The sequence below is a fragment of the Plecotus auritus genome, assembly GCF_963455305.1.
Source record: "Plecotus auritus genome assembly, chromosome: 3".
Lineage (NCBI taxonomy): Eukaryota > Metazoa > Chordata > Mammalia > Chiroptera > Vespertilionidae > Plecotus > Plecotus auritus.
The window spans coordinates 60,576,511-60,720,689 of record NC_137772.1 but is presented as its reverse complement, the minus strand read 5'-3'; positions in this window follow the sequence as shown (position 1 = coordinate 60,720,689).

Sequence of the window (144,179 nt, the reverse complement as noted above, 5' to 3'; positions counted from 1 at the left end):
GCAGTGGTCTAGAGCCACTGAGACATCATCAAAGAGGATCCCCTCCACTTTCTTTAAACTTCCAATTTTAAGATGGAGTTTGTGAGCAAGAGCAATCACTGTACCTTAGCTAGAAGCCACCAAGACTAAAGAAAAGAGGTTGCATTCTGTATGGAACTTAAGACCCAGGTTTCCTAGAGAGGCATTCAACTCTATTTTTATGACTTCAAAGTGCTCATAAGATAGGGTAAGTTAGGGGTGGTATCTCCTCTAATATGATTTGTATTTGATAGTTTCTAACGAATGCTGCTCAAAGTAGAAGAGTGACTAGTGATGTACTTACCATATTTTACAGTGTGCCCTATGTCTCTCACTGTAAACCTTGTTATTTCCATTTACATTGATGGCATCTCCGAGTCACTGGAAGGCACCGTGTGAGCAGTCTACTGGGAGACCGTCCACTCTGAGTAATCAGTATAGAGGCCTTGGCTCAGCACCTGGCTGACTGGGCTACATCCTAAAGAGCACCATTGGTGGTACTTTGAGAAAGACCCATGCCCACAAAGTTCCATAAGTTAATTTTTTTCCTGCTGGGGAACTGCCTTCATTTGCATTGACTCTCAATGACCTACCTTCAGGCAAACACCCGCCTGTAGTCAGAAGTGTGGTTTAAAATAGAACCGTGTACTTAATGAATAACAATTTCCACATATGGATTTTGGCGCTATCTCATGCTGGCAGTATCTACAAACTTGTGATCTTGGATTACCCAGGCTGCTGGTAGGAGCATAGGTAAGGAGCAGAAGAGGTATTCGAATGGTAACAGAGCTACTACTCAAAGCCTTGAAGACTTTCAGTCTAAAACCTCCCTTGTTCATTTCATTAATGTGATTATAGCCTTTTCATTTTTTCTTTTATATTCTCACTTGTGACTCGGATCATTAGCACATGCCCTTTGCAACAGGGGAGGCTGATTTGAAGTGAAAGGGAAACAGCAGGAGAATATGAACTCACAAAGACTCAGCTTCCATGGCAGCCTTGCAGCTTGAAAACAGACAAAGAAAAATAGAGACAATATCACAAATGAGCAAAGGTATTGTTGGTTTGAGATTTTGCAAATAATTTCCTGGATGCAGGCAATTTTTAATGTAGTAAAATGCCCTTAGGGGCTTGGAAAATAAAAGTGAACCACCTGAGATATTTAAGTTTAAGAAAAACCAACTATTTAGCATGCGTAGTGGCAACTTTTTCTGCTGTATTTTAATGTATGCAAATGTAGTTCATATTGTAACAATAATCTCATGGCAAGTCTGAATGAAGCCAATGTAGGTGGCACTTTGATGCAATTTTGATTTGACATTACTGTTAGAAAATTATGAGTGCATCATCATGTGGTAGCAGTGTACAGATAGTGCAGGGAGAGAATATTGATTTTTTTACACTCATTTTAAAATAGAGAAAGTGTTGTATTCCAAATGATGTGATTAGGCAAACTATTAACATCATAAAACTCTCCATAAGATTTGCTATTTATGTATTTTGGACAAACAAATCAATATGGAATTCTATTGTTAGTCTACTGTATGCTTGTATATTTGAACATTATTTAACTTAGATATGTTAAATAATAGGGAAGAGGGAGAGCTCTTGATCTTATATGACCAATTCAGAGATTTTTTTCTAGAACCATTAAAATTTATTTCAATATAAGCCACAAATATCTACTGCTCTTTAATTTGATCATTAATCCTTCTTGTGGATCTATAGTTGTAATCATGTTGGAGGTAGTGGTGATTAAAACCTGCATAATCACAGTCTTGCTGAGATGTTTTGATGCCATCACTCAGCAATTATTGAGTGTCCATTGTATGTAGAATTCTTTAATTTACAGAGGAATCATAAAAGTTTTAGACGCCTTACTCCCTAGCCTGAGGGGAAAAGAGGGAACCAGCATTTATAGAGTATGTACTTTCCACCAAGTACAGGTTATTATTATTATTTCTAAAGATTCTTTATTGATTTTTTTGAGAGAGAGGAATGGAAAGGGAGAGAAAGAAATACCTGTATGAGGCTGAATGATCAATCAGCTGCCTGCAAATGGAACTGGCAACCTGCAACTGGGCATGTGCCCTGACTGGCTATTAAACCAGCAACCCATTGGTGCACAGGACTACCCCAACCAACTGAGCCCCACCGGCAGGGCTGCACTAGGTTATTTCCATGCTATCCCAAATAGCCTCTGAAGAAGGTGTTACTATCTCTGTTTACTGGTGGGAAAACTGAATCTCAGAAAACTCAGTCCTTCAAAATTATTCAACTTACTAGAGGGAAACCAAGATTCAAACTCAGATCTCTCTTATATCAAACCTTACCTTTTCCACTTGAAATAAATAGAACACACATTTAGGCATTTTGCCATAATCATAGGTTTTAGACTAATATATATAAATAAATGTTTATGGGGTGCTAAAAAAATAACCCAAGTTAGAGTTAGAGTTTTAAGCATCTTATATGTGTTCCATTGCCCTCCTCTGCCTTGCAGTATTGTTATCTACCGCTATCTTCTTCTTTGTAGAGTGTTCATGCTAATTTACTAACAAAGCTGAAATATGTCCATTTAAAAGCACTTTCTATTTCTGGTCATTCTTAGGTAGCCATATTTTTCAGTTCTCATTAAAGTTTGCAAAATATGAACTTTTAAAGTAGAAAGTTACTAAGAAATAGATTTCCCAATAATCAGTAAGAATAGGTTATTCACTCTGAAAGAAAAATGGAATAATATATTGAACTGATTCACATCTCTATGAGTGATACCCTGCAAATTGAACCTGGTATTATTACAGCTCCTTCCTTTCTTCATAAATTACCCACATCAACAACGTTGAAGTATTTATGTACTTTGTTAACTTTATGTGGGTTTCTCTCACAAGTGCTAGTAAACCAACTTCTGGATACTTACTGTGTTTACAGATAAGAGAGAAAAATAAGAACCCTTAGGGAGGGATGAAATTAACCTGGGTAAGACTTCCCATGCAGTGATGTCTTCCCTGGGTATCAGTTTCAAAATTATGCCACCATTGTTACAGGCTGGCCCTGTTTGACATGGGCCAGAATCCTGTTTAGTAATTTGAGTGGCAACACTCTCAATATCACAGGTCGTGCTACCTTCCTACATTACCATAATGTGTGTTTCCTGTTAAATTCAACAATCCCATCTTTGATGTATATGAAATACTGAGCAAGCTTTCTGTCCCTATTTAGGGCATGGTCTCCTGCTGGGCACAAAGGAGTGGATTCTAAAGAAACAGACAGGTTGCTTTCTCTGGAAGGATTTGGGGGTTTCTGAGCTCTTTGGATGATTATCTACAACAACTAATCCATAAATCAATACTGATATTATGCTCTGAGAATAGCTTTATTGTATTCTACATATTAAAACACAAGCTTCTGATTTTTTTCTTTAAAAATAATATGCTGATTTATCTTTTTTGAATTCATGGCATGGATCCTAACAGCACAAAATTACTTAAAAAATTCAGTATTAAATGACCTCCATTGAGTCAAGTGAGAATTAGCAATAAAGATTAAGCATGTATTGCTTAGAAGAGCTGCTAATTTGATACAATGGGAATGATATTTCAGTTGCTATTAGCTAGAGGTGATCCATGAAATAATTTATAGAACTCTTAAATGCAAAGGCACCTTTTAAAGTACACTGTATAGTTCTTAGGTCTAGAGCCAGGTCACTACACCAAGACCTGGAAAATCTAGATTCTATTCATGATTCAGCTATTGTCTAACGACCAAAACAAATCATTAAGACCCTGTGCCACGTTCTATGGAAATACTTACCTCCCAAATATGCGAATAAGTAATTTTAATAAACTACTGTTTATAATCATATCTTGGCTTTTTTTTTTCCTGGAGTTTATTTCCTGAAGCTTTAATTATATCTGATTTTATGTGTACCCATTGAAATTACTGATAATATCAGGCTGGTATTTTCCATTGGCAGCCTTTGTGTTGTTTTTAAATATGTTGTTTTTAAAACTTATAATTATCCCATGCTATGTGAGTGTGTCATAATTGTGCAGTTCCAGTCCAAGACTTACTGCTTGCAGTGATATTAATAGTTTTTACCCTTTAAGCTTCTTATTTGAAGCTTTTTTAAAAAATATATTTTTATTGATTTCAGAGACAAAGGTAAAAGGAAAGATAGAAACATCAATAATGAGAGAGAATCATTGATCAGCTGCTTCTTGCATGCCCCCTACTGGGGACTGAGCCTGCAACTGGGGCATGTGCCCTGATCGGGAATCGAACTGTGACCTCCTGGTTCATAGGTTGACACTCAACAACTGAGCCATGCTGGCCAGGCTCATTTGAAGCTTTGATGGGAGGCCACCACTTCTCATCTATACTTCCCCTGATTTGTCTTATTTCTCAAAATTTAAATTTTGTGCTTTCTTTTCACATTGGGACCTTTCTTCTTACATGATTTTATTTATTTCAAAAAGTGTGTTCGTGTATCAGTGCTTTCTTTTAGAGGAGTAAAGCCCTATAAAGAACATTTACAACTTTATATAAGATTCTATTTTATGTATTTAAAATATTTCAAATACAAGACAGGAAATGAGAGTTTGGGAGCTTGCTTGTTTAGGGAAGGAACAAAAATCAAAGAAAAGAAGGAAATGAGAATAACAGAAGGAGAAGAGAGAAAAGGCAAAGAAGCTTTTGAAAACTTTATTCTGTCCTTCCCTATCAGGACCTGGCATCTTGACATTCTTCTCCAGGCCAGGAAGCCTATGTAGAATCTTTGTTGTGTTTTTAAAGAGCCTACAGGGCCAGCAAATATGCTCAGCCACTGCATGTGCCACAGAAGGTGGTAATCTATATATCTAGAAGCCTAAGTGACCAGAACAAACAGTCACTATGATGCACACTGACCACCAGGGTGCAGACACTAAATGCAGGAGCTGCTCCCTGGTGGCCAGTGCGCTCCCACAGCCAACCTCCCCTGCTGGCCAACCTCCCACTATCCCTCCCCCATGCTGGCAGGCCACGATTGCCTGATTGGGGCTGGGACGGGGAACCGGGGGTGGATGGCAGCAGACACGGCCCCTTTTCCAGGGTGGCCGAGGGCCAGCTCCCTCTTTGGAGCCAGCAGCCAACCTCCCGTGCCCCATCCCTCCCCCTGGCAGGCAGGCCCCCGATCGGCCTGTTGCCCGCCTGCTGAGGTAAAGAAAGGAGAAGGGGGGTAGGCAGGGAACCGTGTGGCGGCGAGGAACCACACGGTGGTGAGGAACTGCAGGGTGGCAGGGCACTGAGGATGGCGGCGGCGGCAACATCCAGTGTCTATTCCCTCTGTTCCTGGCCTGAGGACCATCGACTCCTCTCCAGCCTGGCTCTGAACGGCCTGGCCATGATCTCCGGCCAGGCCTAGGGATGCCACCCATGCACAAATTTTATGCACCAGGCATCTAGTATACTTAATAACATGTGTCTAGTTAGTCACTAAGTCACAACCAAAGGACATGAGGAAATGCATGCCAGTTGGCCCTCTATTTCTGCTCTTTTGGTGTCTTCAGTCTTTCTTTCTGGGTTTGGGAGGATGATTTCGGCTAGGACACTTCCTGAATAATTCACCCTCCAGATTTCATAAATCTTGAAATATCAGGGGAAGGGAAGAACATAACTTCAATAGTGCCTGGCACATAGTAGAGAATCAAGAACTGTTTATTGAGTAAATGAATAACTCAAGGGCTGTGAGATGAACATGGAGTTATTCAAATTCAGTTGGAAACTGAGGGAGGCAACAATCCTTGACTCTTAGAATGATCATGGAAATGCCAAGTAAAGTCATATTGAGATTGCACTAAATCTAACCTGTCACTGACATTTTAAAAACTGAATTTATAACTAACATGATATAAAAAGCATATATTTTAAATTTCAGTTCAGTGAATTTGATAGTTATGTAGACCTATATAACAAAAAATTTAAAAATCAGACATATTTCCAATACTCAGGATTAATATTGATTAACATATTTCATATTTTCATTGGTACAAAATTATTTTAGTGATTTGCTTTTATAATATTTTATCATAACTAGTAGGGCAACCTTCTTATAACTCTCTTTTCCAAAAGATCCTTACCTATTTTTATTCATTTTTAAAAATTAACTTTAAAATTATTTTATTAAGTTCTAAAAACTCATTTTAGAATTTTACTTATCCATAAAAAAATTTACAAATAATTGATATTCTCAACCAAACCCCCAATTACCTTATTTTCTCATATTTTCTTTATATTTCTCAATTGATGCTCATAGTTTTTATCTGCATCAATCACACATATTTTGAATTGGATTATTTCTTGGTAACTAATGACTATTTACAAGTTTAATATCTTTTTCCTCTTTGTATTTTCAAATTGGTTATTGCTGGTGTACTTTTGCATGTTTATTCTTACATATGACCTCCTCCACCCTGCTCCTGCCTTCTCCCCATTGGATTTGAGGAACTTCCTTTAGAATGGTTAGGTGCCTTACCCAAATTATACAATGGAATGGAAGAACAAGATTTGCACCCATGTCTTTCCATTCCATCACATTCTGACATGGGCAAAGACTTAAAAAACAAACAAACAAACTGGTAAGAACTAGAATACCAAACTGTGTCAAGTGCTGTAATGGAGAAACAATATTGTGAGAACTGGTCTTGGTATTTAAGACACATTTTTTGAAAAACAAAAACCAAGTCCCAGACACAGGCAATTAATTAAAAAACAATGGAAGAGAACAGCACAATTGTCGTGCAATAGGGATTGCTCAGTGGACCTCTGTGCATTGAATGACTGAATGCAAGATGAGCTTCCACTAGGTAGCCTGTCTTTGTTGTTGCCCACTCAGCCCCGTTTTTGGCTGCTGCACTTTTTTAACTGCTCAAGCTTATTTTTGTTTTGGCTTCTACACTCCTGTGGCTGCATATTCTCCAACATTAAATAAACAGTCTGCATCCTCCAGCTGGATGCCCGCTTTTGGAGAAATGTTTGTCTTTTTATGAAACAAGTCCTAATGAAACTTGGTCCAATTACACAAACTTATTAAATATTATATGAATAACGTTGCAACCACCACTGATGTATGTTGTGAATCATCCCTGACTCGACTGACAATAAATATCTATTCCCCCAGACAGATGAGCTTTTGCAGATGGCTACCTCTGTTCCTCAGCTGGCTGCTGCTCCCTCTGAAAGCTGACTTGGCTGCACAGCCGCAGAAACTACAGCATAACCAGGATGCTGGTGAAGAGCGAGCCTGGGGCAGAGCAGGAAGGAACATCCATCACAGGATAACATTTCTTCCCATGTACAGGTGTAGGGAGGAGACGCAGGGTACAGCGGGAGCAAAGTTTATCTGACAGTTTTATTATTATTTTTAAACAAATACCCTAAGGTTGTGCTCTTGAAGATAGTCAATCATCCAGGTAGGATTTACATAACTTTCTAACTTTCCCTGAGAGATTTCTTTTAGAACATGCCTTGATTTGTATTATTCCACATATGTCAGTGAAGTCTCATATTCTTCCTTTTAGGGTGGCTTTGATTTCTGGAAATAGCCAACATTAGTTTGCCATTACAGTTACCTTTGATTTTTTTTATGATAATTGAGATGTGACTCTGATGTGACAAAATTGATTTTTATTTGGATTTTGAACTGGTTTTAATGACAAGCTTGTAAAACATAATGGCAGTCATGTTGGTTTATATAAACTTATAGGTTTATAATTCCTGCTTTTTTTAAAGGTAAAAATTCACTTGTAGAAATGCATTCTAGGCTGCTTAGTTAAATGCCAATCATATTACCTGAATACATCCTTTGTGTGTTGTCAGCAATTCTACTTCAGCTCAACTTTTTATAAAAAGCAGTCTGATGATCAAATTATGACATGCAATTATCTGATGATAATCATAAGTAAGAATAGCCTTAAAAAGAGGAAGAAGAGATAGACTAAAGTGGAATAAAGAGAAAAACATTCTGGAAGCACCAGCAGTGCAATAGTTGCCACCACACACTAACTGTGTATTGAACATGCACTGTGTCGGGTACATTCCCTGTATTACCTGTTAGTTCTTGCAGCTGCTGTATCAGTAGCTATTTCCCTCTACATTTTATGCATCAGAAAATCGAAGCTTCATGCTCAAGATCACATGGTAATAAGTAGTAGAAGTTGACTTTAAACCTTATCTTTCTAAACAAAAGGCCCATTTTCTTTCTCCTATGCCTTACTTGATTTGTACATTGGCTAGGACTATAAAAGTTGTGTTAGCCATTATGGTAGAAGAAAGGAAGCTTTCCTTTTATTCACTTCAACTTGTAGAGCTAATTTAGAACTTGGTTCAAAATGTAGAAGTGATATGAAACATAAAAATGCAATAATAGTTATGTTTGAGCCCTTGGAAAAGTTATTTAATGCAAAAAGATAGAATTGGTTGCTACATACAATAGCACAAGGAGTGAGTTTCTTTATTAAAAAATAAAAGCATTTCATAGTCATCATTTTGCATAATCTAAAATATGTGAAGGAGGTTATCTTTACACAACATTACACACTTTGATATTCCTATTCACTCTGCCATTTTGACTTTCTGACGCAGCATTTACTCTCTAGTCTATCTCCCTCTGAGGGCTTTCTTCCAGATCAAAAAAAGAGTAGCATGGATTATTTTGGTATGTGCATAACTCCTTCTCTGAGGCGGAAATGTTTGCTTTTCTGCAGTAGGGTCACTGGGAGACTAGTTCTGCACATAGAATTTCAAATATAGCCTTTGTACTCCATTTCTTAGTTTTAATTTAAATATTGTTGCTATATCACCTGTTAACTTTGCAGACAACATACGTTTAAGTACAGCAGGAAGTTTGCTGTTGCCCAGTGACAGGGGTTGAGATTTACAGTAAATGAAAAACTTCATCCAGTTGGACAAGTTTTTTTTGTAAATTCTTGTCCCCTGTCTCTTTCACTGAAATAGATTTTGAAATGTCAAGAAAGATTCTTTGCTTTGCTTCACTTGATTCTTTGTTTTGTATCACCTCTCATGATGATATTGTTTATCCTCTTCCTTTCCTTTCCACTTTTCCAAAGCTCATTTGTAAAGCTTGTTCAAAACTGTACATTCAGCAAATAACAAAACATTTGAAAACTCATGAGCTAGAAGAATGAATGAGTATTAATTGACTGGTTGGCTTCAATGATTATTTATAGAATCAGTAGCACTTCCCCCTCAGTATTCAATCAGATCATTATGTTCTGAATACATGGTATCTTATTCTTGCAATATAATAACCTGACCATGTAAATATATTTTGCAAAGAGTATACAAAAAGACTAAGTCAAACTGAAAAACTGAGCAGAAAAAGAGCTCCCACATACCCAAACAGAGTTATCATTGTGTGTTTATTTTCCTAGTGCAGAGATTGAGTCTTCTCCAGCTTAAACTTCCCTCTGCAGTTGTTCACCCACGGGGACTCTGCAAGCTTCCAAAGCTGTGCAGCCAGGAAGCCTGCCGAGAGATTGTTGCCCATGGGGAAACTGAGGGGTAGTGCTGACTCCCACTGCCAGTGCCACTAGGATTTATCTAGATTTTAGCATTATAATGCAGACACTACCCACCATCATCAGAAAAACATAAGTTTAAGAGGAGACAAATCTAGAGAATAAGATTTTTTTTCTTTTGAATTGGAAGAAGGTGGGTCATACTGAAGACCATGTAGATTCCTAGACATTCATCAGATTTTTATTTAGTCCCCCCGCCCCCGAACCCCCTCACACACATATTTTCTTCTTTATTTCATGATTTTTTTGGTAGAAAAAGTAGAAATGCAGAAACAATGGAAAAATTATCAAAGAAGTTTTTAGGGGTCAAATAGACAGGTTTTAGGAAACTTTAGGAATTAAGGGATCCATGGAAAACTCACAGGGCTACAGAGCAGCAGAAGGTACATTTCCATAGAATAAGGGAGCTGAGAGCTGCAGAAGGTACAATTCCATGGAATAAGGGAGCTGGGAGCTGCAGAAGGTACATTTCCATGGAATAAGGAAGCTGGGAGCTGCAGAAGGTACATCTCCATGGAATAAGGGAGCTGGGAGCTGCAGAAGGTACATTTCCATGGAATAAGGGAGCTGGGAGCTGCAGAAGGTACATTTCCATGGAATAAGGGAGCTGGGAGCTGCAGAAGGTACACATTTACAGAATAAAGGGAAAGAAGCCCCTCATTCAGAGAGGGAAGAGGATAGCCCAAAGGGAATAGGAAAATAACAAGGGAGAAGAAGAGGAGAACCTCATGTACCTCATTTGAGGTTTGAGCTCTGAAGTTGCTATAGTGACCAAATCAGAGGGGATAGTGACCAATCAGAGGGAATGTCAGAGCACAAAGAACTGCAGCCTTTATAAACCGTGGAAAAAAGGGACTTAGTGGGACTCTCTCCCCCTCCCCACATGGGAGTCTGTGCTTGTTTCTCAATAAGTTTCCATCTTTTACTATAGCAGCTTCTGTCCACGGTTTCATTCTTTGACTTCACCGGACAAGGACCTGGGAATCATCCTGCCCAGAGGAACATCACGCGTCCCAGTTCAATTTTCACGTTTCAATTATTTGTTACAATTTTTAAATTCTTACTCAGAAATAATATGAACTGTCTATTTATAGTAAAAGACTGATATAGATGAGTGTCAAGTTTATTCCTCAATAACATTATAATATAAGCCCATTTAATTCAACTCAACTAGTATTTATAGACCAGTTTTTCTATGGACGTGTAAATATGTGCTTCATATAAATATAATAAATATTTAAATAAAACTGAAAATGAGACTAATTGGTCAAGCCACACACACACAAAAAAACACAACAAAAATGTAGGCAATATTTCTAAAAATAATCTAAGTCAAAACCAAGAGCTTTTCGTGGTAATACTTCATTTAAAATTTTCTCTTGTCATTGCTTGTGATTGCTTTTCTTCTTCCAAGTCTGCAGGCTGCGTCCACGAGCTGCCAACCCTATGGACCTGAGATACTTGGAAACTAAGTAGGATGTTAAAATTTCAAATAGAGTTTGGATCTTCCATTTCCTTAGGCAAATGATTGTTTTCCTGTCGCCAACTCCACTGATGATCTTTTGCTTCTGGAAAAATTAAAAAAAGAAGTGGTCAGAGGTGTTTTTTTTGTTTGTTTGTTTGTTTGTTTTTTAAGTCAACTTACAACATCAAAACAAGTTTGGTGGGTATATTACAGGGTGGGACAAAGTAGGTACACAGTTATTCATACAGAAAATAATACAATGATCCTATATAATAAAAGCCTAATATGCAAATTGTCCCCTTGACTGGGAGTTCACCCGGGAGTTTGACCAGGGGGCAGGCCAGCCGGCCAACCACCCGCAGCCCCTCTCCCCAGCCAGCCCCACCCCAGCTGGTAGCGGCAGCAGGCAGCCGTAGAAAGGGAGGCCCTGGCCGGCAGCTGGCAACCACTAGGGACCCTACCGTGCACAAATTTTATGCACTGGGCCTCTAGTTAATAAATAACAATATAAAAATAAACTTTTTGTTTCATGTACTTACAGCTGTAAACTTACCTTTGCTCCACCCTATATAAGAGTAGCTTCAAAGATTTCTTAGGAGAGTGAAATGATCAGAAGGAAACATGATAGGAAATATTTGCCTTTCTTCACTTAAAAGACAGAAATGAAAGAACAAACATTCATTATTCTGAGAAAGTGGAGGAAAGTTGTAAATAAGTTTTCAGCTTGTTAATATCACGTGGCATTTGTGATTTCCAGTTATTTGATAAATTTGAAGGATAACATGATCCAAAGTCTAAAATTTGGAAAGTAGTAACTTTGTGTTATGCATATTACTATCATGAAGGCTGGGGGATACATCTCTAGGTACTCCAAATGGCTTAATTAAATGACTTGCTCTTTAAGACTGTCTTATTCTGCTCCTTTTGTCTACCACTGCTGGTTCACTAGGTCTGATCAAACAGAAATATAAGCTCTTAGCCTGTGAGTACATGACAGCCCAGGTTAGGTAGAATGTCTAAGAACATAGTTTCAATGTGTTTATAGGCTGCTGCCTGTGTGGCTGAATTGAGAATGAGTTTGTTTGGAAGGGAATGATTGTAGAAAAAGATGAAAGAGAAAAGCTAGCTTAATCATTAAGAAATGGAGCAGGGTAGAGGGATCTGCTACTTAAATATTGCTAGAGGCCTGGAGCACAAAATTCGTGCACAGGGCAGGGGGATCCCCTCAGCCCAACCTGCACCCTCTCCAATCCAGGAGCCATCAGGGGATGTCCTACTGACGGCTTAGGCCCACTCCCCGTAGTTCTCTGCTCTCTGCGGGGCCTGGCTGCTTCGCTGCCACCATGTTGACGAAGCCCCCATGCTCTGCTGTCCGCTTTCAGCGGTGGGGCTTTCAGCAGTGGGGGACTCCAGCGGAGCTGAGGGGACTGGGCGCTTCCATCTTTGTGATGGCATGAGGGTCAATTTGCATATTCCCTCTTTATTAGATAGGATTGTTTGAAGGTCACTGAATTTTTGTTAGGAACCATTTGTTGGAACAGCCTGAAACAATAAAACACAAACCTGGTAGGTTTTGATGTTGTGGCTGAGATCTGAATGAGAAGATGCTATTAGGGAAGACAGAACTGAAGGGAATATCTTTCTAAATGGTAGTTGGCATGGCATGTAAGCATCAGGGCCTATCAAGTTGACTTCAAAAAGGGCGGGGGGTGCTGAAAGAGATTCTGGGGATGAGGCTGAATTGTCTGATATAAACATTTTTGACCCAGAAAAACAATTTTAGTTTGCATTTTAGACTTTGGAAATGTTTTAGAACCAGTCTTGGTTTCAGCACATATGCTCCTTTGACTAAACAAGTTAACAGTTTAGTTTAGCTTCTAATTTTCCTTTAAAAAATTGGCATCATTACATATCTTATCATAGGCTAAAATGGAATTACTTTTTTAAAGTAGCACCTTGAAAATATATCACATAAAACCAAAATAAAACCAGATAGTTTCAACAATTGCATATTAATACCCAGCTAAGTTTAGTTTTTTAATCATGAATTTTGGCTACACTTCAAGATCTGCTGGTTTTAGCGTTCTAAGCAGCATTAACCCTGTGAGGCCCTTGTCCACCAGATCTGTCTTAATAAGAAAACTTCTGGAACATGTAAACAAATGATGAGGAAAAAATTGATCTATCTATCTATCTATCTATCTATCATCTATCTATCTACCTATCATCTATCACCTATCTATCTCTCTTTCTTACCTTAGTTCCTAACCAATAGATTCAGTGCTGGGTATAAATAGTTACACATGAAATATTAATTTTCTTACTTTTCTAACAAATTCTTTTAAATGTAGAAATAGTTTATTTTCCTTTCATTAATCTAGTCATATCCCTGTAAATCCATTCTTTTATTCAGATGTTAAAAAACATTGATTGAACATTTACATGCAGCAAACATTGTGGTAGGTATAGGGGGTATAAACATGAAAAATCCTCTCTGTGGTCATGGAATCCATAGTCAAGTGGAGGATATCAGAAATCCCAATTTAGTAAGGGAAATGCTTTGCCAGATGCATGCAGTAGGTGCTTTATGAACACAGGGAAGCACCCTATAATGTAGCTGAGGGAGAGAGGGAATTAGAAAAGAAAGAGGTCATAATTAAGCTGAGTTCTTAAAGCATTAAGGAGACTTATTATAGTGGAGAATACTAGGCAAGGTATTTTAGGTCAATAGTAGAGACTCAACAAAGAAACAGAGGCAGGTGATAAGAGGCAAGGTCATTATGGATGGCTGAAGCATTGGCAGAACATGAGATCAGGGAAGATAAGATGGAAAGGAACCATCATCTTGGCCTGGTATGCCCAGAGTGTGGACTTTAACCCAAACCAGTGGGCATTGAAGCATTTTAATCAGGTGAGTGAGGAGATATTTTCATTTTTGAAAGGTCACTCAGGTAAGCTTGAGGAATGTATGTTCATTGAGGTGGAAGGAATCTCTTTCTTTATGTAGATAACTCAAGGAGATATGTAGCAATTTAGCTGAGCTAGGAAGAGTTTTTGAGCCAAGGCACTAAGAGTAAGTTGCCCATAAATGAATAAGTATAAGAGTTACTTAGGAGGAAGACTCTTTAGGACTTGAGGCTGAAGATATTGTAGGGAGAGAATTTGAGAGACTGTGGAGTCAAGGATTATTTCCAGGTTTCTGGCTTAGGTAACCAGTGCTGCCATTTACTGAGATAAGAATATAGAAAAAAGATTGGGGGTGTGTATGAAAATTATGAAGGTTTAATTTGAAGGTCTATGGCACATAACTGGAGATGTCCAGGAGGCATCAGAAGAGTCATGTGGAGCTCAGAAGAGTCATGTGAGCTAGAGAGATATAGGGGACCTCAGTCGAGAGAAGCTATTTATAGCCAGGGGTGTGGTTGAGACACCCAGAAAAAGTATAGGAATAACAAGAGCAGTAACAACACCGATATGGTCATTAGGTTACCTCTTATGTGATAATTTAGTATGAATGAACCTTGGTGGCATGTGTGAAGATTTTAGCCCCCTTAGAATAACAAACACATTTTAACTGATATTTAAATGAATTCACTTCTTGTTCACTATGCCTATGTGCTCTTATTCTGTTTTGTAATATTCTCTGCAATGATGTGACAAGCAGATCTGTACTTTCTGTGTAATAACAAAGCACATTATTTATAACTAGTGGCCTGGTGCACGAATTTGTGCACATTGAAAGGAAATTTATTAGAAGAAATATTTTAATATCGCTATTCACCCTTTCTCTATAATAGAAGTGTCAGATATTAAAGAAAAGTAGTAAAATGTATATGAAAATAATATATAAATTTAATAAATAAACAATAACAACATTATGTAACAACAACAATATGATATAAAAACAACAAAAACATGATATAAAAACAACATTGATACAAGCAATGACTGATAAATTGATTAAACTTAATTCTAATATCTCCCTGTATACCACATTAAGAGTAAAAACACTTTCAGAGTACTTGACTAATTTCCCTTGTGATGAAGTATTTATAACTTTAACTTTAATGTCACACACTCTTCGAACTCCATAGAAAGTAACATATAACTGACCATGTCCAAAAAAGGGTTCAGGTAGGAATATTCCTACTCTGTCTAGAGTTTGTCCAAGTGATTTATTAATTGCATTCGCAAATGCTGGCATCACGGGAAACTGTCTTTGAATTAATTTAAATGGGAGGCCAGTGTCAGGCGGGGACAAATCAATTCTTGGAATCAGAACAACCTCTCCTTCTGCAGATCCTGTTAATACTTCAGCTTCATTTATGTTAGGTCACAATCTTTTGATAATAAATCTAGTACCATTACAAAGACCCATTTACTATTAAGATTTCTCAGTAGCATGATGATTGCACCTACTTTCAATTTTAATTTATGACAAGGCATGCCTGAAGGTGTAATACTATTAAGAAATTCTATGGGAAATTTTTCCTTTTTGGCATCATCCCTTGAATCGATGGAATCATCACTCAAATAGGAGTGAAAATCTCCATTGATTATATCCAAATTTCTTCATTTAATTTATGAATGTGCTCATTTTAGGACAAAGAATTGCACATTTAGACATATTTTTAATATTATCTATAGATATACTATTTCCAAAGGTAGCTTCAATAATAAATCTGTTACAAATCTTTGCATAGGAGATTTCAATAATATCCATTCCTAAATGAAAACTGCTATCAAGTTTGCCATCTCCAAGTTTTACTAAACATTCACTATAAGCAGAACCCTCTGATCTGCTGACCAAGGCCGATTCCGCAAGGAATGGGTCTCCCACCTCCCTGATATCAGGGTCTGGGGTGTGGGTGAATGGGATTTGGGGCTGTCAGGGTGTGGACAGCAAGCTGACCAAGGCCGATTCTTGGAAAAATGAAGCTCCCACCTCCCTGCTGTCAGGGTCCAGGGTGCGGGTATCCGGCTCCCTCCTCCCTCTTTCCTCCTGTCCAGGTCAGGGGTGCGGATGAACAGGATTCAGGGCTGTCAGGGTGCTGATAGCAAAGTCTGGGTCAGTGCTCGTCATAGCTACCAGCTGGTGGTCTGGTCATTGGTCATTCTGGTCGTTATGCCGTAATGGTTGCTGGGCTTTTATTATATAGGATTATTACTGAATAAGCATAATGGTTTCTCTTCACTGCTAACCAACAGCTACTTTTAAAATTTACTTATCTGATGTATGTTATTTGACTCCTAATAAATATGAGCATTGTGACTAAATAAAGACCTAGGTCAATGCTCAATGTAATTGAAGACTTTGCCCCCAGAAACTGATATTTGTTGAATGCCTACATTTGCCAGACACTTTCCTGGATCCAGAGATTTAATGGTGAACACCTTCCTCCTTCACACAGAGGCTGTGATGGGAAAGCCCCAACCTTCAGTACACAACAACAGAATAGGGGACAATGGGAACATGTGCAATGGGCTGGGGGTAAGGAAAAACCTGTGCATTCAGCTAGAGGTGAAGGAGGAACATGATATTACAACCTTTTTCCATTGTATTGTGTTAGTTGTAATTTTTTCTTACTTTGCCATATGCACATTCTTCCACAACTTTGGGTTATACTTGTGTTTTTGTGCCAGTGCTTCTTGCAACTGCCTCTTATGTGACTTGATTATTTTTCCCAGTGCCCCCATCCCATGTCCAGTGACCCGTTTTCCTAACTCTGTGGAAAGTGTAATGCTCTTTTAACTCACGTTTTATGACACTGCAGCATTTGACCTCTCCAGGCAGCATCTACCCAAATACCTCAAGTGATTTGCTGCTCACATGTGTCCAGTTCCACAAGTTGAAAATTTGGGTACAAAGGCAGGTGAACTTCCCCTTCAAGACCACTTTTATAAGAGTGACATAGTTATGTTTTCTTTTTTAGATAAAAATGATCCCAATGTGAGAACCCACTAGTAAGGCAAGAACATTGACTAATTTTCTTAGTTGTAATGGTGCATGTGCAAAGTTCTCTATAAACCTGAATTGTTTTCTCTTGGGATAGATGAAAGGTGGTCATCTCTGGACTGGGCAGCTGAGTATAGGGAGCTTCAGCCAGCATCAGTATAAATGCCTCACAATGGTGTATGCTCATCCTCACTCCACTGCTCATTCTCTTCCATCTTTGACTATTTTATCACTCCCTGGGGCAGAGAAGATGTTTCTACTGTTGTCCTTTTATTCTAATAGGAAGCCAAGTCAATATGGCATAATTGGTAGAGCATTTACTATGCATAAGACACTGTGCCAAGTGCAAGAGAGAAGATAAAAAAAAGTTGCTATCTCTCTTTTGAGGTGCTTCTAATTTTGTGGGGATACAGGTATTTACATAAATGATGAAAGGGTCAGCATTCTGAGTTTTTGCTTCCTTTGCCTTTCTTGGGTTTTTTCCTGGGACCTATTCAATTTTTCCCAGTGGAAAGAACAAATTCATTTCACACTCTCATTCTAGGGGAGGTCTCCCCTGGCCACCCTTTCTAAAATAGCAGCCTCCCACCCAGACACTCTGTCCTCTTTCCTGACTAAATTTTCTTCTTAATATTTATTATCATCAAACACAATATATATGTTACTTATTTTTCTTATCTATTACCTGTCTTCACCTGTGCCATGAAGACAGGGATTTTCGTTAGCTTTATTCATTGCTGTATCCCCTGTGTTTCAGTAAATATTTGTTGAATGAATAATTAAATATATACACTTATCCTTTCAATAAACTTCTAGCATGTTCTGTACTTTGGAATGAAATGGTGAATAACTTTTCCATGACCCTGCCCTCATATAGTTTACATTTGGCAGGAGAGATTGTCAAATAGTCACATATGTATATGTAATTATAAGCCTTATTCCTGTATCCTATCCTCCTAATAGTCACATATGTATATGTAATTATAAACCTTATTCCTATATCCTGTCCTCCTAAACCATATCGATAAGGACAGTAAAATTGAATATTTCTTGGCAAACAGACCTGTTTAAGATATAATAAAACACTATACTGCCCTCTTCCAGTCTGTCTAGTATTTGAAAAACGAATTGACAAAGAAAGGTAATATCCTATATGTATATAAAGACATTTTATTACCTGTTCAAAATATTTATCCAGTGGGATGTCACCCAGATTAAAGTGCTTAGCATGTGTGTGACTGCAGAAATATTCTGCATTAATTTGTTTTCAGAGGACTCTCTTATTTCAACATATAAAGTTTAGAAACTTTTGGTACTATAACAAGGATATTAGGTTTTTCAACATTGATTGTGGACTATTTTAGGCTCTGGCCAGGTAACTCAGTTGGTTAGCGTGTTGTCCCGGTGAGCCAAGCTTGCAGGTTCGATCTCTGGTCAGTGCGCATACAGGAAACAACAAATGAAAGCATAAATAAGCGGAACAACAAATCAATTTCTCTCTCTCTCTCTCTCTCTCTCTCTCTCTCTCTCTCTCTCTATCTCTCTCTCTCTCTCTCTCTCTCTTTCTCTCTCTCTCTCTCTCTATCTCTCTCTCTCTTTCTCTCTCTCCTTTAAAACCAATCAATAAATAAAAACCATTGTGGCACTATTCTAAGTCCATTGAGTTTTATTGGTTTTTAAAGTAAAATTTAGCAATCCAAACTGAAATTTCAGTTTCAAAACATACATATTTTGTTCACAAAATGCTTTGGATTGTTTTATCATTTTAAAGGTGAATAAATTTCTTTGACTTAAGATTGAATTTTTAGGGTAAAAATTGAACATTAATTTTTGTGGTATTATTCATGAAGGATGTTAATCAGCAACCGTTCAAGTTCCTCTACTCACTTGCTAGGAGTATAAATAATATTAGTTTGAAAGTTTTATCCATGATTAACCTCAGTACTGTATTGCTGTTCCTTCTTGTTCAATTCCTGTAATAAGCAATCTTCCGAGTTATAGTTGGTAAATAAAGTTGTCATATACATTGACAGTAATAACTAAACCATCACTGCCCATAGGCCCCTCCTCCCCTCCCCCAATTTTAGGATTGTAGAATTAACATAGCGGATTTTTTAAAAAAGACCTAAATACATACCAGCTGCAGTCTTTTAAAGTCTCATATCATTTTGTTAGCACAATGCCTGCCTACGTGAGCAAAAACATGGGAACTGCATCCTAATGCAGTTGACAAGATTTTTTATTTTCATGATTACTTCTCTGCCTTTTTTTATTTTGCCTGCAGGCAAAGGTTGGCATACATGTCAAGAGAATGTTCTCCAGCTGGGGCCTGCAGTACAGAGAATTGTATATACCAGAGGGCTCATGGGACTCTAGGCAGATTATTATGGTAATATTGGAGGCTGCTGTCCTCTCCCTCCCACAGCTGGGCCGCCTCTCTCATTGTAAGTATTGAAGCAATATGTTTTGCAAATTATACGTTGGGAACAACAGGGACCCAGTAAAGTGAGGAAAAAGAGAAACATTGCAAAATGTTGCCTTTAATATTATATTTTTCTTGTTCATCAAGCTAAATAAATTAAAGCTTTAATTTTTTTTAATTAAATGAGAATCATATATTGAAAAAAGAGCTATAAGAGTAAAAACTTAATATTGATTTTATTGAGAGTTTTAAGAAAATATCGTTACAGAGAAATTAGACAGTAGCCTGATTCAAGAGAATCATGGTAAGATTACATAATAGCCTTTATTATGGACTTCAAAAATCCTTTTGAGTCCAATGAAGCTGGGTTAGCAAAAACTGCACAAAAAATATCATTTTAATTAGTGCTAATGTGATCTCGTCATGGTCCAGCTGTTTCACGCAGGATGAAAATGCATGTTACTTTATTAGTAACGCATTTTAGAAAAAAATGTCACTTCTGATTTCAAACATTTGTTATAAAGTACACTTTAATACAATAGTAGAACAACATGATTGATTTGGCAAAATGAGGCATTGGTTAAATTCAGACAAAAAGGCTTAAAGCCTTCTTCATTGATGAAATGTTTTTTTTCTCTATGGCCTTCCTTTCTGGAAACATTAATAACAAAACAAGAGTCATGTTTCTATTTCTATTGCAGATTTTGAAGACATATATAATAAAGAATTAAAATATCAATGATTCACAAATTAGCACTTTTTCCCTTATAGAGCACAAACTTTCCCCCCAATTTAAAGTTGTAGGTTAATTTTAATAAATGCTGTTTGTTAACAGCTTTGTGCTGTTTTACTTTTCAATAATTAATTTAAATTTATTCTGCAGCAAACATTTCTCCGTCTTTCTCGATAGAGCATCTACAACTCATTCTTTCGGGTTCAGCTTTCATTATGTCAGCCCATCTAACACAACTTCTTCACTCAGATATAAAATCCTGCCCCCTTAGAAACTGAGCTACCTTCTGATTAAAAAACTTACAAGTATGGCTCAAATCTTTCCCTTAAATTCTTATTTGTTTTAGTAAGATTGAGGCTTCTCATACCACACAATCAGTACATTTATTTGTTATACATCTTCTAGCCCTTGCCACAAACCTATAAAACAGCTCACCACATGCAATCCTGTGCCAGACTAATATATTTATCCACCCTATTTATTTGGTATCATGCCAGCATATTTTATCTTGCTATTGATAGAGGTGTCCATGTACAATTTACTCCCCTCAGCTAGATACTCATTTAAGAGGAATTTACTAAATAAAAGGCTGCTAAGAAGTGATCTTCAACATAAATGTCAGCCTCTATGATCTTTAGTGAATTATAGCTATCATTTGAAAGTGATAGTAGGCGGCGGGGCCGGGGTGGGGGGGGATTGTTTTTCGGCGTTGTTTCTCATTATTCCAATCACTGTCTCAGTGTTTAGTCAAAGAACACAAATACTCCACTTGATTGATGTTACCAGGGAACTTGTTTGTCTGTTTCAATCCTCTATTTCTTGATGCAGGACAGTGCTGTTTTACCGGCCTTTTAATTCTTCTTGTCATAGGTACTCAAGCAAGTTTACTCCTTTTGAAAGTCTGAGATACTGAACAAAAAGCAACTTCATTTTATAAAATAGACACTCAGCTCAAGGATTCCTTCCTAGCTTTCTTGGTGTAGGAGAGCCCTCGTAAGGCAAAACAATTTTATAATAAGCTCCTTTAACTGTTATGCAACCAATCCTTTTGAATGGGGCCAGTGTGTGCTTGCGCCCCTCCCCACCCACAATATTTTTCTATTCATAATGTCATGTTATAGTGAGTGGTGGTAATTTGAAGTTCTCTTGTGATTTTCCTAGTGACAATGTAGGCATCATAAAGCCCTGAGAAAGGAATAGAGACTTGATTTCCTATTTCTGGTGATCTATGGGTTCTTACATTGGGGACCCATTGTGTGCTTCACTCCGGATGAGTAGGTAAAATAATATTCCATATTAGATACACTCTCCTTATTTTTACTTCAAATTTTTAGTAATGTTGGAAACACACTTTATAGGGTGTTTTTTTCATGTGTTTTAAATACAGGTGTTTGTCTGCCTGGAAGCATACTAGCCTATACTTGGTGGGAGCCAAGCTGAGGAAAATAAAGACCATCAGTGGCTGCAGGATAGTTTTCTTTTTTCTCTTGCTACTTAGAGATACATTTGGAAAAACTTGGGTCCAGACCCAGGTTTGGATCACCATCATACAGAAGACAGGATTCCCATAATACCAAGCCATTACACTGAGCTTAGATGGAGAAGGAGGTGGTCGTGGTGGTTCTTAGTACTATAAACGGATTGTGGCTTTCAGCAATAGCATGCCACTTTGGGGGATATTCATGATATTAAATATATTTTATTCCTGTTAATTAATCTCAATGAATGCCTGGTATGTGCAAAGGTGTGGACTAGGCATTGTTGGGGATTCAGATAAAGTAAAGATATAATTTCTGACCTCAGATGACCTTACAATTTTGTTAGGAAGATAAATAGGGTAAAGCACAAGCTAAATGGCCAGTTTTTGAATGGGTGACACTGACATCAAGGGCTACAGGACACCAAAGTGGAATCCAATGGGCTAGAATATCAGGCCAGGTTCCTCATGGAAGAGCTGGATGTGGATGACAACTCTTGGGGGCGAGTGAATGATGCAAGTCAAGGGACTGTGTGGGGATGGGACTCAAACATTTTAGTGGAAAGTTTCTCAGCATCCAATGAAGAATCTCTGTCCACTGTAGGAATATTGAGATAGGTACTGGTGGGTTTTCCATGCCTAGAAAATTAACAACTTACTTGTACTGATTCCATTTAAGTTCAAATTATATTAAAGTCTTAGGTTAGTTTCCATCCATGGCCAAATTCTCCTGGAAGTGTTGCTCATATACTTGGCTCCATGTAGGCAGATTTATTTAGTAGAACTCAATACTTTCTTCATCATTTATTGAATATAATTTCCTTTGACTCAAGTAAAATCTTTTTGTAATGAACACTGGTGACTTCCACATAGATATATCTTTTCACGGTCCAAGAAAAATTGCAGAATGCTAAAGCAGTCCAGAAAAACACTAAAGGAAATGCTAACAATATTCTGCCAATATTTCTGGCAAATGAAGGATCATACCTAAATGGTTTTAGAGACTTGAGAACAGGGTTAAGCACTGAGAATTTCTTTCTGGTGACTGTTTCCTTGGCCTTCCTTTTGTAATTTCATTGATATGTTTTATGAATAAAAACTTTTCTCATGTTTAAGCTTTCTTCAGAGTTCATTTTTCCCTTATGTCCCTTTTTGCAAAGCTCAATGAAGGAAAAAAAATAGTATGATAGTATGGATAGCTGCTTTCTCATATCCTCCTATACAGTGATAGAGTCCTAACTATACTGTCCTCATTTCATCACATTTCATTTCAAGATTAAGTTTCAGAAATCCTTTGTTAGTATAGATTTTCATTTGTATGGAATCCCATAGTCTTCTTTCTCAATTGTCATGATTAGATTAAATACATAGTCTCAACATGAGCCTTAGGAGGCTTCAGCAGCATCAGTTAATCTGGGACTCCTCTGCACTGAGTAAATAATATTGTATGAAGGACTTTAAAGATGTGCTATATGACATATGATATATATTGACATACATATAAATATTCAAAGAGTATTGTTCTGCACAGACTTGCTAAAAGTGCAGATTCCTGGGCCCCACCATAGACTTTCTGAATCAGAATCTCTGAGTAGAGTTTCATGAATCTGCACTTTTAACAATATCACTAGTTGATACTTATGTACAGTAAAATATGAGATATACCAGTATAGAATTTTTACAATGCAAAATGTCTTTGCATTTAATTTAAGAGGAAACTGAACTGTTTAATAGGCAGTGAAACAAGAATTATCAGATTAGCTTCTATGAAATTCAGGCTAACAGGCTCACAGCATCATTAAGGCTCTTTTACGGTATACATATTGTCCCTTTTAGTTCCCACAATACTGCTATGGGGCAGGTGTTTTGTTTTTCCATTATGCATGGGCAAATGACCTCGGAGAGGTTTATGACTGTATAAAGATCACCCAGGAATTAAGTTACAGAATTGAGATTCAAGCCACTTCGTCCCAGCTACCTCCATGGTGCCCTATGCTGGTTACTCTTGGCTGCCCAGTGGGTGCTCATGCAGCTTCCTCAATAATTTGCTGCTATTGCTTTAGGGAATTAAGTTCTTTTACCAATAACATAAAGAATACCTAATTCGGAGGAAAACTACTGATACTAACTTGCACCATACACTCATATCCTTTAGTTTGAACCGCCTCTGCTTCATTAGCATAACTATGTGAAGGCTGAGTGGGTGTGTGCAACAGATATAGAGAAAACTTAACATTAAAGATATTGAAACTTAACCTACACTTAGTTTAAGAAACCATGGAAAATCAGAAGGACAGTGTAAGGGCCATAATAAGGTATGTGCATGAGAGATGATGTCAGTATTACCCACCCAACACTTCCAAACCTCATCAAACTCTACGGGTGATAACACATTAGTTTGAAATATACCATAGTGAATGAAGACAGGGCTCCAGAGTCAGATTATCAGTAAATCTGCCATCTATCACTAACAGGCAAGTGGCTTATATTTTCTGAGCCTTAGTTTCCTGGTCTATAAAATGGGAATAATGGTAGAGTCATCCTTAAAGAGTTATGAAGCTCTGATGAGGTGATTCAAAGAACTTCTAGGACAATGCCTGACACTCGCCAGCATGTTCCATAAGTATTATTCATGTTAAAAAGAAAAGTCAAGTTCAGTGTCTGGATATGGTAGATTCTCAAAGATGTATGCTGAATATAGGCTGTATCATCTTTGTTTTCCTGCCTTCAGGGGCATAGTGTTCTTTGCTAGTTCCCCTTTCTTTCTCTCCATCTGTTTAAAGACTGACCTGATATTAGTCATTTTACTAAGTAGAGATTTTTTTAAAGAACCTGGATAGATTTTGTCCTACTACAAAATGCTGGTTTTTTTTGGGGGGGGGTGGTGGTGGAGGGAGTGTTGGGTGGGAGAATAGGTTAGAGGAAGGAAGAGAAGGAGGGAGTTGGAGAATTCTTTCAGTCATAGTTTTAATACCTGAGCATGGACTGTTCCATCTAACTGGTCTGCCTCACTTTCCCCTTCATTCTCCTCTTACTTTGGTATTATCTTTCTGCTCCAAGATACCCAGGTTCTGGGAATCACTGTCTTTTGTTTTCTATTCTGAAGCTGTGTTTGCCCAGGATTTAAGCACACCCTGATTCAGCCACCCCCATCCCTGCCTCCCTCTACTTCATGTACACTGCTTTTTTCTTGGAAGGGGGCAGGGTGTCATTCTTTAATATGTAACCTTTCAAAGTCAAGGTATAAATAATTAAATTGACTAAAGCAATGAATTAGCAGTTACTTAGAAAGACCCAAGAATTATGTAGGTGGACAGTAGGACCTTGGAATATGTGGGTGTTGCTTTTTTTCTTTGAAAAGTAGAAATTGAGCAAAGCTGTTCAATGTTTGGGTGCTCATTGGAATCCACATAGGGAGCTTGTTCAAACCACATAGACTCTGACCATCTCATTCCCCCAATAATTCTGACACCAACACAAAACACCAACATGAAAAGAATACATAAAAATGATAGTGTGTATGTCAGTCTGCATTTTTTTTATAATATATTTTTATTGATTTCAGAGAGGAAGGAAGAGGGAGAGAGAGGTAGAAACATCAATGATGAGAAAGAGTCATTGATCGGCTGCCTCCTGCATGCCCCCCCTCCCTATAGGGGACCAAGCCCTCAACCCAGGCATGTGCCCTTGACTGGAATCAAACCTGGGACCCTTCAAACCGCAGGCCGACACTCTATCCACTGAGCCAAACCAGTGAGGGCTCAGTCTGCATTTTTAACATACATCTTTTCAATTCTTTTGTAAATTAGTGGAAAGTAATCAAGTGATTTTTTTCTTTAAAGTCTCTGAAAAATTTAGCTTTGTGTACCTATGTTTTGTTGTGTCAGAAGCTTTTTTGCAAAAATTAATAGCAGAGTATCTTAAAACCTTAAAATTATATTTTGAAATTGGTATTTCTAACGTTTAGTATATTTGAATTATTTTATTCTGTGACTGCTATTGTAAGAGAAAAATAGCCCTATTTTTTCTTTTGCATTCAGGACAGTTCTGAGTATAGTCAACATGGGATTAAATAAAAGAAGATTTCTAACTGCTCTAGAATCCCTGTATATATGTACTCTGTGAAAGGTTTCTTGAGGGACTTTTATTTTCTGATTTTTTATCAATTTTATTTCTCAATGTATTATGTGGTACATTACTACTATTATTATTGTTTATCTCTATATCACTGCTGAAGAAAGTATTGCATTATTTTCCTAGGTTTTTTTTTTTTTTTTGGTCTAGCATGAACAACATTAACATTTAAATATTTATGGTAGGGATCATTTTAAGAGGTACTTTTCTTTTCCTCCTAACCACTTATAACACAAGACATTATAAGAGAATAATATGAAAAAGTTAAGATAATATTTTTCTTTATTGGTGTTTTCATGCTGTTTTCTGGTTGATTTATATCATTATTTAATGCTGAAATGTGAGACCTGATAAAATAGTAATGCAAAATGCTGTATGCTGGCTTGGTTTTTATTGTATCATTTTGTATTGACAATACATAAAATATTTAAAAAATAATAATGCAAAAATTAATTAGGTCTGATGAACACTGGGGTGTTCATTTTGACAGTTCTTCAACAACTGTGTTTTGGTTCTTGGGAGAATGCTTTGTTGATTTGGGAGAAATGAAGATTTGGTTGGAGAGAGACTGAAATATCAACTGTCACATCCTCTCATCCCCAAGTGTTTTCATTTTCTCCAGGAATCCCACAGAGGTTTTATGGGTTGTCTAAGTGTTTGTTACTAGTCAGGGATTAATCAACAAGAATTTATTACAGACTGTTTAGCAAGTGCTTTTCACCTGATCCAATATCATCTCCACACCAGCTCTGTGAAGTGGAAAGTAAACCTCATGATGCAGACTATTAAATCTGATTCCACATTCTGAAATGTATCCTTCTATGAGGTGGCAGGGCCTGTGCTAAGTGGTTTATGAAGACTCCTTGATTCTCACACCAGTTCTGCAAGGTGGTGTTGCTATGTTCACTTAGAGATGATCAGATCAAAGCTTAGTGAGGTCAAGATCCTTGCCCATCATCCGACAGTTGTGGTGGCAGGACTGGAGCTGAGGCATGCACTGAAACTCCGTACTGCCTCAGTGTCCTCTCCACTGGTTTCCAAAGGAAACCTCACCATGTATTACCCATGTTTAATTCCTCCAATCAGCCACTTTATACCAACATTTCTTAGATGAACAGATAACTTTAAAGACTTTTGAGTTAGCTTCTGTCCTTTCATATGGGTTAAAAAGAAGCCAGATTTAGTATATTTTATTAGGATTTCTTTTTGCCTATTAAAAAAAAAAGGCTAAAGAAACAGTTATTTCAAAATCTACATAGTAAGGCATATTAGTGAGCATTCATGATGGTACATTGTCTCAGCTAAGGCAAAAGAAACAGAATTAAACTATGAAAGAAAAATGCAAATGAGTAATTGCCACCATTTATCCTGCTTCTGTGGGGTACAGGCAAGGGAAAATAGGAGGATACATGAAGAATGGAAGAGAAAATCCTTATCAGTGTGGTACTTATAAGTCAGCTAAGTAGACCAAATCTACATGTATGTTCACTGTATGTATTGTATACCACAAGAGAAATCCTGTTTCTATTTAGGCATTTTATATTTGCCATCTCCTTGGTACAATCTTAGTTCCATGATGGTTTAGAACATCTATAATTAGGAATTTTAAATAACCAGAAAGTTATTTCTGCTTTTGGCCAATGTATAGAGTAACTGATAAGATTTATTTTCCCACCTGAAACCAAATAAACCATACAAAATATTTAAAAAGATAAAAGACAATGATATAGTATAAGAGACAGGAAACAGATGGGGTGAGTGCCGTGGTTGTTCTAGCTAACTGCATGGAGAGAGTTTCCAGGTTATGGCTCAGAGAAAAGGAACTCAGGCTGTAACGGGCAGACTCCCTGAACTGAGGAGACAGAACTATGAGTCTTGGGAGACCAAGGCAGTTGGAGCTCACAGGACAGAGTATTTAAGAACCACGGAGATCTGCCCAGTTCCTCCTTGGCTGTTCAGCTGAGTAATGATCATTGCATGCATATGAAGAAACTACCCACAAGTCAGAAAGGACCAGCTGAAAGGGGGAAAAAGCCTTGCACACCCACAGGACTAGGAAGAGTGCCTGTTCCCACCAGCCAGACTGGAAAACATTATAATCATGGAGTATCAGTAGATTACCCAGAAAGGACTTACCTAAAGTAGTGAGGAAAAATTAGACCTACACTAAACAGAGCTCAGATCTCAACTAACACATGTTAAAAGCAAGACCTGGAATGATCAGACTGTTTCCATGTGACTTCATTCCAAAACAAAGCTCAAAAATATTTACTATTTACAATTTATCCAACATTCAACAGGAGAAAACTCGCAATGTCTGGCATCTAATAAAAGATCACTAAGCACGCAAAGAAGCAGGAAAATACAACCATTAATGAGGAGAAAAGTCAATGAATTAAAACCAAGCCAAAACTCACATATATGTTAGAATAACAGACAAGGACATTAAGATAAAAATTTATAGCTATATTTCATATGCTAAAAAAGTCAAGTCAATTGAACACATCATGTGGAGGAATGGTAATTTTCATACACTGCTGGTGAGATTATAAAATGGTATTATCATTTTGGAAGAGTTTGGCAATTTCTTAAAAAGTTAAACACATGTTTTCCTTATAATCTAAATACTCACCTCCCATATGTTTACCCAAGGGAAAAGAGAACATCTATATATATATAAAAGCCTAAGCGACCATCGCAACTGAACGGACAACTGAACAGGCTGCGTGGGGCAACCCGGCCGGCAGGGGGTTAGTGAGGGACGACCAAACAACTGAGCAGCAGGCTGCATGGGGGGACCAGGCCTGCGGGTGGGGGGGGGGCAGTTGGGGGCAACCAGGCCAGCAGGGGAGGCAGTGAGGGGAGACCAGGAAGGCGGGGGGGGGGACAGTTGGGGGTGACCAGGCCAGCAGTGGGGGCAGTTAGGGGTGATCAGGCAGGCAGGCAGGTGAGCAGTTAGAAGCCAGTGGTCCCGGATTGTGAGAGGGATGTCCGACTGGGGATCGGGCCTAAACCAGCAGTCAGACATCCCCTGAAAGGTCCCGGATTGGAGAGGGTGCAGGTTGAGCTGAGGGGACACCCCCACCCCCGTGTATGAATTTTGTGCACCGGGCCTCTAGTATGTCTATAACAAGACTTTTATACAAATGTTTATAGGAGCTTTATCTGGAATAACAAACCTGGAAACAGTCCAAATGTTCATCAACATGGATGAATGGATAAACAAATACAGTATATCTATATAATAGACTACTACTCAGCAAAAAATAGGAATAAATTATTGATATATGCAACAAAATTGATGAATCTCAAAAAATTATATTGAGTGAAATACCCTCACACCCCCCAAAAAAGAGTACATACTGAGTGATTCCATATAGCACAACATACTGTATTACTCCATTTATAGAGTTGGGCAAAAGTAGGTTTACAGTTGTGAGTATGCAGAACATTTATTCTTGTATTATTATTTATTCTTGTATTATTTTCCATACAGATAACTGTAAACCTAATATTGCCCCACCCTGTATTTAAAACTTTAGAACTTTTAAAACTAATCTATAGTGACAGCAATCAGATTGGTGGTTTCCTAGGGGAAGGGGAAGATTATAAAAGGGGACAAACACTTGTAGTTATGGTTTTATGAGTATGTGAGTGTGCGTGCACGCACGTGTGTGTGTGTGTGTGTGTATAAAATATCAAGTTATAAATTCTAACTATGTACACTTTGCTATATGTCAATAACACTTCAATAAAGCCATTAAAAAGCTCCGAGAATAAAACAAAAGCATAAGTAAGGCTAAAATATAACAAGAAAAGAATCATTTGAAAAAAATCAGTATTTTCAGTTGTTCAACACTTTATTAGCTCATTCATATTTTCCATTTGAGTATCTTGTCCCACTCTTAGAATTTTTTAGTTATGTTTTCCATTTATAAAAGTGTCTTTATGACCTCCAGTGTCTGGTCCTATATATATATGTGACCCTCTAGATAGGTGACATCTATCTTTTCTTTACTTTTCTGCTTTTGGACTTCCCATCGATGCTGGTCATTTCCCTGCTCATTTCTAGAAATTATTTAGATATTTCCTTTTCTAAGAATCATATATTGTAAAAAAGAACTCAGTGGAATATTTGTAAGCTTCTACATTTTGAGGCACTTTCTGATGTTTGGGTGTATGTATTATATTGGGTAATCCAATATATACTCATTATTAAAGTCATTGGTCATATTAATTAGCAGATGGAGGTCAAGAACACTAAATAAATTCCCTTAGGGCAAGAAAAGACCAATGAGAAAGAATGAAGAAATATAGATTGGTTTGAGAAAGCCTTTAAGGTATGTAGGAAAATAACTATTACAGTTGTTTTTTTTATTAAACTGATAAAACAACAACATAAAACAATGGTTCTCAAACCTGGTCACATTAAAATAGTTTGGGAAGTCTTTAAAAAATATCCATGGCTGAGCCCAACTTACACCAATAGATTGATTATCTTTTTTTTTTTTTTTTTACAAAGTGGTGTAGAGGGCTGCCTGGGAAGGCACATGGGCATTTCTTTAAATTGTTGTCAGCTGAGCCCGAGGCGACTGGCAGAGCCGCGTCTCGGTTACGCCCTCCCCAAAGAGGTGGGGGGTGTTATCAGTACTGACTTTTACCTTTGTCCAGGTGCTAGGGAGCGGGCTTTGATATGTAAATCCAGGCAAGCACTAGGAATACTAGGGCCTACTCAAGAATGCAAATAAGCTCCTTTGATCCTAAGTTTTGGTGATACTTCCTGGTATCTGGGGGTATAAAATAAATGTGCTGCGTGGGCTCCGGGGTCCCTGCCTCTCCATCAGAGAGGATGGCGTCCCACCTGGCTCCCAGTTTTGTTTCTATCTTTCTATCTGGTCTCTTTCTTTCTTTTATTTCTTAATCCCCAGCTCCTCCACTCAGAATCGGACCTGTTCCTTTTCCGTGCTGGACGCGGAAAAGAGAGAACACCTCTATATTTGGCGCCCCGGAACAGGGACTGAGTACGGAGGCAAGAAGCGAGGGGGTCACTCCTAGAAGTGTGCGCACCACAGATTAAAGGAATAAGGTAAGAAGAGGAGTGGATTGTTGTGAATTGAAATGAATTAGCTAGGTGTAAAATATGGGTAATCCTCAAATGTTAAAACTATGCTCAAAGCTCAAAGATGCTCTGTTAAGCGTAGTCAGATTCTTGATTTCTTTCTTAAGTTTTGTTGATGAATCGTGGGAAAAGGTCAGAAAGCAGTTGCGTGACCGATACTCAACAGAAGGTCCAGAGAAAATTCCTGTTCCTACTTTAATTCTTGATTCAGCACAGGAGAGTTTAAGAATGTCTAAGCCGAATGTGTCCACAGCCTTTCATTTTGTTGGAGGCTCAAACTACTTGTATTAGTAGAAAGGATTAAAGGAATTTCTCAGCAACTGCCAATAATTCTTTATCTTAAAAAAAAAAAACTTTTTCTTTCCTTAAAAAATAAAAATAAATAAAAATTGAAAAAATAAATAAAATAAAAACAGTAGACGCCAGACCATCACTGAATTTTCCCCCCAAGGAAAGGTGGGGGAAGGGAGACACGTGGCAATCCAATATGGACGCCACTCCCGGAGAAAGCCATTTTAAAAGGCCTCATCTTCGCCATTTTTTTTTCCAACTAGTGACTTAAAGCTTCTACAAATTCATAAATGTATCGGGGATTTCTATGCACATGTAAAGGGAAAGGCCAGTTTAAAGACACAGTGCGCCCAACTGTCCAGTATTTGGACATTTTAGATAGAGTTTTTGAGCTGAGCTTAACCTTTTACTGTGTACAGAATAAAAACCTGAGACTGTTTTTAGCCTAAGAAAGATGGCGGATGCGAACCGAGAAAAAATACAGGCTAGCTTACCAAGGCAATCTAAAGTAGCTCTTTTAAAATTTCCCGCCCAGAGGCATGTAACCAGCAGGAAGTAGATAGCAAGTTTACATGTCAATAGCTACCGGTTTGCTTCTTGACTTCCCCAGCAGGAAAATTGTGACCATTTTGAAAGTTAGCTGCTGGGCCAGGCCTATCGGTTGGAAACTTAAAAGAACTTGGAAATTTACTAAATCAAATGATAAAAACTTAGATATAAATGTACTGAAATGATATAATACTGAAATGTTGAACTGAGTATGCCTAGTATGAAGTCTAGAGGATAGAAGTTAATCTATTAATTGAATATGCCTTATATTTCATTTGAAATGTATCCTTAAAAAAATGTAAAAGTATTATTAATTTGAAAAATGCTAAATATTTAATTTGCTACCTAAAATTTGAAGCTCTGAAAGTTTAAGGTCTCTTTTCTCGCCATGAAAAGGTTTTAAAGCTAACGCCCTTTGTTCATATAGGAAGGGTAGACGCCCTTCCCCCAGAAGAACAGGTAGGCCAGTTCCCGCCAGCAGCCATCTTTAAAGAATGTTAATTTGCATTTAAAGGCTACAGGTTTGCTAGCCGCCCTTCCCTGAAAAGGTCAAGCGGCTAGGCCAAAAAACCTGTTTTGGTAGCCTAAAAGTTTTTCCTTTAGTGGCAAACTCTTAAATAAAAAGTGGCTCCTTTGAAATCAGCTTTCCGCCAGTAGCCATTCTTTAAAGGACATTTTACATTTGAATACCTACAAGTTTGCTTCTCAATTGCCCCGGGCAGAAAAAACATGGTCCGTTTAACGTTAATTATTGGATTTTGAAATATATTCTTAAAAGTATAAAGGGTTATAAATAAAGAACTAAATATTTGACTTGCCAGCTCTAAAATTTCAAGGTTCAAATTAAATTGGGAGAAATTATATAAATGTGGTAATTAAATGCCTAAAATATAAAAACGTGTTTTTGAGAAAATAAAATACTGTTTTCTCTGATAATTAGGAATTCAAAAAATATTACTTATTGATCTGATTTTAAAAAGAGGATTAATTCTGTGATTCAGTATAGATTTAATTGATATTCTTTAAGATAATTTAAGTATATAATCTTTAAAACATATATAAAAATATATATATTTGATCTTTCCAAGTATATTTCAAGGTTTTGAGAGTAACTTTTGGACATTTCATGGGCCCTGAAATGTTTTTCAAAAGTCTGTTCTCTCTTCAAAGAAATATTTTTAAATTTAACCGATCTAATATACTTGAAATCACATGGAAAGCTTTATCAGATAAAAAATTAAGTAATATATTTTATATATATATATTAAATGTTATGAAGGTTTTCGCCTCTAAGAAGGGCAAAATCAATATATTTCTTAACATAACCAAAATTTTCAACAGCAGTAAAATTTCAAGAAAGACAAAAGTTCCAAGCAGCCTGCATTTTGAATGGGCTGGGGTAGAACAGTGTTTATGCTTTTGAATCAGACCAATAAGTATCAGACCTATAAGTTTTACTGAATAAGTTTCTTTGCTTTTTAATTAAAGATACCTACTTAAATTAACTTATAAATTAACTTTTATATTATAATCAATTAAGTTACATAAGAAGCCAATGTTTTTATAAGTAATTAAATCCAAATAAAATTTAAGAACAGATTAGAAGCCACCATTTACTGCCTGACTGGTAACCGCCTGCATTCTTAATTAAGCTAGAGGCGGGGCAACATTTTCGGCTTGTGAATCAGATGTAAATTTGCTTTATTTTTAAATGAAGATACCTACTTTAATTACTTAAATAAATTAGCTTATTAAATTATAATCAAGGTTTTCAGCTAAATGAAAAGCTAATAATTTTTATAAACAATTCTAATAAAGAACAGAAACAGCTAGTGAGATTTTTGTTTGTCTGCAATATAAATTTGACTGTCTTTTAAAAGAACAGATTAGACAGCCTCCATGATGGCCACATGGCTTGCTGGTCTCCTTGGAAGCCATAGGGGCCAACCCTTTCCTTTGGAATAAGCCAATGTCTTTGTAAGCAATTTGATTAAGTATTCTAAGAAAGTTACTGAAGGCTTCCCATGATCCCTCTGTATATGCAAATTAGCTAATGGGGTACTCTTAAAAAATAAAATTCCAGCTTAATAAAAAAGGAGAAATTTGAGAGGTGCAGAAATGTAAGACCTTGTCTATAGAAAAAGAAATTGCCAGCCAGTTTGAAATTGAATTGCCATGACCTAGAGCAAAGAATATCCTTACATGATATTATTCTACAATGTCATTATAATTTTTGATGTTTTACAACAGCGTGTTGTACAATTGTCCCAAGTAAACTTACAAACTAATTCTTTGCATGTTAGGCAGCAATTTAAAAGGACATGAAAGAATTTAATCCCTTCCAGAAAGGAATTAAGGCCTCCCTGGGAAGGCACTTGAGCATTCTATACTGGCCTTTTTGCCAAGAGGGACCCTCCCACAGCTGTTGCCTGAACTTTCTGTTTATGCTGAGGTTGAAGCCTCGTGATGGCTGGTACCATGGATCTGTCTCAGGCCCAATGGCGTGAGCTGGGCCCTCTCTGGAGAAGAAACCTGGGTTCCCCAAGATATGTGATCAGTGCCGGGACCCCGCCAGCAGGCGAGGGGATCCCAAGGCAGGTGCTGGGCGTGGAGGCCACGGGGGCATAGACAACCAAGGAGACAGAACTGAACCTCACATCACCCTGCTTGGCCCCGGAGGATGGCTGGTTAGCCAGAGACGGGTAAGATTCCTCAAGGAAGGAACAACCTAAGACAGGCACAGTCGCAGAGGGGCCATCAGGAGAGAACTTGGGGATCAACAGAGGTGGGGCACAGACCCTCACCCCCCCAGCCTTGCAGGGGCTTGAATCCTCGCCCCTTCTGAGGGACGTCTCCTGCCCCCATGGCTGCTTCGCGCTTCCCACGCCCAGCTCAGATTGGGACCCAGGTAACAGCCCAGCTCAGATTGAGATCCAGCTACATACTAGAGACCCAGCTCATATTGAGACCCAAGCAACAGAGAAGTGGCTAATGGTGACTGCCCTATATCTAAATCTAGGAGTGCTCAGGGCTTTCTCAAGGATGCATATAATCCTTTCCATTAATTTTTACAGAGTAAACTAAAATTGTTGTTAAAGTATTAAAATTGACAGTATTGAAGAAAATTTAATTGTACAAGAGGCTGTTCCTAAAGTATTAACCAAGATTTATAAAAAATTTTTTCAAAAGCCTCCATTAATCAAAAAAAAAGGGGGGATAGTGGAAAAATAGCATGTAAGGAAAAATATTCTGTAAGTAAATTACATCTAGAAAAATTTTTACTTCAAAAAATTTTCATTTTCATTTGTAATGCTAACAGCAAGACACCAATGAAAAACATACATGGTATCAAAATAGGCCAAAGGAAAATCGTTTGGGCAAAAAATAAAAAGGATCCCAAGTAAAATTTATAGAAAAGATTTCTTTATTAACCTTAAGTCGAAAATATGTTTGTATATTTCCAGAAAAGTCCATATGGATTCCTGCAACAACAGATCCCAGAGAGGACCTAATAGGACTGTTCAGGCCACAGAATAAGTAGTGGCCCCCAAGAACAGAGAAAAAACAGTCCAGAAATAAAGACACCTTGCCATGCTAGTAGTCAGCAGCTGTACATTGCTGCAGATTGCCCAGGACCAAGGGCAAAAGAAAAGTCGGTGTGTGCACTTCCAGACCATGTGTGCATACCCTTCTGCATAGAGTCAAAATGTTTGATGTTTTGTGTTCTACCAGGACCCCTGACTTGGGGGGATTGCCTTATTTCTAACACAGGGAATGGTATTAGCTGCCACATTAAAAGAGATGTTATACCTCAGGCATTAACCAATTTTACAGATGGATCCAGTTCTGGAAAGGCTGGATCTACTGCACCAGGGGAGCAAAGGTCCTTCAAACCTCTTATATTTCAGTAGAAATACAAGCTCTTATTTATGCCTTAACAGATTTTGCTATGGAGCCCATCAACCTATAGTGATAGTACTTATGTGGTAAGTATGGCAAAATTATTGAAACAGCTACTATAAGGCACACTATTCAGAGGAACTTTTTCATTTAATTTTCAGCCTTCAAAATGTTATTTGAGAATGACAATTTCCATGTTTTATTAGAAGCAATGGCTTCAGTGTGTTATCCACCTCCCTGTGTCAACTTTAGAGGTAAATCCCCCAGGACTTAAACCTAATCAATTCTGGCAAAATGAATATCACTCAATAGTGGAAAGAGCCAATCATACTCTTAAAATGCAATTACTAAAACAAAAAGGGGGAGACGGATGTTATGTGTCACCTCAAAACAAACTCAGTCATGCTCTTTATACTTTAAAATTTTTGAATTGTGATGCAGAGGATTGTACAGCAGCCGAAAGCCATCGGGCCTCCTGTACAATAGCCTCCACCGAGTTAGCTAGGTGGAAGGAAGCACAAACCAAACAAGAGTTTTATTAGATTCAGTAATAATGTGGGAAAGAGGTTGTGTTTTATATCTTTCCAGAAGGAGCAGCACATCCAATTTGGGTGCCAGAGCATTACGTGTGTCACCACAATGGACCCAGACAAGCTCCTGTGTCCCTTCACTCAAAAGGACTAAGTACTGCCCCCATGACAGCAAAGCAGAAGAAGAAAACTGAAAGCTACGCAAGGGACTGAGGTGCCAATATAGGGTCATCTGAAGAAGTTAACGACTGAAGCGCAACAGGTTGTGGAAAAGCAAAAAGTTGATGCTACTTCTTCAACCATGTTCCTGCCTATGCTAGCATCTGTTAGCTGCCAGTCTTCTGCAAAGCCTTGTGGAGCCAAGTCCGAGGACTCTGAGTGAATATACACCAGCAGCAAGAGACTTTCTTTCATTTAATAGCAAAAAATGTTAACATGTCTGTAGTTTTGATTTCTCTCATATTGTTGTTTTGCTTTAGCATTGTTTTGTTATTATTTTATAGCCAGACTTTTGCTCTTGTCGTTCAAGTTTTGCAAATGATAACATGTATGTAGTTTAGTTTTTGCATTGGCATTGTTTGTAATTGTTTTAATAATAGATCTTTATTCTTAATGTTTAAATTTTACTTTTATTATAGTAGCTTAAAAACAAAAAAAGGGTGAGATGTAGAGGGCTGCCTGGGAAGGCACATGGGCATTTCTTTAAATTGTTGTCAGCTGAGCCCGAGGCGACTGGCAGAGCCGCGTCTCGGTTACGCCCTCCCCAAAGAGGTGGGGGGTGTTATCAGTACTGACTTTTACCTTTGTCCAGGTGCTAGGGAGCGGGCTTTGATATGTAAATCCAGGCAAGCACTAGGAATACTAGGGCCTACTCAAGAATGCAAATAAGCTCCTTTGATCCTAAGTTTTGGTGATACTTCCTGGTATCTGGGGGTATAAAATAAATGTGCTGCGTGGGCTCCGGGGTCCCTGCCTCTCCATCAGAGAGGATGGCGTCCCACCTGGCTCCCAGTTTTGTTTCTATCTTTCTATCTGGTCTCTTTCTTTCTTTTATTTCTTAATCCCCAGCTCCTCCACTCAGAATCGGACCTGTTCCTTTTCCGTGCTGGACGCGGAAAAGAGAGAACACCTCTATAAGTGGTATAGCAAAGATGGAGATTTATTGAAGAACAAGTACAGACTCCCACGTAGGGCGGGGGAAGAGTCCCACAGAACTGACTCCCATGTAAAGAGGAGGAAGAGTCCCTAGATTGATTATCTTTAGGGGTGGGACTCTTTGCCAGTAGTTTTAATCTCCCCAGATGATTCCAATTGTATTCCCAGGGTTCAAGAACCAGGGGCATTGGCCTAGAATGACTGTCCTCTGGCACTTTCAACCTGAATACCCTGGGTGAGACATTACAAAAGTGGCACTCAGCTTTGAATGCACATTGGAGTCAACTGCAGAGTTTTAGGAACTACCGATAGTAAGGCCATTCCCAAAGAGACTATGAGCCAGTGGTCTGAGCTGCAGCCCGGGCATGGAGCTATCATTAAGAAGCTGCTCAAGTGATTGTAATGTGCAGCCCAAATGAAAACCACTGTTCTAAGATGAGCTTCCTTATCTATGATGTAGAGATTATACTTCGTAGCTTGTGTGTGTGTGTGTACGTGTGTGTGTGTGTGTGTGTGTGTGTGTGTGTGTGTGTGTGGTATGTGTTTGTGTGTGAGACACTTAAATAAAAGCTCTCAACATAGCAGTCTGGCTTATAATAAGTTAGCAGTTGATAAAAGGTAGTCATTTTTTGGATTTTCTGAAATTCCTAATCTCTGGAAAAGTGGGATGCGTGCAGGAGAACTCCAGATTTATGAAGGTTTTGCCAAACTCTGGAAAAGTAGGATCTATATGTTAAGGTCTAAACCCATGAAGGACTGTATGAAGGGATGTTATTTTATATAGAACTAGTGGCCCTGTGCACAAAATTTGTGCATGGGGCGGGGGGATTCCCTCAGCCCCGCCTGCATCCTCTCCAATCTGGGACCCCTCGGGGCATGTCCGACTGCTTGTTTAGGCCCAATCACTGTGGGATCAAGCCTAAACTGGCAGTCGGACATCCCTTTCACAATCCAGGACTGCTGGCTCCCAACCACTCTCCTGCCTGCCTGCCTGATTGCCCCTAACCGCTTCTGCCTGCCAGTCTGATCACCCCCTAACCACTCCCCTACCAGTCTGATCAATGCCTAACTGCTCCCCTGCTGGTCCAATTGCACTCAACTGCCCTCCCTTGCTGGCCCGATTACCCCCAACTGCCCTCCCCTGCTGGCCTGGTCACCTCCAAATGCCCTCCCCTGCAGGCCTGGTAGCCCCCAACTGTCCACCCCTGCAGGCCTGGTCCCCACATCCCCAACTGCCCTCCCCTGCTGGCCTGGTTGCCCCTTACTGCCCTCCCCTGCAGGCCTGGTTGCCCCCAACTGCCCTCCCCTGCTGGCCTGGTCCCCCTTAACTGCTTTCCCCTGCTGGCCTGGTCACCTCTAACTGCCCTCCCCTGCAGGCCTGGTTACCCCCAAATGCCCTCCCCTGCCAGCCTGGTTCCCCCCAGCTGCCCTCCCCTGCTGGCCTGGTCCCCCCCCCCCCAACTGCTCTCCCCTGCCTGCCTGGTCCCCCCCCAACTGCCCTCCCTTGCAGGCCTGATTGCCCCCAACTGCCCTCCCCTGCCAGCCTGGTCCCCCCCAGCTGCCCTCCCCTGTCCACCTGGTTGCCCCTTACTGCCCTCCCCTGCAGGCCTGATTGCCCACAACTGTCCTTCCCTGCTGGCCATCTTATGGCGGCCATCTTATGGGAGGGTGTGATGGTCAATTTGCATATTACCTCTTTATTATATAGGATAGGGCTGAGGCATAATGAGGCTTTGCCAGTATTTCAGAAGTAGATCTTACTGCCTTTAAGGAAGACATTTATCTTCTATGAAAAGCATTGGCTTGAAATGGCATGAATACAAGGGCCTAGGGAGACTGATGGGCTTATACCCATTGTCAGCCTCACTCAAGAGCTCAGTGAAATGAGTTAGCTGATAAAAAATCCTGACTTTTATTAGAGTAAGACTTTATGTTGGTCAGTGATTTTATTTTGGCTGTTAAATATGATGTTTTCCTGTTGTGAGAGAAAAGTCACTAAAAGCTGAAGAGAAACAGTGCCTCATAAGTACCCAAACTGGGGCACATAAATAAAAGTTTGTGCCAAGTCTCCCCGGGATTGACTCAAGTTGGCTGCTCTAAAACACTGTAATATAAATAGCCATATGCTATTAGTCATGGGCTATTATCACCATCATCATTTATGTACCCAGGCCTTCACCATCACATCATTCCTTTCCCTCTGCCTGGATCCACCTTAGTCCCTCCTAGGGCAGGGTGTTATCTTCTCAAAGTACTACTTTGATATTGTGATTCTCCTAAGATCCTATATTAGCTTCCAGTCCCATCAAAATAAACTTTCTAGCGTGGGGTGCAAAACCAGCCCCCAACTCCTTGATCTAACTGCCCTGCAGCCCAGGATGGCCAAATCCAGGCTAACACACCTACTTGTTATCATCTGTGAAGGCCCCTAGTGTCCCTTATGCCCTCATTCTGTTCAGTCACCGTGTCAGGCTGCTGTCATTATCCCCGTGTGACTAATGAGAAATAATTAAATAATCTGGCCAAAAGCACACAGCTAGTAAGTTGTAGAACTATAGTTTATACCCAGGTTTGATTCCAAAGCTCATGTTTTTCCACTGTTAGTTTTTGCATGCTGTAGGTTTCCTTTCATCAAGTGGCATGACTTAAATCTTTCAAATGCTCATAAGGATTTATTGTCTGCTGCCATGATAAATCTCCCTGATTCTGGCCACCAAAATCATTCCTATTTAAGTTTCATTTATCAGACTCCGTCTCAGGAAGAGAGAATGCCCCATTGCCCTTCACAGAGCTTGGTAAAGATTTTGTAGCACAAATACATCAGCTACTGTAAGGGCAGTGTGTTGTCAGAGAACATCAGGCTACTTCCAGAATTCAGTCAAATATATCAGCCTACTGGGACCATGAACACATGGTGTCTGAATGATGAAATGTTTCTGCCTTCAAGGGGTTTATAATCTAGTGGTAACAAGAACATGTTGATAAAAGCAATGATAATTTCCATCACATGTTTTTTTTTTCTTTTTTCTTATTGTTTTAAGTTTTACATATTTTACATATGTCTCCTTTTCCTCCAATTGACTTCCCCCGCCCCCCATGTTTTAATAGTTGAAATGTTAAAACTATTCAGACTGTGTAATTTACCCAAACCCACACAAAACAGGGACAGGCACTTTAAATTTAGTATTTCCAGTGGGAAACCTGAAGAAAGTAAATAAGTGACTTGCTTCTGGTCTCCGGGTGGGAGAGGCACAGGCTCTGTGGTGAGCTGTGCTGTGAGGTTGATACTCATGTGCCTGTGGTCATGTCTCCTTTGCAAGTGAGATCAGAGGGGGGATTGTGAGATGTTTATTGAGGATTGATGGACTTGAGAATTTCCCCAAGCTTGATAATTAGGAGGAAAGAACACATAAATTAGGTAAAATTTTAAAGAAACTATAACACTTTGCACTTACAGTTAGGCAACCAGATTTTCTTTATGGAATCACTAGCTATGCATTATGGACGAGTGTTTCAGGTTAGTCACAGAACAGTTCAACAAGTATTTACTGAGGACCTGCGATGTGCTAAGTACAGTGGTGAAAATGCCAGGCAAGATCTCTGATCTCATAGGGTCTCAATTGTAGTTGAGGAGGATGCGGAGGAGGAGATGACAATAATCAAGTAAACCATTAAGTAAAAATGTACTGGAAAGAAAATAATATAGGATGATATGATAAAGGATGAGTAGGGGCTAATGTGGACAGTATGGTTAGGAAATTTCTCACTTAGAGATGCCTTTTTATTTATTTATTTATCATTATTTTTAAAAGTATGTTTTTATTGATTTTAGAGAGAGAGGAAGGGAGGGAAATAGAGAGATACGAACATTGGTGAGAGAGAAACACCCATCAGCTGCATACCCACGACTGAGGTTTGAGCCCATAACCTGGGCATGCACCCTGATTGCGAATTGAACTGTTGATCTCGTGGTTCATTGGTTGATGCTCAACCACTGAGCCACACCGGCTGGGATATTTATTTATTTATTTAAATCCTCACCTGAGGATATTATTTTTCATTGACGTTTTAGAGAGAGTGCAAGGGACAGAAGTGGAGAGAGAGAGAGATGGCTTGGATGATGTGGTAACTGTGATAAGAAGTGGTCAGATATGGATATGTTCAAATAAGATCTGATGTGAGAGAAAAAAGTCAAAAAGGATTCAAAAGGATTCAGAGATTTCTGAATTGAAAGCCTGGGGGTTGCCACTGAGATGGGAATGGCTTTTACCTGAGGTGTGTGTTACAAAGTTCTCTCTCTCTCTCTCTCTCTCTCTCTCTCTCTCTCTCACCAAAATTTTTGGTGGCCTTGTTTCAGCAAGGCTTACTTTTAAGTGTCTGAAATGGAAACTCTAGGAGTAACGTTTTAATGTTCTTGGTCACAGGAAACAGAAGTGCTAATTTAAAATATTTAACACCAGCTCTAGAGTGCAGAAGACCTCCTGAGAGTAGAGAGGGGCTGGAAGAAGTGGGATAGAAATGGGAGGTATCTGTAATACTATAAGCAAAAAAACAAAAACAAACAAAACAAAACAAAAAAAAACCTTGTTTTTAAAGAATTATTTCCTAGACAATGTTTGTTTTAGTAAAATCCGAAGTAAATTTGCATATTATGTAAATGCGCTGTTGGGGAAATGATAATCAAAGATTAAAAAGGACAAACAAAGTTTTCTTCCATTTATTTTTCTGAAAATTGGACTGCTGTTTACAGAATAACCTGGAAGTTTTTATTTAAGCACTGAATTTTGGTAGCAACTAATCACCTTCACACTGTAATAGGAGTTGCTTTTACCCTAGTGGTGAATTACAACGTTGACCTGCTTCTCTCTCTCTCCCAATTTTTTTTGGGAGGCAGCTAAAATTTTTGGCGGCCTTGTTTCGGCAAGGCTTTCGTATTTTGTTCTAAAAAAAGAAGTGAAAGAATCACGGTGGTTTTAGATTAAGGAGCTGAGTAGGAAGAGGAAATCGGGGAGATTAACCAAAGCCTTTAGACACAGTTCTCCGCATGGCGAGCGGACACCACTAACGGGTTAATGTAATGGAGACCCGCTGCGGAGCCAGAGGGCTGGCTGAGGGAGGGGGAAAGGCTGGGGGGAGGGGGAAAGGCTGGGGAGGGGGGGGGACGTTGGGGGGGGGAAATGTCAGATGCCTGTAATACTTTCAACAATAAGAAATATTTTTTGAAAAAGACTTTCTAGACAACCATTTTATGAGCAATGTGCTCTAGTAAAATCCACGGTAAAATTTGCATAGCACGTAAACGCAAAGGCTGATGGGAAAATGATATTCAAGAGGAAATCCAAGATTAAAAGACAAACGTAAATTTTCTTCCACTTACATATTCTGAAAATTGAACTGCTATTAACAGAGTAACCTGGAAATGTTTATTTAAGCACTGAATTTTGGTATCAACTAACCACCGTCTCATGTAATAGGAGTTGCTTTTACCCGAGGGGTGAATTACGAAGGTAAGCGGCTTCTCTCTCTCTCCCAATTTTTTTTGGGAGGCAGCTAAAATTTTTGGCGGCCTTGCTTCGGCAAGGCTTACCTTTAAGTGTCTAAAAATAGAAGTGGATCCCTGACCGGTTTGGCTCAGTGGGTAAAACAACGGCCTGGGCCTGCGGACTGAAGGGTCCCAGGTTCGATTCGGGTTGCCGGGGTTGCCGGCACATACCCAGTAGGGAGTGTGCAGGAGTCAGCTGATCGATGTTTCTTTCTCATCGATGTTTCTAGCTCTCTGTCCCTCTTCCTTCCTCTCTGTAAAAAAATCAATAAGATATATTTAAAAGACAAATAAAAAATAAAAAAAGAAGTGGAAACTCGGAGAAACATTTTAACGACCGTAGTTACAGGAAACAGAAGTGCTAATTTAAGGTACTTTTAAACACCAGCACTAGAGCGCAGAAGACCTCGTTAGGGTAGGTAGGGGCTGGAAGAAGCGGGGTAGAAATGGGAGGTATCTGTAATACCATTAGCAATTAAAGAAAAACTTTATTAAAAAATTACTTCCTAGACAAGGTTTTTGTGGGCAGCTTGTTCTAGTAAAATCCAAAGTAAATTTTGCACATTATGTAACAAACTGATGAACAAAAACAGATCCAGAGACAGAGAAGCATGGATCAGACTATCAAACCTCAGAGGGAAGGTAGGGGAGGGTGGGGGTAAAGGGGAGAGATCAACCAAAGGACTTGTATGCATGCATATAAGCCTAACCAATGGACACAGACAACAGGGGGTGAGGGTGAGGGCAGGACTGGGGGTGGGGTGGGGGGACAATCAGGGGATAAGGACACATTTGTAATACCTTAATAAATAAAGAAAAAAATGAAAAAAAAATTGTGTTACAACCAAGAATAAATGAAAAAATTCTCAAGGAAAAAAAAAAAAAAGAAATACTCAAACCCTTAATTTAAATATTCCTCAGGGATGTGGCTATCATTTTCAAGCCTTAACAAAGCTTGGGTTTAAGGACTCCATAATTGAAAGTACCAAGAAACCAACTTCAGAGCAAGAGAAGACATGTTATGGCAAAATCACCTTTACTTCTACATTCTGTTAATTCAAAATGGTATGTAAACAACATAGTAGAAGAGATACTCTGGCTCCATTAAGCATTGTATATACATCTTATTCTGTTTAGGGGACTTTTCAAAACTCATAGATGGGTCCCAATCATTTAAAATTATTGTTTTATCCTGGTGTTAACTATTTGCTTAGTTTCAAGAATTAGTGAATACTATCATCTGAGAGTAGAGCCAGAAAATGGATGAAATCAAACCAAATCAGCCTGGAGGAACAGGGGGGCTCACAATATAGAAAATTTTGTTTTTAATTATATTTCCCCAATATTAATTTCTAGTAGAAAACCAGATAACTGACATGCTTCAGTTCTTTAAAACTTCCTTTCAAACATCCATGGGTGATTCATTTCTGTTGGATAATATTTTAAATAACTTTTTGCTCTTAATAGTAGAGACATCATTTAAAGACTAAATTCTTCCCCACTCATAGGGATAATTCCAATCATTGTATTCTTGACATAATCAATTTTTGGTTCTTTTAAAATGTTTTACCCATATTCTAAAGATAAACATTAAGAGATTTAGAGCCATATTCTGTTGGTGTATGTATTAGTTTCCTAGAGCTGCCATTCAGAGTACCACAGACTGGGTGGCTTAACAACAGATATTTATTTTCTCATAGTTCTGGACCACAGAAGTCCAAGATCAAGGTGTCTGCAGGGTTGGTTTCTTCTGAGGTCTCTCTCCTTGACTTGAAGGTGGCCACTTTCTCCCTGTCTTCACATGGCCTTCCCTCTGTTCATGCCTGTGTCCTAATCTCTTCTTATAAAAATACTAGTCATATTGGTTTAAGTCCCACCTTAATGGTCTCATTTTTAACTCAGTTACCTCTTTCAAGACACTATCTTCAAATACAATTATATTCTGAGGTACTGGAGGTTAGGACTCCAACGTATGAATTCTTAGAAGACACAGTTCAGCTCATAACAGAGCACATATTCCAGTTGCTATTCAAGTATGTGCACAGTAGTTTGATCAAAGTTCCTTTGAGATCGGAAAGTGATTTCCATTTAAAAATTTTTTTATGCGATTAACATTCTTCATTCTACTTGTCTTAGTTACTAGAATCAAGATCTCCAAATTTACACACAATATTTTTTTTCCTAAGAAAATTGTATTGTTTTAAATAACAATTAGTTCCTTCAAAGGAAGAAAGTACACCCCAAATCTTTTTTGCAACCTTAAGTTGGCATACTAAATTACCTCTTAAACATTGTAGAATAAGATGTCTTTATTGTCAGCTCAACCCTAAATCACATGCATGTGAATTTAGCTCCCAAATGGTCATTTTGGTCACTAATTAAAACAATTCTCTTCATGTTCCCTATGGTATGTATGGGAAAAGGGATAAAGGTACACACTTTCTGACCTTCTCATATACTTGGATTCATGATAAAATCAGTACTTCCTCCAAGCACAATTTGGAGACTCACAAAGTGACCTGCGACCAGGCCTGACCCTTGGAGGAAGGAGGAGAAGGATAAAGAAATGCTAAAAAGTGGACATCTTTTCTCCTCAGACATTATATTTGTCTTCTTCTATTAGATGTATTTTTGGCATGCAGAAGAGCACATTCATATGGGGAACATTTTAAAATTGCTTGTGAAGAGCAGGCATATTTCCAAGAGGAAATGTAACCTTTCTTCATCTGGCGTATCAGATCAATGCACTGTGAAAGATCATGTTCGGTTACCTCATTTTTTTTTGAATTAGAATTAATGGCTCATTAGTCTTGATCATATCAATATTATAACACCACTTACATTTGATAGAAAAGGGGAGATGGCTGATGGAGTGCACTTATTCCTTTTTACTCTTAGTGAATAGACCATGTGCCAGCCTCAGGGAAAACCAGCCAGATCTTGAAGGTGGCCCTTTTCAAACAGGCCCCATTTAAGGAAAATATGGACTCTTTTGTAAGAGGCTCTTGGAAGAAGCGTTAAAAGGTTCTAAAGGTTTGAGGTCACTTGGGACATATACCAGTGTTCTCTCCCACTTTAGGAGCAGGCCAGAGTTGGGAACCAGACACCCTCAGCATTTATTTGGCCACATGTTGGACCATATGTTGGAAATTGAAAAAACAGACACTAAGGAATCTTCTCTTGAACATTTCTCCCATGAGGCATGCCATTTACAAAGGAGCATATATTTCTGCAAGTCTGAGAGAAAGAGAGAGAGGGGCAGGTTGACTCTTTTGAAATAAAAATAAGAAATATGCAAGGCACAAGATTATATTAAGATTTACCCCTTTTCAATCCCTAAATTAGGCCAGACAAAACAGTAAACAAATGGGCTCTAAAATTAAAGCAAAGCGAAACAAAAACTTTATGGGCATACACACCAGAAGTCAGGATTCTGTCATTTGCTAACAGTGTGACAATGGATTATGGGTGTTTGTTACTTTTTGCCTGGACAGCACCCTCCTTTTTTTTTTTTTTTTTTTTTTTTTTTAAAGGAATTGTCCCCTATCTCCACATCCACCCTGGCTTCGCTTTAAACCTATGGCATATGAGTTAGCTAGCTGTTGACTCAAAGATGAATACATGACCAAACCAGTCCAATTAGACCTTTTGTGGAATTTTGAAAAACTATTAAGAAAGAGATACTTGCTTTTTGCTGGGATTATGAATTGAAAGGATAATCTGAACTGATAGCTGCTGGTCTCTCTCTTTGCTGCATAAAGACAACCCAGAGGAAGGTTGGCCTCAGAATGCCTAGAGAGAAGCAGAGTTGGCTAATATATCTTTGAATACCTGGAGTTGGAATTGCTTTTTATGCCAGGCTGTTCATCCCCCTAGTTTCAGGCAGGACTTTGTCACTTGGAACCTGCTTATTATACTTTGTATATTTAGATTCACTTCTCTGAGCTTTCTTTTTCGCATTTGTGAAGAAACACAGTTGATTTAGTAGATTTATAAGGTGTTTTTTTTTTTTTTTGCCATCTTTGAGCATTTGAGACTTTAAATTTTTTGATACATTTTACCTAATAATCTGTTGTGATATTTATCTTTATAAAGAGATGACGAATCTCTTAGAAATCTTTAAAATTTCTCTCAAAAATTTCCTCCAATTATTTGTAATTTATGATAATTATACATGGGATTAAATTTACATTAACAATGGATGACGTATTTGATGAGAAAACCTATAATATAAACAGAGTCAGAGAATACCATTTAAAATCTTTTTAAGAAGACACACAAATTTTAGAAGAGAGGGAGACATGATTAAAATCTAACACCTATTTGTTAAAGTATGTCTCTGCGTTAAATAGAGCTATTGCATCTACTTGAAAGGAACAAAACTAAATATTTTTCTAAAAACTTATACATTAAGATTGGACAATCCCACAAATTCTGTACACCAATCAACAATAAAGAGTCCAAGTTTTATTATGCAAATGTCCTTAACAAAATTTCCTTTTTTTTTTTTTTTTGGTTCGGTGACTGGATACATGCTAGCAAAGAAATAGCATTTGAGTAGAGAACAATTTGCCTTGAGGAACAGCATATAAGTACTTGCCAGTGTTGATAAAGATTAACCAGCATGATTAAAAAAAATAATTAAAGGACCATGTTCTGAGTTCAGTTTCCTTTCATTGTTCCTTATCCAGATTTATTAACCTTAGGCACAAAACTGAATTAAGAAGAAACGAGTAATAAACATTTTTCCCTCTCTTACCCCTTGGAGACACTCAAAAAATTTTACTAAGCTAATTTTTAAATGGTATCCAGTGTGAATGGACATGTCCTTTTGACAGCTCTGAAAATACGGCATTTCTCTGCAGAACAGGCTCAAAAGTGTAGTAGCGCTTAGCATGCGTGGCACCAGAAAGCAATTCATTAGCACACAGCATCTCTTCATAATATTTGAATACATTGATCATGAAATGAGGAGACAAGTCATGGGGGAAATGAGGGCTTGGATAAACAATATGGGTTTTAGAATTCACAGCTTCCCAGGTGGTTACTATAGAGTGGTCCCGTGCTTTCCCACCTGCACTACCAGCTGTCTTCAGGGAAGGGCCTCTTCTTCACCCCCTTCATCGACCTCTGAGGTGCTTGCTTTATGTACAACATGCTGATGACTCACTGCTGTGGTGCCTTGAGAGTGCTTAGGCTGAGGTTTTGGAAGAATGGTCTCACTTTAGTTGTGGGGTCTGTAATGTACTGTCAGGAGCCAGAGGGAATATTATAATCTATTTTCTAAAGCAGAAGTGACTTAGGAAATCCCTGATGGGGAAGTTCATCTCTGACTATTTTGGAAAGTGTTTTCCAAGGCTAATTTCTAAGAGTAGACTCTGTGGTTTGAGTGCCTATGCTGAAGATAGCGCAGATGCATCATCTGAGGAGTGAATGGAGATTCATGAGTTATCCACTTTGTGTGGCTCTGAGCAAGCAGACACAAAGTAAAATGACCATGGTCAATTCCTAACAACATATCTGGCAGGCTTCCTTTCTTATGCAGAGGATGAGCTCATCCCACAAGAATTTCTGAGGGATATGTACCCTGTGTTGATCAGTGGTTCTCAAACATTGATGTGCATAAGAATCATTGGGAGCTTGCTAAATTACCAATTTCTAGGGCCCATCCCCAGAAATATTGATTCAGCAAATCCAAGGCTGGATTTAAGAATCTGATTCTCATTTGAGGTGTTCACAAACATCCCTGGAACCTAACACCATCCTTCTAAGTGCTGTGGGGACAGTACAAATTCCTCACTGAGAATCACTCAGTCATTATGGCCACATAGGAGACACATATGACAGCAGAACCCCACAGAAGTCTAGACAGAGAGGTACTGCTCAGAGACACACAGCCACAGAGATTTTAGAGTATTGTGGGCAAGATTTAGACATAAGAAAGTTTTATGAAGAATTTAAAAAGTAACCTGGACTTTCAAGAAAATCAGATCTTTTTTTTGTGATGATATTTTTTTAATCTTTTTTATTTATTTATTTTTATTTTTTAAAATTTCTTTATTGATTAAGGTATTACATATGTGTCCTTATTCCCCCATTACCCCCCACCTCCCACTCATGCCCCCACCCCCCTGTTGTCTGTGTCCATTGATTAGGCTTACATGCATGCATATAAGTCCTTTGGTTGATCTCTCCCTCTTACCCCCACCCTCCCCTACCTTCCCTGAGGTTTGACGTTCTGATTGATGTTTCTCTGTCTCTGGATCTATTTTTGTTCATCAGTTTATGCTGTTCATTATATTCCACAAATGAGTGAGATCATGTGATATTTATCTTTCTCTGCCTGGCTTATTTCACTTAGCATAATGCTCTCCATCTCCATCCATGTTGTTGCAAATGGTAAGAACTCCTTCTTTTTTACCACAGTGTAGTATTCCATTTTGTAGATGTACCACAGTTTTCTAATCCACTTATCTGCTGATGGACACTTAGGCTGTTTCCAAATCTTAGCTATGGTGAATTGTGCTGCTATGAACATAGGGGTGCATATATCCTTTCTGATTCGTGTTTCTAGTTTCTTGGGATATATTCCTAGAAGTGGGATCACTGGGTCAAATGGGAGTTCCATTTTTAGTTTTCTGAGGAAACTCCATACTGTTCTCCACAGTGGCTGCACCAGTCTGCATTCCCACCAGCAGTGCACGAGGGTCTGATCCAACCATTCCAGGTTTTTTGCTTGTTTGTTTGTTTGTTTTTTCAGATGAGGCACATGGGATCCATAGAAGTTAAGTGACTGGCCTATAATCACTCAGGTAAGAGTTGAAGGGTGATGACTGGAAGCAGAGACTTCTAATTGTGTCTATAAGCAGCCTTTGGAGAGACTGCCTGGATGCTCTGGAAATAGGTTCACAGACCAGCATCCTGTTAAAATGACCTGGGGAAATACAGCTAAATATTAGTATTGTTTTCAGATTCGGGTTGAGAAAGCAGAGGGTGGTGTGCAGGTAATATTCAGTGACGTAGAAAATATTTCATATACAAGGAAGACTCTGCCAAGATTCTAATCTATATATTTCATCACTAACTTAGGTATATATATACATAGACAATATTATAGTAATTAAGAATTGTTGTGCATGAATTATGTTCTTACCTTTTTAATGAATTAACTCATTTAATAATATCCCTAATTTACAGATGAGAAAACTGAGACACAAAAGGATTAAGAAACTTGCCCAAGTTTGCACAGCTAATAAGTGATGAAGTGAGGATGCAAATCAAGGCTGTCTGCCTCCCCACCCCTCTCCAAACCATGAAGCTTGTAAGTCTGCACATGATGGTTCCACACTTAGAGAGGTTGCAATTTACTCTATGTCAGAAACAAGGTTTTGAAAGTCTTGGTGGATGTAAATTAATGATGTAAATCAATAAGAATAAAAGTAAAATTCTGCATTTAAATTAAAAGATCAGTTGTACACATATAAGAATGTTAGTAAGTCCTGCCTAAAAAAAATTCATATGAAAAAGACTTAGGGACTTCAGCTGACTTTGCATTCAGAGAACAAGAAATGTAAAATGGCTGTCAAAAAGCTTATGCAATTCTAGGCATAAGTGAGAACAAGGTAGATGAGTTCCACTACATTTCAGAAATATTAGATCATAATTAGAACTAATTGGAAGATAAATAAATCAGTTTATTTTTCTAAGGAAACAGAAACCACTAAATTGAATTCAGAGGTGAAAGTCTTTTGTGTGACAAAGTGGAAATTTGTGCTTTTTTGGCAGTCCAGCATCTGTTCCTTCCTATTCTCTCTCTCTCTCTCTCTCTCATTCTCTCTCTGTTGATAACAGCGACCTTATTTTTCTTTATGTAATTACCTACCTTCACTCATTCTCTGTGGTCTAGTGGAAATGCCAATCAGAGTGCCCTTGTGCCCTACCTCCCATTCCTACCTGTTGGTCAAGGATGAGTATGTCCCAAATTTGGCCCTACCCCAAATTTTTGGGATTTTTCTTGAACATATTGATACATGAGAAAAGAATAATGGCAACACCAGCCTCCGGAGGAAACTGTGTTCCTCACCAAGATTTCTGCATACTGTCCTGTTTCCTATGTTTTCTGAGGCTGACAGCTCAATCTGAACCCAGGTACATTTGCATGGGTCATTCTTAGGATTGATCAGTCCATTTATTCAAATAACATTAACGGTCAGGCCACAGCCCTACAGACATTGGTTTTTCCTTCTCTTCCCTTCTTCCCTTTCTTCTCCTTGCCTTCCTCCTTCTTTTCCTCTTTTTTTTTTCTTTAGGGAAATGCTATGTTCCAAATGTGTGTAGGAGAGAATATGAACACAGCAAGTAATTTCTTCTTAGCAAGTTTAATACAATGGGATTATGTGTCCGAACTGTTTCAGACACAGGGGTCATGTGTCTGGCACCACCTAAGTGATGAATTCAGTGAGAAAGTGTCACTTAGGTGCTAATTGAGGAAAGAAGTAAACAGTTATCAAGGCAGGGATAGGACTTTGGATAAGGAAAAGAATCCTAATTGAGAAGAAAGAACCAAGAAAAAGAGGTAAAACTAAAAGACGAGGAAGAGAGAGAGGATGTTACTGGTGCTTTTTTAGTTTATCAAACATTTTCACAGATTGTCTTTCTTGGTCCTGGTGAACTCTTTAAGACAGGTATGGCTACCCCTGGTTTCTAGGCACACACCACAGGGATGGAAAATGTGACTGGTTCAAGCCCCAGAGCTACAGGAGTGACATGGCTAAACCATGCAGTCATGACTTCTACTCTGTCATAATCTCTTCTACTCCAACCCCAAAATAGGCGGCTCTGTGCTGGCCAGGTCTGGGGTAGTCACACATGAAATCAAAATGTGAAACCATGTTCCTGTGAAGGTGGGAAGAAAGGAAACATAGTCTAGTATTAGCTAGAGACTTCTCTCAAAGCAGAAGGCCAAGAAAAGAAACTGTGTTCTGAGTGGAGTTTGTTTTAGCTCCCCGATTCCTGCTGTGAACAGTGATATGTGGTTGTTTTATAAATTAGCCACATTTGAATTCTAAATCACTATAGGTGCAGCACAGCCTTTGATATAAGACTAAGCTTATTTTTCAACAAATAAAATAATTGCTCAACATTGGTGAATTGGTGGGAGGGGGTTTTTTGAAGAACTATAGCTGCTACTCAGGTAATATTCTGAATACCTGACAGTGCAAAATAATGGTATTGATAAAAAGAATAAATCTGATCCTGGCTATTTTATGTCAAATTGGTAGAAGACAAATTTTTATGCAAGCATGCAGAAAAGTAATAAACCTGCTTAAGGAACAAATTTAATGGTTTCTAAGCCTATATATTTCTAATAATTGTTTATACTTTTAATTTAATACTATTATTTCTAGCAGGAAGCTTGTTTCAAGTTGTAGAGAAATTGGAATAACACTGAAGAATCAGAATTTTCCAAAGGGCCATTTCTAAGGGAATTCAACATGGTTAGAAACAATTTTATCATGTTCACTTCTTTGGTCTCAAATACTTTTATTTTGTAAATAAATTTTGAATAGACTTTGATAGCTCTCCTCTATTCTCCTTCAGGGATGTGGGAGGTAAAAAGAGAGGAGCATAGGCCTTAGAGAAATTTTTTATAAATTACTTTCTGGTTTATTACTAAAGGCATCGCCACAATTTATACACATACATTTTAGCTCCATCTTAAGAAGTTAAAATGTCCAACCTTAACCTGATGGTATTTTTAAAAATCAAATGCGTGCTCTAGGAATAAATGAGTCAGTAAGCAATCAAGAGAATCATTGCTAGCTGTTCTTTGGTTCCTGAGAATTAACATGAGCTTAGCTAGCTGTATCATCACACCTTCCCATTCAGTATCACCTCTCCAGGTCCTCAGAATGAAAGTCCAGAATTAAGCTTTACGAAGCAGGTTTGAAATCTGTTGGCAAGCCCATCTGGAACACTCTTGCTGCCATTGCTTCTTAGGTTCTGCCTCTTCTGGGGATATATAAAACCCTCTGTCTCCAGGGTTGCCAAGTCAGCACTTTCAGGAGCACTTAGAAAGGATGGCATCCACACCTCTCCATCAACGCCAGCCCAGCCGAAAGCCCTAACTACTGGTAATGGCATAATGGGGAGTAAGGGGCACGTGAGAAAGGGTCCCAGGAAACACTTTCCCAGAGCAAGTCAATATGAATGAGCCGTGTCTTCCAGAGTGAGCGGTAAAGCTCTGTCACCGGGATTCTGCGCACTTGGGCTATTAATACTATTGCTCTCGGGGCTCTGCGCCTTGATCAAGTAGGACCGGTGCGTTAAGCTCCTGGTGGAGCCGACTTAGACTGAGTGTCTGCAGGACGACGTGCTCCAAAATGTTCCGTAGGAAGCAACCCCGCGCTGACAGGGAGAGAGCAATGGATGGTCTCGTTCTCAAGTCTCTGTTTCTATTATAAATCAGATGCCTACTTTAAAAATGAGCAAAGTATAAATAATTTAAAACAATCAAAGGCCTTTATTACCACCATCGTACCCGGGATTTTGAAAACAATTCATCTACCCAGCACATTTATGGATGCTTGCCCTGCTTTGCTCGCCTCTATTTTTCTCATAATGATGTGTTTACTAAGAAAAGAAAAGAAGAGGGAAGAAAAGGAGAGAAAAAGAAAAGAAAAACAACTCAGGACGGTATCCTGTCTCATGTCATTTGCAAGCCCCAGGCCCCAAGGGAGCCAGAGTTCATTCTTGAGAAAGTAGACTCAAGGTCTAACATGAATCTTCTCTCATCCTCCCCAAAGAAACAAGTGGCTTTAAAACCAGAGTGGAGGATCCCAGGAAAAAGTCATCAGGGTGCTCTGGGAAGCCCTTAAAAGCAAGTATTCATGGACTCAGCTCTTTCATCCTGCCTGTCACTGCTTCCAGCGCTGGTAGAGCTGTGACTTCATCTACCTCCTTTCCTTATTATATATATTTTTTGTACCATCCAAAGCCTAATGCCATCCTATTGTTGCTCATATTTTGTCACTTACCCACTTAACCATCTGAAAAAAAATTGAGAATGCCAAAGAGCTTATTTTTTAAAAAAGATGGGTTATATCTATTGATATTAATCATATTAACAATTAAAACTGAGAAATTTAAAAATATTTGAATTCTTTTAAAATAACATAATGAACTCATCCCATGTTAGCATAAATAACATTTTTTTTCCGGGGGGGGCGGGGGGGAATAACTCTATATTTCAAAACAAAAACAAAAAGTTTGTGAAGAGTAGTGTTGTTTTACATTTTTGCAATTCTTTTTAAATGTCTAGCTTTATAAATGGCAGTTGCATTTTCATATCTGCTTCTGCATTCAATGTGTTGCAATATATCCTTTTGATGGAGGCATATAAAGAAAATGCAGCTTTACATCTATATATATAAAGAGCCAGGGTCCGTAATGTCCAAAATGATGGAAGGGATGGCCGAACACCAGGCTGTTCATGCAGCAGTCTCGGGTGGGCATGGACTGGTGAGCAGGCTGAACTGCTGATCTCTCGGAGAGAGAGAAAAGCAGGGTCTGATCCGCAGCTTCTGTGGCAGCTGCTGATCAGCCCTTGCCTCTCTCTCTTTCTGGGCCTTGCCAGCAGCTGCACTTCTCTCTCTCTCTCCGAGAAGCCAGCAGTTTATCCAGCTCACCAGCAGCCTGGGTCGGCTGCTGATCAGCCCTGCCTCTCTGATCAGGCTCAGATAGGCCCGGAGACGCTGACTGGCATAGAAACCGACCAATCAGAACAAAATCTGGGTGAACTGCGAGGAGCCAATGACTGCTTAGGAGGCGGAGCTTTTGACACTGACTGGCATAGAAACTGACCAATCAGAACCTAATCTGGGGGAACTGAAAAGGCAGAACTTAAGGTGAGGGCTGAGGAGGAGTTTTAAGGGCAACAGCTGTTTGGTGTAAGGTGTAAGAAAGCAGTTCAATTTTTTAATGACTGGTTTGGCAGTATAGTAGCTATGGCTGTCTATCAGTCCAGATATAGGGATTATGTATTTTTGTCTGCCAAGAGCATCTCCTCCTGCTGAAAAAGGCTTTTACCCCCCATTTAAGCAATCCTATTTATATAATATATCTATACTAATAAAAGGGTAATATGCTAATTAGACCAGGTTGACTGGCCATCTTTCGGATGTCCGACTTCCTGCCAGACAAAGCCATGGTGGTGGGGGCCAAGGCAGAGGCAGTTAGGGGCAACCAGGCTGGCAAGGGAGGGCAGTTGGGGGTAAGATCAGGCCAGCAGGGGAGGGCAGTTGGGGGCGAGATCAGGTCAGCAGGGGAGGGCCATCAGAGGTGAGATCAGGCCTGCAGGGGAGGGCAGTTAGGGGCAATCAGGCAGGCAGAGGCAGTTAGGGGCAATCAGGCAGGCAGGCAAAGAGGTTAGGGGTGATCAGGCAGGCAGGCAGGTGAGCATTTAGGATCCAGTGGTCCCAAATTGTGAGAAGAATGTCCGACTGCCAGTTTAGGCCCGATCCCTGTGGGCCTAAACCAGCAGTTGGACATCCCCCAAGGGGTCCCAGATTGGAGAGGATGCAGGCTGGGCTGAGACACCCCTCCCTCCCCATGCACCAATTTCGTGTACTGGGCCATTAGTGTATACATAATTGGAAAGAGAGATCCTTGTGGGTCCTGGCGAAGTATCTCAGGGACTTGGGCTCCTCAAACCATGAGAATAACTCTTCTTTAATTATCTCAATTGCCTTGCCATGACAATGAGCCAGAGTCATCAATTGGAGACACTCAGCCAAGAGGTCAGTGGTAGCTGATTTGAATCCCAAGGGTTTCAGATCTAAGGACAAAGCAGGTCTAGGTTGTCCAGTTGGCCAGAAAGTAACTATCAAAGATAAAGGGGTCTTAGAATGAGGTGTGATATAGGACATTTATGGGAGTCACTGGGGTTAGAGATGAAGGGTTTCTCCACTGGAGGAGTCTGGAAAAGTTGCTGCATAACATTTCTGCTGCTTTACAATCTGAGGACAGCTCAAGCCCACTGTTTTAGGCATTAAAAAATTATGTTCTGTCTGTCTGGGGCATTCAGATGACTCAATAAGCTTTGCTCCCCTGCTTGCCATTGCTGAGGTGTCTTTCTGAAGTGTTCTGTGGTTGGAGCCTTTAATTCAGGTAAGTGAAGGACTGTCTATGCTATGAGATTTAACCAGCTTTCTCTGTAAGGGACATTTTTTCCTCTTTCACCTTTTTCAGAAAGTTCATAATCTCTTCTATTTTCAGCAACTATTTGCCTGGTTTTCTCTTCTCCATAGATTACCCAATTCAGCAGTCCATGGAATAGGTTGCAGGTTCAACTCTTTTACGAGTTGTCTCATTGCCCTGGGAATCTGACTGTAGAATTGATCTAGTCTCATCAATTCTATAATCCTTCTTTTTGGTTACTGCCTCAACTTCCTGCAACCAGTAGTTAAAATGGCCAACCGGTTCAGCTGCAGTCTACTAGGTGTACTGGTTAATAATAGCAGATTTTGTAATCAAAGAAAACACGATAATTTCAAGAGAAACATCAAAAGTGCTTTACTCAAAGTAATGCCCATCGCTAGCTACACATTTTTCCCATCTTTAGGTAATTTGTGGATACCGTCCCAATAGAACTTTTCTTGTTTTGAGGCAAACCATTCAGAGACCCAATTTTCCACTTCACATGTTTTGAAGTGCTACTCAGAAAGTGCCTGTGCCATAGATAGGAACAAGTGGTAATTTGAAGGAGCAAGGTCTGGTAAATACAGCGGGTGGGTTTATGCTTCCCAGGCAAGATCTTTTAATGTGTCTTTAACTGGTTTTGAAGTGTGTGGATGATGCGTCATCATGAAGCAAAATTACTCTGCCGTGTCTTCTGGAACATTCTGATCATTTCATGATCAAAGCATGGTTCAAATTGATTATTTGTTGTCAGTAGCGATCAGTATTAATGGTTTCACCTGGTTTTAGAAGCTCAATAAAAAGAAAGAAATTAATGTGTATGGAGTGCCTCCTAAGTTCCAGCCACTTCTATAAACATTATATATCTCATTCAATCACAAATAACCTTGTAAACATTTACTTTTGTAGATAGATAAATGAATATTGCACAAGGTCATCCAAGGTTTTGTCAAAACTCCAATATTCATGCTTTTGTATTACTCTGTGCTGTGCTGCCTTAGTCCAGGAATGCTCTGCTTGTCTTCCTTCCAGAGGCAAACTTGGCTACATTTGAATCCTCTTTCTCATTTTCTCAAATAAAACTCATTCCTAAATCCTATCAATTCTACCCTTGTCATAATCCTCATAGCCATCTCATGATTCTACTTTAACTGTATTACTTTAGGCTCTATTCTGTCTCAGCTGCCTTCCCATGATGGCCTCCTCACTGGTGCCCTTCACTCTTACCTTCTTCTGGAGCAGCAGACTGTGGGGTTAGTGGTCAAGGTGTGGGTACTGCAACCAGAGTACGTGGATTCAAATCCTGCCTCTGTCAGTGGAAAACAAGTTTGAAAAATAGATTGGAGGAAGACAATAGAGAGCATTAGGTTGCTGTACACCCCTCCAACCAACCAGAACTGGTAGACATCTTTGTGTCATGTATGCTTGCTTCCATATTTTCATTCTTATTCACATTTAATTTTCTGCATATAAGAGTTCCACTCATTCTTCAAGACTCCAAACCCAATGGCATCCTTTTCAAAAAGGGTTTCCCTGGTCTCACAGGCAGCAATCTATTTATATATCTTGTGGACTCTCATAGCCCTTTATTATACTTCTCTTTTCTCACTTCACTATGTTTTATTATCAATTATAGTTATTTATGTATTTATTTATCCAACTAGAATGTAAATCCCTGCAAGGTAAGGACTATATTGTGTTAATCTTTGCATTCATTTCCCAAGTGTCTATACAGTGCCTTGCTCATAATGAGAATGTAATAAAAATGTTGTTTGAATGACTGGGATGTGAGTTTTATCTAATAATAATAGCTACCATTCATTGAGCTCTTCCTCAGTGCCAAGTACTGTGGGGAGGGCTTTATCTATATTGCCTTATTAAATCTTCACGACCTGATGTGGTACTTATTAGTCATCCCACTTTTAAGAGGAGGACCTCAAGTCACAGATAGGTTAAGTAATTTGCCCAAGGTGACCCAGCTGGTAAATGATAAAATCTGGATTTGACCCTAATGCTGGTCAACTCTAAGTTCATGCTCATATTTCTGCATTAGAGTACCTCTCTGGTTGTCAAAGAAAGGCTTTATGGAGCTAGATCAACGCACACACACATATACTTACTGGTACCTAATTGGCTACCGGGCCTGCTGCCATCTCAGCAGTTACATCCTGCACACCCATAGCTCTATCTTAGCTGAAATACACTTCCTCCTTTTTGGGGAGGGTGAATTCTAAGAGCAGTCACAGGGAGACCTCTCCTGCCAACTCTGCTCCTAGGGAAAGGAACTGAGCTCCAGGACCGTCGACAGTGAACTCCCCAAAGGATGTGTCAGCATTTATGCCAGGATGATTAGAATGCAGCAAACAAATCACTCACTGCCTAATGTACAATGCATTGTAGCTTATTTGATAGCATATTTATGCACAGATCTTCAGAAACAATATTCAGTAAATCCTGTCTCAAACCCTTGGGGAGATATTGGTTGTAAGCAGGAAATCAGCAAACACATTGATCCTACATGCTCTGTGATGTTAGTAGTCGTTATGAAATTGAATTTCATCTTAACATATTGAAATCAATATACAGTGTTCAGTTTAATTTAGAATGTAAATACCATCAAGGGTTTTCAAGACAGAGAAAAGAACAGTTTGAAACTAGAATATGTATGAATCATTATACAGGCTACTTACTATTATTTAGAGTAAGTCTGACCCCAGATTAAAAAGAGTTTCTATCAGCCTGTCAGAGTAAATGGAAATTCAGGTTCTCAATTGATCAGAAGGGGTTCTCATTTTAAACTAACGTGGAAAGTTTAGTTAGTTTTCTTCATATTTTATTTTAAAATAAATTTTGCCTAATATTGCATTTATTACTTTCTATTCTCTAAATGATACATCAAATTGTGTAAAATTTCAGTGGGAGAGTGCTGAGCAGGTTTTTGTGGCATGCTACAAAACCAAAGGAAAAAAAATCTTCTCTAACATCATAGGGGTCCCAGTGATATTCCTTATTTTGAGATATGGGAATGAAGTTCAGAGTGTAAGGGCTTCCAAATTCTCTTACAACCTCATTATGCTTCCTCCCTCTGATCCTCTCTAATTTTATAGATAAAATGAAAAAATAGTAATTATCGTGATTGCTATTCTGTATGATGGTTGTGTGTGTATTGATGAATGAAGATATGCCAGGAATGACATTAAGTTCTTTACATATGTGGTTTTAGTTAATACTCTTGCTAATCCTCTGATGTAGGCATCATTGTTATTTCTGGTTCATAGAAGAGAAACAGAGACTTTGAGGAGTAAAACTACTCATCCAAAGTCACACAGCTTGTAAGTAACAATCAGAATTTGAACCTGGGTTTGTGGAACTCTAGAACTAGTGTTCTTTTCCACGACTGGCCTAGAGGAGGTAGCGCTGCTCTCTCAGAGAGAATTACTCTGTGTTGCCCAGAACACAAGGATAAGGAAAAGAGTAGATGCAGGGGCTCTTAGCAGCAGTGATTTCATGGCTAATACAGCCTTCCATTTTCATCATTGCTGCTGCTTCTTATAAATGCAAAATTTCTGTAAGATCTCTTTCAAATACCTGAGAGGCTGAATAGAAAGCATAGATAGCCAATTGGGTAGTTTTCCAAAGTACACAGCTGTATGAGTCAGCCTGTGGAGCACATTCATCTTTGCCCTCCCCTAGACTGGCACGTGTGATGCCCAAAGAGCATGCAATCTCCCAGTCCAATATGCTTATTGCTTGTACTACCTAAGCACTCTGAAAAAGTTCCCTCAGTGGTATTTAAGTAGTCCCACTTTTATCCTTAAAAGAATATTTACTACCATCTGGTTTCTGGATTTCTTGTGGTGATTGAGTAGGGATGTACTTTTAGGAGCCACTTCTCAGGTTAGGATCACAGGGATGCTGTGAGGTAATGTCTGGAAAGCACTTTGAGCTCCTTTGAGAAAGGTGCTACGTCAATACCATGTATCATTATTTATTGTCAGCAGGAGATGCCTTTTGTTTTCTTCCCTGGATACAAGAGTGCTGTGGCTTAGGTAGATTTCAGTTGGGGGAATGTTTCAGTACCCGCAGGCTTTGACTGAAAAGATGCAGGATGCATAAGGGATACCTCTAGGGACTGCGGATTGGTTTAGTGCCACCGATGAAGAGGGACTAACTCTGCAATTGTGCAAGCCAATAGCACTCCGCTTAACAAGCAGAAGCTATGCTCTCTGTACAATGGGAATTGAATTTTGTTGGGCAGGCTGATGGGATGGATTTTCCACATCTGGCAATAATGAAGCACTCTTTACAAAATCAAAGTGTTCAATACAGTATCAGGTGAGCTGGAGTTCTGTCAGGGTTCTGTCGCTTCTTGTTCAATTCTATTTGTAGCATGTATGCCCATCCCAAATTGACCAGGTTGAGCTCAAGTTGACCCCTTAGTGCATTAAAGCAAGCCTCATCCTTCTTGGCTGCTAAAAATTTCAAGTCATCATTTAAATCCCAGCTCAGATGCCATGATTTCCTACCTTTTAAGCTTTTCTAAATAGCTGTTATGGTTGAGCTGTGTTCCCCACAATACCCACATGTTGAAGTTCTGATTCCCAGGACCTTTGAATGTGACTGTAGTTGGAGATAGGGTATTTACAGCGGTCGTTAAAATTAAACAAGGTCACTGGGATGGACCTTAACCCATCCCTAATATGAGTGGTGTCCTTATAAGAAGAGAAGACTAGGACACAGAGGGAAGACCATGTGAAGACACAGAAAAATGTTCATCTACAAGGCAAGGATAGAAAACTCAGAAAAAAGCAACCCTGACAACTTCTGGCCTCCAAAATTGTGAGAAAATAATGTTCTGCTGTTTAAGCCATCCAGTCTCTTGTCCTTTGTTAGGGCAGTCCTAGAAAACTAATATAATACCCAAAAAGTCAATAAAGAAAAAATACAAAATTTTGCTCCTCTAAGTTTGCTACACAGGCTAACAGCAGTGGTATCACCTTCATTCACCTGGTAAGAACAGAAGAATCTGAAGCCACACCCAGAGCTTTGGAATCAAAATATGCCTTTAACAATATCCCCAAGTGATATATATGCATGTTAATGTATAAGATGACCTGCCACTAAAAAATTCAGTCTGGCTTCAAAATCACCCCAAGACTTAGTGATTAAATGAGCAACAATTTATTATTTCTTGTGATTCTGCAGGCTGTCTGAGTCATTGCTCTGCTGGTTTTGCCTGGCTGCATGTGAATGCATTCACACAGCCTTTGCTATGCAACCATATCCCTTGAGAGTTTCATAACTTTTTGTTGTTGTTTTCATTGTACATGTTATATGGTTACCTTATATTTATGACCAGTGGTGTTATTGTTCTATTTGTAGTTGGAATATAAAATTTCATTGTTAGATAAATGCACTTTTTAAAAAAGGGAGTCAATGCAAAAAAAATTGTTAAGTAAATAATGTTATAGGCTGTATGAGGCTATAGCAAAAATCATGAAGTTAATGTATGAACTACTGGAGTTTGAAAAACACTCTCTTATTTCAAAATTTGCAAATTATGCAAGGAACTAAGACCAACCTACTACTTTAAGTATTTGGTAGGGAAGTGTAAAGATACCAGGTCAGTAAGATATTTCTTCTCACTAGACCTAGGAATCAAATGAGAGTGCAGGATGGAAGTGAGAAGCGCCTCCGTATTTCTCTTCTTGCTGTGTTTCTTTTCACCCAGGATTATTATGGTAATACCAGCACCTGACATTTATGTGAGATTTCATGGCTTGAAAAGCTCTCACATATGCTTGATGTCATTTGATCTGTAAAGCATTTGATCTGTATGGCATTCATCCTATGTAAAAAGTGAGCAGAGTGATCCTTTTTTTTTTGAGATTTTTTATTATGCTTTGTTTTATTGATTAAGGTATTACAAATGTGTCTTTATCCCCCCATTGTCCTCTCATCCCCCCAGTCCTGCCCTCACCCTCACCCCCTGTTTTCTGCGTCCATCGCTTATGCTTATGTGTATGCATAAAAGTCCTTTGGAAGGAGAGAAAAGCCTGGTTATTGTTGGAATCATTCTCCCAGTAGGAGCAGAGCATCTCTTATATGCATAGTTTTCTATAAGGTTGACCCCATTTGTTGGAGGCCTTTGGTCTTCTGGGAATTGTTGAGGAAAGCATTAATTGCACGTTTTCCAAGGAAGAGCAGGACCAATGGATTGAACTGTGTGAGGAGACTGGTTGACTTCAAATCCAGGACCATGGCTTTGTCACATCGTTGTCCTTTGAAGCCCTGACTCATGGCCTAGATAGAGGCATTAACCCTTGACAATACTGGCATGAAGCTATATGCCCTTTACAGTCCTCATTTAAGCCCTAATTTAAGTCATAATTTCTTTCTCAGGTTTCTTGAGGTGAAATTTCTCTCTCCCTTTCTTAGAGTTCCATAGAAACTAAGGTTTTTCTATTATACCATTTGTCTTAATACAGTATCAGGTGAGCCTGAGTTCTGTCAGGGTTCTAATTCTCACTTTGTTTTGGAGTTGTTCATTTTGTGTGTTTCCACTGCTAAAAAGCAGACACCAAATTTTACCCATGTTTACATTGTACAGCCCCTCGTACTGTATTTGCATGTGGCAGATACTGAAGGAGGTTTTGAATAAAACAAAGACACAAAATATTACCCCAAAGAAAAATTCTAAGCATGTTGTTTTGCATCAATTTCTTTTTGAAATTTATATTTTGTGAATTATTGTCCAGGTATAAGATATTGTGGTTCAATTCACATTTAAAATTTTTTTTTCATCATTTGTAGCTGTGAACATTTGGGGCCATCTAGGGATGATCAAGTACTGCTATTCTGTGGGTGTTTGAGAATATTTTCATCTTTGATTTTAAAATGTGTGATCCCTACTCCTTTACCAAGTTTTGAAAAATTACAGGCATACATTTGTAAAAAAGTCCTACTTTTTAAAAGGGTTATCTGTACATTAACTAATGGTTATTCAGACATTCATGTGTTAAAAATATTCCAGATAATATCACTTGAGTAAGTATTTTTTTAAATGAATCTTTATTGTTCAGATAATTACAGATGTTCCTCTTTTTTTCCCCCCATAGCTCCCCTCCATCTGATTCCCCACCCGACCCCATGCCCTTACCCCCTGCCACTGTCTTCATCCATAGGTGTAAGATTTTTGTCCAATCTCTTCCCGCACCGCTCACACCCCCTCCCCCCTGAGAATTGTCAGTCCACTCCCTTTCTATGTCCCTGATTCTATTATATTCATCAGTCTATTCTGTTCATCAGATTTTTTATTCACTTGATTTTTAGATTCACTTGTTGGTAGGTATGTATTTGTTGTTCATAACTTTTATCTTTACCTTTTTCTTCTTCTTCCTCTTCTTAAAGAATACCCTTCAGTATTACATATAATCCTGTTTTGGTGGTGATGAATTCCTTTAGCTTTTTCTTGTCTGTGAAGCTCTTTATCTGACCTTCAGTTCTGAATGATAGCTTTGTTGGGTAGAGTAATCTTGGTTGTAGGTTCTTGCTGTTCAACACTTTGAATATTTCTTGCCACTCCCTTCTGGCCTGCATAGTTTCTGTTGAGAAATCAGCTGACAGTCGTAGGGGTACTCCCTTGTAGGTAACTAACTGTTTTTCTCTTGCTGCTTTCAAGATTCTCTCTTTGTCTTTTGCCCTTGGCATTTTAATTATGATGTGTCTCGGTGTGGTCCTCTTTGGATTCCTCTTGTGTGGGGTTCTCTGCACTTCCTGGACTTGTAAATCTATTTCTTTCACCAGGTAGGGAAAGTTTTCTGTCATTATTTCTTCTAATAGGTTTTCAATATTTTGCTCTCTCTCTTCTTCTGGCACCCCAAAAATTCGGATGTTGGTACGCTTAAAGTTGTCCCAAAGGCTCCTTACACTATCTTCATATTTTTGGATTCTTTTTTCTTTTTGTTTTTCTGGTTGGGTGTTCTTTGTTTCCTCATATTTCAGATCTTTGGTTTGATTCTTGGGGTCCTTTGATCTACAGTTGAATTTCTGTATATTCTTTATTTCAGACAGTGTATGCTTAATTTCTGACTGATCCTTTTCCACTTTTTTTGGCATTCTCATTAAGGTCCTTGAAGTTCTCACTAAGCTCCTCGTAGGTCTCATCAAGTTTCTCGGTGGTTTTTAGAAGATTCTTGTGTAACCTTATAAATGTGGTTTGAACTCTATGTCCAGTAGTTTGCTTTCCTCCATTTCTTTCATTCGTGACATGTTTCTTTGTCTCCACATTTTGCTGCTTCCCTGAGTTGATGGAGTGGTTTTCTGTGGTAGGTGACTAGTGGTTCAGCCTATCACCTGAGGTGGACACTCTTGGTGCACCCCTTTGTGGGCTGAGTGCAAAGTCTCGGTGTAGTTAAGCCTTGATTGCTGTTGGTACACTGGGAGGAATTGACCTCCAGGCCAATTGGCTGTGAGGACCCGCTGTGTCTATAATGGAAGAACTGCTGTGCTGGAGACACACTTATGGGGCAGGAGTTGCTTCAGTGGGGCTTTGGTGCTCACTGGGTCTGCCTCTTGAATGTGTCACTTATGGATGTGAGTAGTTGAAATCTGGTGTCGTCTCACACTGACCACTAGATACACTAGCTTCTGGATCTTCAATGGGGAGCAGGTCAGCTACTGCCTGAGGCCAACTTACAGGAGCTACAAGTGAGATCTGCAGATTTCTCCTCTTTGCTTGGGGTTTGGAGGTTTTGGAGCTGTCTGACCAGAGCTGCAGTTTGTTAGGTTAAGTTGCGATTGGGCAGGCCATTTATATGCAAAAGCCGCTTCATGGAGCTTGGGTGGGTTTGTAGATTGTGCGGGGTGGGGTCTCAGGGAATCACTAGGCTAGGGCATGGCAAACAGCGATGGCTGCCAGTCAGCCATCTCTGCATCTTCATGTTTCCAAGTCCCCGCATCCTTCACCCCAGCGCAGTAAACAATGATTGCTGTGCGCACCTCTGCAAGAAAGCCACCCTCACTTTCCTACCCAATGGCCGACAGTCCAGCTTCTCCCCATAGGAGTTTAGGTCCCCAGCGTCTCCCCAGAAACTGGAGTTCAGAGTAATCGGGAGCTTGTCTCCCTTCGGGTTGAAAAAAGCAGCGCACCCAGTCGCCTGCCGCCAGCCCGATTCGCGCGCCTCCGTACCTCAGCTTTTCAGCGCTTGTGCACATCTCAATGCTCTTTTCTTTTTCCTTCTAGTTGTAGAACTTCCACTCAGCCAGCTTTCCCGTGGTTCTGGGTGATAGACATTTTGTCTTCTAGTTGTAGTTTTGAAATTGTTGTGCGAGGCAGCAGTTTAGGTGTTTACCTATGCCACCATCATGGTTCACGCCCTTGAGTAAGTTTTTAACAGGTGGAACTACTACCATATGTAGCAATGTAATAATTTATGTGAGAAGTATGACTGGTTAAACATTCAAAATAAAGGCTTCTTAAGCAGCCATAGAATTAAGCAGTTGTGTTTGAAGTTTTTATGTAACTGAAAATTAAAATTATGAATGTTAGATCTCTTGGCAACTGTACATAATTCCAGCTTAAATTCCTATGAACACTTGGTTACCATCTAATATTGAGGTGCACTGGCTCTTTTCATCCCAGATCCTAAATTTTACTTAAGGAAAGTGTCACACATTATTTAAAAGCTAAACCATGTTTCTGATCATGTGCTAAACCCTGGACATATTTTGTTTATCTGTGTAATCACTCCTCTTAGCTGTGAGAATTTGGAAGTGCAGGTATAAGAACAAAGTCTATACAACTTATTATATTTGTTTCTTATGTTGACTTTTAAAAAAATCACACATGTTCAGTAGTAAGATAGTGACAAGCTACAATCATTCCCTAATATGACCTTTTCCAACTTCCCATGAATATGCCCACAAAGAGCTCACTAGCTTTTAGAAGACACCGGCTCTTGGAAACTTCCAAAATGTGCCATGAATAACTGAAATACACTAATATGGCAAGAACTACTATTGACTGACACTTCAAAAAACAAGGGAAAGTGACTTCAGATGCATTTTTTAAGTTAAAATTAAAAGTATAGTAAAGGGAATAAAGATGAAAAATTTGAAAGGCTTGAACACTGCTGAAAATTAAAGCTGTTGAGTAAACCATATGGCAAAGTCTAAGAGGGAGGGGTCTTGCCATCTGTGATTTGAAGGACCCAGTTGTAGCCTATACTTGCACTTTGAACCTGAACAGCATGGCTGGCTGGTAAGTAGGATGGAGGACATGCTGACTCTTTTATCAGCCTGCCTCTGGGATGAACAAGTAGAAGCAGATAACTGGGCAGCTATCATCTGCTCTTTAGGACCTATCATCCACTTTGGCCAAAAGAGAAGCAACTTCTCTTTTCATATATACTATTATTTCTAGTATCCAGACTTGAATAGTGGACTAATGCACCCTGGAATCCTGGAACATATTTTGTTACTAGGTAAAGATTAAGTACACACACACACACACACACACACACATTATAATTTGGAAACTATACTTTGTAAATTTATTAGGTCAAATTCTCCCACCATAATATAATAAACAATGCATTTTACTTAAAAAATTTAAATATAAATGTCTAGGCCTTCAAAAGCCAAGAAAATTGCTTTCTCAATAACTTGGTTAATGTAGAAGTCAACAATAAAGTTGTAGATAACTTCAAACATACAAATATAAGAATATTATATCCAATAATGTGTGGTGCATTTAAAGATATCTTCAGAAGTATATTAGTTATTAAAATAGAGAATGTAAATCATTTAATCATTGAACTCAACAGTTAAAAGAAAGCAAAGAAAACCTCACAAGTAAAGTAAAAAAGATGAAAATAATAAAACTAATGGCAAACATTAGTGAATTAGAAAACAAAATGTATGATTAAAAATAATCTAAGAACTGGTTTATTTTTAAGAAATTCAACATACTGGATAAGTCCTTAGCAATGCTATTGAATAATTAAAGAGACAAAATACAAATATATGAAATTAGAAATAAAAATAAAACTATAATAACTGTTTTCATGAGCATGCTATGTACAATTTTATAATAGTAATTTGAGTATAAATGAAGTATATGATTATTTGGGGAACAAGTGATACATACTCAAACCAACTTAATAGAAAGCCTGCATAGATAATAAAAAAATTATAAAAGCAAGAAAAATTATATCAAGATAATTGTAGATTATAATTAAACAATCTGCAACATTTATTGAGGGGAAAAGTATAGGTATGCATTTGGGCAAACACCAGTATGACTTCTGTGATCCTAGAAGGGCCCATGGAGATGAGTCCTTGGGCAGCTGGGATTCCTGAGTGACCATGATAAACAGAGCCCCCTACTGATCCCACTGAACATATAACTTAGGTGAGAAATAAACTTGTGTTTTGTTAAGCCATTGATATTTTGAAGTTGTTTGTTATTATCTAATTTATCTTGACTGATACTACACTAATATAAAAACATATTCAGCAGCATAGAGTAAATAACTCTGGTAAAGTGGGAAAGTCACAAAGATTAGTTAAATGGAAAAGTAAAATTTTTAATTCTCACTTTACACCATAAAACCAATTTCACATGGATTAGGGAGCTAAGTGTGAAAATTCAGGCCTATGAGCCAGGAGGCCACAGTTTGATTCCCGGTCAGGGCATATGCCTGGGTTGCAGGATCAATCCCCAGTGTGGGCCATACAGGAGGCAGCTGATCAATGATTCTCTTCCATCACTGATGTTTCTATCTCTCTCTCCCTCTTTCTTAAATCAATAAAAATATATTTAAAATAATAATAACTGTATTAAAACTCTGAATAGGACTGTATGCTTTTGAGAGGCTTAAAAAGACTTTGGAACTGGAAACAACGTTATTTCCAAATATAGCCCTATAACATTTAAATTAATAAATGTTGAAGTAAATATTGAGAAACCATAACCTAGTCAATTTCCACTCAAATAATCTCATATGTAATTACATATAAGTTTAAATCGCAAGAATAAAGTCAAATAAATAATTTATTCTTAGCAAAACTCATATTTTAGCTTATATGCTCTTATAATCAACATTGAATTCATCTTCTAGAATTCTAAGGCATCATTGGCCACAGTTAAGAGCATGGGTTCTTGACTTGGCTCTTTGCTTATCAGTGATGTGAACTCCTATTGTCACATGACCTGTGGGAGACAGTTTCTTTTCCAGTAAATAAAAATATTGGACCAGATGATCTTAAGATCTTTTTCCAATTGTTAAATACTGTGATGGTGTAGTTATCCCTGTGAATAATGTAGCTATCTGCAGCAATCAAAATGTTTAAAAAATATTGTTATAAGGGGATATTTAATAGCACACAAATAGACTGGTTTAAAGGGAAACCATCCTATCTAATAAAAGAGTAATATGCAAATTAACCCTCACTCTGAGACAAAAATGGCGGCCCCCATAGCCACAAGATGGCGGCGCCCAGTCCCCTCAGCCCCACTGCTGGAGTGTCCGGGCCTGTCTGCCAGAGCAGCCTCTGCGCTCCACCACTGCTGCAGCATCTGGGCCTGTCAGCCCAGCTGGGGTTCGCGAGGCTGGATCCACCCCCAGACATGGCAGACAAAGCCCGGACAGCAGGGCTTGTGGGCTTCATTTGCAGGGTGATGGTGGGGAAGCCCCAGGCCCGGTAGACAGAGCCCAGACAGCAGGGCTTGGGGGCTTCCTTAGTGTGTCAGTGTTGGCGAAGCCCCCAGGCCTGGCAGACAGAGCACACTGCAGGGCATTGGGGCTTCCTTCGCATGGCACATGGCGGCGGCAGGCAGAGAGCGGACAGCAGGGCATGGGGGCTTCATCTCCAAGGCTGCAGCGAAACCCCCAGGCCCCACAGAGAGCAGAGAACCACAGGAGTGGGCCTAAGCCATCAGTAGGACATCCCCTGAGAGCTCCTGGATTGTAGAGGGTGCAGGTTGGGCTGAGGGACCCCCCGTACACGAATTTCGTGCACTGGGCCTCTAGTATATTTATAAAAGCATATATTAAACAAGTTAGTCTCATTTTTCTCTTAGGATTTGAAAATGTACTGCATGTGCATATTTAGATAAGGTACAAAAAATATGATAGTCTCCTACTGAAGAAAAATTCCAGAGTTCCATGGTTATGAATTCACCCAAATGACCAGGAGACCTAGTTTCTGATGAGTGAAGTTTTTGCAAATTATCCAGTAAGCAAGCTAACCCACAAAGTAAAGGAAAATATATCATGAAAAGTATTTAGGTCATTTATTTTGATATGTGAGGTTTGATTTTAATTATTTATACAATTTCATAGTGTAGTAGCGTATTGTGGCATTTTTCTAAAAAACAATGAAGGTGTCTAAGTATAAGTTCTCACTAGAGATTTTTGCTGATAATTTTTTACAGAAATATTTATTTAGTGAAACATCAAAGTTAAATATACTCAAATCAGTGAGGTTCTGATAAACCAAATGTGTTTTTAACTTACAAAATAAAATAAAATAGAAATGTGCTTAGGGGTAGGAAATGAAGTAACCAAATAGTAACATGTATCTTTGCTCATCTGAGCACTGCTTCTCCTCATGGCCATATGCGAGACTTTGAACCGGGACTGAAATCCTGGCTTTCCTACCACGTTGTAGGATGAGAGTAGCCAATGACATAGAGGTGAGGTAAGAATCTGTCACTGATGGGAGCATGATTGTTACCACACATTTATGAAGCTGCTCTTCTGTGGCAGGCACTGTCATAGGCTCCAGGAACATAAATGTGAATAAAACACAGTTCTTACTCTCAAGGAGCCCATTCTAGTGTGGAGACAAGCATATGTATTAGTTAGGGTAAATTACATTATGATCTCTAATATACAAACACCCAAAGGTCAATGGCTTAACATAGCAATTTTCAACCTTTTTCATCTAATGGCACACATTAAGTTAATTACTAAAATTCTGCAATACACACACACACACACACACACACACACACACACACACACTAGAGGCCCAGTGCATGAAATTCATGCACAGGTGGTGTCCCTAGGCTTGGCCGGTGATCAGGGCCGATCGGGGCCAGGCCTATCAGGGCTGGGCTGGAGAGGAAGCGACGGTCGCCGGGCCGGGCTTGGAAGGAACGGATGCCAGACACGGACGCCACCATCGTCGGTGCCCTGCCACCATGCAGTTCCCTACCTCCTCCCCTTCTCCTTCCCTCGCCGCTGTGCCACCACCATGGCAGGCAGGTGGTGGGCTGAAGGGGGTGAGGGACCATGGGAGGTTGGCTGGCCAGGGAAGGTTGGCTGTGGAAGCGCACTGACCACCAGGGGCAGCTCCTGTGTTGAGTGTCTGCCCCCTAGTGGTCAGTGCACATCATAGCAACTGGTCATTCCAGTTGTTCTGGTTGTTCCAGTCATTCCAGTTGCTTAGGCTTTTATATATATATATATAGATAGATAGATAGATAGATAGATAGATAGATAGATACATATTTGCCAATATTGCAAAAGATACATATAATTTTGATTCATTCACATCAGACAGCTATTTCTTTTTATTTGGCAATATAATGGAAATGAGGTCAGTGCCCCTGACTAAATAGTCAGGTATTGCATGCTTTAAAAATTCTTGCGGCACACTGGTTGAAAATTGCTGGCTTAACACAATATAAATTTACTTCTTAATGGTGAATGGCCTTCTGTGTTGTCATTGAGGTCTCAGGCTTCTGGCATTGTGAGCTTGCTTTCTCCTAGAACTGTGAAGTCCTCTGCTAGATTCTTGTATCTGATCAGAAGAGGAAGTGTGGGAGATTGCACCAGAGGCATTTATGGGTCAGAGTGACATACATCACTTCTACCCACATTCCATTGGCCAGAACTTTGTCATGAGGTTATACTTAATTGCTGGGGAAGCTGGGGAACATGGACCAGCTTTGTGCCTAGGAGGTAACAGAAATGCATTCTAGTGAACACATTTGGTGTTTGCCAGAGTGTATAAAAAGGGACGGCAATCAGTGCACAGTTACTATAACAAAGATAACATACAACGCACAGTGGGGGCCAAAGGAAGGAAGGGTTGACCTCAGCTGGAATAAGCTGACACAGAACAGGAATCTCATTAATGGCAAATATCAAGCTGTGATTGCAATTATGGGTGCAATAAATCCTTATAGAATAAATCGAATCAAAAGTATTTCTAAATTATGTTAAATGAAACCTCAGTTACTTTATAATACAGAACCTAGCGGGTTTTTTTTTTTAATTGAGATAATTGTTGATTCATATACTGCTGTAAGAAATAATACAGAGTGATCTATTGTACACTTTAGCTGGTTTCACCTAATGGTAATATTCTGAAATAACTATTGTAGAATATCACAATGAGGATATTGACATTGATAGAGTCACACAATCTACCAAATTTATTCAGATTTTCCCAATTGTACTTGTACTTATTTGTGTGTATTTATTTATATCAATTTTAATCACATACGTAGATTCATTTATCCACCACATAGTCAAGATACAGAACAGATCCATCATCAGGCCCCCTTCCTACCTCCTTTATGCTCCCTCCCCTATCTCTAACTTTTGTGAACCACTATTCTTAACTCTAGTTCTAAAATTTTGTCATTTAAAAAAGGTTATGCAAATAGAATCAAACAGTATATAACCTTTGGGGATAGGCCACTTTTTTTTTTACTCAGCAGAATTTTCTGCAGAGTAATCTAAGTCATGCTTACCAATAGATCCTTCTTTTTATTGCTGAGTACTATTCAATGATTTGGATATACCAGATTATTTAACCATTGGCCAGTTGAAGTACATTGGGACTCATTTCAGATTTTTGCTATTACATAAAGCTGCAACGAACATTCTTGTACAGTTTCTTTGCAAGAACATAAGTTTCCATTTCTGTGAAATAAATGCCCCAAAATGTAATTTGCTAGGTTGTATGGTAGTAGTATGTTTAATTTTATAAGAAATCATTCAATTTCAGAATGGCTATGCTATTTTACATTCTTACCAGCAATGTATGAGAGGTCTAATTTCTCTGCATGCTAGCCAGCATTTGGTGTGGTCGTTATTTTTTATTTTAGTTATTGTGATAGTTGTGGTTTTAATTTGCATTCCCTGATGGCTAATCAAGTTGGGCAACTCCACCTGTGCTTATTTGCCATCTGTGAATAACCATAGTGGGGGTTTTTATTTGAAACGGGTTTTAGAAAATTTCTAGTTCTTATAAATAATTCCTTTTCATTTTAACTACATTTTTTTTAATTTTGGAAAATTCCGATTGATTATTCTACACTCCATTTAAATGCCCCCATTTTTTTTTTTTTAATTCTTTACAACTTCCAAGTATGAGTTAATGAAACATTTTTTTCTGGTTTCTAAAGGCAGAATGAATCTCTGTCTTCTCTGAGTTCAGTTTGTCTCTCCTGTTGTAGCAGTTAGAAAAGTGTGTTTTCATTAAGGTGCTTATCTATGCTTCTTCCCACTAAACTGTGCCCTGAGAGAAATATATGTATACTAGAGGCCCAGTGCACAAATTCATGCACCAGTGGGATCCCTCGGCCTGGCCTGTGGGATTGGGCCTAAACTGGCTCTCTGACATCCTCTGAGGGTTATGGATTGCAAGAGGGTGCAGGCCAGGCTGAGGGACCCCACTGGTGCACAATTGGGGTCAGGGAGGGACGCGGGAGGTTGGCCAGCTGAGGAGGGACTGTGGGAGGGCTCCAAAGCATGCCCAGCCTATCTCTCTCAGTCCTGATTGCCAGACCCCAGCAGCAAGCTAACCTACTGGTTGGAGCATCTTCCACTGGTGGTCAGTGCACGTCATAGCGAGTGGTTGAGTGACATTAGCATATCATTAGCATATTACGCTTTGATTGGTTGACCGGACGACTGGACACTTAACATATTAGACTTTTATTACATAGCATATATATATATATGTATATATACTGTATATGTGTATATTATATATATACACTAGTATATATATGTGTATATATACCATATATATATATATATATATATATACTATATATACACACATATATATATATATATATTTTTTTTACTCTCTAGCACCTAGTATGGTGTCTGATGCATTTAAATGCTTAATTAACATTTACAATGAGTTTAGGTATTTTATTATGTTCTGCCTCTCCCAAAATGATGTGAACATCTACTTTTTGGTAGACACTGTGTTGGGCATCTTCATAAATGCTACTAGTATCTCATTTAGATCACAACCAGTCTGGGGAAAAGTAATCTTTATCTCTACTGTGCAGATAATGAAGCAGAAACACAGAGAAGTAAATTGAAAATTTTGATTGCAGTAAGCGGCAGATCTGAGACTTGACTGTGGATCTTCTCATTGCTGTGTTACAGTTGCCCAGAGGGGGTGCATATGAGTTGTATTTTTCCCCCCATCTATCCTATCATATGTGCCGCACAGGTCTATGTCCAACTAAGAATGGCCAAGGAGCATTGTTACACTCCCATTCCATGTCCTGCTCTGTGCTGAATATTTACTTCCGTACAAGCTCCCAGGCTTAAAGGTTCTATTAACCCCATCTAACAAGTGCCAATTCCCCATGGCTTTCCATTCTCTCTAGTGACCCTTGTGCCCTTGAGTTTTCACCTCCATTTTCCCCACATTCTTCTAGACTTATGCTACCCATTTCTCAAAGTAATTAAATTCTATCCAGTTGAACATTTCCAGGTCCTCTAAGGCAAAACTTGCTATAATAGGCTGTATGAGGAATACAAAGATGGAGAGATCAAGTCTCTTTTTGTGTTGTTCTTTTTGCAAATGACAGAACTATATTCACACAGACCTAAGCAAGAAAAAAAAATTAGCTTATCCAGTTGAAAATCTAGAGGCAGAACTAGCTTCAGGGCTGTCTGGATCCAGGTACTCAGCCAATGCTATCAGAATTCTCCCTCTCTCTCTTGCCCTTTTCATGTCTTGCTTCTGCTTCTCTCTGGGTTGGCTTTATGCTTAGCCAGCTCCTTGGGTGCATTAATTTTCCATCATTGGGAGATCATCCTAGAGAAAAGAGAACACCTATTTCCCAACAGTTCCAGCAAAATCCTTGAGGTAGATTTTGCTGGCCTGATTTGGTTCTCATCCCCGAACAAATTACTGTGGCCAAGAAGATGAAACACTCTAATTGACCAAGCCTACTCTAATCACACCTGTACTCAGGCAGAAAAACTCATTGGATGACTATGATTGAGAGAGGTAGTGATTCCCCCAAAGTAAAGAGATACAGAGACACAGAGCAGACCAAACTAGTAGTTATGCCCCAATGAAAAGAGTATGACAGTAGTCCATGGGAAAAAACAAAGCCTTAGCTGGTTTTGCTCAATGATTAGAGTGTTGACCTGTGGACTGAAGGGTCACGGGTTTGGTCAAGGGCACGTACCTTGGTTGCAGGCTCCTTCCCTGGCCCCAGGAGGCAACCAATCCATATGTCTCTCTCACATCAATGTTTCTCTCTCTGTCTCTCCATCTCCCTTCCATTTGCTCTTTAAAAAATCAATGGAAAATATATCCTTGAGTGAGGGTAATGAAAAAAAAAAAGATATAGACAAAGGCCATGGCAATAGAAATTGAGAAAATAGTCCTTCAATTTGGGACGTGAGTACTCTTATGCTGTCAATTTTATCGATGTGGAAACTAAAGCTTAAATAAGATAAATACTTTGCCTGTATACAATTATTTATGGCTATGTGACTCCAAAGCCTATGTTCCTAACCACTAGGAAGTCTGAGGAAGGGTAATGTGAGGGAAAACCAATTTACTGATATGCTTACCCCAGCTGCCAAAATGAGAAGGGTATGAAGAGGAAGTTATGTGCTCTTTCTGTTACCCAAGTCTATCCTCAGCAAGACTGAGGGAGGATGGAGAAGAAAGGCCTTATCCTAAACTGGCTTCTTCAGTCTTGGCCCCATTGACATATTAGGCCATATAAGTCTTGGTTGTGGGAGGCTGGCCTGTGTATTGTAGGATGTTTAGCAGTATCCTAGACCTCTGTCCACTACCTGTGTGTCGCATCTTTCTCCTGTTGCGACAATCAAAAAAGTTCCTAGAATTACCAGATTTGTTCTGGGCACCCACTAACCCCACCCTGGTAGGAAACTGCCTGGTTATGAAGCTGTGCTCTCCTCTGTCCTAATGGACCCTCAGCTCCACTGTGAGGCTCCAGTGTTTTAAACTTGCTTACTGTATCCTGCAGGTAACTCCAACAACACCTCCCTTCTCTGCACTCCAAATAAAACAGAGTGCATCTCTTCCCCTTTGTTCTTTGGAATTCTGGGATTTCTGGGAAAATTTTGCAGAAAGAAATCTACTGCTTTTGGGATCCTGAAGTCTTTTGTTTCCAAACAAAGAATACCACATGGAAAGGGGAAAATCAATAGATCAAATCTAAAGTTAAGTCTTTCATAACTGGTTATTTCAATTGAATTTTGTCAATTAGATTCTCCACATTACAGTAGAGGCCATAGAGTGAAGAGGGGAAATGCTACTTCCATCATTTACAAACATTGTGACCCAGGGCAACTCAACCTCCCTCAGCCTCAGTTTATCTACACCATGGACCTTATATCATGTACAGTCTTGGAGGCCATGATTTTTACCAAGCAATAGTGCTGAACTATCAAAAGTATGGTTCTGCCTCATCAAGAAAAAGCTTTCTTGCAGGCCAGGTGAACCTGGAAAACTTTCACCAGCAGCTTCCCTGTGCCTCCCTGCTCTGCCTCTGCCGACAGGACCCCGCTCCTGGCGCGCATTCGTTTGGGTTGCCGCCATCTTGGGAAGGCTGGCACCCGGCTGACTGCCGAGGCCTCAGGCAGTAGATGCCTTGTGGATGGACACCATGACAGAGAGGTCATGGAGGGTCAAGACACCGCCTCTGGTTGAAGCAGGTGCTGTGGGAGCCAAGGGACCAAAAGAAATGGTTATGTCCACAGCCACCTAACTCCACACGTGGTGTGAGAATTAGTCATTGTTAGAGGCGAATTTAGTACTGGTGTGCCCCATTTTAAGCAGACCCCCCAAATAGACTTACCATGTTGATAATTCACTTTACTACAGAAAAAATGCACAAAGGTTCTTAAAATAAGCAAAATATTTTGCACCTCACAGTACAAAACATTTAAAGATCATTAAAAATAATCTCTATGAGTAAAGGGAGTTGATATTAGCAAAATCTAATATACCCAATTCAAAATGTCATTCAGAAATGCATTACTATGTAAAATCAGGATTTGGAAAAAGCGACTTTACTCTGCTCTACCTGCTCATCCCCTCAGCCTTATGCTTTGCAGAAAAGTCTCAATAAAGAGATGGAGCAGAAGGAGAAGTAATGCATTATGGCACTGAAATTTATCTGTTTCTTCAACAAATGTTTATAAAAGTTGTATTAACTTTGTGCCTGTATTATAGAAACACAATACAGCTCTGTTCCTATCTTCAAAGGGCTTAAAGTCTCTGTGAGTTCCCGGTAAGGTAAATCTGTAAACAGCCAAAGAAGGAGCAGGTTCCAATACAATTCTTATAAAAATTACTGAGTAAAAAACTCTCCTCACTCTCCCTCTAGAACAAGAATTAAAAGGAGCAAATAAATATAATGAATGAATCCAAACTCCTTTGGGGACCCCAACCCTCAGGGACTAACACAGGTTTTGTGAGGCCTGAACCTGAAGGACTAATTTTAGGGGGGAGGGTGTGTGATTTTTTAAAATAAGGTTAAAAAATGACTTTATTTAGAATAAGGAAATAAATTACAAATAACTGTAGGCTTGGGGAATCTGTCTTTTTCTCTTTTAAATCATTTCAGGCAGGTTATCTAAAATGCTGCTGGTTGCAACTTGCTTCTCTCTCCCCCAGAACAAATCCAGCCCTCACAGGGGGTCTGAAGCTTCATTAGCTTTACCATAAAAAACAAAAAACAAACAAAGAAAAACACACACAAAAAAAACACAAAGCAAAAACAAAAAAAACACCATTTTAACAACACTCCTTTCTGGACAAAATCCTTCCTTTTAAATTTTTTAATTTTATCTAAGTAGTAAATACATAGTTCATAATGTATCTTTTTTTTCCTAATAGGTGTGTAGTGGTACAGCATTGTTTTTATTCTATTGTTGACACTATTATAGATGTCTCCCATTTCCTCCCCTTTACCCTCCTCCATCCAGCCCCCCCACCTCTGGCCATCACCATACTTTTGTCTATGTCCATCCCCCTCCTCTCTGACCTCTGTCAGTATCTCCCATCCTATATAATAAAAGGCTAATATGCAAATCGACCAAATGGTGGAACAACCAGTTGCTAGGACGCATACTGACCATCAGGGGGCAGACGCTCAATGGAGGAGCTGCGCCCTAGTGATCAGTGTGCTTCCACAGGGAGAGTGCTGCTCAGCCAGAAGCCCTGAGCTGGGCTCATGGCTGGCAAGAGCAGCAGCAGTGGTGGGAGCCTCTCCCGCCTCTGCAGCAGCACTAAGGATGTCCACCTGCCAGCTTAGGCCCGCTCCCTGTGTGGAGCGGGCCTAAGCTGGCAGTCAGACATCCCCTGAGGGCTCCTGGACTGCAAGAGGGCACAGGCCAGGCTGAGGGACCCCTGCGAGTGCATGAATTTTGTGCACCGGGCCTCTAGTCTCTTATATAAGAAAAATTATTGTGGAAAAACTATTTCTTCCTTTGTTGTTTGTATTTGGGTTACTTTAACTGTTATTTGGACATTGGCATCTCCAACTAGAGAAAGGAGAGGATTCTCAAGCTCAGATAGAAAACAGAAGAAAGTGACTTTCAGAAATAGAAAAGGGGAGAGGGAATGAGTAAAATATATATATAATTTCCTCCTTATGTCTGTGGACACTGACTATAAGAAGGGCTCCTGGTGGCTAACTGGGCTCAAATTTAAGAAACAGAGCCTAGCAGCCATTTCTACATAAGGGCTTCTCATGCCAACTGCACTCAGGAAGAAGTCTGCACTGAACTGTCTGCCTTTGTATTGAACTGTTTGCCTGTCTGTGTTTCTGCCATCTGAGACAGCCCTTATAAAGGAGTTCTTGGAATCCTATTTCAACTAATAGGACTGAGGCTTTCCCATCCAATTGGAGCTGCACAACTATAATCTCTGTCAGCTTCTTTACTGACCAATAAGAGCAGCTCCATTTTGACCAATCAGGACTAGACCTTTTGGACCAATCAAACTGCAATGATTTGAAGTCCTCATTTGTATGAAAACAGAACAATCATGGGCTAGGGGCAGGGACTTCTGTCTATACAAACCACTCCCCTCTGACTCCCCACTTACCCTTTGCGCCAAAGACTGCATATCCCTGGCTGAGCTGAAACACCAAAGGTATTTGGCCAGAGTAGAGATGTTCTGCAGTGAGTATCATTTTCTTCTTCACTGCACTCCAAGTTGGGCTTTCCTATTGAAGCTGAATTGGTGCCAATGACCTTGGGTTGACATGTCTAATTGGTTACATAAATATTATCACCTTCTTCTAAATTATTGTGTAAGTGTCATTGTCCTGGGAAAATAAAATTTTGAAAATTTGAAATTACTTCCAATATCAATTATTGGACTGAGAAACTAGAATGAAATTCTCTAACCTGTTTTTGTCAGAGCCTAGCATTTCTTCTTATCTAGACCACGTGGCTCCAGTCCTCTAGTGCCTCCTGGCTATTTTCTCATCCAGGACTCATAACTTCAACCCTCTGCTAATCTAATGTGGCTTTCTTACCTCCTTATAAAATATCCATGCCTTTTTCCTCTCCCTTTTCTCTTTTTATTCTGGTGAGACTCTTTGTGTTTTGCAATTAGACTATATTTATTTGGTATCTCCAGGAGTTAAGTTCTTACTGATAAGGGAATTTCAAGAACACTTTAAGTGTCAAAACTTTTCTTTAAAATGTTCTGTTTATGAAAATCCTTACAAAATATGTCACACGTTTCCATAACTTAGATAACACTGAATTGACCAAATTTGAATTTTTCTTATAAAGCAGTCAAGTGAAAATGTAGAGTAATGTCCAAGAAATTGAGTTTTATAGGCTCAATTTACTTTTATTATTTCAACAAAGATTTATCTAACACCCATTATATTCCATACACCCTTTTGTACCTTTATATTCAATTCCTCCTGACTGCCAAAATATTGAGATTACACAAAATGTCTAATATATAAGAAGCAAGGAAAACACATTTTTCCTACATTAGACATTTTTTAAGGTTTCAGAAAGCTAGAGAAAAAAATGCAGTCAACATGTACTAAAATTTGACATATTTATATGATATGTATTCAAACCATTTTATCTGATTTTCTCAGTTCTAGCAACCTTAACCTTTTCAGTCAGTCTAATAAAATAATTGTAGCGAAGACCATAAACTCTAATTAGAAAGAAGCTGTACCCAATTTTTTCAAGAATAGACTATATTTGATCAAATTTAAACACAGATGAGACTTTCTACTTATACCTGACACTTTCAGTTCTGTGGGAAGCAAACAGCAGAGGTTACAGATAATAGTAACAAGATAAGTGGCTGGTATCATTGCCAGGGAGGCTGAGCAGCACTAAAGCCCAACTATACACTGTAGCAAGAATCAACTGACATCAAACCACCAAGTCTTTTGACAAAGACTAGATTTTAAGGTGATTTTTAAGAAATTGCAAGAGCAACTGAAAAAAAAATCTTCAAAAGTCTTATAAAATCCAAGATATACAAGCCTAGGTGGCCCTTGCACCCTCATGTCATCACAAGATGGCCACCCTCATGTCATCACAAGATGGCCGCCCCCACGTTGTCACAAGATGGCCACCACAAGATAGCCAGCACAAGATGGACATCACAAGATGACCACCACAAGATGGCCAGCAGGGGAGGGCAGTTGGGGGTCATTGGGCCTGCAGGGGAGGGCAGTTGGGGCGACCAGGCCAGCAGGGGAGCAGTTAGGCATCAATCAGGCCAGCAGGGGAGCAGTTAGGGGGCGATCAGGCTGGCAGGCAGAAGCAATTAGGGGCAATCAGGCAGGCAGGCAGGTGAGCGGTTAGGAGCCAGCAGTCTTGGATTATGAGAGGGATGTCCGACTGCCAGTGCAGGATCAAGCCTAAACCAGCAGTCAGACATCCCCCAAGGGATCCCAGATTGAAGAGGGTGCAGGCTGGGCTGAGGGACACTCCCCCCTCCTCAGTGCATGGATTTCGTGCACCAGGCCTCTAGTTAGAAAATAATTGGCCATTGATCACTAAATATGGCAAGGATGCTTCATGTACCAAAGGTTGAGTGTAAAGAGCAGTCTGGGAAACAGAAAGTAAATCACATAATTGGGGAACCGTATGGTTAAAGGATGAAGTTAAGAGAGTAAAGAGGAGCCAGATCAAAAGGGCCTGGTTAACAATTTTACAGGAGGGAAACGGGGAGCCATTGAAGGTGTAAGCAGAGGAATAACTATCAGATTTGTGTTTTGAAAACATGATGGGTAGTAATGTGAGAGCAAAAAGGAGAGGGCGAGCTTCAAGGTAGCTAGAAAGATATTTGAAAAGAATAAAACTCAATTAACAGGGGCTAATGGCTGTAATGAGGTGCTGGCTGTGGGAATGGAGAGAAGGTCACAGAGACATTTAGGAAATCAAGCATTGAAGCACTGCAACCTGATGGTTGATTGGATATCAGGGGAGAATTTGAGAGATGTGTCAAGAACACTGCCTTCATGTTTCTTTTTAGGTTGGCAATAAATATGTAAAGGTGATAGGGCTTGATATACTTCAGAGCAAGCTACACTACATTGAATATATTTGTCTTTCTAATTTTACTGCTGCACAGAAAACACTTAGAAGTCCAGCTTCTGTCCCTGAAATTCAGTTGTGTCTGCATTAACTTGGAATATTGATTAGCATATTTGATTTGCAATGTCTGCCTTCAATCTGGAACTTTAAAAGCAGACCTGAAATATATATAGATATGTGAAACATATGGAAATTGACATCTAAGCTTAAATTTAACTGTCATCTAATAGTCTTTTGTGTAGCAATTGGTCTACAGCAGTGGTCGGCAAACTGCGGCTCGCCACATGCGGCTCGCAAGCCACGGTTTGCCGCTCTGTTGACTAATGAGTTTTCCGACCACTGGTCTACAGGATGCTGACATTTTGCACATTATTAAAAAGTTATTTTTAGGGACTTTGAATTTCTCAAATTTGTTGTTTTTAGTTGAAAAATAGGTGTCTGGTGACTAGAACCTATAAAACTGAATTCACAGAGAAATAATATGATAAAATTAATAAAGAAGCTTAATGTTCTCTAGGCAATTGTATACTGCCAATGTGCTAAATCTTTTTCGTTGACTTATTAAATTATTATTTTATGAATCTTCTGCAGGACTATATCTAAATTGAATGTTTTGCCAATATTAATCCCCCACTAGTGGTTCTAACAAAGAGTTCTCTTTCAGGGACAGGTCTTTTTCCTTGGGGGAAGTAAATAGAGTCAGTGATTTACTGATAAAGCCACCCAGTATATGCATCATCTCTGTCCCATATATCAATGTCACGGGCAACAGCTTGCTTTACTAAGTGATTCTGCAGTGTCTTCTCAAAGACAATTTTGTTTAGTAATCGGATCGAAGTGCCAATATGCATACTTTTAGCATCATATGAATTGTTTTTATCTTTAATAGCACAATTAGTTCAGAGATATTTTTATGGAATGGTTTCCACTGCTGAAATTTTATTCCACCATATTGGTCTACTTAAAAAAATATGCTGTCTGTAGATCACTTGTGTGTTCAAGAGCATGGATTATTTGCAATATGCTTTGTATTTAAAACTAAAATGTTATTTTTGTTACCAATTAAGAGGATTCTCATATTTGCAGCTCTTCTTAATTGACCAGTTTTTGATTTGGTATTAATTATCTAAATGGTTTGGGAGACTAAGCTGCCTTTCTGCTTCATGCTATTAAGTGGCATTAAACATTCCCTTCAAACCCTTAAACATGGATTGTGAGACTAATAAGTGATGGCTTTGTGCAGATTTACATTGGGGTGAATAGAAAAGCATAAAGGAAAAGGGTCCCTTTGATGATGACTGACAGATAATGACAGAGCTTCCTGTCTGGGTTTAAAAAAGAAGGTTTTACTGAGTGGGTAGTTCAGTTTAACATCTTTGTAGGTTGATCCTGGGAAGGACTTTAGGAAGACAATTGGAAGGACACAGAATTTTTTTTAAATAAAACATTAAGATGAAGAAAAGTTTTAAAAAATGATACTTTAAAAACAAGTTATTGATTTTCTTCACGTATGTGTGATACAGACATTTTAGCGAGTTCCATTTCAAACTATTTCTCTGTAGAAGCGTGTTATGCTATGTACATAATCTTCGGTGAGGAATTCTACTTGCAGCATATTTTTCTTCAAAGGCTTTGCATTTCTGCATAAAAAGCTTATTAATTATTTGTAGCTGCTTGTCACCGTGTTCTGATAATAGAAGGCTGGTCAAGGATAATAATTACCACTTCACCTTTTTGGATCATATATATCCACTATTCCTAGTGCAATATTACCCAAAGCATCTCTCCTCTCCCTGTACACAGGACCAAAAGTGCAGGCACATCATTTATTGATAAGACAAAAAGAATGTAATGAAATTATCAATGTTCTTGAATTAATTATGAACATGATTAAGAAAGCTAAAATCTCAGGAGCCAGGATCTCATTACCCATTCAGTCTTAGGGATTGCTTTCATTCAGCTAGGCAAAAAGGCTTTGAGCAGCCCCACAATTGCCTTTCTCTCATTTATTTGTGCTGGAATTAAGGTTTATTTGTTTTCTGTTTTCTCCTTCTTCAGATTGTTTCTCTGTCTTGATCCATTTAACAAACTGTTTCCTCCTGTATCTCAGAAGGAGGCACCAGTAGGGCCTACATCTCTGTCTGCAGTCTGCATACCTCCTTTTGAGTGCATTTCTCTCAACTCATTTTGCTGGAGCTCCTAAATATCTCTCAAGGTAAGTCTGCGAATGTAGCCAAAAAGTTCTTTCAGATTTATGTCTGCAGCTATACAACAGTTCTGTCTGAAACCCATTCAGCTAGGAGTCTTAATGACATCATTATTACGCTGTCTGTACTGGGCTAGATTTTACTTGGAGCCTGCACTGTATTATTACTTATCTTCCTTTCTATGTGAATGTATGGATAATACTTGTTTAGCAGGGGGAAATGACTCAAAACTAAGAGAAAAATACATTTCTTTCTCAAATCAAATTTCCAAGAATAGCATAAACAATAAGCAAAAAGTAAATCCATGTAAAATTTATTCGGTGTACAGATATTCTAATTGCTCTGAAATTTCTGCCCTCTTGTCCTTACTGTTTGAACTGAATTGAGGACAACTGAAATGTAATACCAGATTTATACTTATTTAAAAATTTCCATCCCTCTTAAGGCCTTCTGAGTTTCTGTGATTGTAATATTCAAAGTAGAGGAATATTGGATCGGTGTCTGTGATAAAATGTGCTGGAATTGTCCTAATGGCATCTAACTGAACTGATCTTTCCTTGTAAAATTGACCAGGGTAGCTGGACAGCAAACTTTCCTGAAATTTGATAATAGGTCATTTATGAACAAGGTCATTGGTAAAGCAGGTAAAGTGTTGTCAGCATGTGTTTAATAGTCATTTGCAGAGAGATACAAAGATCACACAGGACTGTTATTTTGGTCTAAATATATTAATAGAGGGTTTCTATTCTTGTCTGAAAGAATTAAGTATTGTGAAGATGAAACAGGAGAGAAGAGCTATAGCTTTAGGCCGTTGAATAAATATGGTCTATGTGATACTAAACCCACTGATCCTGCTTACCTTTAAAGTGATGGTTTGATAAGATTGCTAAAACATCCAGGAATCTGAATGCCTAAAATCATTCAGAATGTTGAAGTGATCTGGGACAAAGTGATTTGATTATGGCATACAAAATATAAAAATACCCATCTCTTAAATCTTAGAAACAGCCTTGACATTTGAAGATTTGTTAGAAAATGAGATTAAATAAAAGAAAGAAGGTGATTTGACTGTTTCTACAAACATGCAGCTGGATAAAATATTTAGATAATTAAATAAAAAATATGTGTTTCACATTAACTGAATATCCAAGATATTAAATGGATATTGCTGGAGTATTACATGCTTCATAAACATAGTATATTTTAATTTGGGGAACATTAAATATTTTAGTTCTTGTATGCTTCCTGCTCTATTTTTGAGTGTTACTAATTTGATAAGCAAATTGTTATTGGTTAACTAAATCCATCAAGTTAGGTAATTTAATTTGAAAGGCTAAAAATGCAAGAAGACACTGAATCTTGTTTTCAGCATCAAACAAAAATAGCAGTAAAAATAATTTTCTCATTTTATGAACCCAGAATGCCAGTGAAAACAAAATATGTTTCTTAAGTGGAAACTCCTTGTACTTCGTCTCATTTTGAGAAAATGGAAATTTCTTTTGATAATTCTTTCATATCTTATCAAAAAGGGAAAAATGAATCATAAAATATCCTGCATGCCGTCTCTACATGAAAGGAATGAACAGAAGTCCCATGTGGCTGTCTCAAGGGGAAGCCCATTATTGTGGTTCTCTAGGTGGTCGCCTGCACTCCAGCGATGGGACATGATCAGGTGAAAGAGTTTGGAAACTGAAAGAGACACAAATAGAGGCTGAGGTGGAGGAGAAGAAAGTGCATCTCTAGCAAAAAAGTTAGTGAAAAGCATTTTTCTTTTTGGTTTGTTGTCTAAGGATCAACACATTTCTAAGTAACAAAATATTTTTTAAAAAATCAGTCATTAGTTTTGTAGCAGGCCAGTTGCAGTTAATTAATGAAATCTTTGATCAACTCCTTAAAACATTGCATTAGTGAAAGGTGTTTAAATGCTGATCTCAGAAAAGCAAAAAGAATGCTTCTGGTTGACAAAGTAACTGTTGGAAGCATTGTGGTTCCCATGTATTTATAATTTTCTCCTGCATAAAGTGAAATGACAATTCTGAGGGTCATCACTAAGTTCAGCCAGTTCACAGAATTTGAAAACGAACAACTGAATAACAATGGAGAAGTTTGAATATTTATCCCATTTTTTGAAATCAGTATGATGTGTGAGGGGAAATAGAATAGTGTTCAAAACCATGCATAACTGGTACCAGATTTTGTTTTTCCGAATGTATCTGACTTTGATACTTTGCACTCCTGATACTGAGTGAAAAGGTGAATGTATTCAAATTTAATTGATGTGGAAATAAAACATCAACCAAAAGTCAACATAACTAATCTTAAATATTTAATACATGACTACTGTTTTTGTTCAGAGCTTGAATTAGTACTGAAATCCAGAAATTGCTAAAATCTCACATGTATGTGGAGTTATATATATTCACAAAGACTTCTGCTTAAAAGCAGCAGGGTAGACAGAAAAAGCGTTAGCAGGTATTTTGAAATTTTTAATCTGTCAACATCTAGTTATGACCTTGGGTAAGTAAGTTATTGAATATCTCAAAGCCTCCATTTTCTCTCTGTAAAATTAGTGGGGTAAATTGATAATATTCAAGTCCTCACACACTAAAATCTATTATTTTACATCTATGTGTGTGTAATATATAGTTTCATTTAATAGCTATCAGCTGCTACCACAGGGTGTCCCAAAGAAATGTATACATACTTTAACAGCTGATAGCTCAATTTTGAAAATGAAATGTATTTTAATAAACACTGTCTTAATAATTACTCAAAGTGTACATATACATTTTTGGGGACACCCTATATATATATTTATTTGGCTATGCAAACAAGTCTGAAATCTGTCTTTAGCATTTGTTTACTCAAGTGTTAAGATATTAGAGGACATTTTTCATTTAGAACATATAAAACTCTAACATCATATGCCTCTCTGACATCCTTGCTAACTTAATTCCTGAAATGCAGGGCTTAATTTGCTCTTAAACATTCCTCCATTTGCATTTATGCTGATCTGTGCCTATAAGCAGTGGGACTTGCTTCCCAGCAAATATGTCTTTTACAAAATCCCCCAAGTATAGAAAGAAGGAGTTGTTTCATCTTTTCATTCCTCACAGCAAGTCGTTGGAGGTCTTAGCAAATTGCTAATAGGCTCATTAAGCTCCTGCTATGTATATCTACCGAGTGAACACGGAATTGATCATTATAACTAAAATTGGATTTCAAGTTTTGGTCAGAAGCCTCAATTCTATAATCTCTCAGAGTGGTGAGATTTTCAAAAAGATGTTTGATTTTGAGGACAAAAAAACAAGGGGTGGTTTGCAATGAATGTCTTCCCTGGGAATTTGCAGATAGGCCGTTATCTAAGAAGAGTTTGAAGATCCTCTGTGGTGGGGGTCAGGAGAACTACCTGCTTGAGATTGATTTAAATCAGCAATGGATCATTTCATAAAGCTGCTGTTACTAGATATTAGCCTGCTATCTCCATCCTCTGATGGCTCAGATAAGAAGTGCTTACCACAGAGGCGGTTCCTAGAGGACAGATACTGTTTCCTGTACCTCAGGGAGTAAAAAGCTATACTGCTGGATCAGTGACTTTTCCTAACAGCAAGTAAATTCAGGCCTTATCAAGTTACAGCACAAACTGCACTCATGTTTTATTATTCTCATTAGAGATTTAAGGACTAATTCCAGTTGTTAGCGCTTAGCAGTTTAATGTTTTCCATAGATAAGAATTAAGATACTTCTGGGGGATTTTTTTATTTGCTAAAGCTTGCAAAATATAATGCGGTGATGCACTTACTGTGATGTAATGTGGTAGATTTTCTAAATGTCCTGAATGTTTTTAAGGCATACATTTTAAAAATTTAAACCTCATCACTGCATTTTTCCAAGTTGGATGTGTACCCATTCCACTGACACATGCCTTTCTTTGTCTGGGAATCCAAATCAGATATTCCCCTAGAAATACGACAGAAGAGGCTGGACTTGATGCTTCCATAGCTTGTCTGTAACTGCCAAGTGTTCTCTCAGACTAAAGTCACTTAATCGAGATTAATTGTTGTGTCTGAGTCAAAGGAAAACCTTGAACAACACCTATTTTGTAAGTAAACTTGGCTTTGATTTCCGTGAAGCAAAGCTGACTTTCCTTCCCAAACAGGTGGAGGGAGACAAGCTGTCATGATTACGTTCATTCTATTCCTGTTTTCAAAGGGATTATAAAATTTGAATTTAAACATAAAAATCCAGGTTCACTGTCTGCTTGTATACTAACATCAAATTAACGTTTCAGTAATTACTTTTCAGTAATGTCTGTTCTTGCCCGAAGTTCGTCTTCCTAACATTCTTGAAGGGAGAGGGGAAAAACTATTTTGAATAAGAAAGTTTAATCTAAGTTACAAGTGTGATAAAATTAGTACTGGAATTAAAGTTCAGTGACTGATGTCACTTTTTGATTATATTTATTGAAATCTGTCTTTTTATATAACACCTCGTGTGTGGGAAATCTTTTCTTACCCCTTTGTTTTTCTTCAGTTTATCTTCAGTTTTTCCATGACCTGTGGTTTGTGGCTGGTTGCATGGCACTTTCAGAGACAGCTGAAGTCCAACAGGGACAGTCATGGATTCTATAGTTGTCAAGTTTGGGGGTTGTTTAGAAGAAAATGTGCCATATACAAATGGAAGTTGTTGTCTTTAGGAGGTATTCATTGGCTGACACTTTGATATCCTTTCTTGGAAAACCATTTTCCTGAGAAATAGTTCTAGCAGGCATGCTGGAAGAACGGCCTACTTCGTGGCAGGTCCGGAATCCTGATTATGTCTACTAGGAGGATGAATAATCTAGCACTAATACACAACAGCTATACTTATTGTGTGCTAGACACTGTGATAGTATTTTAAATGCGGTCTTCTGTATCAATGGTTTTCAAAGAAACTCTCAATGTGTTAAAGTTACCTTTTTAATTTTTTAAGACAGGGGGACCTATTCTAGTTAATGTTTTGATTATCCCTGGTTTGCAGGCTTTGTGCCTGTTTATGTCCCAGATTGTTTTTCTCTTTTAGCCAGTGATCCTCTCTCTGCCAGAAAAATTGAACATGCTTGTTCTAGTTACATTACTGGGTGCAATCCTCTCTTATACAGGAAATAAATTTATTATGAAGAACCCCCAGTAGAAGCCTTGGAAAACTTACACAGAGCTGTGCTGTGTCCAAAATGCTGTTCAGTAGGTTTTCCAAAGCGCCCAGGTAACAGCTGGTGCAGGCCATGTGCCAGCTCTGACAGCCCATATGCTCTCTTTAGTGCAGTAATTATCTCAACACAAAACTCTGATAGCCTGGTCTACTGGGTCCAGTTTCCCGAGGTTAAATTGACTCAGTGGCTTTGTTAGTAAGTTCCTTTGGCACAAGAAGAACTTTATCAAGAGTTTAAGTATCAGAGTAGGCTTCAAAGACCAATATGACTGCTACTTTCAAGACAGGTGGCTTATTAACCCTAAGAGATTCTAGGTGGCAGTTTGTTAGGCTGTCACCCACAGCAGCGCTCTAGTTAAAGGTCTGCCATTGTTTCTCCCAGATCCCTGGCTTAGGAGTGGTAGTTTACTCATCTGATTTGGTAATAGGCTAAGAGTTGAATTCTTGTATTTCAGTTCTGAGACAGGCACAAGGATTTCTTCGGTATGTAGTTCAGTAGTGATGTTGGGAGGGGAAGGGTTTAAGAGAGGAATTGTAGACTAGGAGGAGGAGATGAAGAAAGGTGAGCTGGATCAAATGGGTATAGGCTGTTTCACTTAGAGCAGTGGTCGGCAAACTGCGGCTCGCGAGCCACATGCGGCTTGCAAGCGCGGTTTACCGCTCTGTTGACTAATGAGTTTGCCGACCACTGCGTAAGGCATTACCCTTACCCAGAAGTTTTGATTTCAGGTTAAAGACATTAGTGCATTATTAAAATGTTTTTTAAGTATTTTTCCCTAAGGCAGTGGTCGGCAAACTCATTCATCAACAGAGCGGCAAACTGCGGCTCGTGAGCCACAGTTTGCCGACCACTGATTAGAGCATCACAGATAAAACTGTTCTCTCTTTTTATGTTGCTGTGCCCTCTGAGACGTTAACAGTTCCTCTGTGTCTGTAAAATTCACATGTTAGCAGCTTGGAGTCCATGTTTGTAAGCGGTTTCCTTCCTTCCCTCTCCCTTTCCTTTCTCTCTATTTCTTTTTCCTATTTCTTCCTTTCTTTCTTTTTTTTTTTCTTCTGAGAAGCACAGCTGTCCAGAGGAGCAATTGCAATAAAACCATGTAGATGCAAACCTGTAGTTATAGTATAGATACAACTTCCCATAAACTGAGCATCCATAGTCTCTTTTTTTTTAAAAATATATTTTATTGATTTTTTACAGAGAGGAAGGGAGAGGGATAGAGAGTTAGAAACATCGATGAGAGAGAAACATCGATCAGCTGCCTCCTGCGCACCCCCTACTGGAGAGGTGCCCGCAACCAAAGTACATGCCCTTGACCAGAATTGAACCTGGGACCCTTCAGTCCACAGGCCGACGCTCTATCCACTGAGCCAAACTGGTCAGGGCGAACATCCATAGTCTTGAAAAATGTTGCCTGATACAGAATCATTGATTCATCCACAAACATTTGAAACTAAATTAAGGTGATATGATAATAGCATTTTAGCATCTTTCTGGTCTTCTGTTCTTAACACAGACCTTGAATGAGGACTGCTTGCCATGACATGCTTTGTGTCAGGTACAAGTTTAAACTTCACTTCTCGTCTGTCCTATGTCACTAGGCTCATAACCTGTTATGAAGGTTAAAGTGAAGAGATTAGCCAAAGAACACATATACATAGCTCATGGACACAAACAAGTGTGATGAAGGCCAGGGAAGGGGGACAGCAGGTGCTGGGTGGAGGTGGGCAAAGTGAGGAAAAGGGGGGATATCTGTAATAATGTAAAAAAAAAAAAGAAGGTTAAGTTTCTAGATCTTTTGGCCAAGACCAACCTTCACTATGCTAGGACTGTGGGAGTAACATGAATAGCTGCTTTGCCAGTGAACCTTTTGTGGGGGATAGTTTCAGATACACCCCCAGAGTTTCAGATACACCTTCAGTGCATTCTGTTCATTTGAATGATTAAGTGGCATAAAGTAATTACATTTTCTCAGTTATTCTTGAACCTTAAGGATTCACAAAAGGGCTATCTGCTTTGTCAGTAGAGCTTTCATTTCTTGTCTGGGAGTAGAATTCTGAAGTAGAGAGAAATGCACTAAAATAAATGTAATGTCCAAGAGGAACTGGGTCATACCTTATAAGTCTGTTTAACCTATAGCACTCTTAAAATTCTGATCATTAGATTTATTTCATTCTTTATCCCACATAGGCTAATGTAATTCTGGCCAGACCTTGCCTTGTTCATTACTCTAACTTCAGAAGGTAGAGTAATTTCTGGTACATAGTTGATACCCAGTAAATATTTGCTAAATGAATGAATAAATGGATTGAAGTTGGCTCTTTTCTTATAGAAACAACTTTAGCTGTGACAGTGTACAGTCTGGGGTGGGTAGTGGCAACAGAGTCAACGTGGTCTTGAGTGTTAGGTCATCTGGGTGGGTGGGGATATTTCACTCTCTTGGTGAGTATTCTTGGTTTAAAGGATCCTAGAGAAGTTCTGGGTGCCCAAACCCCTTTTCAGTGTCCAAGATCCAGGGGCAAGAGCATGACCAGGCTTGATTTATTTCAAGCTAGACTCTTGAAATTGGTTTAGTACTAATGTAATGTCATTGCCTTATTGTGCTTTCAATTTAATACAGCAAATTATAACCCCAAAGAGCTTCTGTAGAAAGCTAGATCAGCTAGTTTATAAAAGCACAAACTCAGACCTTTGTTATTTAGTTTTCGACTACAGGTAGTTATACTTCTAAAGTCATTATTTATATGTTGTCAGGAGTACTCACCAAATTTATTGACTTGTACATTATTCTTTGCAAATAAGTTCTGGCTGCTCTCTGCATATTATAATTAAAACGACAGGGACTTTAATCATTTATGAAATTTTAAACTACATACTGAATATAAATGTATCATTCAATGTGATGGAATGAATTAAATTCATCACTGTCAAATAACTGTATAAAAGATGAAATATCTCTCATCCCACATCATTAACTTATGAAAAAAAAAAGAGCCAGATATGCAAGCATTGTAATAATACTTTTATGATCTTTTAAGGACACTTTGAAACTAAGACATTTGGCATACACAAGAAAAGTACCTCTGGCCAGAAAGTTGACTTCTATTTTTATCTGTAAAAGTTCTTTTTGACTTTTGTGATGAAGAGTAACTTTTGCATAGATAAAATCAAATAGATGAAAGCTCTTTTATGGGAAGATAACACATTTTTTATCACCATAGTATACTTAGGTCTAATAGCTAAAACAGAGTTTTGGCAATCTAAATCATTAAAAAAAAAATCCTCTCCCTGTGGGTTAAAGGATAATTGGAACAGAAAGGTAATTGAAATATTTACATGGTGCAGGTAGGTAACTGGCACTTGATCAGTTCTCAGCTAATCTTTTGTGTATATCTAGACACAATATCAATACCCGGATTTCTAAGGAAAACAAAATCAGATTTGGTAAGCAATGATTCTGATAATTATTTTCATTCTATATAAAGTTGTTACTATCATTACTGTTTTTAGCTGATATCCATACTTGTTATATATTATAGGATTTAATTCAAAATAAATCTTACTAGGTAATTTAATGTCATTTTTTCCCTAAAATGTGATGATCTCTATCATTTATAGATTTTTTTCAGAAAAATATGGGATATAGGCTTTAAAGATTTTTCTCCCCCAATCAAACTAAGTCTTCTCAAGTTGCAATTATTTTATGTTATTTGATTTCCATCCCTTCTTGGGAAGGGCATTTGTTAATACATTAGTTGACTCGCTCATTCATTTAATAATTTTTTTATTGAGCTTGACAAGAGGAGGTTTGGTTTTGGGTCAGATAAGATTCTAATGAACAAAATAAACTAACAAACAAAATAGAAACAGTCTCATAAATACAGAGAACAGACTGACAGTTATAAGAGGGAAGGGAGGTTGGAGGGCTGGGTGCAAAAGGTAAAGGGATTAAGAAAAAAAAAAAACCGCACCTCAAGACATAGACAATAAACAGTATGGTGATTACTAGAGGGGAATGGGAGTGGGGGTAAAAAGGAGGTGATGGAAGGAGACTTGACTTGGGGTGGTGAACAAACAATACAATATACAGATGATGTATTATAGGATTGTACATCTGAAACATATAAGTTTATCAACCAATGTGACCCAATAAATTCAATTAAAAAATAATCTGAGCCCCTCCCCTCAAGGAATAACTGTCTACACATGTATTGGTAGGACCTGAAATAGACAGTGTTTTCATAAACTTATAAAGTAGTTAATTAATTTTTGGGAACTAAATTGAACATGACACTCAAAACTACCTCTCCAACTCCTAGTCAGACAACTTCATACCATATTTTTTAACCAAATGTAAAGAAACAGGACATGACTAGAAGGGAAGAAACGCTTTGAGGTATTCCAAGTTAATACCAAGTATTTTTATAGAAATTAAAATAGGAAGAAAATCTCAAACCTAGACCAGATAAGTTATGGTGGAAACAATAATCAGTGCTATGATCAGTGATATTTTACCTTGTCAAGAATTTTAGATTGGGTATTTTGAGAGTATGATTAAATGATGTTAAATTCCTATTTTCTGGCCCACTGAGTTCTTGTCACATAACACCAAAAAACCAAGAAAATCAATGTAATTTAGAATTTTATAGGTTGTTATATTAGCTGTAAGATACCCAATTAACCTGTGGTTACTTGAAAAATATTTTTGAAAGTAAGAATTATTTGGGACAGAGCAAGGAAGTGTGTGTAAGCCTTGAGAATGCATAACACATAAATATACAATGCTGTGGACTAATATTTCCTGCCCTGATATAGTCTGGCAAATGCTGATTAGAAACCAGGGTAGCTTGGCTTTTTATATTATGAAATTAACTTTACCTCTATTTTAACCAGCAAGAATGAGTAATAAAAAAACAAAACTACAATAATGACTGTGGTAATAAAAAAGAAAACATGCATACACAACCCAGAGAAAGGAATCAATAATTTTAAGAAATATTTTAGATGAAAAATTTTGTTTTGAAAGGTACTTTTGTTGTGTCACACTCTATTTTGGTCCCCCATACATGGGTTCCTATCTGTGAAATGTATTCCTTCTGTGTTTTGCCTGGCTTCTTGCTCACACTTTCATGAACATGGGTTTTTTGTTTTGTTTGCTTTGTTTAGTTTTACAAAGTAGTGTTTTTTAATTTGCCTGCTTCAGGAATAGATCATCGACACGTTTTAATACTGACCCTCATCGTTGAGAACCTGATATGAACAGTATCAGTCTGTTTGAAAGCAAGAAGCCTTCCCCAAGATTTCTAGCAGCATACAGCTCACTATATTATAGACCTGCAACTGTAGATGGTAGTAGCTGGTATGAAGTAACAAAGCCTGGCTCAAGATAGAAAGATGCTGGCAATTCAAGCATCACTTTCTAATAGCTTTTTGATAGGACCTTTTATATTGAGAGATTTTTATTAGGTTTGAAATATAATTTTCACAAAGTTGCCACGGAGTTGGAGTAAAGTGCATTTGCTAAACCCTTTATATTCTCCCTGCCCCCCCTCCTTCTCAGTATTGTTTCAGAATAGAAGGTGAAACTGTATTCCTTGGTGTGCAGTTTGAAGTCAAGAGCAGCAATATTTAGCACATGCTTGGGCAACCTTGTTTGAAATCCATGCAGCCCCTCTCTGGTGTTCTGATGTGCCTTTAGGGGATGCTTGCCTGTTTGTAGTTTGTTTTCTTTTGTTTAAGGTTTCAGCTACTGCATTGACTAATGATTATATAGCAGTAAACTCTCGTCCCTGCTAAATTCAGTAGTGATGCCTCAAAAGCATTTTTCCCCTGTGTGACATAAAACAATAAAAGAACTAGACAAAACCCCTTTTGAGGAAGAATAATCCTTTGTTTAAAGAAAAGAAAAGGCATCTCCTTTATGCCAGAGGGTGGGGAATTCAAATCAAAGGCTGAGCTAATTGATAAAAAAAATAAAATAAGTGTTAATTCTGAAAAAAATTTACAGTCAGTTATTATTTGTCAAAAATAATTACCAATGTAACATTTTATCTGTGCCTAACATTTTATCTGTGCTCATTCTATAATATTTATTTAACACATTATTACTTGATTGACACCTTCTGCTCTTGAATCTAAAGTCTAAATAGTAAATATATTTTTTTGGAATACTGTTATCAGTATAATTTATCAATAGAATTTTGGTCAGATATTTGTTTTATTTGAAGATAGCTAAATGTATCATTTCTCCCTGCATTTGTTCTTTAAAACATTAAAAGTTTGTTAAAAATGTAATTTATGTATTACAAAATTGGCTAAAATATTAAAACAACCAATAGATTTACATAATGCACCTTCTTAGCCTTTAGAGTTACCAATGCCAAGTCCAAAGAATTTGAACATGCCATTTAATTGTTATCCCTGCAATTTTTTTTAATGAGACTTGTGGCCATGATTCGGGGTGATAAATTCTTCTTGATTTGCCTCCAGTTGTCACTGGCTAAACCTTAGGGAATGAAAGATTAGTTACGGTTGCAAAAGACTTATTATTTTAAACTGGAGAATTTTTAATGTTCTTAACCCAATTAAGAAGAGAGTGAAGAATCTATCAATATTGTTGTCAGTTTATTAGAGATAAAAGTCTTCCAAATTTTAATTTAGCTGGTGATGCTGTTCAATTTCTGCCTTTAACTTAGAATAGAGTAAGATTGTATTAAATTAGTAGTTGCCCCTAGTGCCTAAATGTCACATCACTAACATAAGAAAAATACCTTGTGATTTAAGCAAAGATTTTGGTCAATGAGCAGGATTTCAGCCTTCATCTGATTTTTGATAGCATTTGTATTTTGTTACCCAAGTGCTTGAACAATGTAAGCAAGCTGTACAATTTGCATATGTTTGGTCCTGTAGTGAGATTAATATATGTGATTGTAATTTCAACCCCAAATTTCAAAACTCCAAGGGGGGAAAAAAGTTTTCTTGTTAAGTTTAAGTAATGAATCCAAGAGACCACACTCAGGCCACAAAATAGTCCAAGTTGGCCCCAAACACAGGTGCTCCCAGTTTGAACATCATGCCTGGCTTTTCTGCAGAAAAACGAAATGAAAGAGCAACTTCAAACACAGGTGCAAAACCCCGCATCTGTGAGGGACAGCCCAAAACCATGGCTTTCGCCTGACCGTGTTCAGCTTGTAAACCTCATCCTCCACGGAGCACCTGTGTCAGAACCAATCAGAGATGTGTATAAATGTTATCAACACCTACACGTCATTACTTATTCATCAACATCCGCACCAAATATCGGTGCAAACATGCAAGGGTGTTTTTTATTTTCCTATGGAGCCCCTGTTTCCTGAGGCTTATGTCCATTTGCCCCATGGCGGATACGAAGAAACAAAATACACAGATAAGAAGAATTTGGAATATTTCAGGCTTTTAACTGGGACAATCATTTGTGTCGGTATGACTTTTTAAATCTAGTTTCTTCGGTGGGGAAAATGGAGTGTGCACAGAAAATTCAAACACATTGATTGCCTAAAGGCCTGCATCGCAGTAATTCCACACTTTGTGGAGTACTTTCATGGGGGCACCTCTCCCTGGTTGTCTGCTGATGGCTCCTTGTCTGATTAGCACTCAGAGAACCTGCTTTGGAAGCTGTATGAGATGTGTGTTTTCAGTAGCAGTAGTAAGCAGCAAAAGCAGCAGGACCTGGCTTCCTGGCAAACTCCACAGGCATTTGGGTTAGTGGCTTTGTATTTGCCTCTGGGTCTTTCCTGCACAGGCCTGGGAGGGGATATTGGGCTGTGAGAGGCTTTGGAAACCATTTCTTTTTTGACAATTTAAATTTATGTGGTTTTTAATTGTCTGTAAACAAAGCCTTTTAAATCTAGCACTAAATGTCCATCCAGGTCAGCTGGCATCTAAAGGGATGGCTGTTGATTTATTTCAGAGACTGCTTTTCTTTTCCTAAAAACAAAACAAAACAAAACAAAAAAAACCCTCTCAATCAGTTTATTGTACTCCAATAGAGATACACAAAACACACAAATCACTTGCCCGCCCCCCCCCACTTCGAATGAATAGATAAAAATCCATCTGTTTTTTATCTCCCTGTTCTGAGGAGCCAAATTTGTGTCCTTTGTAAAAAATGGCCCCAGCGATACCATTTCCTAGCAAGCAGCTAGGAAGATTGACCAACCCTTGGGTTTTTGTCAGTGATGGTTATAGTTGAGAAACTTTTGATCTAGTTTTGGCTCTAAATGGTCATTTAATGAAGATCATTTGTGCTGTGAATAACTGAGCTGAAGATGTAGCACAATAAATATGTATTGGTTATTGTGGTTCACGGTTAGACTATAGATTACATGACTTTCTTTATAAAATAAAAAACATCTCATAAGAGATTGGGGGAAAGGGTGGGATAGTGCAAATGTTGGGTTTTCTATAGATGGTCAAACAACTGGCGATCGTTTTTCAAAACCATAATTTAAGAGACACATGCAGACAAGTATCTGGTGGTAGGTCTCTGGCTCCTGGGAGCTCCGGGAAACCTCGGACACATTTCCTGATTCCAGCTTGCCCAGCCCTGGTCCTGGCTGCAATCCCGCCTGCCTCCAGCCTGCAGATTCTGTGCTGCAATTGTCCCATTTCTCTGACAGCCTGTTCTCTCTGTCTCTGCTGCAAGCGAGAGAAAAATGAACCATTACAAATGAGCAGAGACATAGGGCTCCTAGGAAAAAAGAAACGTAAACCCACAGAGCAAATGTGTTCAAATAAAAGCTGTGAATGCTGAGTGGACTGAGATTCAAATTCTGGCACAGGGCTCCTGTTTTGAGCAGCCCTGGCTCAGTTTTGGAGAAATAGAGGAGAGCTTTCGAATATTCCTTCCTTTGTCTCCCATGAGCCCTCGGTTTCTGTTTTGAATAAGAGCTCTAAAACCAAAAGAATACTTTTGGTTTCTTTTTCTAAATGTGTTTGTATGTGTGAGTTTTCTCCTATGGAGGACCGATTATTTTTCCTTCCAAGTCTATTTCTAGATTTTCCATGGTGCCAGATAACAAGGAACTTGCCTGTGTTTTTAGAAGAGAGTGGATTTGACTCCTCGTTTTGTTAGTTATATGTCCATGGACAAATTACTTAATTTTTCTTATCACGTTTTCTCATCTGTAAAATGGGAATAATAATGTCTATCATGCAGGGTTGAAGTATGGACTAAAATAACAAAATTTATAAAACACTTTCTTATAGTACTGGTACATATTTGCACCAAAAGCATTGCAGACCAAAGGGACAATTTGGTTTAGGTAAAATAAAGGGATTTGGCGCTTTTAAAATAGTTCATCATGGAGAGCCGATATTTGAAATGGAATAGGAAAACTGTCCCCCTGATGCAAAGAAGTTTGAAGCATAAAAATCATGAACAGAGGCTGGAAGGTTGAGCAGCCCACAGAAGTGACCTCTATCAGCCTGGCTCCTGCAGGGTCTTGGGAAGGAGAGTGTATTGGGGTAAGGCCCGTACTGCCTCCACACATTCTTCCCACCAATGTCAGTCAGGCCTTCCTGGGGGCTGAGCAGCACCATTGGTGGGTGCACACCCAAGCCAGCAAAGCCAAGCTCAGTCAGCTTCAAAGATCCCTAGACTTTAGTTGAACTGTTCTGCAATAAAGTCACTCTTGTTGGAATTTCAAGTGAATTTAGGATGAAAATGTTGGGGAATTCAGATTCCTTCTCTCTTACCATAAGATCTCAATACAAATTCATTATTTATTGTTTTATTATTCATCTATTCATTCAGCTAACTTTAAAAAAATTATAGCAGCATACAATATTGTATAAATTTCCGGTGTGCAGCATATTAATTCAACATTGATATAGCTTACAATGTGATCACCACACTAAGTGTAGTAACCATCTGTCACCATGCAAAGTTATCACATTATTATTGACTATGTTCCCCTCACTTTTTTTTTACCCATCCCTCCACTCCTCTCCCCTCTGGCAACCATCTGTTTGTTCTTTGTTTCTATGAGTCTCTTTTTGTTTTGTTTTGTTCATCCCTTTATTTTGATTTTTTATTAAAAATTCTACATATAAGTGAAATCATATTGTATTTATTTTTTTGTGTCTGAATTATTTTGCTTAGCATAATACCCTCTAGGTCCAACCATGTTGTCACAAATGGCAGGATTTCATTCCTTTTTATTGCTGAGTAATATTTCATTGTACGTATCTACCACATTTGTTTAGTGTCTACTGAGCACCAGGCACTATGTGAAGCTCTGGGAATTAAACTGAATTACAGAAACCATGTTCTCTGGCTTCTAAAGGATATAATTATTTGAGATGGTCTCACCCAACCTTACCAGCATCCCTCCACTGTGGCTTTGGAACCCTAAGTTTTCCCAATTGGTTAATATGCACCCAGCTGCCTTTTAATAAGCACCCTAAAGCCATCCAGGGATTTTCATAGGACATGAACTAAATTTAGGTAGATCCAGTGAGGAACTTGCTGGATCAAGACCAGTGGGATTATCTGAGTTCTAAGGTCAAACAGGGGGAGAAGATATCCAAAATAGGTGTCCAAACAGTAAATAAAAATGAAATAGATTAGTGAATAGATAGATGGACAAATAGAAGATGAAACATACATTTTTTATTCTTGACCACTCTCTTTTCTGATTGTAATCTTCCTTTCTGGTTTCACCTTATTCTAATCTGTTGGATTAGAATATTAATTATTATCCTATCTAATAAAAGAGTAATATGCAAATTAGCCAATACTCCGCTACACCACAAGCCATGCCCACTAGCCACGCCCACTAGCCAATCAGGAGCAAGTATTCAAATTAACCCCAACCAAAATGGCTGCGGCCACAGAGAGAGCAGGAGGGAGGCTTGGGTTTCTCTGGCGATGGAGGAAGCCAAGCTTTCCGCACACCCTGGCCTGCCCAGGCCTCCGCTTAAGGCTACAAAGTTTCAATTATAGAAGATAAATAAATCCCAACAGAAATGGCTACCGCCACAGAGGGAGCAGCAGGCTTGGCTCCACTCCAGGCTACAAAGTTTCAATTATAGAAGATAAATAAATACCAGATACCAGAGCCTCTGCTTGGGTCACCGGGGGGCGTGGCCGGCCTGCAAACCACAACAGGCCCCTCGCCCAGGCCGCCCCATGCCCCAAGGGAACCCCCACCCTGATCCGGGACACCCTTCAGGGCAAACCAGCTGGCCCCCACCTGTGCACCAGGCCTCTATCCTATCTAATAAAAGAGTAATATGCAGATTGACCATCACTCCAACACACAAGATGGCTGCCCCCATGTGGTCAAAGATCCTGCCCCCATGTGGACACAAGATGGCCACCACAATATGGCCAGCAGGGGAGGGCAGTTGGGGGTGATCAAGCCTTTAGGGGAGGGCAATTAGGGGTGACCAGGCCGGCAGAGGAGGGAAGTGGGGGGCAAACAGGCTGGCAGGGGAGCAGTTAGACATCAATCAGGCTGGCAGGGGAGTGGTTAGGGGTGATCAGGCTGGCAGGTAGAAGCGGTTAGGGGCAATGAAGAAGGCAGGCAGGCGAGCAGTTGGGAGCCAGCAGTCCTGGATTGTGAGAGGGATGTCCGACTGCCCGTTTAGGCCCGATTGGGTCTAAACAGGCAGTTGGACATCCCTCGAGGGGTCCCAGATTGGAGAGGGTACAGGCTGGGCTGAGGGACCCCCCCCCCCCCGTGCACGAATTTCATGCACTGGGACTCTAGTTATTAATAATAGTTATTAGTTAACTAAGTGTTATGTTATACAATTAGAAAATAAGATAATACTGAACTAATATTAATAAATAACATTAATTAATAATAGTGAATGTTTAATAATGCTTTATGTGGTAGATACAGTGCTAAGTTTATCTCATTTAATTCTTACCTCAAAGAGATGGTGATTATTATCACCATTTTGCATATAAGGAAACTGAGGCACAGAGAAGTTAAGTAAACCCTCTAAGATCGTATAACAGTAGAGTAAATGGTGGTTCAGTTAGGGTTCACATCCAGGAATTTGTCTCCAGAGCTGACATCCTTATCTATATATTCAATCATTCTGCCTCCTTTTAGTTGGCCAGATTAGTTGGCAAACTGATTTTTATCTCTTGTGTTCTTGATCTTGGATTCTCTCTGTATTTTAACTCGTTTTAAAAAAGAAAATTCTAAGCAAACAAAAGTAGAGAATACTATATAATAAAAGGCTAATATGCAAATCGACTAAACAGTGGAACCACTGGTCACTATGATGCAAACTGACCACCAGGGGGCAGATGTTCAATGCAGGAGCTACCCCCTGGTGGTCAGTGTACTCCCACAGGGGAGGTGCCACTCAGCCAGAAGCCCTGAGCTGGGCTCACGGCTGTAGAGTGCAGCGGCAGTGGCAGGAACCTTTCCCACCTCTACGGCAGCGCTAAGGATGTCCGACTACCGGAGGGAGCGGGCCTAAGCCGTCAGTTGGACATTCCCCGAGGGCTCCTGGACTGCGAGAGGGCACAGGTCAGGCTGAGGAAACCCCCCCACCCCTGCCCTGAGTGCATGGATTTTGTGCACCAGGCCTCTAGTATAGTATTAAAAAAAAACCATTATATTCATTATTCTTGAATCCTCTTTGCTGTCATCCTAGGTCCTACTTTATTGAGATATAATTGACATAAAATGTTGTGTACATTTAAGGTATAAAATACAATAAATGATGCACATATGCATTGTGAAATAATTAACACAATAAAGGTTGTAAACACATTCATCACTTTTTTGTGGTGAGAACATTTAAGATTTACTCTCAACAAATTTCAAGTTTTCAATAAAATATTGTTAACTATAGTCACCTACTATATATATTAGATCCCCAGAAACTGTCTATTTAGCAAATTATATCACATAATTTCATTATGGAATTAACTATTTGGCTATTAATAATAAATATCAGCTAACCTTCAATAATTGTTTAATCTTCAATAATACTGTGCTGAATTTATCTTATTTATTTCTCACCTCAAAAAGAGGTTTGTATTCTTTCACCAGCATCTCCCCATTTCCCCCACCTCCCATTCCCTGGCAACCACCATTTTACTCTCTGTTTCTATGAATTTGGCTTTTAAAAAATATTCTACATAACATTGAGAACATAAAGTTATTTGGCATTCTCTATCCTACTTATTTCACTTATCATAATGCCCTAAATATCCGTTCATGTTACAAATGACAGGATTTCCTCCTGTATATCCTTCTTTTTTATGGCTGAATAATATTTATATAACATTTCTTGATTCATTCATTTGTCTATGGATACTTAAGTTGTGTCCATGTCTTGGCAATTGTGAATAATTGGGATACAGATATTTCTTCAAGATAGTGATTTTTTGATACATACCCAGAAGTGGGATTCATGGATTATATGATAGTTCTATTTTTAATATTTTGTGGAACCTACATACTGTTTTCCATAGTGGCTGTACCAATTTACATTCCCACCAACAGTTCAGCAGGGATCCCTTTTCTCCACACCCTCGCCAATATTTATTATTTCTTATCTTTTTCATGAAAGTCATTCTAGCATCTTTTCATGTGCCTGTTGACTATTTGTATGTCTTCTTTGGAAACATGTATTTTTTAGGTCCTCTGTCTATTTTTAAATTGGATTTTTTTTTTGGGGGGGGGGCTATTGAATTGCTTGAGTTTCTTATGTATTTTAGATACTAACGCCTTATCAGATATATAGTTTGAAAATATATTTTCCCCATTTTGTAGGTTGCCTTTTAATTTTGATGATTTCCTTTGCTGTGCAGGAGCTTTATAGTTTGACGTAGTCCCACTTGCTTATTTTTAAATTTTACTGCTTGTTATTTTTGTGTTATATTGAAAAAATTGTTTCCCAGACCAATGTCAAGAAGCTTTTTGTCTACCTTTTCTTCTAAGAGTTTTATGGTTTCAGATCTTACATTTAACTCTTTAACCCATTTTGAGTTTATTTTTGTGAGTGGTGCAAGATAAAGAGGTCTAATTACATTACCTTGCATGTGGATATTTTTTCCCAACACCACTTATTGAAAAGAGTATCCTTTCCTATAGAATATTCTTGGGTCCATAGTCAAATATCAGTTGACTGTATATGTGTGGACTGCTTATTCTATCCCATTGGTTTGTCAGTTTTTATGCCCAGACCATGCTGTTTTGATTCCTATAGCTTCATATTATAATCTGAAATCAGGAAGTATGATGCCTTCAACTTTGTTCTTCTCTTTCAGAATTGCTTTGACTATACAGGTTTTTTTGTGATTTCATCAGAATTTTAGAATTGCTTTTACTATTTTTGTGAAAAATGCCATTGAAATTTTAATAAGGACTGCATAAAATCTATAAAAGGTTTTGGGTAGTATGGACATTTTAACAGTATTAATTCTTCTGATTTATGAACATGAATATCTATCCATTTATTTGTACTTTCTTCAATTCCTTTAATCAAAGTTTTATAATTTTCAGTGTACAGATCTTTCACCTCTTTGGTTATATATATATATTCATAAGTATTTTATTATTTTTGATGTTATTGTAAATTGGATTGTTTTCTTTATTTCTTTTTTAAGTAGTCTGTCATTATATATAAAAATACAATTGATTTTTGTATGGGAATTTTGTATCCTGAAACATTACTAAAGTCATACATTAGTTCTACCAGTTTTTTTTGTGTGGAGTCTTTATATTTTCTATACATAAGATCATACTATCTGCAAACAGACAATTTTCCTTCTTCCTTTCTGAAATGGGTGCTTTTTTAAAAAATAAAATAAATCTTTATTGTTCAGATTATTACAGATGTACCTCTTTTTTTCACCCATAGCTCCCCTCCACCTGATTCCCTGCCCCACCCCATGCCCTTACCCCCTGCCACTGTCTTCATCCATAGGTATAAGATTTTTGTCCAGTCTCTTCCCGCACCCCTCACACCCCCTTCCCCCCGAGAATTGTCAGTCCACTCCCTTTCTATGCCCCTGATTCTATTATACTCATCAGTTTATTCTGTTCATCAGATTTTTTATTCACTTGATTTTTAGATTCACTTGTTGATAGGCATGTATTTGTTGTCATTTTTTTGTTCATAATTTTTATCTTTACCTTTTTCTTCTTCTTCTTCTTCTTAAAGAATACCCTTCAGCATTTCATATAATCCTGGTTTGGTGGTGATGAACTCCTTTAGCTTTTTCTTGTCTGTGAAGCTCTTTATCTGATCTTCAATTCTAAATGATAGCTTTGCTGGGTAGAGTAATCTTGGTTGTAGGTCCTTGCAATTCATCACTTTGAATATTTCTTACCACTCCCTTCTGGCCTGCATAGTTTCTGTTGAGAAATCAGCTGACAGTCGTATGGGTGCTCCCTTGTAGGTAACTAACTGTTTTTCTCTTGCTGCTTTCAAGATTCTCTCTTTGTCTTTTGCCCGTGGCATTTTAATTATGATGTGTCTTGGTGTGGTCCTCTTTGGATTCCTCTTGTGTGGGGTTCTCTGTGCTTCCTGGACTTATAAGTCTATTTCTTTCAGTAGGTAGGGAAAGTTTTCTGTCATTATTTCTTCTAATAGGTTTTCAATATTTTGCACTCTCTCTTCTTCTGGCACCCCAATAATTCGGATGTTGGTATGCTTAAAGTTGTCCCAGAGGCTCCTTACACTATCTTCATATTTTTGGATTCTTTTTTCTTTTTGTTTTTCTGGTTGGGTGTTTTTTGTTTCCTCATATTTCAGATCTTTGGTTTGATTCTTGGGGTCCTTTGATCTACAGTTGAATTTCTGTATATTCTTTATTTCAGACAGTGTATGCTTAATTTCCGACTGGTCCTTTTCCAGTTATTTGGCAGTCTCAGTAAGATCCTTAAAAGTTTCACTAAGTTCCTCAGAGGTTTTTAGAAGATTCTTGAGTAACCTTATAAGTGTGGTTTTGAACACTATGTCTAGTAGTTTGCTTTCCTCCATTCCTTTCATTCGTGACATGTTTCTTTGTCTCCACATTTTGGCTGCTTCCCTGTGTTGATGGGGTGGTTTTCTGTGGTAGGTGACCTATAGGGCCCAGTGGTTCAGCCTCCCCTATCACCTGAAGTGGACACTCTTGGTGCACCCCTTTGTGAGCTGAGTGCAAAGTCTTTGATTGCTGTTGGTATCTCTGGGAGGAATTGACCTCCAGGCCAATTGGCTGTGAGAACCTGTTGTGTCTATAATGGAAGAACTGCTGTGCTGGAGACACCCTTATGGAGCAGGACTGGTTTCAGTGGGGCTTTGGTGCTCACTGAGTCTGCCTCTTGAATGTGTCACTTATGGATGTGAGGAGTTGAAATCTGGTGTCGTATCACACTGACCACTAGGTACACTGGCTTCTGGATCTCCAATGGGGTGCAGGTCAGCTACTGCCTGAGGCCACCCAGCAGGAGCTACAGTGAGATCTGCAGATTTCTCCTCTTTGCTTGGGGTTTGGAGGTTTTGGAGCTGTCTGACCAGAGCTGCAGTTTGTTAGGTTAAGTTGCGATTGGGCAGGCCAATTTATATGCAAAAGCCTTGGCGCAGAGCTTGGGTGGGTTTGTAAATTGTGCGGAGCGGGGTCTCAGGGAATCACTAGGCTAGGGTGTGGCAAACAGCGATAGCTGCCAGTCAGCCATCTCTGCGTCTCCGAGTTTCCAGGTCCCTGCATCCCGCGCCCCAGCTCAGTAAACAATGATTCCTGTGAGCACCTCTGCAAGAAAGCCACCCTCACTTTCCGACCCAATGGCAGACAGTCCAGCTTCTCCCTGTAGGGGTCTGGGTCCCCAGAATCTCACTGGAAACTGGAGTTCAGAGTAATCAGGAGCTTGTTTCTCCCTTTGGGTTGAAAAAAACAGCGCCCCCAGTCACTAGCCACCAGCCCGATTCGCGCGCCTCCGTACCTCAGCTTTTCTGTGCTTGTGCACATCTCAATGCTCTTTTCTCTTTCCTTCTAGTTGCAGAACTTCTACTCATCCAGCTTTCCTGTGATTCTGGGTGATAGATGTTTTGTCTTTTAGTTGTAGTTTTGGTGTGGTTGTGAGAGGCAGCACGTACAGGTGTATACCTTATGCCGCCATCTTGTTTTTTTCTGAAATGAGTGCTATTTATTTCTTTTTTTTGCCTAATTATTTTGGCTAGGACTTCCAGTACTATGTTGAATAGAAAATTTTTATGATACTTTAACCACCTCCAAGCCCAAACTTATCAATCATGTGATTCTACAGCTTAAATTGGACAAATGAGGACTTCCTATCTGCTTAACTTTGTAGTGGCATATACAGACAGATCAGATAATTGCAAAAGGTAGACTTGTAATGAATGCTTTTTAATGAAGTAGTTAAATTAAATAGGGTGCAGTATTTTAAAAATTCTGGTATAGGGGAAAAAAGGCATGGGCATGCTTTTAATTTTTCTGATGGGGATAGAAGAGTTTGCACATTTTCTTTCTTGTGCCAGAGGATTTTCCAAAGTATTTTTCTTATCTTAAGGAGTGATAAAGTTATTCATAACCTGTTCCTATAGAACTAAGACTCCTAGGAAGTGAATTTTCATGGCAACATTTGTTAAAATGTTGTTAAAGAAGGGTCAGGAAGAGTTCTACTATACTCAGATAGGGGAATAAAATTCTGTCAAGGGTCAATGTGTGTGAGATACCACAGCAGGCATGGCTGTGCAAAAGCATTTCCTTTGAAGTAGCAGTCTCTTCCACTTTGTGGTTGGATACTGTGATTCTGTCTGAAGCTCAATGTCCTGATGTTCTTTCCAAGACTCAGTTCTCTTCAAACTCTACACGCTGGCCTTGAAATTCTTGCCCTCTAACAGGGAGTAAATTAACAAATATGAGTTGACTCTTAAATATCTATTTTCAGCCCTCTCTCTCATCCCTAGACACATTAATCCAACTGCCTACTGGAAATTGCCAAGGAGATGTCTCACATTTTCCTCAAACCTAAGATGTCAGAAATAGAATTCACTGTCTTCCCATTAGCCACTCCTTCTTCCATTTTTCCTACAACACAAAATGACACTCCCCAATTGCCTAATCCAAAACCTTGACTCCTCATTGTCTTCTTCTCCACTTGCCATCAATCATCATGTCCTGTTGAATCAGCTTCCTAAATATATCTGCAATCTGTCAATCTCTACTGCAGGCTAAGCCTCCATCATCTCTAGACTAGAGTACTGCAAGAGTCTCCTAATTACATTCCAGTCTTGTTTGCCTCTAATTCATTTTCCTTCCCACCAAAGTGCTTCATCTGAAATGCAAATTTACCAGTATATGGCCGGCTCTTCAAATGGTCTTGAAAGGTTCCACATTGCCTAAAATTCAAACTTCTTAGTTTAGCAAACCTCTCCAACTACCTCCTTTCTCCATCTCCTCTTGCACCCTGATTTCAGACATATGATCTGTTTGTAGTTCCAGCGATACACTGATGGTTCCCCAGTTCTGAGCTTTTGCTCCTAATTTCCTTTCTCCTTCCCCATATCCTCACCAATGGCAGCTTATGTATCCTTCAAGATTTTCCAGACTCAAGGGCTTCCTCTTCTATAAAGCCTTTTCTGAACCACTCTCTAAATGGAAGGGTAGAATTGCCTATAAGCTGAGTTGAGTGTCTATGTACCCATTAGAATCTAAAATATATCTAACTTAATTTCACTAACATTTTAATATACCAATTTTTAGGAACAGGTTTTTGTTTCCTTGACACCTAGTGCCAGTTTCTGGAGTATAGTATACTGAATATATTTAGATTGTTTGCTTGATTGAATGACTGATTGAAACAGTAAATGTGTACCCCTGAAGAGTTTCTTCTTATTACCACAAATAGGTTTTTAGATTTTATTTTATTTTCATCACAAAACTTTTCTCTGTACTGCTAAATGCTGTTAATGGGATTAACAGTTTACATGGAATAATTATCTTGTTTTATGTTAATTGTTCTAAGTGCCTCCAGATTTATTTATTTTGTTACACAGATAACATCTCAATAATGTTGGAGTTTAAGTCAATTCCTATAATCACTTTTTAAGTGATTTTTTGCTATTTTCATTTAAAAAATATATTCTTGGGAGAAACCAAGATGGCGTCATAGGTAAACTCCTAAACTGCTGCCTCGCACAACAATTTCAAAACTACAACTAAAAGACAAAACAGACATCATCCAGAACCACAGGAAGGCTGGCTGAGTGGAAATTCTACAACTAGAAGGAAAGAGAAAAGCACACTGAGACTTACAGGAGCTGCGGAAGGCACAGGTACTGAGGTGCATGCGCGTGCATGGAGAGGGCTGGCAACTGAGTACGCAGCTGGCTTTCTCAATGCGGAGGGAGACAAAAGCTCCCAACTGCTCTGAACTCCAGTTATGGGCAAGACTCTGGGGACCCAGACTCATACAGGGAGAAACTGAACTGTCTGGCAGTGGGCGAAACTCGAGGGTGGCTTTCTCTCAGAGGTGCTTGCAGTGATTATCGTGGGACACTGAGACCCAGGGACCTCTTAGGGTAGGGCTGACGGGAAGCCATCGCTGTTTGCTCCGCCCTGAGATCCCACCCCATGAAGCCATTGCTGATTTGTCCGCCCTGAGACTCAGCCCCATCCAAGCTGAGAGCAGAGACTTTTGCATATGAATGGCCTGGTCCTTTGAATTTTAAACTTACCTAAGAAACTGCAGCTGAGTCAGTGAGACCCAGAACATCCAAAAGAAGGCCCAAGGCTCTGCAGTAGCTTGCATTGCTTCACAGCTGGGCATCATCAGGGCACCTCCAAAACCCAAACAAAGAAGAGGAATCTGCAGATCTCTCCATAGCTCCTGCTGGGTGGCCTCAGGCAGAGGCTAAATTAGCACCTCCTTGGAGATCCAAGAGCCAGTGTACCCAGGGGTGAGAGTTGGACCATCCAGATTACTCCTCAGATCCATAAGGGACACACTCAGGGGGCAGACTCAGTGAGCACCAAAGCCCCACTGAAACAAGTCTTGTCTCATAAGGGTAACTCCAGCACAGAAGTTCTCCCATCATAGACACAGCTGATCCTCACAGCCAATTGGCCTGGAGGTCAATTCCCCCCAGTGATACCCACAACAATCAAGGCTTAACTACAACAAGACTGTGTACACAGCCCACAAAGGGGTGCACCAAGAGTTTCCACCTCAGGTAACTGGGGAGGCTGAGCCACTGGGCCCTTTAGGACACCTAGCACACAAAGCCACTCTGTCAACTCAGGGAAGCAGCCAAAATGCGGAGACAAAGAAACAGGTCACAAAAGAAAGAAATGGAGGAAAGCAAATGACTGCAAATAGAGTTCAAAACCATGGTTATAAGGCTTTTCAAGAATTTTCTAGAAAAGGCTGATAAATTTAGCGAGACCCTCAAAGATATGAAAAAGGACAAACTGGAAATTAAGCATACACTGATTGAAATAAAAAATAATATAACAGCAGACTAGAGGATCGAAAGAATCAAGTCAAAGATCTGAAATACAAAGAAGCAAAAAACACCCAACCAGAAAAGCAAAAAGCAAAAAGAATCCAAAAATATGAAGATAGTGTAAGGAGCCTCTGGGACAACTTCAAGTGTACCAACATCCGAATTATGGGGGTGCCAGAAGAAGAGAGAGAAGATACTGAAAACCTATTTGAAGAAATAATGACAGAAAACTTTCCCTACCTACTGAAAGAAATAGACTTATAAGTCCAGGAAGCACAGAGAACCCCACACAAGAGGAATCCAAAGAGGACCACACCAAGACACATCATAATTAAAATGCCAAGAGCAAAAGATAAAGAGAGAATATTAAAAGCAGCAAGAGAAAAACAGTTAGTTACCTACAAGGGAGCACCCATATGACTGTCAGCTGATTTCTCAACAGAAACTATTCAGGCCAGATGGGAGTGGCAAGAAATATTCAAAGTGATGAATAGCAAGAACCTACAACCAAGATTACTTTACCCAGCAAAGCTATCATTTAGAATTGAAGGTCAGATAAAGAGCTTCACAGACAAGAAAAAGCTAAAGGAGTTCATCACCGCCAAACCAGGATTATATGAAATGCTGAAAGGTATTCTTTAAGAAGAGGAAGAAGAAGAAAAAGGTAAAGATAAAAATTATGAACAACAAATACATATCTATCAACAAGTGAATCTAAAAATCAAGTGAATAAAAATCTGATAAACAGAATAAACTGGTGAATACAATAGAATCAGGGGTATAGAAAGGGAGTGGACTGACAATTCTCAGGGGAAAAGGGGTGTGGGAGTGCGTGAAGAGACTGAACAAAAATCATACACCTATGGATGAGGACAATGGAGGGGGGTAAGGGAACTGGGTGGATGGGAACTATGGGGGGAGAAAAGAGGAACAATTGTAATAATCTGAATAATAAGGATTTATTAAAAAAATAAAAAGATATTCTCTCTCTCTCTCTCTCTCTCTCTCTCTCTCTCTCTCTCTCTCACTTATTTAAAAAGAAAGGAAAGGAGAGGGAGAGAGAGAGAGGTAGAAACATCAATGATGACAGAGAACCATTTGTCTACTGCCTTCTGCAGGCCCCCAACTGGGGATGAAGCCTGCAACCCAGGCATGTGCCCTGACGAGGAATCAAATCCTAACCTCCTGGTTCACATAGGTGGACACTCAACCTCTTAGCCATGCTGGACTGGCTATTCTTTCACTTTTTTCGGTGACATTGCCTCTTGCTAATAACAATAAATATATAAAGAGAGTCAACCTCTTATCACTTCTAATTTGCTAATTAATTGGGTTCCTTTGGACACTGTCATTAGAAACTACCTGATATACAATATCGATTTGGTAGATTTGATTAGTTGTTTCAGATGCAATCTTCTTTACTCCTTCCTTTGTGAATTTCCTTCAGAATGTATTGAGAGCTTAGCCGTTTCCCAGCACTTACTAAGTGGTGATACAAAGACAGTAAACAAGGCTGCTTACCTGAGGAGCTTTGTAATATTGAAGTAAATAGGACAGTTGCACAGAGAGCTATAACATAAAGAGTGGATACACGCCAGGAGAAATATACACAGTTCTGTGGGAACATACAAGAGAGACTTACTTCCAGTGAGAAGGGGAATCTAAGGAAAGATTCGTGGAAGAAGGGGACTTTTAAGTTTGGCTTTGAAAATGGAGTAAAATTTCAACAGATGAAGACTGAGGAAAGGCATTGCACACTGAAGGACATGGATGGCGGGTGGAGGTGGAAAAAGTACATGGTGTGTGGAGAAAAAGGAATGAAGGAGGGTCAAGAGCACACAGAAAGTGGAGTGGTACTTCTAGAAGATGTCTACAAAACTGCAAATATAGGTTATTATACTAAGAAAGCCCTTGAATGCTCACCAGCAATCAAGACTCACAGGAGGCTTTTGAGCAGAGCAAAGAATCTTCTTTTCTTCTGCTATTATCTACCCACAGTGGCATATTATGTTCCCCTTATCTATATACTCTACATTTGCAAAGAAATTGCCATAATATCACTTCGGGTTGGAGACCTTCTTCCCCAACCATTTTAAAACCATGTTTCCCCCCACTTACTCTTTTGGCACAGTGTTTTACTATTTGAACTTCCATCACTTTTTTTTTTGTTCCCTTGGGGACACTGCTATTAGAAACTGATATGGGGTATAAATTGTTCCATAATTTTACTCACTGTAATAAAGAACCCTTATCGAAATCTTCTAGCTCTCCACCTGTCATTTGATTTAAATATTATAGTATGAACTTCATATCAGCTGTATCATATTAATGATGCACACTAAGAAATGGGAATGTAATATTACTTCTTTTATTCATTATTCTTTATAAATTAAACAATTCAGATTTCATCCACTTTTGGGGATGGGTAAACACTGTGTCAGAAGTATATTGTGACTCTTTTCTCCCCATGTGGCTTGCTGTTTCATCTATCTTAAAGTTGTTTTTTTTAAAGTTTTGTTCAGATATAATTTATATACCATACACTCACCCATTTTAAGTGCCCAATTCAATGAATTTTAGCATATTTATAGAGTAACTTTAGAACATTTCTATTACCTTGAAAACAAACCTTGTACCTAATTACAGTTATTCTTCATTCCTAGGTCAGCCCTACACAATGACTAATCTACTTTGTCTTTCTATATTTGACTTTTTTTTGACAATTTATATAAATGGAATTATACAATATGTGTTTTTTTGTATCTGGATTCTTTTTGAGGTATAATCATGTAGCATGTATCAGTATTTCTTTCATTTTTATTGGTGGTAGTACTCCCTTGTATGGATATGCCACATTTTATTTATCTATTTGCTGGTTGATGACCATTTGAGTCATTCCCACTTTGGGGCTAGAGTGAATAATACTGTTCTGAACACTAGTGTACAAGTTTTTGTGTGGACATGTTTTTATCTTTGTGGTAGATTCCTAGGAGTGGGATTGCTGGGTGGTGTGATACATTTGTGTTTAGTCTTCTAAGAGAGTATTAACGTACTTTCCAAAGTGGCTGTTCAGCTTACATTATCACCAGAAATGTATGGGGCTCTACTTTCTCTGTATCCATCAACACTTGCTATTGCCTAACTCTTATTGTACCTATTTTAGTGGGTGAGATGGTATCTCATTATTGTTTTACTGTGCATTTCCTTAATGACTAATGATATTGAGCACCCACAGTACACTAGAGGCCTGGTGCAAGAATTCATGCCAGGGTGGGGTCCGGCCGGCCTGCCCTAATAGGGACCAATTGGACCAGGCCAACCAGGCATAGGGGCTGTGGATGGTTGGCCAGCCAGCCCCACCCCCTCATCGAACTCTTGGTTGAGGGGACAATTTGCATATTAGCCTTTTATTCTATAGGATTGGCCATTTCTATATCTTCTATGGAGAAATATCTAAGTCATCTGTGTATTTTAAATTGTTATTTGTCTTATTATTGAGTTGTAATGGCTTTTATATTAATCTGGATAAAAGTCCTTTATTAGATATATAATTTCCAAACATTTCCTTCCATCTGTGGGTAGTTTTACATTTTTTGGGTCTTTTTACTTTCTTGATGGTGTCTTATGATGCTCTAAAATTACAAATTCGATAAAATTTAATTTATCAATTTTTACTTTATCTCTGGGCTTTCAGTGTTCACCCATTTTTTTGAGGTGTGGGTCACATTAATTTATGAAAACTATTGTTATATTTATGATTATATAACAAAAGGAGGCCTTTATTACCTAATTTGAAAGGTGGTGGGGACTGCTCCATTCTACCCCCTACCCCCGGGGATCCATTCATCCACTGTGAATTTCTAGAAATTACAGCAGTGAATTAAAATTACTTTCAGCTTTGAAGGTTCACTGCCTCCATAAACTTCTCTTATTCCCCTCACTACCCTGACTTTAACTTTGACAGAGTAAGGACTTTGTCCTGAGAGCTTCAGAGTATGTCGTCCACCCAGGCTCTGCGGGGTTCTAGGGCCATAAGAATCACCCACAGTACATTCAAGGGTGTCTCAAGTGCCTGGTGTTGCTGAAAACAGACTACCCAAGCCTGCTCCCCTGGACTCTGTCCAGGTCTCCAGAACTCAAAGCAGCAATTAGGTTATGAAAGAGTCTGAACTAGGATCCAGAAGACCTGGGTTCTAGTCCTGAATCTGCCTCTTACTCATTTTCTAACTTTGACAAAATCACTGAATCTTACTGTAATTTAAGATTTTTATTTAGAAAAAGAGCTTTTGGATTTCTAATGTTTGCCCTTTACAGCAGTGGTTCTCAGTGTGTGTGGGTGGAGGCGGGCGGTGATGGGTAATAGTGTCATCCTATTCCCCTCCTTCCCCCACAGGACATTTGTAAGAAATTTTTGGTTCTAACAACCCAGAAACACTATTGTATGTTTTGGGTAGAGATGCTGCTAAATATCCTAAAGTACACAGGACAATTCCTACAACCAAGAATCATTCAGCCCCCAAAAGCAATACTACTGAGCTTGAGGAGTCCTGCCTTAGAGCATAGTTTTATTAGTATTTTTAGAGACATTCCCCTCTCTTCTTTTATCCAAATATTTACTTTCTTCCAATGCTCAGCTCCAAAGTGGAGCTTTCTTTGTTTATTCTAAATAATAATGATTTTTTTTATCATTTTCAGATTTCCTATTGCTACTTGTTATTATACCACTAATAAACCTAGAACAATAAAAAATAAAACTATAACTCTAGACAATTTATCTTTTTTAAAAAATCCTCATCCAAGGATAACTGAGCCACACATGCCAGGACACAATTTATCTTTTTAAGAAAGAAGAAATATATGTTTATAAACTGATCAATTAAAATATTATAACAAGATTTTTGCTTTTTGTCATCAAAGACATTCTGAGCATTGTGAACATTTTTTATTCCAGCTGATCTTCTTGAGATACCAGGAGCCTCCATTACTCACAGCTAACAGAAGTCTTACCAATTTACATGTCGGGTCATTTGAGGATCTTTCTGTCCCAATCCATTCCAGGCTCTTCATCTGGGGCTCAATCCAACCAAGTACCTCTCAGATGGTTTCATTCAGGAGAGTAGAGACCCTGCTCAGGCTCACTTAGGGACAGTCTGCCAGGCAAAGAAATGAATTCAGGGCCTGGGTGGAGATTTCATAGCAGGGCCAGTTCATGGTACACATTGGGTATTTGTTTTCTAAAATAAACTTCCTTACACTTTCCCTCTGTGTGTCACCCTGTTTTAACATTTCTCTATTTCCCCACCATAGATCATGAAAAATTGTCTTTGCCGAACTCTGCACCCGCTTCAGAAGCACATTCTAGACATATCATTGGAGGCACTCATGGAGACATTAAACAGCACCAGGTGCAGAACTGACCCTGAGAGGACCACTATTCAATATGCCCCCAAGGCTGACATTTAACCATTGATGACTTCTGAGTAGGGCCCTCTGACCAATAGCACATCAATCAATGGTGTTCTTCCAAACCTGCATCCCCAGAATCACTTCTTAGAGCTGACCCCATTTATTCTCATTAGTTGTTTGACTCAGATAGTATAGCTAACATTTAAAGGCAACTGCAAGTGACTTATAAAGATCATAGACTCAATTGTGTGGTAAACATCAGTTGGCTAGCAAACATGAAAATACAATGATTTTTCAGTTTTCATTTTACCTTAACAGGTTACTATAAGAATATCTCTCCTCCTTCTTCCATGAAATCTGCTTTCCTAATTATCTTCATTGAGCCTTAATTTGACCATATGGACTCTGTGTTTGTGTACATCTATCTGTGTGTGCGTGTGTGTGTGTTTGTGTGTGTGTGTGTGTCTATGTGTGCATGCAGAGGGGTTAATCTACTCAGTTAGGACTGAATTTTACATGATATTCTTTCTGTGGAATATCCATTATTCAATTTTATAATTTTACTAAATAAATTCAGTGAGTATCTTACAACCTTGCTATATAATCGCTTATTAGTTTCAGGAGTTTTTTTTAATTCTTTCGGATTTTCTACATAGGCAATCATATCATCTATGAATAAAGATAATTTTATTTCCTTTGGTTTCCTTTACTTATTTTTCCAAGGAAAATTTTTCTTTTATTAATAGCATTTACTAGCACTTCTAGTATGATGTTTAAAACAGTGGCAAGAGGAGACATCCTTGCTTGTTCCTGATCTTAGCAGGTAAACTTCTAGTTTCTCACCATTAAGTATAGTATTATCTGCAGGATTTAAAAAAATATATTATTTGTCAAATTGAGGAAGTTTTCCTCTATAGCTTGTTGAGATTTTTTATTTTAATTTATTGTGAATGTGTTTTGGGTTTGTCAGATGCTTTTTCTAGACCCAATAATATGATAGTATGATTTTTCTTCTTTACCCTGTTGTGATAGATTACATTAATTGTTTTTGAATGTTGAACCAGCCTTGCATGGCTGGAATAAATTCCAATAAATCATGGTGTATAATTTTTTTCCTACATTGTTGGATTTGATCTGCTGATATTTTCTTGAGGATATTTTTAAAATATATTTTTATTGATTTCAGAGAGGAAGGGAGGAGAGAGAGATAAAAACATCAATCTTGAGAATCATTGATCAGCTGCCTCCTGCACTCCCCCTACGTGGGGGGGGGGGGGGGCGGGATCAAGCCTGCAATCCAGGCGTGTGCCCTGACTGGGAATTGAACAGCGATCTCCCAGTTCATAAGTGGACACTCAACCACTGAACCACACTGGCAGGGCTTCTTGAGAATTTTTGTCTCTATATTTATGACAGGTATTGGTCTATAGTTTTCTTTCCTTGTAATGTCTTTGTAAAACAGTTTTCTATTTCAGTTGTGCCTATGAGGCAGGTACTAATATTTTTTCCCTATTTTACACATGAGGTACCTGAGACACTAAGCCATTTCATAATATGTACAAGGTCATCAGCTAGCAGTTGGTGCAACCAATGTTTAAACCAGGTGATACAAATTTAGAACTTCCTCCCATCTACTGTGCTGTACTGACTTCTAATTAAAGATAAGGAAATGCCTTCAACTCTCTTTAAATAAGTTTTCTTTTTCATTTGTTGGAATCTTATAGACACTTTAGACAAAACAGAGAAAGAAAATTATTTTATTTATATCCTTTTGTAGTAATATTAATATTTAATTTTTAATTTAACTTAATTTAACCCAATCTAACTTAATAATTTAAACTTCCAAAGGCTATTTATTAACTCTCCTAAACTTGGAAACTCTTTGGGAGTGCCTCTTAAATTCAGGCACGTTTGGATCCAGGAACTCAAATCCTATTCTCAGGCTGGTCTTCTTCTACATCTCTCAGATACATTTTATCCATGGGATGGATGGGCCAAATGGCCTCCAGTAGATATAGCCCAGCAACTTAATGACCCCAATAGAATACTTAATTGTGTTTCTATTAATAGAGAAATTTTTAAAAAATCAGATCTTATGATTTTGCTCAGACTTATGTAACTCACAAGCCTTCTGGATAGCTTCTATAGGATGCAGAGAGTTTTAGAGTTTTGGCCTCTTTTTGATGTTTACTTTTAGCCAAGCGTATACATTATCCTATTAACATTGCATATACCTCACACTCAGTCATTTTTAATACAGAATTAACTATAAAATTTATATAGAGATGCCCATCCTGATTTAGCTTCCTTAATACACTGTCCTCATGTCTGACGGTTCATATTCTGATTCTGACTCTGTGGTGAGAGAGGAACAAAAACCTCTCCCCAAAGTGTTGAAATGGTGAGCTAGATGTGATTAAAGTCACTTGCCTGGGTAGAGACAAGGTCTGACTGACAATATCCTCAGGTGAGTTTCCTTCCTTATTGCCCTGGCCTTCCAGCACTACATCCATTTGCTTACAGTGTAATGAAGGTCATGACCAGCTCTCCATGTAATGGAATATTATTACTCTCTGAAGCTACAGGATGCCCTATCTAGTCTTCATGAGTATACATTGGAGCTTGGCTCTTCCTTGTGTGAGGCAACCAATTGATGTGTCTCTCTCACATCAATGTTTTGCTCTCTCTCCATCCCTCCTTCCCTCACTTCCACTCTCTCTAAAAATAAATGGAAAAATATCCTCAGGTGAGGATCAACAAAACAAAAAGAATTCAGAAATGTTGATACATATATTTTATAGACTATTTAATTTTTCGAGCAGTTTTAAAATTTGCAATAAAACTGAGAGGAAAGTGCAGATTTCCCATGTACCTGCTGCCCCCATTTTAATATTTTTTTTAAATTTAAGTATTATATTTCAAGGCAAAATAGCCAGTAAAGATTCATATGTAAGAATGTTTATTATAATGCTTATATTCAAAACAAATTGGGAAGAGTCAAGTAAATTATAGTACATGCCTTGGCTGTTGATATTTTGATTTAAAAGAAAATTTAAATATGGGTTTATGTTATGGTATTAAATACTATAAATATACATGGATTCAAACTTCCTAAATAGTGTTATTCCAAATCTAAATATACACATGTTATATACATAATTTATATAATTGAAGGAAATAAACCAAAATATTAATGGCTTTAATTTTGAATACTGAGTATATGGGTGATTTTAGTTTCCTCTTTATATTTTACTTATAATTTAAAACTTTAATCCAGTAAATGGAGATTACTTCTTAAATAGGAAAATCCAAAGAAAATATTGTAAAATGTTTGTAAACATTACAGAAGTCATGGAAAATAATAATTGAGAAAAGAACATTGGATTTGGCACCTGGAAGGTCAGTGATGGAATCTGAAAGAGGAGATTAAGGTAAATGGTGTCAGAAGAGGTAAAAGGGGATTAGAGTGAGATTCGAGGAGAAATTCAAAGGCATCAGGTTCTGACTCCCTTTTAGACAGTATGGCTCCAAAACGAAGGAGGAGAATATATCATAATCATGTCATCTTTTTGTGTTAATCTTCACCAGATTATTTTTTCCATTGATTTTTAGAGAGGGTAGAAGAGAGGGAGAGAGAGAGAGAGACATCGATGTGAAAGAGACACATTGATTGGTTGCCTCCTGCATGCACCCTGACCATGGCCAGAGATTGAACCTGCAACCCAATTACGTGCCCTTGATCAGGAATCAAACCTGTGATGCTCTAACCAATACCAGCCAGGGCTAATCATATCATCTTTTGAGTGTCTAATAGGTATTGTATTTGATTTTTATATTTAACTGAAAAAAAACAAAACAAATGTCATGTCCATTATAATAAGAAAACTGAGACCTAGAGAAACTAATCTTACAAAAACAAAGCAATGATGCTATAATCTACTCACTATCCACCATGCTACATTGTCTTCTAAGAATGGTAATAATGTCAGGGGAATGGTGTGTTTATTTTACTATACTTTATTTTATTTGTCTCAGCTAGTGAAGACCTATCTGAGCAAGGAGGCAAGAAATCACAGGACACTGTGCACTCCTTCATATTTAGTTTCCTTGACAGTAGAGCAGGGAAGCTAACTTACAAGTTTGGACTCAGGCCTGCCTTGGATTCAAATCTGTGCTTCACCTTTTACTCTCTTCAAGACTCTGGGCACACCATAGCCCTTCCAGCCTCAACTTTCTTATTTATCTAGTGGAGATAATAACATCAGTCTCAGAGAGTTGTTTTGAAGATTAGGAGGATAATATATGTAAGACTATCTAGCACAATGCCCAGCACAAAACAACCTTCATCTATGGTTGATTTGGTTGTTGAAATTTTTGTTATAATATGATTGAGTTGTCATTGATTTCTTTGAGAAGGCAAAGGGTAGATCTTGATCCTGTCATGTATTTAGGAATCTATAAAAGCCCAAACGACTGCCACAACTGAAACAAACGAACGGACAACTGAACAGGCTGTGTGGGGCAACCAGGCCGGCAGGGGGGTTAGTGAGGAAAAACCAAATGACCGAGCAGCAGGCTGCATGGGGCGACCAGGCTGGCAGAGGGGGGTTAGTGAGGGCAACCAGGCTGGCAGGGGGGGCAGTAAGGGGTGACCAGGCCGGGGGGGGGGCAGTTAGGGGTGACTAGGCCAGCAGGGGGTGCAGTTGGGAATGACCAGGTCAGCGGGGTGGGGGGGCAGTTAGGGGTGATTAGGCAGGCAGGCAGGTGACAGTTAGGAGCCAGTGGTCCCAGATTGTGAGAGAGAGGTCCGACTGCTGGTTTAGGCCTGATCCTGGGGATTGGGCCAAAACTGGCAGTTGGACATCCCCTGAGGGGTCCTGGATTGGAGAGGGTCCAGTCTGAGGCAACCCCCCCCCCCCCCCATGCACAAATTTTGTGCATCGGGCCTCTAGTATTTTATATTTTAATGTGAAAGGTGAATATAATTTTAGTCATTGATGGATTCATTCCCTTAACAAACTTTTATTAATGCCATCCATGTGCTCAACATGGTACTAGAAAGTGAAGATGGAAGAATAAGGCAGACATTGGCTCTCTTCTAAGAAGCAAGTGGAGAGACACTATGGAAAGTGATTATTATAAAGTAATTAATAACTGCTCTGATAGAGGTATGAACTGAGTGCTAGGGAAGCCGGGGTTGGGGGGAGCACTCTGCCTGGGGCACTTTCAAGAGGCATCAGAGAGAAGATGACATTTTATAGTAATAACAACTAATGCCATCTTGTAGGGTCTTGCCTTCTTGCTCTGCATTATGTTATCCTGCCTCCTACTTCATGACCCTCAAAGAGAAGTTGCAATATTAGAAAATTCCCTAGTATACCATCCAGAAAAAAGTGAAGGTATAAGGTTTTCCAAGTGTTTTCTATGGGAAGTTACCCTTCACAAATGCTACCTAAAAAGGATTCCACATTCAAATAAATTTGTGAAACATGTAGTGCTTTTGTCTCTTGGAGTATTTCAATGAGGTGATATTTTACAGGTTCTGAGAAGATGTTGAGATCTTAAAACTCAGACTTACCCAAACAACAATACAATTTGTGTAAAAAAAAAAAATAACAACTATAAACATCTTAAGGAACTACATTTTGCAGAATTCTGTAGAAATGCCGATTTAGGCCATCTCTTACCTTCTAAGCAAATATCTATTTGCTTTCTGTAATATTCTTTTTTTTTTTCAACAGGGAGAGGCATGGGAGGGATGGTGACTTCTGTTATAATTTAAGATATTTTGAATGAAAATGGCACAGGCTTGACATGAGTGGAAATAGAAATAGCAGAAATTGGAAAGCTGGGAAATGTCGTAAAACTCAGAACCAGAAAATGGCAAAGCTGTGGAAGATTGTGTTGTTTAGAAGAGGGTAACTTCCAAATAATTTAGGTTAAGATACTGTAAAATTTCAGGAAAATTATGTTATGACAGTGTTTAGAAAAGAAATTATAATTATCATTGCACGAATATGAAACAAGACTCTGAGTTTATATTATTTTGCTTGGTTTTAGTCTATCTTAACCCATTGCTAATTAAAATTTCACATATTTTTAAAAGTCAATATTCTAAAATTTGGTTTTGTAATATTACCTGACAACAAATAAGCCTTTGAAACCACTGAAAAATACTTTAAGCAGTTTACAGTGTTTAATTGCACGATTGGTTTTCTTTTCTTTTTTTTTCTGGTCTTTTTTTTTTTTTTTTTTTTTGCACGATTGGTTTTCAATTATATTGCGGTCATGACCTGAAATTTCTTATCAAGTGTAATGAATCTTTTCTTATGTCTGGTTAATTATTACAATTTGATGAATATCTGTTTAGTGTAATAAAATTGAAGTGAATCTAATGCTTGCATTTCACTTTAATATTTTGATGTAAGCGGTTCTAGAAGATGGTTAAGTGATGCAAAGGTATATTCCAGGGTTGTCCTTCTCTAAAATTGAAGTGAATCTAATACTTGCATTTCACTTTAATATTTTGATGTAAGCGGTTCTAGAAGATGGTTAAGTGATGCAAAGGTATATTCCAGGGTTGTCCCATCTCTTGCACTTGGGCTTTTTAAGTTTTCTAATTGTCATCAAATCAGAATTTCCCAGAAGTGGAAAATGCTCCATTCAGTTTTGATTCACACATCAAAACTTTAGTCATTAACTCAAATACACTGCCCCTCAAAGGAAAATATGAAAGGCCAGAACAGAGCGAGATGGGGTCTGATCACGCAGTTGCAAAAATTAAATTGCAGGGCTAAGCACCAGGAGCTGTCTGTGGCCTATTTGTTTGGGATGGGCATCCTAGGGCACAGGGAGAGGATTCACTGGCACTGATGAGTAATTTGCCTCTCCAGGAGGGGAGGCGGTTAGAAACAGCAGCCCTGCTTTCTATTCCTCTTCTTGGTCCACTCAGATTTTACAATGTACATCACCTCTTTTATTATACTACAGTCACACACACACAAAAAAGGATTAACTGAGGTTTACTTTTTTAATTAAATGTAGTACCACTTAGGAAGATGTATGCTAATCTGAGGCCAAATCTGCCTCCCTCAGCTTTACAAGATGCTGGCCCCAGCAGAGGCTGTAAAGCTCTCGATAAGCGAGGTGAGGAGCAAGGTGCAGGTCCCCCAGCGATAACCTCCTGACTCCGACATTATAGGTCTTTCTGCTGGAATTGAGTTCTACATCTTACTCGATGGGTTATTGTCACAGATGAGTAATGAACGCACCCTGCCCGAGTCCCAAGGTGCAGGAGGCAGTCGGTCAGGCCCTGGGAGACCCAGCTGCAGGCTGTGGGGCAGGCAGAGGAAGGGAAGGCAGTTAAAGGCATAGGGACAGCATAGGCTGGGCCATGGAGGTGTGCATTAATCACAATGTTCCCTGGGCTAATGGGCGGTGCAGAGAAGGCAGCCAGGACCACAGAACAAAGGCAGAACATGATGAAGAGGGCACCTCTGCTGGCTGGGAGTTTGTAGGGTTGTTTTTTTTTTAGTAAAGTAAATGACAGTTACCAACACCAGCAAACTGACGCATAGGCATGGTTAGGCAGCACGTTTAGGGGAGTCTGTCTGATTCTTTCCTTCAGTGTCCCTTTGTGCACCTGAATTTGTTATTTGGATGTCTGATTTCCTTGCAACTTCCTAAGGAGTTAGTTTCTCTAGAGAAGGGGCACCTTTCTGAGGACCAGCACGGCAGGCTAGATATGAGTTCTAAACTAGTGTCTGGTTATAATTTTAAAGATAAAGGTTTGGGTAACTTCAGAGGTATGACACATGACATCATTGACTATGATTTAAAAACCCTTGTGTGAAATGCATTTATATATTATTCTTAAAATTGCCTTTAAATTGCTTTGTCAAATAGATCTACGTTTAAACAACAAGCCATCACCAACAAAAACAGCAACTTGACCAGCTATTTGCAGTGAATTCTGATGTTCCACCTAACCATTTTCTTTCTTGAAGTGTGGGGGAGGGGGGATATGCCTCTAGCCAAGGGCAGCAAAACTTTAAGAGCTGAAACTGGAAACGTGTTTCCTAACTATTTCTCTGAGCTTAAGACAATGCATAGTTTTTAAAAGGTAAACCAATTGACATTTTATTTTACGTGTTTATAGCAATTGTGTATTTATAATTTTTTTCATTCAGAAAGATTTTTATAACCTCCACATTTGCCAAAATAATAGTTCTCATGCTTCTCAAGTGGTAAGTCAGAAATTTTTAGAGAAAAGGAAGCAGAAGGGTAGAATTGAGTAGTAAGTACAGTGAGTAGTAAGTACAGGCTGGGAAAAATAGGAGAGACACAATTTCTCTCCTTCATACCAAGAGGCATCCTCTTTCTCATCTGTAAAGTTCGGACTTGGCAATGGAGTTTCGTTGATTCTTTGCTCATTCCCCTTAAATGCAATTGAACTACAAAATCTTCAAGTCTCTCTACTTGCCTTTGAACAAGGGATTTAGAAATGTAAAGATATGCTACCTATTCCAATAATAACAGTTTTGCTAAACACACACATGTATAGTATATAAGATAAAGCTTCCTAGTGCCTTAAATATGGGGAAATCTGAGGTTTTTAGATAATGACATAGAACATTCCAGTAACTGCAAAATTCACAAATCAATTATCATGAGTAATTTGCAGGGCTGTCCTATGATTTCTTCTCTTGGCCTATCTGGATGGTTCTGGCTTACCTTCTGTTAACAGTCCGACCCTCATCTATCATTTTAATATAGAGCTCTGAGTACAAAGCAGACCCACTTTCGTAAGAACTGTGGTGGATGAGTTAGTGTGTATTTGCAAATAACTACTGAGGCCTATGTGGGGTTAGGAATAAATGCTGGGTCATCATCTGGATAAATGTCTTTGGTTTCCCTGGTCTTGGAAATAAAAGAGTTGATCTAGACAACCCATAGCAGCTCTTTTTTTCAGAAAAACAGTTCTCTGTTCCATCATTCAGAGTAAATCAGCGCCCTATTTTGAGCAGGAAAGGAGACTGAATGAGTACATTATGATTTGGAAAATCAATTCTGTTAGTTAACCTTCAACCCACAGCAGTACTCCAGCAGGTTCAGGTCAAATGAGTATTTACAAATGTTTTTTGAATGTGTGACTCTAATGGAGAGGGTCTTCATATTATTATTAACTTTTTATGCTACATTTTTAAATTTTACAAATGGATTAATTAGCTTAACAATATACAAAATGCACGATTTCCAAAAGAGAGAGGGGAAATAAACCTCATAAGTAGAAGACATTGAGCATGTCTCTGTAGATAATCTTAAAAGTCTAATTCAATTTAAGATAGTAATTATAGATGAGAATCTGAAGATGTTATTTAGCTACACACACATGAAGTAATGAAATACATATACATACATATATACATATGTATATATACATATATATTTTCTTTCATGTTAAAATCTGCTCAGGTGGTGTTTCTTTAGAATCCTACAGATATATCAAGAAGCAAACTCATAAAGTAGAAAAGACTAACAGAGCATATCTAATCATGGAAAGCATGAGCAAGTGTTTATTCCTTGCTACATAAAGATTATATTGGTGAGAAAAATATGTTCCTGAATGAAAATAATTCTAACAATCACTCGTCTAAAATGAGATTCTCTTTTTAGTGTTTCCGGTGGCCTGTGCCATTACACATTCTAATGCATTTGAATAGCTGCTAAAAAGAAACTAAGTTCTTGTTTGAATTTAAAACACAAGGATCCATTTCTGCCTAACAGTCTTGTAGTGGCATTCCCTGAAGTGTATCCCATCTGCTTTTGGGAGCTCTCATTGCAATATGCGGTGATTGCAGGATAAGCACACCATTTTCCTGTCAATACTTTCCTATTAGCCTCCTGGATCCATACATCATCATCTTGCTGGCCTGCAGTTTGCTTATCTTTGTCTCTGAGGCTGCCTTTGATTTATCTAACACCCAGGCTAATGAGGCATGGAGCCCAGGGTGGCTCCAAGGATAATGCACTCCTGTATAAAAATGCTTAAGGAAGGATCAAGTGTTAATCCATTCTAGACTAAAAGGCCTAGCCCTTCAACAAATGTTGTATTTCTTAATCGCTAAACTAAGACTATAATAGCTCCCCCTTAAGCTACTACCATCAGTAAAACTATGCACACTAACTACGTGCAATTTACAAACACACACACACACACACACACACACACACACACAACCTGGAAAATTGGATTTTAATTTGTGCTTCTAAAAAACAAAGCCAAAAATAGTTTTATCTTAGCAACTATTATCACCATTATTTGACAGTATTCTTATGCAAAAATAAGTTAGCTTTAATATTTAATTTACAATAATAGTTTTATATTCCCTCGCTGGGACTTATGTTTTTCTAAAGACAAAATAACAGAAGCTACAATGTGGCAAGAATAAATCAAGCCAGCTATTTCAATAATGGAGGTAATTACAAAGTTTACATATCTGAAATGTACCCAGTGGTTAGGGGTTGTTTAATTAACACAAAAATTTCAATATTATCGCAAGTGTGTTGGTATCACAAAAGCATTGTTAAAAATGTATTTTAAAATAGTAATGGTGTTCACTATTTTAGTTATATACATTTTAGCCTTAAAAACACTATTTACCTGATACATAGTGGATTCTACATTATTACAACTACATAGCACAGCATAAAGAAGCTAGTGACTATTTATTTCAGTCAATATAAATAAACTAGAAACATAGGCCCAAGATATTTCTCTTGGAAATAATCTCCAAATAGGAGATCTATATTAATCTACATGCATAGATAATTCCCAAATATCTACTTCTTCCATTTATTTTTTAGTGTAAAGAACCTTAAATTCAGTGTACTTCTGAATTTTCTTTAAAATAGTGTGTTTGTTCTATTAATCATATGCAATGAGAAATAAGATGCAGAAGTTTCTTCCCTTTATACATTTTTTTGCCACTACTAGGATCAAAACTATTTTACTTAAAAGCAAATATGGAAGGAAGGAAGACAGAAAGAAAAACAGAGAGAGAGAGAGAGAGAGAGAGAGAGAGAGAGAGAGAGAGAGAGAGAGAGAGACAAGGCTAGTCTGCAACTATGCAGCTAAATTGTGGCAAAAGTCCCAGGAGAGGAAAGGCTCACTCAGAATCATGGTTTAACAAGAAAATCCTTCACCCTTGGTTCACTCTATGGCCCTGAGGACCTGACCCAGGTAATCAGTCCCTTTATTGGTCACTAACCAACATTATTGAGAACCAGGGTGGAATTTAATGATGTGACATTATTAGGAATTGTTATTGAGATGTAAATGATCTTCAGTTGGTTTATTTAAGTCACATAAAGAACCTAGTTTAGAATGAAAATTACTTATTGATTATTAGAGCAATTAACAGAATAAATTTTAGTGCTGGTATTAACATTTTCCTAAAGTCCAAAACTGTTGCTGTTTATTTCTTTGAGTAGATTTATCCTTAAAAAGTTTTTTTTTCCTAAAACAAGAAACCAAGTGCAAAAATTCATTAAAAAATATTTGAAGTTCTTCTATTTTGCCTTTTAGTAGAGGAGAAAAACATGTCAGAATAAGATAGAGCTGCATAAACTTAACTGCATAATTAAAGGAATGGAATAATCCATTTTGCTTTATTTAAAAACAAACAAAAAACAAACCCCAAACCTTTGAGGTCAATGAAAGTTTATTGTAGCTTTCTTGCTAACATCTGTCAGGTAGTAGCATCATTCATAATTTATGAAGTTGAATTCCTTAGCTGTAATTCTTTCTTTTTAAAAATATTTTTATTGAATTTTAGAGAGAGGTGAAGGGAGAGGTAAAGAGACCTCTATTTGATGTGAGAACAAAACATTGATCAACTTCCTCCTGCACTCCCCCCCTACTGGGGATGGAGCCCACAACCTGGCTAGTGTGCTGACTCAGAACCAAACCGAGACCCTTTCTTTCCATGTGTGGGCCACGCTCTAACAACAGGGAACACCAGCCAGGGCCAAACAATCTGTACAAAATGAGAGAAACATCTATGTGAGAGAAAAACATCAATTGGTTGCCTCCCACCCATGCCCTGACCAGGGATCTAGCCAGCAATCCCGGCATATGAGCATATGCTGGAACCAGCAACCTTTTGGTGCACACACCAACTGAGCCACACTGGCCAGCGCTCTTTCTTTCTTTCACTAGTTTTTATTTAAAGAGAGGATCAATTCTTAGAATATAGTCTTTATTTTTTTTATTTTTTTATTTTTCAAACGTGGTGATTTTATTTTAATCATCACTAGGCATATACAATGCTGGTGTATGGCTTGGTCTCTAAGTAGTTAAAATAAAACATTGAAATTTGGCAACAGAATGAGAATAAAGTTAAATTATTCCAAATATATTCTCAGACAATTTCATATTCATTACCCCACGTTTCCAAATGATTTTGAATGTTGCCTTACATAAAGTGCCCACTACAAAAAAGTATAAGATTAATTAAGCTTTTAGATGCATGCACAATGAAATGTCCACATACTCACTGAAAATCAAACTTAAAAACCAAAATTTTGCAGTTAATTTACCTATAAAGATAGGTGTGAAATATCTGAACGATAAGAAATTAAATGTATGTATATGGTAATGAAACATTTTTAGTACAATGCTAAGGAGAGGTGTCCCTTAAAAGTAAACAACAGCCTTTAAATGACATTTCGAACTTAAGTTGCAGTTCGTTCTTCGGAGTCCTCAACAAGCTGGTTAACAGAGTAATAGAGAATGGCCAGCTCTGTTCGCACTTGCTGTTTAGCATCCTTCACGAGCTTTGTGTGCAATTGGGCCAATTCATCTTTAATTTCTTTTATTTCTTTGGCAACATGCTGTTCTTCGTTTACCCTTAAGCGTTCCACCTTCTATTTGTACCGGTCATTTGCACCTTTCATTTCTTGCAGGATCTGCTTTAGACCGTTTCTAATTTTTCGGGTACACTTTTGTTGCTCTAAAAACGCCTTCTGCGGTTTTAGCTCTTCTAACAGCAACTCCAACTCTTGGCACAGAGTCTCTCCTTGGTCATTATATTCATCATAAATCTTCTCCCTTTGCTCCTGCCGCTTCCTGTAGCCGTCTTCAATCTTCTGGAAAATAGTTTCCACGCAAGCATTGGCTTCCATGACTAGTTTTCTTTTCTTTGTGAGAAGAGACCTTTTCGTACCACCTGTGTATTTGTCCAGGATTTTCTCCAATTCCTCACTCACTTCTCTGTCCTGCCGGTCAGGAGGACTGGCTCCCTGATCCTCCAACTCTCTCTTCATGTCCTTCTTATGGATCCGTGGCATCGCGCGGTGTCCCGGGGTGGTCACGGGTCTCCTGAGCCTCTTCAGGGTTCCTTGGGCTGGGGCTCCCCGCGGAGAGGAGATGGACTCTGGGTGGTGCCGTCTTCGTGTCACGGCCTCTGAGTGTCCCTCAACGGTCGCCTCACCTTTCCGTGGCCACCGACCCCGGCCGGGCCTGTGAGCTCTGGAGGCACCACCAACACCTACCAGGGGTCCTCAAACTTTTTAAACAGGGGGCCAGTTCACTGTCCCTCAGACCGTTGGAGGGCCGGACTATAGTTTAAAAAAAACCAAAAACTATGAACAAATTCCTATGCTCACTGCGGGCCCGGGACCAGTCGGCTGCTAAGCAGGACAGGCAGCGGCACCCGGCGGGCCAGATAAATGTCCTCGGCGGGCCGCATGTGGCCCGTGGGCCATAGTTTGAGGACCCCTACTCCTAGACCAGCCGTGGGCAAACTATGATCCGGCCCGTTTGGCTGTTCTATCCGGCCCGCGGAGCCTAAAGAGCGGAGGGTTCTCTTGCTCTCCCCTCCGCTCCTTTACTTTGAATTTATATTAGTTCACACAAACACTCCATCCATGCTTTTGTTCTGGCCCTCCGGTCCAGTTTAAGAACCCATTGTGGCCCTCGAGTCAAAAAGTTTGCCCACCCGTGTCCTAGACCCTCAGGAGGCCGCCTCCGTGGAGACGCTGAGGGCAGGCTCCAGAGAGGCCTGGGAGCTGCAGGAGGCAGAAGGGCAAGGGCTCATGGGAGCCCGGAAAGGGCAGAGGGCGGGAGAGGTTGGGGCTCAGGCAGCTGCCGCCCGCTCCTCTTCAAATATGGCGGACCTCGCACACCCGCTGATGCCACCGCAACGGCCGCTGCATGCGGAATATAGTCTTTGGAGCACTGATGATCATTTCCATGCCTTCCAGGAAGTGATAATGGTGTGTACAGCGATATACACAAAGGTGTAAAGTTAATTAGGTACATAACTCAATACCCAATCTTTGAAATTAGTTAGAATTACTTTGATATCCCGGGCAAAAGTTTTTTGTTTTGTTTTTAAACCTATATTATTTAGCTTTGTGCTATTAGCTTCAGCCTATGGTGCTGTGGAGGATTCTCTTCAAAGGGGATTTCTAATGGGCCCAATATATTAACTGACATCACTATTATGTAGTTTTTAAAATTATTATTGTTTATTTTTATTGTTGAGAGTATTAAGATTTAAAAGATATACAATACAAACACCCAAATGAGAATTTAGTCTAAATTATTGTGTTAGTTTCTTAGTGCTGCTATAACAAAGTGGTTTAAAACAACAGAAATGTAATTTCTTATAGTTCTGGAGGCCAGAAGTAAAAACTCGAGGTGTCAGTAGGGAAATGCCTCTATCTAGCTTCTAGTGGCTTCTGGAAATCCTTAGCCTTCTTGGCTTATAGCTGCATCCATCATTCCAATCTCTGCCTCCGCCATCACAAGGTCTTCTGTCTGTCTCTGTGTCTTACTCTGTATCCTTTCTTTTTCTTAGGAGGACACCAACCAATGGATTTAGGGCCTATGCTATTTTAGTACAACTTCATCTTAACTTGATCATATCTACAAAGGTTCTATTTCCAAATAAGTTAATATTCACAGGTGTTGGCTATTAGATCTCGATCATATCTTTTTGGGGGCACAATTCAATTCAGTACAGTAATAAAATAATAATCCTCATCTTCCACCTGTTTCATTAATAATAGCTACTGTTTAGTGAGTGCCTACCATGTGCCAAACACTTTGTAAGCTTCTTAAACTTTTGCAAGAAGGTATTATAATTCCAACTTGCACAAAAAGAAACTGAGTTTTAGATACTTTACCCAAGATCACAAAACTTGTAAGTGGTGGAGCCAGTGTTTAAATCAGTCTTTCCCATTCCAAAGCCCGTACTCTTTTCCCCATGCATTCCTTATGAATTAAAGAGAACATGGGATGCTTATATTTGGCTTTGTAGTAGATTCAGTCTTTACATAAAGATGTATTAAATATATATGTAAATATTCAGATTTAAGAGAAGAAAGCAAGACTTAGTCAGAACCACAAATGAACACCAGACCTCTGACCCTGAACTTGGAGTACTCTGAAAGACAATGGCTATCACCATATGTTACATGAAACATGAAGGTTCCACCCAATGTCCACTTTTAAAAAAATACATACTTTATTGATTTCAGAGAGGAAGAGAGGAAGAAAGAGGAGAGAGAGAGTAGAAACATCAATGATGAGAGAATCATTGATCGCCTGCCTCCTGCATACCTCCTGATTCATAGGTCGATGTTCAACCACTGAGCCACACCAGCTGGGCACAATGTCCACTTTCGTTGTTCCAAAGACATCACACATTTTAGGAGAGATACATATTAAAATTTATAAAGCAGACCAATGAAACTTTTAAGAGGTTAAAATAGCTGAACAGATATAATTTGGGAGAGGTCCTATAGGAATGATTTTGGATGTGACTACTCTTTATATTAATATATGTATTTTATTTTCAAGTTGTTTTGATGTAAAGTTTGCAATTCAATATTATGCTCACAGAAGCTTAACGTACCATATAAAAACAGAGTTTAAGTGAAAAGTGGAAAATAAGTTTTAGAAATTATTTTATTATTTCTTTATTGCACAATTGATAGAGACAATAAAATATTCTAATTATACTTTGTATTTATTTGGTTATCAGTGAAGGTGAACATTTAAAAATTCCTTTGGCCATTTACAATGATTTTTTGCCTTTTTATGTCTTTAATTCTTTATGTGATATCTGTTTAGGAATTGGATGTTTTTTCTCCTATATTAAAGGTAGTAAGCATTTGTCTGTCATACCTGTTGCTAACCTATTTTTCTTTAGCTTTGTTTATTGTGCTTTACTTTTAATAATTCTTATTAGTCAAAGTTATAGAATTGTTTCTTTATTGCTCTCTTTTTTAAGGCCATGTTTATAAAGTCATTCCATACCTCAAGATTGTATACGTATTCTCTTAATCTTTTTATCCTATTTATTCTTATAATTATTATTTTGTATTTTAACCTTTACTCTATGTAATGATTTTTGGCCCAAATTTCAAGTCTCCATTCTCATTAAATACCAGGAAGAAATACTGTTCTCCTTAAGTAAAGTAGCAACTATGATATGCCAGACTAGGAAAGGCACTCCTTGCCAGGGGACTTGCTCCAGGGTCTCACGGAATCTCAGATTCTTTCGCCTATGTTAAGTAATATGAGCTAAAACCCATATGCTGTCAAATTGCCTGACTCATCCCTGTCTCCGTTTCTCCATTATTGAACTGTGGGGTATTACACTTGCCTCTAATTCTTCAAAAGTTCTTGCCCATCACATAACTGCTCTTTGCTTGGACCATTCATTGGTTAAGAGTGCCATACCATGTTTGACACAAAGATGAAGGGAACTGCACTGAGCAGCATGTCCTCTCTGAGCCCGTTTGCTAATCTATAAAGAAGAGATAATAATAATACTTATTTATGGGGGTGATATGAGGAAATAACTAAAATAATTCATGTAAAGCAAGTAAGAGCTATTAGAATTAGTGTTATTAGTGTTTTACAGCAATATTCTTTGCATTGGTATGTTGCAAAGGATATGTTATAATGCAGATGACATTACAATTTATACCTTACTAATTTTTATTTTTAAAGAATTGAATTGAAAGATTGAACCAGACAACTTAATCAGCTACTTAAAGATTAATATCAAAATAGACAAACCAGATGGAGAATATAAACTACTTTTCACTGAAACATATACAAATTTGTAATTTTAATGGAAATTTCATTTGCATTAGCAAAAACATACCTGGGGCTTTGTTCTCTGAGCCAATTTAGCATATTAGGTCAATAGCAGACAACTGAGCAACTGTCACTCTCTTGTAACTATATCAGAAAAAAAGGTGTAATTACTAACTCCTACAGCACTTATTTAGTGTTCTAAAACTAGTTATTATAAAAGGGCATTGTTAGAGCTAGACAGGGTTACTTATCTTATTTACCAATAGGCTTCATTGTCTTTCAAAATATGTGAGAATATGATTATCTTAGATCTTGCTGGAATCTTTTAAACTTTACTAACTACAAGAGAAGAAACCTTAATTTTGTGACTGTGTGTGTATGTGTGTGTTTGTGTGTGTGTTAACCATTGAAGATATGCTTATAATCACAAGCATGTTTTAAGATATGTTTTGAGACAATATTTTTTCAGTCTACATAATACCCTATGTTAGATAAAAATTGTTCCATGTTAATCATAGGCATTATTAATTAAAAACCACATGCTTAGTAATTAGCCTGTAGGGTTTGTCCTCCTGCCAGGATAGGGAAGACTCCCTGGATAGAAGATGTCACACCGACTAAACTGATGCTGTGTTTGCTCTTAGCCAAAAGGCCAAGGAATAAGGCAGCCAATTGGCTGGGACTTAGCAGTCAGGCACATGGTTTGGCCCCTGCTGGATGTAAAGCAATGGCCTGAGTGCCATGGAGGTTCTCTGATGAAGCAGAAGATAAGGGAGAAGAAAAGACCATTGAAAATGGAAGGATAATACAGCTAAACAGAAATGATGAAGAAAGGATTATTTTTAGTGATTAAATATTCCAAATTACGTAATTGGTGAGTGTTAAACCCAACAAAAAATCACATTATTAAAAATTCTCCTGTGGACAAGTTTTTGCGTTAGGACTCAAAGCTAGATTAATTTTGGCCATCTTTAATGGATGCTGCTGATTGCCTGCCCAGAAGCTGCTCCTCTTTTCTTCCTTCCAAATCGTGTTTTCTGTTCAGGCATCTACCCTCTCAACAGCCATGTGATTCAGGGGAAGCTGGACTCATGCTTGAGGGGTGTCCTGAGAAGCCAATGGGCACTTGGCATGCGCCTGGTAACTGTTGTTGGCAGGCTGTGATGGGCATGTGACCAAGTTGGACCAATCAGATGAAGGAAAAGGTGTTTCATTCCACATTGGGAGAAAGTCAGTTTCTCTCTCTCAGCTGGCCATGCACAGGGAAGCCTGTCTCCATTCCAGTTGTTGCTGGCCACCATTCTGCGACCAAGAGGAAAGCCAATCTGAGGACAAAGTGAATATACACAGAGGGTGTGGGGCTGAGAGGAATGCCAAAAGGCGGAGCTGCAGCCTAACTGTGTAATGCCTTGAGGTTGCCCTACCTCAGGCTTCCTGTTATATGAGATAACACATTTCTGGCTTTTAAAAGCCAGTTGTAGTTGAAATTTCTGAAAGGACATGCACTTTCATATCATCTTATAAAAAAGAGATTTCTATTGAAAGCAACTGTGTACTACATTTTATAGAGCCTTTTAATATGTTGTATGCATGATTCTTGTATCATACCATGTCTTTGAAAGATGCCCATTTTACCAAGCATACTGTCCATTAAAAAAGATAAGCATCTAGACTTTGTAGCATTTGAATTTACTCCACCACACAGATTAGTTTTAAAGTCATTTTATTTATCTTACTTTTTTTTTCTTAAAATGCAGTTAATCATATTTCCTTCACCAAGTTGTTCAGATAAATAATAGGCAATCTTGATAAAGTATTTAAGTTTTTAAAAATAAAATAATAATGTAATATGTCATATAATGATGTATTATTATTACCTGTTGGGAAGCCACATTCTTCCAAAATTCAACACTTAATAAGAATATGTCTTTTATATCATGAACTTGACTTAAGCAGAGTACTGGACTTTGGTTTATACCTGAAAACCTAAAAGGAAAATTCTTCAAGCACTTTCTTTTTCTTTTCAAACGCTGATGTAGATCACATTGATTCAGGAAAAAAGTGAGACCCATAGCTATGTACCAGGCTAGACAAATAGCTTTAGCCCAAAGATTGAAAAGGCATCGTCTGGCTGATAGGCACACCAGAAAGGAAGCATGCCTGGCTGAGATCCCATTTGCATGAACCTTGTTCCCCAGGTGGCAATTCCAGCTACCAGCAGAGTGAGCTCCTTTTCTCCATGGGTTCTGTGACTTCCTCCCAGGCTAACCTTTACTTATTGCAAATCCATAATAATAGTAAACTGGAGCAGCATAATAAACTGCAGGTCATCCCTTGTGCAAGGTCATGCATAAACTGGTCCTCGGAGCACGTCCTAGCACTCTTTTCCTTTGCCTTGGGACTCATCAGACACTAACTATCCATGTCTGAAGCTGTGGTTCCATGACTTACTTGTAAAAGATGTTTCTCTGAAACAAATGTAAAATGTAGGCAAAATGTAAGAGAAATTAAATTTAAAACATTCCTTTCAAAAAGGAAGTGTACTGTTATTTTCTATATCAGTCGTAAGGGTACTTCTGGCAATATGGGTGCAGCTCTTTGAGCATTTTAGAGGAATGTGAATATGTTATTGGTCCACATCTTTTGAAAAGCTTTAGATTATTTTTATTCGTTAATTCTACCTTTAAAGATTGAGTAAGCATCCCTTCATTTGCTGTATTGTGCTAGGGACTAGAGACAATAACTAGTGATCTTAGGATAGGATCTTAGGAGATGTTTTCAGGTGGGAGAAGGGATTTTATTTAGATAAGATCACTCAGAATGCAGAATGAAGTGGAGGAGAACAAGAGTGAAATTCTAGATATTTTAAAACATAAATTTTATTGATTTCAGAGAGGAAGGGAGAGGGAGAGAGAGATAGAAACATTAATGATGAGACAGAATCATTGATCGGCTGCATCCTGTATGCCCCACTCTGGGGATCTGGCTACAACTCGGTCATATGCCCTGACCAGGAATCGAACCATGACCTGCTGTTTCATAAGTTGACACTCAACCACTGAGCCAGGCTCTACACATTTTTTAAAGTGTTAGTTATCATGGCAGTCCCTTGGCAGCTGGTTAACAGCAGAGTGAGCTCCTTTTCTCCAAATCTCCAAATCTGAAAATGCCCCAAAGTGTTTCTACAGTCACTTCCTAAGTGATCTCATCCAGTTTCACAGCCTCAGATGCTATTTATATAAACCACATTTATATCTCCAGTGCTGACCTTTCCCCTGCACTACCAAACACCTAGTGACTGCCTTGATATTGTCCCTTGATGTCTAATAGACATCTCACACATAACAGGCCCAGACAAAGAGCTTCAGAGCTTCTCCAAACTTGCTTCTCCTATTGTTGGCTAATAATGTAAGTTATTGGCAACTTCAGACTTCCAGGCTTAAAAACTTGGAGTCATCTTTAATTCCTTTTTTTCCCATCAAACCTTATGTTCAATCACCAAATTATATCAATCAGATTTCTCACTTTGACTGCCACTATCGTGGTCTGATTCACCAGCATGTCTCCCTTAAATTGTTCTAATACCTCTCACACCTTTTTAAAAAATATATATTTTATTGATTTCAGAGAGGAATAGAAGAAGGGAGAGGGAGAGAGAGAGATAGAAACATCAATGATGAAAGAGAATCATTGGTAGGCTGCCTCCTGCATGCCCCACACTAGGGATTGAGCCCACAACCCAGGCGTGTACCCTGACCAGGAATTGAACCGTGACCTCCTTGCTCATAGTCGATGCTCAGCCACTGAGCCATGCCAGCCAGGCCTCTCACAGCTTTTAATGTTTCCTCCCAAGACCTTCACTCTAGGCTATTCACAACAGAGTAGCCAGAATTCTCATTGTAAAAAAAAAAAAAAAAAAAAAAAAAAAAGTAAATCTGAGGACACCCTCCCATGTTTGAAATCCCAATGTCACTTGGAATAAAATACATGAGGTCCCTGCTATTCATTAGTTAGTATGTTTTCTATTACCCCTCCTCTTGCTTTCACCTCCTTTAAACACTCTAGATATGCTTCTACTCTGAGTGTCTGCACTCGCTGTTCCCTCAGTCTGAAAGGCTTCTCCCCCATAATACCCACAAGACTCACCACCTGACCTCCTTCAGGTTTTTATCTAAGGGTCATTATCTCAGTGAAACCTTTCTTGGCCACCTATAATTGCAACTGTTGCCCACCCCTGACATGCTCCTCCCCATTTTTTTTTTCTTCATGGCTCTTATCACCAACTAAATTCTACATGTCTCATTTACTTTGTTAAATGAGTCCCAAAAGAGCATGGATCTTTGTTAAAGTTGTTCATTGCTGTATCTTCAATGCCTAGAAAAATACTTGGCACATAGTAGGCATCCTATAATATTTGTGCTGGGATAAGTTCATCCTTGCATTATTAGCACTTAGTTGACTATTTGGTATGTAGTACATACTCAATAAGTGCTTCATAAATGAATGAGTAATTTAGTATATCTTTTATTGTCAATCCATTGCTCTCTGAAACAGATTACTCAACAATTTTTCATTAATTCATTCACTTGGTAGTTGTTCAATATGTCTTTGTTGAATGACAACAGTTTTTGAAGCTTGTTTAGCTGCCAAGCCCACAAAGCTTTATAATTTAAATTTCTGTATAGCAATATTTACTATTTGTGCTGCTCATTTGTTATCAGGGGTCCTTCTACGGCACAGGTCAGAACCCATCTCTCTACTCTGAGACTCTGGCTGCTTGACCTTGAAACCTAAGACAATGTTAGTTGAAGTTGAACACATGGCTCAATGGATACGTGCACAAATAAAGGCAAATAAATTGAAGAGGCTGTGCTGAGAAGGTTCCACCAAGCTTGTCCCTTCCTCCAGTTAATCCATGGAGATGAAATTTCCTTGTCTGTACTTTCTAAATTCATTTCTAATCCTGCTTCTGGTCAGTTCAGAAGAAATGGATAATGGCAGATAGAGGAAACCCCTTCTCAAGTATAATTCCCAGAGGATGTGTCTCAGAATCATGGAGGTGGGAAGGGGGCTATGAAGAGGAGCTTGTTAAAAGGGGATTCTGGGTTCTGGCCCAGATCTCTCATTTCAGAATTTGAGGTGGGGAGGTGAAGGATGCCACAGCGAAGTGAGTCTGTGCTCTTAATAAGCTTCCTTAGTGATTCTTAAACCAAAGTCTCAAATCCCATACATTAACTGACTAAAAGGTGAGTTATGACCTTCCCTTTAATAAGTTTATTAAGTCTAGGTAATTGTCCATGGTGCCAAAGATGGTTCTATAGACCACAGGCAGAAAAATCCAGAAATTGCCATTGTGGACCTGTCTCCATTGGGAGGTTGCTACTTCTGAACTAAACTGTACACTCCATGTTTCATAATACCTAGGAAATTAGAAGCAGGATTTCTGGATGACACAAGCTTAACAGGGGAGAAACATTATGATTCTGAGTCTGGGGTGGTTTATGGCAAGTAAACATTTTAGAATGAGAAAAATAGGGCTGTAAGATTGCTAGAATTAGATATTTGGAATGGAAGAGAAGAGAAGGGGAGGGGAGGGGAGGGGAAGGGAGGGGAGGGGAGGGAAGGGAAGAGAGAAGAGAAGAGAAGAGAAGAGAAGAGAAGAGAAGAGAAGAGAAGAGAAGAGAAGAGAAGAGAAGAGAAGGCCTGGGTGTGATAATAAGATTTACATAGGAGATTATAAAACTGTGACCATAGCTGCCATTCTCTGTCAGTGGGAAGGCCAGACAGAGGAAACTGATCCAACACTGCAGCAACATGGATTTGAGCTCAATACAATATATTGTTTTCCAAATCATGAAATTTGTAAGTGCTGAATTGAGTTTCCCAGAAAGGAAAGTTTATAATCTCTTTCAGTGAATGTCTTTAAAATAGGATAATAGAAACTTGTCTGGGGTGTTTGAGGAGAGATATTGCTACAAGGCAAGGACATAGTCTCAATAATATTCCTCTTTGGTCAACCCTAACTTTTTAATTTGAAATATTTCCAGAGTAATGTTTTACAGGCAATATGACAAACAAGATCTATACCAACAAATGAATAAAACTTAAATGACTGCAGTAAGATTTCAGTAGGAGCCATTCAGGGATTTGCATTCCCTAAGTTGTAGGGAAACAAGATGAATTTTAGGTTTTGCATATTTTTGCTTCATGGAGAAAATGAGACTCCTGATTTCACCTACAAAGTGGCATGTATATGCAATAAACAAATGGATTTGAATTTTTCCCCCTTAAGATTACTTCTGACAGTCTGGTAGCAGAATCATTTTATGGATTTCTTCCTATTTTCTATGATTTTTATATGAGACAGTATTTAAAAAACAGCACCATATTACAAATCTAAAGTGTTAGTGAATAGAGAACTTATCTGCAAAAATAGAAGCAACAACAGCAGACATGTTGCTTTAAACATTTTTCATCTTAGAAAAATATTTATTAATTTTTCAGTTCAATAATAAACTTCTCCAAGTCAGTATGAGATTTGCATTTTTACTTTAATACTTATGATTTAATTATTAAATTCTAAATTTGAGGAGCCATTTAAACATACACCTGTTACTTAATTTTCAAAACCATATATTTGCTGTAATTTGAGAGAGGTGTATAACTGTCAATAGGATGTTATCTTTTTAAAAAAGATATGTTTTTATTGATTTTTTTTTAGAGAGAAGAAGAAGGGAGAGGGAGAGAGAGATAGAAACATCAATGAGAGAGGAACATTAATTGGCTGTCTCCTGCACACCACCTACTGGGAATCAAGCCTGAAATCTGGGCAGGTGTCCTGGTTTGATGCTCAACCACTGAGTACCACAGGCCAGGAGAATGTTATATTTTCTAGAAATAACCCATATGCCTCATTTGGAAAACCTACAGATATATGTCCAGCTAGTCATCTGACTTTGTAAATCACAGTTCTAATTCCAAATTGTGGCAGAAATACACTCTCAGCTTTAAGGCCAGTGAATTATCCTTGTGGAATGAGGGGCTAGAATGGAGGAGATTGTACCAGTCCTTCCAAGGGGAGAATGCCAGGGATGTCCAATTGAACTCGGAAGGCATGTGGTTTTTATGCTGCCGCCAGCATCATTAGAACTTGGTTTCTAGCTGGGCTCCTGGGCAGGATAAAAATCCTGGTGCAGCATCTCTTCTCTCAAGTTTCTGGCAGGTGTGTGCTAGATCCAGACTACTAAATATTTTGTAATTAGAATGCCTTGGGCAATTGCAGTCATCTTACATATGTATGGGATTGAGGGCAGTGTTAGCATGACTACGCTCATTTCATTAACATCCCTTGCCTGTAGACCCAAGCACAGCTGCCTGAAGGGCCTGTGTTTGATGCATGAACTATAGAAATGAGTCTAATTATATGAGCATCTGAATCCTTATTTTATCTTGTGGAAGCCAGATGCATTATCCATAACCAATACAGAACCATTAGTAAGGAAAAATAGTCCAGAGTATGTACTGTCACTTTTTAAGTAGCACTTGTCAATTTGTGTGTTTACTATGTTTATTATCTGCCTTCCAGACACTGGAATATAAGTTGCCAGAAGGCAAGGAATTTTGTTTTTGTTTTGGTTAGTAATATAGCTATGACTCCTTGAACAATATCTGGCAGAAAGTTAGGGATTAAATGAACGACTGAATGCATATTAGCTTTTTTTAAAAATCCTCATCCAGGATATGTTTTTCATTGATTCTAGAGAGAGAGGAAGGGAGAGAAAGAGAGAGAGAGAGACATTGATCATGTGCCTCCTATGCATGCCCCAACTGGGATCAAACCCACAACCTGGGTATGTACGCTGACTGGGAATTGAACCTACAACCTTTCAGTGCATGGGACAATGTTCTAACCATGTGAACCACACTGGCCAGGGTAGCTTTCTAATATTAACCATGAAATTAGGATGTTATAGATAAACAATGCGTGCCTATTTTGTCCACTCTAATCAAGTGAGAGGAGTATGTTATTCTTAAACTGTGTACTGAATATATTTTTAGATAATCAAATGTGGAAAAGAAAGTGGAGTGAGAAAGGCAATATTCTATCTACTAAAAACTGTTGAACTAAATGACTACAGGTTCCTGAAATGGAATGAATATGTGAGATTTTTAGCAATTATTGTAGTGGAGGAATAATTAATGATGATGAAATAAAATTATGTCAATGTGACATCCCTTTGTTATAATTTTATTGCTAACTTCAGCCTATGATTATTTTCACAGTTAACATTGCCATGTAATATCTGTGACGTTAGTGGTTTAAACAATAGTTGGAAGGAAGCCTTTAAGTAACTCCAAATACAAAGTTTTGGACATTGTTCAAGGAGTCTGCCCTTGTTTACAAACATACATCAAATAAGACTTTGATTTATAATAGTTTTATCTTCATTTAGAAAAGCTTTTCTATTGCAATTAAGAATAAGAACCTAAAATGTCCTAAAATTACTGAAAGTATGGCAAAATTTTAACATAATCTTGGATTACATCTATTGTCATTAGTGTTTCAAACTACTTGTGCATGCAAATACTAGTCAGTTTTCTGAATAAAATGGATATAAAAGTAAATATTTTTCTTCTATGAGTCCCATAACCATAAACAATATATATGTGTTCATTGTTTGACTTCAGATTTCTCTTTTGTGGTCAAACAGTGAACACATATATATTGTTCATCTTTTTATCCCTCAGTTTTATTCTTTTTTTTCCTTCAGTCTCTACCTCATACACTTATACGCTTAGAGTGTAATCAAAAGCACATGCAGACTTAAAGGCTCAGAGAACAGGAATTACTTGAAATGCTGGAGAGACCTTAAAGTCCACCAGGCTAGTTATTTTCATCTAAAAATCTGAGAGCCAGAGAAATGATGGGCCAAAGGGTATGCAACAACTTCATGGCAGAAATGGTGCTGGAATTTCCCCATTCCTTGGCAAAGGCTGAGTTCTTTTTATCTTTCTTTTGGTGACCTGCCTCAGCATTTAGTTGAGGACATGAGGGGAGCTCAATTAATACTGGTTGATTTGCACTGTTTGGAGTCAGCATAAATTCCTTCACATTTTATATGGAATTAAAAATAGTCATCCTGTTTTTTTTGTTAGCAGTCTGAAAAACATCCTTAGAGAACATGTAAGGATGCTGTATGAACTATAGATAGAGCATGAATAAGCAACATGAGTATTTATTACTAGATAACTGCTGGAGGATAGATATTAATGCATTTTCCCAGTTAATTAGTGATGCTCAGAGCTACTATAGGAGGCAGAAGGTGGAGATTAAAGAGGATTATGGGATAAATAGATGATCAGAATCACAAACAACCACCTTGAAACTCCTAAGCAAGCCAGCACAACTTAACAAAAGAAGTGATTGATAATATGCATGAAGTTGGCAGGAACAGTTTTAGCATTTATTTCCACCTTTTATATCAATGAGTTGACATGTTTGCTTGTTAAAAATATATTCCCTTAGACTTTCTCCTGGTCTATTCCAGCAATGCTTTAGTTGTACAATTTTATTTATTTGGACATTGAAGCTACAATTCTACATTTTAAAATCTTTTGACATTTTTATATTATGTATTTGTATATATATATTATAGTAAATTTATAAAGGAATGATGGATTCAAGGTTTGTCGGGTGACATTTACCTCTCATTCTTTTTAAGTCAGTTGACAAAACCTTTTTTCTTTTGGTTTTACACACAGGCAAATGCAAATTCAAGAATGCTTTGTCTAAGGAGGTTTTTCCTAACTTCAGTTGCATCAGTCTGATTGACTGAGGGAAAGAGAATAGCTCCCCAGCTCCTTCAAATCCCAAGGGACGGCTCAGCTTGCATCTGGGAGGTCAGAAACTGAACTTGATGATCTGATTATGACTTGGCACAGGAGGCTGATAAAGAAAGAGCAAGGTGATCTGCTGTGGGTCTGGGACACAGCTCAGGACATTTCTTAACTTATTAAAAAACAGGAAAATGTCACTTCATTTGCTTTAAACCTGACTGCATTCAACACTGTGCCAAAACATGAAAGTGAAATTTGACAGACTTTTTTCATGTCGAATTTTCATTCTGGAATGTAAAACTCTTTTTAATTAAAGTATAATTGACATCCATTATTATACTGGTTTCAGGTGTATAACATAGGGAGGTTCCACTATATTATACACCTGAGAAAGTGATCACCACAAAAAGTCCACTATTCATCTGTCATTGTGATATAATCGTGATATTATTGACTGTATTCCCTATGCTATACTTTACATCCCTGTGACAGACTTTTTAATGTGTAAACAATTGCTCTGAATTATTTTCTAATAGTTTTCTAATTTGAATGAAACTTCTAACAGTATATTTGACAGCAGTTACTTTGAAATGTAATTTAACTGTTTGTGGAGTAGAGGATTTGGTAGAACCTATTTAACAAATATTTTTTGCATCTACTGACTATAAAGAGTAAAAAGATAGTGCGATGAAGGAGAGAGATAGAGTTCTTACAAAGATTTCACTGTAGTGTTTTAAAGCACAGTTGGTACTGAAAAGGAATGGAACTGAAAATACTGATGTTAACATGTCATTAGTGACAATAAGATAAATTTTCATGTAACATTTGAAATTGAACTTTGAAAGAGAACACAGTACTTGGAATATTGCTCTCATTCATTTCTCCTTTTCATTCTTTCCTCGTCTTGCCTTTCTTCCTCGCTTGCTTGTAGCTTTAGCTTTTAAATCATCTTTAATTCCTTCTACTTTGTGCTCTTGGGAGGCCCTGCACTTTGAAAATACTTGACATTCAGGAAAATACACTTTATATGTTAAAAATCAATGGTGACACAATATTTACAGCCCAAAGGCCAAACATTTGGAGTTTCTTTATAGAGAGTAAGTGCTCAGAGACCAGCTTTGTGCTACTAAGCTGTAGACATCAAAGAATAATAATACAGCAGTTTTCAACTCGATGGCCCAGTGAAGTGAAGTATCGAGCTGTTTCACAGATCTGTAACAGAGAGCCGGTGTGGGAATCCTTATTTTATCTTAATTACTAAGGAGCCCTTTGTGTCTCAGAAGTTGCCATGTTTTGTTTCAAAACTTCTATCTAGAGAATGAGTTTATAGACTTGTGTCTACAAAAGGATGACAATACTTTGAATTAGGTTTTAAGAAGATTCAAAGTGCAGCCAAAAGGGGGAATTCTTTAGCTAGCCTCTGCAATATAGCAGGGTTTCAAAGAAAGCATGTGGTAGGTCTGTGATTTCATAGAAAGAAAAGAAAATATTGTAGTCGGGGACTCCTCTGCTACCTAGCAAGTTTAATTTTCTTGGGTTAAACACACACACCCTCAAACACACACCGCATATACACGCATACACATACTCAGCATTTATTAGCTCATTAGAAACTGCATTGTGTCTGGCCGAGGAGTATCATTTGGTTTATACATTTGACCCCTCATTGTTATTAGTTGCTCTTTACTAAATCAGCAGAAAGAGAGGGGATGGCAATAACTATTACTAAGCTAATAATAATTATCAGGCCCAAACATGGTTACTGATGGCTCTGGCATCCTTTCATATGTGTGTGCTCCCGGTAATACCGACGTGCGACTTCTGTTATTGGGCATGAACTTTCTGTGACCTATCATTTATCATCAGATGAAGTTCTGCCTAGCCTAATAGTTACATTACGTAACAGAGCTTTCTGGTGGTGAAAGGAATCTGCTTTAACCACTGATGTGCTAGGGTTTCACATGGGGTATAGAGTGTTCATTCTCTTTACTTGTAAAAGAGACTCAGAGGGGGCTATCTGAGCACTTACTATAAAGTATTCACCTTGGAGAAAACTGTTGATGAAGCCAGGCAGGACTGATAAAGGATCACTCTGTGAATGGCTCTAAGCCAGCGAAACAGGGTGGCTTTAGGAAAGAGGAACCCCTTAAATTAACAGAAATATAATTATCTGAGAAGAGCTCTAGAGATTTTCTAGTACACACTCCCCTTTCACTTAAGTTTCTGGATGATGAAGTTGATAGTCTCAAGGTCATACATCCTATTTATGCCTTTTCCCACCAAACTGCCTTTCAGGGACAAAAGACAGGAAGAAAATGACTTACGATCAATGTCTTCAGGACATCTTATTGGCAATTGCTACCAAGATCATTGTCGAGCAAAGAAGCACACATTTTAGGTCTTTCTCTAAAATCATAGTGGAAATGTACTACCAAGGAGGTGGCTGGAGTAGGATGGGGTAAAGGACAAAGCTTCCAGGGATTGAGAGCATTTAGCAACAGCATGTGAGGATCTTAGATTGGCCACACCAGAGAACCCATTAGCTAGTCTGTGGAACAATGGCATAGGTGGTTCACTTAAAGTGCTGGTGTGTTTGGAAAGAGTACAATGTCATCAGAAAACCTATTGAAAGTATGAAAACTGAACATATCTATACTAATACAAGGGTAATATGCTAATTAGACCGAATGTCTTCTGGACAAAGCCACAGCAGCTGCCTGTGAGGGCGAGGGCTGGCGTCAGGGGAGAGGCGTTGCCACCGGAGAGGAGACAGCGCCACCATGGGAGTGGGAGCAGGAGCGGGAGAGGGAGAGGAGGTGGCGCCACCACCTCCCCTTTCGCAGAGGCTGTGCGGGAGAGGCCTCAGGGCCGGCCAGTCCAATGCCACAGCCCCTTTCACAGAGGCTGCGCAGGAGAGGTGGAGGCATAGGAGAGGCTTCGGCATGGGCCCTTCCGTAGAGGCAGTGGGAGAGGGGGCTGCGTGGTCCTGGTCCCAGTGCTGCCCTTTCTGCAGAGGCAGCCATAGAGGCAGTGGAACAGGCC